Raw genomic sequence first — 116,881 nt, 5'->3', positions numbered from 1 at the left:
GGGGTGGTAAGGCGGATTCCTACACTGACAGTCAGCCTTACGTTTCCCCGAGTCCTCCAGCGAAAATGTTCCATAGACACGACTTTCTGAAGTCGAAATGCCTCCAATTATGGCAGGAGTATTGTTGGAAAGGGAACAAGTGAGGAGATGCAATCTTCAAGAAATTAACAGGGTGGGGGACTTCCTTGGCCGTCCAGTGGCTAGGACTGGACGTTCCCACTCCAGGGCCTTGACAAGGGTTTGATCCCTGGTTGGGAATAAGATCCCGCATGCCGCAGGGCGCAGCCAAAAATTTTTTTAAAAAAGAAAGAAGTTAAGGGGGGATGACTGTTTAGGGAACACTAGATGATTGAAAGTAGTTTAATTTGAATATAATCTGACAATATGAGGCTAAAACTGAGAGGTCAAAGAATAGACGAGGTAGAATGATTCGGGAGGGGCCAGGAGGAGCAAAGAAGGTACCAGACCCTGTGGTACCACTGGTTTGGCAGGAAAAACAACTTGAGAGGGCCAAAGTGGAAGCTTGTCCTCATGGAAAAGTGCTCTTCCCTCATTTAAACTTTTCATTGAAGTTATGATCGCTACTTTGGAGGTGAAAACACCAAATTTCAGAGAAGTTAAGAAACTGTCCGCTATCTCAAAGCAAGCATAATGAAGGCTGAAGAGCTTGGCATTGGAGTCATTCTGAGTCCTAAAGCCAAAATGCCAGAGCACTGAGGAGGATTCTGTTGGTGAAGGAGGATGTTTTATATTGCGATTTTTCCTTTATATAGTCTGGTTAAAATATCTTTATTATAGTTAACAATTTACAAACACATATGTTGGGACTTCCCTGGTGGTGCAGTGGTTAAGAATCCGCCTGCCAACGCAGGGGACACGGGTCCGAGCCCTGGTCCGGGAAGATCCCACATGCTATGGAGCAACTAAGCCCGTGCGCCACAACTACTGAAGCCGGTGCACCTAGAGCCCGTGCTCAGCAACAAGAGAAGCCACCGCAATGAGGAGCCCGTGCACTGAAATGAAGAGTAGCCCCCGCTCGATGCAACTAGAGAAAGCCTGTGCACAGCGACGAAGACCCAACGCAGCCAAAGATAAATAAAATAAATTTAAATAAAAATAAAAACACATACGTTATTGGAAGCTAATTAAAAATAGTATAAAGCAAAATGGGGGAGAAGGGGATGCATTAGACTCCTTCCCCTTGAAGATAACCAGATTTTTTTCTCTCCATAAACATGTCAATACATATGCCTATCAACATACATCTTCGTTTTTTAAAATGAAATCTTGTGTTCTGTTATCTATTTTTCTAAACTCAATATAAGCTAGTCATTTTCTAATGTCAGCCACTGAAAATCTAACTCCTTCCAAAAGATGGCTGTATAATGGAGCGTTGAATGTAATGAGAACTAAAAACAAAATACTCCTGACATCTGGAAGCTGGCACGGCATTCACAGGCCAATAGTATTCTCCTTTGGGACATAAATCACAGACTACCATCCTCAAATGAGGTTTCTCTGAAACCACGGTAAAGTGAGACAAAAGGCCACTTCGTAATTTTTAGACAGACAAAAACAAGGTCACTGTGCCACCCACACAATGCCAAACATCCTCCTCTTGGCTAAAAGAGTGATGCTATTTCTTTACCACTTAGAGCTTTATCTTTGTTCTAGTCTGCTCTCCCAAAATATAACATTTATTGAGATACTAAATCTTAAAATCGCTCCTGCTTTCTGGCAGCATCCAATCCGGAGTGAACCCTGCGTCCTTAGGCCCTCTCCCAAAACACTTAAATGAAGCCCAAATCCTGTAATAGATTTTTTTCTGACACCCTCTTACCCTCGTGGCACCTCATGGTTCCCCATGGTGGGCGTAATCTCTCACTGCAACGAATAAACCCGATTTATCAAACCACTGCTGTGTTCCTGGATGAATTAAGTACGCATTTTGGCACAATCCCTGATGAGTACTAGATTTGCCATTATATTGGAAGCTGCAATGAACACGGTTTTATGTTCTGGGAAAGATACTCAGGTAGAGGAGAGATGCAGGAAGATGCCACAGGAAGGGAGTTATTTATCCGTATCTTTGAGATGGATAGTCTTTACCTCAATGGTTAAAGCAGATGTGCTGTGTGTGTTTGACAGGCCATGAGTCAGGCTGCTTTGGCTCACACAGAGTTCAGGCCAAACCACGTATAAGCTAAAATGACTGCCCCATACCTCGATATGTGAACATTTTCTCCATCAAGACTTTTATTCATACCATCCCGTTTAATTCTCAAATCACTGTATTAGGAAGGTAGTGTTAAAAAGGAAAGAACAGGCCCGGTACTTCCCTGGTGGTCCAGTGGTTAAGACTCCGTGCTTCCACTGCGGGGGGCAAGGGTTTGATGTCTGGTGGGGGGAATTAAGATCCCACATGCCCAGAGGCGGCTAAAAAAAAAAAAAAAGGCCCAAAATGGAGTCATTTGCTACACCCCGCCCCATGACAGCAAACCAAGACTTAACTGCAGTTTCCACCTTACATAGAAATATAATGTTAATCAACCAGGCTGGTATTTTATGGCCAGCACTAACGAGGTAATCTATTACAAAGCCCATTTCCATCCCCCAGAGAAGAGGCAATCTTCACGATAAAGCCCTTGCCATTCCCTTCCCCACAAAAAGAAATCCTGACCTAAAAATAATCCTTTCTTTTCTTTTACTAATAATTCCTTTGCCCTACTCTTCTGCCTGAAAAAAAAAAAACTTTCCATTTTGTACAACCCTTCTATTTACTAAATGGGATGTTGCCCAATTCACCAACTGTTACATAAAGCCAATTAGATCTTCAAATTTACACAGCTGAATTTTGTTTGATTTTGCCTTTTTTGTTTTGTTTTTGGCCCCGCCATGCGGCTTGTGGGATCTTACCTCGCCCACCAGGGAATGAACCCCGGCCCTCGACAGTGAAAGCGCGGAGTCCTAACCACTGGACCTTCGGAGTATTCCCTGAATTTTGTTTTTTAAGAGTAGTAATGTCATCCTAATTTTACAAGAAACCATCAGACACAGAAATTTAAGTAATTCACCCAATGTTCTACTGCGGGAAATGACAGAGCAGGGTATTAGGCGCACGGCCTAGGGGATGGGTCCTCAAGGGAAGAGTCCTGGAGACCCTCCAACCAGGCCAGGAACGATCCCATCCACCGCACCAAACGCAGAGGACTCCACCCAAAGGAGCCACCGCCCACGCCCCAGCCCTCAAACCATTGCTCTCTGAAGCAGCTCTTTCCCCCAAATCGATGGTTGGGTTAGACAGGTTCCCAGGGAAATTCCCACGGGTCGCAAAACGCGGAAGCAACTCACCAGCGAGAGGGAAGAGAGGGAGACTACCTGGCCGCCCAGAGCGGCAGGGCCTGAAACCCCGCCCCCAGGCTGCGCTGGGGATACACTTCCCACAATTCCCCTGTCCCAGCGACGCCTGTGAGGAAGCGTCCGAGTCCGAGTCTCTACGGAACTTGTAGACTACACTTCCCAGAAAGCCAGAGGAGAACACAGCCCGAGTTCCCACCCTCTTCCGCCGGAAGTACTTGAGCCACTTCAGAGCTGTTGGACTACAGTTCCCACAAGTCCCTTGGGGACAAAGTTCATGCTGCCGAGTTCCTGGGCAGTAAGGTGGTTTTCTACTGGGGGCTAGTGTTACCCTCACCTGAATCCGTGAGCGAAAACTATTGTATGCTGTTTAAACTGCTGTTCGTTTTGTCTCTGTTAGAACAGCAAACCTAGATAATATATCATTGGAAAGTTTAGTTCAAACTCCAGTGGTGAACTTCAGATCCTCTGAAGAATGCACAAGATGAAGGCTCAAGAAGCTGCGCATTTGGAGATCTACGTTGCAGAACTGTTGATAAAATATTTTAATTTAAAACTGTATTACAAGGAGTTCCCTGGTGGGCTAGTGGTTAGAATTCTGGCCTTTCACTGCTGTGGCTGGGGTTCAATCCCTGGTCGAGGAACAGAGATCCCGCAAGCCATGCGGCGCGGCAAAAACAAAACAAAACAGGAAAACTCTATTACAACCTTCATGGGCCCAAGAGAGGTAGAGTAATTTGATTGATTCTTTATTGTGTCTCCTACATGAGCCTGAGTCATCCAAAATCAGTGAGCTCCATTCTGGCAGCGCACTATCAGGCCATGGCCTGCAACATTTGGTTGCAACAATTCATTTACAATAGTCTTTTAAAAATCTATTGACAAAAGTCACCAAAAAAATCATTTCAATTTGAATGGGGGCCACCCCAACAGTAGGCCCACATAAAAAAAACATCCAACAAGCGATGCCACATCTGCCTGGTGACCTCTTTATGGTGGAAGTCCTAGCAACTGTCTTGTGCCCCTTGGAGTCTTTGGACCACACATGATAGCCAACAACTCCCTATGTGTTTCAGATACAAACTACCCTCAGCGGCTGAGGTAGATTTCTCTTAAAAGACAAATCTTAGTGCTGATTGGGCCCTCCTTGAGAAAAAAAGCCATCATAGGCCCTGAGCCCATGACCCTTTAGTGCAACTGCCTATTTTACCATAGGTTATGGAAACAACACCCCACAGGAACAGGCAGTGAAGCCTCCTTATTAAATGGAAATGGTACCTACAGGATACAGCTTGAACCCTCAGACATATCCAAACTACAGGCGAATGTGGCTTTTCCCACCCTCTGTCCTTTGCCCAAGTCCACAAATCCAGGAGAGATTGCCCCCTCCTGGCCCCACTGGCCATCCGTGGGGCCTTTTTGGATAAACCAAGTCCCAGCGGAAAGGGAGTCCATTTATTTCAGACAGCAGCACCCCATCATTCATGATGGAGCCCAATGGAGAGTTACCATATTCCATCCCACGACTGGGACATCCCGAATAAAGGATGACAAAATTCACAGAGCTAATTGTAGTCACTTTGGCACTGGAGGACACCATCAAAAAATTATGTCATTTTTTTCATATTTTTACCGACTCCTAGACTGTTTCATTCAGTTGATGGGCTCAAAATAGATTTCACATTCATGCTTATCCCCTATGACAGGGCCTTCCACATTGGCAATATATTACTTCTCAGACCTCATGTATTACAATGAAAATTTCCCATCTCAGCTCCTACCATGACTCCCAGAGGTGGCTCATTTAAATGTCCTATCTGTCCAATTTGCTCCCATTTCTCAAATAAACTCAAGTATTACCCTCATCTTGGGCCCCAGACGCTTATATTTGGGGCCAAAATTCATGGCATCTCCATGTCACTGGCCCTAACCCAAACCCTACCCTCCCAACGTGATTATTGGTGGCACAGCCCATGAAGGTCTATACCAAAGGGTGAATGACCCTTCTCTCACCATCAAATTGATTTTATTGGGCCATTGTGCCAATGTGCTGACACAAATCATTTTGTCCTCACAATGACTGATACGTATACAGGTCTACTCTTGGCTTATCCTTTCCAGGGTGCTAACCTCACCACTATAGCCCTCATTAGAACTTGGTTTCCTCTGGGCCCCCAGATATCATGGACTCTGATCAGGATACACACTTTAGTGCTCATTCAGTTCAGGCACAGACCTTACAAGAAAGCAACACTTGCAACTTTCATTTGTCCTATCATCTACAGATAAACAATGATCTACTGAAGGATGCCCTACTAAAATTACAAAATGGATAATGGCTTCCAAATGGCTCTTTTGCACACTGCCTTATTTACCCTGAACTTTCAATCTGTAGGCCTCAAGACACCCTGTCAAAATGCAATTAAGGGACCCATCCCCTCCTCTTTCTAGTCTCTCTAAAATACCCAGACAGAACTCCCTTTCCCAATTAATGACACCTCTCCGCTCACCTAATCTAAAATAAAGAGGAGAACTGAAAAGATTCTGGCAAAGTGTGTGCCAGATTGGCACTCAGTTCTAAGGCAGGTAATAGAATGAGACCCATTGAGAATTGAGGACCCATGACCCCCCAAAAGGCTATTCTATGGTCTACAAGAAAGCCCTCTGCCAAACCTTCTGTCCTTCCCCAACAGAGTTTTTTAAAAATATTTATTTGGTTGTGTCGGGTCTTAGTTGCAGCTCACAGGCTCCTTAGTGGCAGCTCGCCGGCTTCATAGTTGTGGCATGTGGGCTCCTTAGTTGCTGCTTGAGGGCTCCTTAGTTGTGGCTCGCCAGCTCCTTAGTTGTGGCATGCAAACTCTTAGAGCCCACAAGCCACAACTAGTGAGCCTGCACGCCACAACTACTGAAGCCCGCGTGACTAGAGCCTATGCTCCACAACGAGACACCACTGCAATGAGAAGCCCGCGCACCGCAACAAAGACCCAATACAGCCAAAAATAAGTAAATAAAGTTATGAAAAAAAGTAGAAAGGCGGGGCTGGTGGAACTGTTAAATGTCTTGATTGTGGTGATGTAATATGATAGTAAGCATTTGCCAAAACACAGAATGATCCACCAGTCTATTTTACTGTATATAAATTATTCCTTAATAATAAAAGAACATGAGCATATAGGATCCTCATAGATGCCTTTTATCTCACTGAAGAATTTTTATCATGGATACTGAGTTCTGTCAATTGCCTTCTGTGAACCTAGGATGATCATATATTTGATGAAAAGAATCCAGACATAGAGTACATACCAAACACATAGGAAGCTCAAGAACAGACAGACCTAATTTAATACACAGTATAGAAATCATAATACTTGTTGCCCCTGGAGGTGGGAATGACAAGAATAGTACACAAGGAAACATTCTGGTTTAATAGAAATATGGTATATATTGATCTTGGTGATGATTACACAAGTAGATACATTTGTCAAAATTCATGAAACTGTAAACTTACTTATGCATGTGGCTGCATGCGAATCACATCTCCATAAAGAACTGTTAGCATAGAAAAGTGCTGGCCACAACCTGGTGAACTGACTTCTGGACCCACTAATGGGTTACAACCTTCAGCTTGATAAGCACTAGTTCACAGGACCTGCAGGGTTGGGGAAATGAGCCCAAATGTCTTATTTAATCCTCCAAGCCTTGAAGAATTCCTCCTTCTACAATTTTATAGAAATTTTTAGAAAGGAACTGAAAGAAAATTTCAAAAGTGACTGTTCTCCTTTTTACTCATTTAACATTACTGGACACCTGCAGTGTGTTAGGCGCTGAAGAGGCAGAGTGGACTTGGCCGTCAACAAAGTCCCAGCCCTCCGAGAGCTTCTATTCTGGTGGAAGAGACTTGGGCATTTACGTCTTAGTACTTTTGGTTACCTTCAGCTCAGACTCATCCTTCTTAAGCCTCTCTTCTCTGTCGTATCTGCTAAATGTCAAGGTTCTGAATGAAGTTCTTATGTCTCCACTCTTATGAGCCTTCTCTGCTGTGTGGTCGCCCAACCACACAGACATGTCGAACTCTGGCAGAAATACTCTTTTATCAAACAGATGTTTTGTCTTCTATGACAGGACTATTTCAGCACCCGTTTGAGGTATTAAACCGTGTAATTTTATAGAGCTTCTTTGCTGTATGTATTCTCTGATGAGGGACAGTCCTTGTCACCCTCATCCCCAGCATGGACTCGCTGATGAATTATAAGACTTGAGCTCCAACTGAAGCCTTTCCCACACTCCTCACATTTGTATGGTTTTTCCCCAGTGTGGACTCTCTGATGGGCTTGAAGGTATGAGCTCCAACTGAAGACCTTACCACATTCCTCACACTTATATGGTTTCTCTCCAGTGTGGACCCTCTGGTGGGCTTGAAGGTATGATCTCTGCCTGAAGCGCTTACCACACACATCGCATCGGTATGGCTTCTCTCCTGTGTGGACTCCACGGTGAGCCAGAAAATTTGAGGCCCGACAGAAGCCCTTCCCACACTCTTCACACTGGTAGGGTTTCTCTCCAGTGTGACACCTCTGATGGGCCTGAAGCTGTGAGCCCACACTGAAGCCTTTCCCACACTCTGCACACTGGTATGGTTTCTCGCCGGTATGGACTCTTTGATGCACTTGAAGGCTTGAGAACTGACTGAAGGCCTTCCCGCACTTCTCACATTTATAGGGTTTCTCTCCCGTGTGGATTCGACAATGAACGTTAAGATCTGAACTCCGGCTGAAGCCCTTCCCACATGTACCACATTTGTATGGTTTTTCTCCAGTGTGGCCTCTTTGATGGGCCAGAAGATTTGAGGCCTGACTGAAACCTTTCCCACACTCCTCGCACTTATAGGGTTTTTCTCCTGTATGGACTCTAAAATGAATGTTAAAATCTGAGCTACGACTAAAGCCCTTTCCACATGCATCACACTGATATGGTTTCTCACCACTATGGCCTCTCTGATGGTCCAGAAGATTTGAGGCCCGACAGAAGCCCTTGCCACACTCCTCACATTTGTATGGTTTCTCTCCCGTGTGGCTTATCTGATGGGCTTGAAGGTGGGAACCCACACTGAAGCCTTTCCCACACTCCTCACACTTAAAGGGTTTCTCACCTGTGTGGATTCTACAATGGATGTTCAGGTGTGAGCTGTAACTAAAGCCCTTGCCACAGGCCTCACATTTGTAGGGTTTCTCCCCAGTGTGGATTCGCTGATGAGCCTGTAGGCGTGAACGCCAACTGAAGCCCTTCCCACACTCTTCACATTTATAAGGTTTCTTTCCCGTGTGGGCTCTCTGATGGATGTGAAGATAGGAGCGCTGACTGAAGCCCAGTCCACACTCCTCACATTTATAGGGTTTCTCCAACGTGTGGGCTATGGGAGGAGCTTGACAATGTGAGCTTTTCCCGACGTTCCTCCCACACTCCTCAAATCTGTGTGGATCCTCTCCAGTGGGGACTCTCTGATGATGATGAAGATATGACTTCTGACTGAAACGCTTACACAACATATCATGTTTGTTCAATCTTGTTCTACTGTGGACTCTCTGATGGGCTTGAAGACTTGAAAGCCGACGGAAGGCGTTTTCACATTTTTCACACTTGTAGGGCTTCTCTCCTACGTGGGCTGTCTGGTTCATTTGAAGGTGAGAGTCCCGTATGAAACCTTTCTCACACTCCACCCCTCTGTAGGGTTTTTCTCCAGTGTGGTCTCTGCGGTGAACTTGAAGATGTGAAGTCTGATTGAAGTCTTTACCAAACTCCTCATCTTTATTGAGTGTGCCACCTTGTTTTTCCATCTGAGAGCCAGTTCCTTGAATATTTCCCACGGAATCTTGACACCCAGTTAATTCCTTTGTAACCTGTTGCCAGATTTGTGAGCAGAAAAGCTCTTCATGTGGCAGATACCTTAATCCAACTTCTTGAAGAGTCTCCATGCCATTTAGATTCTTGTCTCCTAAATGGATAAAGAGAATTTAGAGATGGGGCATGTGAGTGCTTTGCTCAGAGATGTCAAGGTTATAAACTTAGGCCCACACCCTAAGGCTTTACTGAACCTCAAAAAGCTTCTGTTTTTCTTTAACATCATGTATCATGTTCTCTGATTTACATGTCTCCAGACACCAAGAGGTGGTCCACCAGGCTGTCATTCACTACACATTAGTGTAATCCATTTAGAATCATAGTAAGTTTCATAGGTGAGATATAAATTAGAAATCTGATGGCTACAGAGCAAAAAAATACCTCCTAGGGAATGTTTACAAAGACAAAGCTGTACCTTACTCAAAGCCTTATCTTCTTTGCTGTAGCAGGTGGCTAATAAACAGCTTCCACATAATTCTGCCTACTGCATGCACATCTGACCAAAATGCTCAAAATGTCTAGTAAGACCCTTAGACAGATTATCAGAGGATGTCCCCAGGCAACATTGAAAAACCTCTGCTTTATTTTAATGGAAGTTTACTCCAATGGAAGGAGACTTTGAGGCAATGAATAAGTTGGAAAGATACATGTCTGGGAGAAATACCTTATCACCTAAGGCCCTAAAGTTCAGAGTAGAAGCAGAGAGTGGTTCTTTGCCTCCTGCTGGGAAATATCCTTCAGGAAGACAAATGGGCTGTAAACTTTACTTTCCCTGGCCACAGAGCCAGGTCTTTCCCAACACTGAAAGGGTTAGCTGGAAAAAAAATCAAAGCCAAGTTTTGGAATTAGTATGTTACTGTAATAACATACATCATTCTAAAACCTCATAACGTTAAAGTTCCTACAACCACCAGGGGTAAAAAAAAAAGAGTGAAAAATTAGAAGGTTATCTTTTACAACAGAGCAAGAACTCGCGAGGAGGAAATAAATAGGGCATAATACAGAGTCTCGAAATCAACATTGGACCGGAAGAGTTACGTTCTCCTTGGAACGCTATTCCACCAATTAGCCATATAGCTTGCTACTAACTTCTTTTCAGGTGTCTTTTCAAATAACACCTTATCAGTGAGGCCTCTTTTACCATACAATATCATATAGTAAATTCTCCCTATCCATTCTACACGCTTGGCAATCTCCATTTGCCTTACCCTGTTTTGTTTTTACACAGCACATATTCCTATCTGTCATACTACATACGTCCTTAATCTTTTTCATTTTATGTCATCTCCCACTTGAATGCGATACCCATGAGGACAAGCATTTTGTATTATTCACTGGTTTATCACCACTCCCAGAACCCTGTCTGATACAGTCAGTGTTCAATAAGTACACGTTGAATGGATAAATAAATCCCAGTTTGACATCTCTGTGAGAGTTAGAGCCATGTTACAAAAGTAAAAGAGCTTTTTCAAGTAAGTTACCCGTAACAGGAAAGAAAGTGGAAACAGCCATGTTGTTGGGAAGCTGAAAGGCTTCACTAGATGCAGGGTTAACATACGTGGATGTTGCTGATGAGAAAATCATGATGATCACAAAATCAGGGAATTCCCTGGTGGTCCAGTGGTTAGGACACCACACACTCACTGCCAAGGGCCCAGGCTTGATCCCTGATCGGGGAACTAAGATCTCACAAGCCACACGGTGTGGCCAAAAAAAAAAATCATGGCAAAAATCACTCAGAAGGCCAAAAAAAAGAAAGCACAGGGTATAAAAATGGCCATGGGGCCTATGGATTGCCTGCTTCTGAAATTTTTATACTCTCTTTCTGTATGTGTAAAATTTTTCCTTTTTCAAGTAGGAGTCAATATTTAAACCGCTCCCCCCTACCCCATGGCCAAGGGAAAAAGTAGTTTTTGAAACCAGACTATAAAATTGATGGGCATATGGGATATCATAAGCCACTTTCAATAATGGGATTTTATTCTGAATCAGTAAGAAGCTACAAGAGGTTCTGAGCAGAGAAATGACAAGATTTGAATTCAAAAGAGTCACTCTGAGTGGAGAATTAACTGTGAATGAGCAAAGCAGAAGAGAGAGCATTACAAAGACTGAGGCAGTAATCCACAGTCTAGGTGCTGACTTGGACCAGAGTCACAGCTGTGGAGGCAACAAGAAGCAGGACAGACTCAGGGTCACACGGCTCTCACCCGAGGAGCGATGGCTCTGGGTTGCTATCTTTATCATCCAAAGCTTTTCTTCTCTCTTTAACTGGGATATTACATCTGGTGTGAACGATTGATGCCCTGCAAAAAAGGCAAGAACAAACATTTAAAATCAGTATGTTAGAGGCCCAAACTAAGAAAAACTGTGGTTCCCACTGCACTGTCTTCAGGACATCAAAATCAGTGGTTTCCTAACTTTTAATTATGACCCATGGGAGGAAATACATTTTATGCAAAAACCTAGGATAGGCAGACATAAGTATAAATTACAGGAAAACATTATTTTCATCGCACCCTTTTCACCATTTCTCACACTATTCTTGGCAACGGGCCACAGTTTTTACTGCAACGTGCAGTTATTGCCAAGGGCTCTGATATCTTCTACCCTATTTTATTTCGATTCCCTAAAGAGTGTCATGACCTACTAATTGGAGACGACCACAATTTGAAAAGCCAGAAAACATACAGCAGTCATGCGGTCAATTAACAGTTCGTTTACAAACACACTTTGGCCTGGGGAGAAAGACTAGAAAACGCCATCTCTGTGTCTCATGCTGATTAGAAAACCGGAAACCAGTTCAAGAGCTCCAAAGCCCTGCCCATTCAAGGACACGTAAATAAATACCACAGGGGCTGATCCGATGTTCAGTCCCAGAGTGCCCTTCCTCACCCACTGAGACCAGGTTCCGGAAGTTCTCCAGCATCACTTCCTGGTACAGCTGCTTCTGGGCAGAGTCCAGCAGCCCCAGCTCCTCCTCCGTGAAGACCACGGCCACGTCCTTGAAGGTCACCGCCTCCTACGACATCAAACACACTCCACCTGAACCTTGCAACGCAGGTCCCCTGGAGAAAGGGCAGCACTGAGAAAAGTGGGGATGATGTGTACGAAGTGGTTCCAGATTCTGGGACCAGAGTCAATTTTACCATAACATAGTTAAACATTCCCCATAACGCATTTACGTTTTAGATTTTCTTCTTTTCACAATAAATGAGAAGAACAACTTTTTACATAGATTTTTGCTTCCCATCCAATTATTTTCTTAGGATAAGTTCCAAAGAGTAAAAACTGCAATGTCAAAGAATAGGCAGCTTCAAAATAATTATGTACAACAGCAGATTTTCTTTTCAACTTTTCCCCTATTTTATCCTCCTCCAAGAGTATATAAGTATCCCTGATTCTCTAAACCATTCACATTGAATATAACCATATTTTTAAATCCTAGGCAATCTTATCAGTAAAAAACAACTTATTTGGATTACCTGTACTTATTTATAATTAATACGCTCATCATATTTTCACATATTTACTAGCCATCTTCATTTTTTTCTTCAGAACCTTGCCTGTTAATGTTCTTTGCTCATACTCCAATTGGGGTTTTATCTTAGGATTCTGTAAAATTCCTATTCGAGATTTTAAGTTTTTTTTTTTTAGAGTGTGTATTATAAATATTTTCACCCACATTCTGCTATTGTTCTTGAACAGCTTTGGGTACAGCATGCTTTAGCATCCTTGGCACTCCTGACATTTGAGGACAGATGACTCTTTGTCGGGGGTGGGGCAGGGGGCTGCTGAGTTCACTGTAGGATGTTTAGCAGCATCCCTGGCTTCTACACACTAGATATCAGTAGCACTCCCAAGCTGTGACACTAAAAATGTTTCCAGATGTTACCTGAGGGTAAGATCGCCCATAATTAAGAATCACTCGTATAGAGCATTGTTTTAACTTTTCATACAAAGACTGTGTTCAGTGCCAGAGCCCTGCACATCCAGTGCCCTATATGAGCAACAGAGGTCATGGAGAAGAAGGGGCCACTGAGAGTGATCTATGGTAGGGACAGTATCATCTATGGAGTCTTCCACCCACCAGGACAACTAGGCACCCCACAGAATAGGTTAAGTCCCAGGTGGAGAATTCTTTTCCCTTGTCTCTCTTTATCCAAGTAAAAATCCTAGGAGTCTTTTTAGGATCGGTTGGATCTTTGTTTTCCTATGTGAACTTGAGCAGTTTTCATAAATTCTACAATCCTGTTTCTTTGTCATTAAAATGCAGAGGAGACCAAGTTCGGCCTCATAAGGTTGGTCTGAGACTAAATGCAGTTAAGAAATGAAGTCTCTGTACAGGTCCTTTTGTACTTTTAAAATTAAGTATATTAGTACTTTGAAAAAATTCATTAATATGTTAATAAAAAATATAAATCAATAAATAAAACATGCACATGATATGATTCAGACATGGGTAAGAAACAATCTAGCTTTCTTACATGAAAATATCTAATAATATTTTCTCTGTATGAAGCGTTAGTTAGATCCTGGTACACTCTGCCATTTTGGAATATTCTACATACAAAATACCCGAGGTACTGGATAGCAAATGTACTTTGTCAATTTAGAGTACCTAGAACATTAAGACCATAGAATGGCAAATTCTTCCAAATTCCCTTTTGAGGAAATTGGTTGTATTAGGAAAACTGTTATTACAGTGTTTTGTTTTGTTTTTTAAATTTATTTTTATTTATTTATTTTTTGCTGTGTTGGGTCTTCGTTGCTGCGTGTGGGCTTTCTCTAGTTGCGGCGAGCAGGGGCTACTCTTTGTTGCGGTGCACGGGCTTCTCACTGCCATGGCTTCTTATTGCGGAGCACAGGCTCTAGGCGCACGGGCTCCAGTAGTTGTGGCATGCAGGCTCAGCAGTTGTGGCTCACAGACTCTAGAGCACAGGCTCAGTAGTTGCGGCGCATGGGCTTAGTTGCTCCGTGGCATGTGGGATCTTCCCAGACCAGGGATCGAACCCGTGTCCCCTGCACTGGCAGGTGGATTGTTAACCACTGTGCCACCAGGGAAGCCCCTACAGTGTTCTTTAAAATGGTAAAAATTCTAAACTACCTAAATGTCCATGAATGGGGAAAAGTTATGAGACACACACACCCCGCCACACACACACAATGTACACAAATTCAAGGGAATATGATGTTGCCATTAAAGATGTGGGATATATAATATCAATTAGAAAAGGTATAATTTGAGAGGTTTATACTACAGGAATTAAAAATACACAGTTATGAACACATATGAGGAAAAGAACATGGGAAAATGAAGACAGTTTTGTAAGGGAAACAGTAATAACGTGAGAGATTTTTTTCGTTGCTATTGACTTTTTCTGTTCTACTCTTATTTGTGAAATTACAAAAGGTGATAAAACAACAAAAATAAATCAAACAAGAATAAAAAGTAGGGATCATTCGGCCCTCTTCTTGGGAAGAGTTTCCCAAACGCCTACTGTTCTCTTTAATCTTTCCCAAGAAAGAGAAATAGGATGTGTCTTATCACTGAGAAATGAGGTGACAAGTTAACACCTAGAAGGGCAAGCCCAACTCACCTTGAACTTGGTCATTTTGCCCTCCTCCTTCTGGGGAAGCGCTGAGTCTTGGGCAGGCACAACGGGGGAAGGAGGAAAAAAGCCGTCAGAGTCTGGCCAAGGGTGTCACTGACCCACATGGCTGCTTACTGTGAAGCAGCAACAGTGCCGCTTCCTCAGGGTGGCCTGATACGCAAAGCCTGGGCTGGATTCCAGATGCTACTCACCCCTTCAGCCAAGAGCCCCTGGGCAGTGAACGAGCCACCCAACCACACACAGTGGCCCTCAAACAACTTCATGTAGCTCTCAGGGTATGATTCTGATTCTGGGGAGGGCGGAAATTGAGAGTAAAGTACCCAGGTTAAGAGAGTAATTTCTCGGGCCAAATGTCTAGGTTCATGAAACTGTGACGTATTAGCTGTGAAATCTTAGACAAATTATTAGTATCTCTGTGCTTCAATTCTTCCATCTGTAAAAATGGAGGGATTAACAACGGCTATCTCATAGGATTGTTGTAAGAATTAAATAAGTAGGCAGAAAGTTCAAAGAACACTTTCAGGGCACCTTATTTCTCAGTAGCAGCAGAAAGCAGGTAATATTCAGTAACATAAAACTTGTCCTCACAAATAGCTTCAATGGAGCCTTAAAAGGCTGTTGCTTTGTTGTATGAAAATCACCTTTAGCCTCTGCAATATCTGTTATTCTCTCTTGGTTTGTCATATTTAATTTGATGCCTTTGCAGTAATATTTAAGATTACATTGATTTTTTTTTCCTGTGTAAAATATACATCACATAAAATTTTCCATTTTAACCATTTTTTAGGTGTAGAGTTCGTTAAGTGCGTTCATATTGTTGTGAATCATCACCACTAACAATCTCCACAACTTTTTCACCATCCCAAACTGAAACTCTGTACCTATTAAACACTAACTCTCCGTTCCCTTTCCCCTCGGTCCCGGGTAACCACTATTCTACTTTCTCTATGAATCTGATATTGTGGATGACGGCTTTTTCAAAGATGTAAGACCTTGATAATTTGAATTTGTTAACAATAGGGCCTTAAAAACACTCTTATCATGGAGATGAAGAAAAATTAATAGAATCCTGTGATTTAACAGTAAGTTAGTCAACATGCCACTTAAATTAACAAGCTAATCATAGTAATGATAAAAACAACAAAAACGGCAATGTTTAACATTACATAAGCACTAAGTACGTGTTAGGGACCTTGAGAAGCACTTGGCACGCATTGTTCCACTAAGGTACCTCCCACACACCTGTGAAGAAGCTAGGGGTGTACTAGCCGTGTGACTCCAGTCTGATCACCTCCACCTCTGTGCCTCTCCTCAACTATAACAAGGAGAGAAAAAGAATGTCAGCCCTAGGGTTACTGTGGTAGATGAATGAGCTAAATGCCCTTGGCATTGTACCTGGCATTTTACCAAGTTCTTAATAAATGATGACGATGACAACTGTTGTTCCCACGTAACAGATGAGGAAGCCGAGGCTTGGTGAGGTCAAGGGGCAGGGGCGGAACCTGAATCCAGCTCTCACAAAGAAGCCAGTCTTCTAGATCTTGTCTCTCTGCTGCTTCTAAAGAAAAAAATAAACAGATGGGAGTCTGAGGTCTCATGCAGAGAGAAACGAGAGCTTGAGAGCTAGGGATAAAAGACTGACATAGAAACAGGGAGAGGACTCTGAAGCCAGAGGATCTGCTTGAAGGAGATGAGAATAGGGTTGGGAAGGATGTAGGCTCTAGAATCAGACCCCCAGTATTTGAATCCTGGCACCTCCAACTTGCTACTACTTAGTCCCAAGGTCTGATCTATAAATTAGGGATGGTTATAATAATAACAATGATTATTATAATTATATAATTATAATACAATATATTATAATTATATAGTATATAGATATATAGTATAATATATTTATATAATAATATAATGATATATAATATAGTAATATAATTATAATAATACCAACCTCATAGGAAGGTTAGTCAGTCTAAGTGACTCTACATAAAACATGTGGAACAGTATCTGGCAGCTTAAACATTCACTAGGGCTGCTTTACATGAAATAGTCAAGGAAGCTCTTCCTTGGGGTGGCTGCAACCGCATACGGCTTGATGAGCAGACGTGGGCAGGATTCCAGACGCCACTTACGCCTTCAACCGAGAGCCCCGGTGCAGTGAACGACCTGCCCAACCACACACAGTGGCCCTAATACAAGTTCTCGTAGCTGTCAGAGTATGATTCTGATTCTGGGGAGTGTGCAAATTGAGAGTAAAATATCCAGATTAAGAGATTAGTATTAGTTAATTATTGGTTCATTAATTACTTATTAGTTTATTATTATTATTAGCTAGTCCTACTCCAGATAGAAGAACCCTGTATGGAAAAGGGCAGTGTAAAACTTTCCAATCTTAGAAGAGATACCCTTGCAGAATTTGGAATTCACCTTGTTCTGACTCTGTATTTGTCCAGTGACTTCTGCTCAGTAAGAAGTGTTTTACAGGGAGATCTTTCCACTACCTCTGTGGAAAGGGGATCATCAGTAAATCACTATCTGTTTTGGGATTAATACTAACTCAGCTTTACATCCCAAGCACCTAAAGCAGTGCCTGTAACACAGTGATCACTTAGCAGTCAGTGTCAATGTCAGTGTCCTGACACATAAGCCCCCCCCATACAGGTTCATTCCAGCAGAGGCACATAAAAAGACTAGACTAGTTGGTCAAAGGTTTCTTTGAGAGGCAAAATTCTGAGGCTGGTCCCACTTGGGAGGATTTGGAGAGCGGGGGTTTTATTTCCAAGTTTTTCTTCTAGGTCTTCCACTATATTTGCAAGATCAAGGTCATCTTTGGAAGGAAAAGGGCCTCTGGATTTTTAATACTATCTTAGGAAGGTGATTCCCACTCTTCAAAGTCAATGTCTAAAGAGACTCCTGTTACAAAATCCACAGTGTGTGTCCATCAAAACACTGAGAATGACAACTATTTAATTGCCTGCATGATTAGCACTAGACAGGATAACTTGTTAACTCTTCATTAAAAAATGAGTGTATTAATTCAATGAACATTTATGGAAATCAGACTAAAAGATACGACTACTCAAGTTCACAGTCTAGTGATTAGGAAACCAGCAATCGCCCTGCACATTGCTAAGTACCAGGGTAGTGAACTGGGTACTTTAGAAGCGCAAGTCATGGGCCTTGGGGTCCACACTTGTTTGGAGCAGGTTCTACATCAATGTGGCTTGATCTGAGCCCTGGAGGATGACTGAGTTCTATTAGCCAGAGAGAAGCAGAATCTCTGAAAAAGCTCAAGAGAACAAATGTTACAACTGTAAGTGAACACAAACAAGAGGCAGAAAAAGCTGGGCAGGAAGGCAGGATTCAAACCATAATGACGGGTGTCCCAGTTTACCGGCAAGTCAGCAGGAAAGCAGCAAAGGAAGGGAGAGTCAGAAGATTCCTTTGGTGTTGGAAACAGATCACTCTCCCAGCAGATGGGAGATCTGAGGGGAAGGGGCTGGGGCCAGGGAGACTGCTACCAGGGCCACACCAAGAATCACGTCCTTCTTTATTTGAATGCCACCTCCTCAGACAGTTCCTCCCTACAGAGAATTTCAATCTCCTAATGACATCCCAACACTTCTGACCCCCCATCCCTGCTTAATTCTTTTCTCTTTAGCACGTATCACTCTTTAACATCCTACTAGGTATTTTGCTCATTTACATTCATCACATCTGTCCCGCAGGGAGTTTTGTTTCTTGCTGTGTCCCCAATACCTAGGATGCTGCCACAGGCGCTTGCCAGGAACTCAACAAAGATTCACAGAATGACTGCTGGAATGAAGAACTGAAAGACGCACCATGTAGATCAGGGCCTCGTGATTTATCTCCCGAATCATTCATTCAAAATATACTTACTGAGAGCCTGCTCTGTGCCAGCCAAGGAGCCTAGATCTGAAAGATACAGCAGTGAACAAAGCAGGCAAAGACCTTGATCTCATGGAGCTGATAGTATAATGGGGTACAAGGGCAGTAACACACTGATATTATAGTGAGAGATGCTTTTAAGAAGAATAAGGCAGGGTAAAGGTATAGGAAGAGGTGGAAGGAGGGGCTGGTACAGACTAAGTTTTTGTCATGGAAGGCTTCTCTCACCTTTGAGCAGAGACCTGAACTAAGGCAGACAGAGCCATGCAGGTATATGATATCTGAAGGACGAGTAATTAAGCCAGAGGGAAACAGAAAATATTTTTTGTTAAAAAGTCCTGAGTCAGTTCTCACTACCAGTGCGTCTCAAATTTTAATGTTCCATGAATCAACCAGGGACCCTGCCAAGATAGAGGGTCCTCTGTCTCACCCCCAGAAATTCTAAATCAGGAGATCAAGGATGGGGACGAAGAATCTACATTTCTACTAAGATGCCAGGTGATGATACTGTTGGTCCCTGGATCACAATTTGAGTAGCATCAGTCAAAAACAGCTCTCTTGGGACTTCCCTGGTGGCGCAGTGGTTAAGAATCCACCTGCCAATGCAGGGGACACGGGTTCGAGCCCTGGTCCGGGAAGATCCCACATGTCAAGGAGCAACTAAGCCGTGTGCCACAACTACTGAGCCTGCGCTCTAGAGCCCACAAGCCACAACTACTAAGCCTGCGTGCCACAACTACTGAGCCCACGTGCCTAGAGCCCATGCTGCACAACACGAGAAGCCACCGCAATGAGAAGCCCGTGCACCGCAAAGAAGAGTAGCCCCCGCCCGCCGCAACTAGAGAAAGCCTGCGTGCAGCAACGAAGACCCAACACAGCCAAAAATAAATAAATAAATTCATTAAAAAAAAAAAAAAAAAAAGCTCAGACCTTATCCAAAACTAACTAAATCAGAATCTGTGGAGGTGGGTTGCTGATAGCTGCATTTTTGCCCCCCTCCCACCATCCCAGGCTATGATTTCATTGTCCAGTCAGGACACTGCACCAGGCAATGAACCCCAGGCAAAATGACACCGAGGCCTATGCCCTTGACCAATATGCAGTGGTTCTCAAACTCTGGTGTGCATCTCTATTTTAAGGCCTAAATTCCAAGCGCTACCAAGACATCTCTGAGCCTCACAGGGCCCAGAAGGCCCAGCCATGAGTTCCTCTGCTCTCTCCAGATACGGCCCTTTCCCCTGGGAAGAGGTGCCCCATCCAGCTAGTTCCTCTATGGATTAACCATGTTTTTAGATTCTGTATTAGCTGTTTGACATCTGTGATTACTAACCTCTTCCTAAGTCTGTTGAATCACAAGGCCAGACTGTCGACCACAGTTATTTACACATTCCCTGCAAGCCAGTTTTCGAGGGCACAAGAGGGTCATAATATAATCCGCCCAATCACTGCCCTCTGACCTGCCTGTTCTCACTTAGTGCCCAACAGGGGATGTCTCCACCTAGTTCCTTCCCGCCACTATAGTCACAAAGGCACGGTCCTCTCTCCCTGCTCCCCGACCCCTGCATGTGACAGGATTCGTGTGGCCCTCGGTGGCATGCTGTGTCTCTTGTTCCTGGGGGACTTGTAAGTACTAAAACCTTTCTTTCTCAATCACCTCTCCACGTTGTATTCGGTCACCTTTATAAATGAAGACCTGACACAGTTCACTCCATCAGCTGGACCAGCCTCACCCACTGAGTCCTCAGCCTACCAGGTTTCATCTCTGTGCCAGCTGCGAAATTGTTCAAAGAAGCCTATCACGTCCTCCTGCCGGAAGCAAGGTCACCCTACCCTCTGTTCACTACCGAGCCTGCCTCCCGCAGCCCCCGCTGCTTCATTCTAGTCCCGAGTGCAGCCCTGGGCGGCCCGGCACAGCAGGCAGCGTCCTCCTCCCGCAGGCTGTGAGTATGTGACAACTAAACTGCTGCCAATCGCAGCTGGCCGGTGTGGCCACCTCATACTGTTTAGGACAAGGACTTCTCCTTCCTAAACCGGGTGAAAAGGAAGTGACTGGAACAGCATCAGAATCATCCAGAGAGCTAAGAAAGAACACAGAAGCCTAGACTCATTGAAATAGTAAAAGGACTGGGTCTTTAGAGATTTTACCAGGTTCCCCAGGTGATTCTAATATGACCAAAGTCTGGGAACCACTGCGCTATTCTATGCTGCCTCTCAAGGAGTTATCCGAGCTGCCCAAGAATAGCCGGGAAGCCCAGGGTAGGGCTAGGCCTGGTACTCAGGCCTCCTGATGACCAGCTCCCTGCTCCTCTCCATTGTAAGATGCCCTTGGAGGTCTAAGAGGCAAGAGTAACTTGTAAATGCCCCCTGGACGCAAATCCTCAGAGGGAAAAGGGAGGCTTCCATTTAAAGCAGTGCCGTCCAACAGAAATATAATGCAAGCTACGTGGGTAATTTAAATGTTTCTAGCAGCTACATTAAAAAATGTAAAAGGAAGTGAGCTTAATTTTAACAATATATTTTATTTAACCCAACATATCCAAAATATTACTACTTCAACCTGCAATCAATATAAAAATTATTGAGATCTTTTACATTCCTTTTCAGTGCTTGAAATCCCTTGTGTGTCTGACACTTGCAGTACATCTCAGCACCAGCCACATCTCAAGAGCTCAATGGTCTCATGTGGCCAATGGCTACGATACTGGCTGGTGCAGACTTAGACCTTTTTAAAGCAATAGAGACCATATAATCATCCCCCAGGGACTCACTAGGTTCAAAAGACAGCCAATTATGTTAGTTGTAAGTTTCAACAATGGTTATTACTGAAACTATTCATTTTTGTTCAACTGTATGGTAGAACTGAAGCATTAAAAGAATAAGGTAGGGGAGAACAGAATACCCTAAAATATGCTTTGCCCTTTTAATAACTCACTGCATTTTTCATATTGCATACTCCCCTGTAATAAATAAAGGACAACTCTAGTCTGTAATACATAGAGGAGGTACTATGTGCCAGGCACTATTTCAAGCACTTTCCATATCATATCCCCTTTAATCTTCACAAAAACTTTAGGAGGTAGGCATTAATTTTGTGGTAGGTATTAATATTGTGACGTAAGAAAAGTTAGGCACAGACAAGTTAAGTAAGTTGCCCAAGGTCATCCAGTCACAAAGTGCTGGAGCCATGTTTCAAACCCAGCGGCTGAGGTCTGATCCTGGCTCTGCCCCTTGCTGACTGTGCAACCAGGTCATTTATTCAATTGTCTACAACTGTTTCTTCCCTTTATTTATTTATTTGGCCATGCCGCGCAGCTTGCGGGATCTTAGTTCCCTGACCAGGGATCGAACCCACGCCCTCAGCAGTGAAAGTGTGGAGTCCTAACCACTAGACTGCCAGGGAATTCCCTGCTTCTTCCTTTTAAAAATGAGAATAATGATAGCATTGTGATGAAAGAAAAATGAGTCAGTGCACATACAGCATTGGAAATTCACTGAGTCACAAAAGGTGTCCAACAAATGTCAGCTATTCTCATCATCTCCATCATGTTCCCTACGTATTAAACAAAAATTTGAACATTAACATCGACTGGAAAACAAACTTATGGTTACCAAAGGGGAAGGGGGGGAAAAATTAGGAGCTTGGGGTAAATATATTCATGCTACTATGTATAAAATATATCACCAACAAGGACCTACTGTACAGCTCAGGGAACTATACTCAGTTTCTAGTAATAACTTATAATGGAAAAGAATATGAAAAAGAATATATACATATATGTATAACTGAATAACCTTGCTGTACACCAGAAACTAACACAACATTGTATATCAACTATACTTCAATTAAAAAAAGAAAAAAAAAAGGGTGGATTCTTTTTAAATGTATATATACACACATGTATAACTGAATCACTGGCTGTACACCTGAAACTAACATGACACTGTAAATCGACTATACTTCAATTTTTTAAAAGAATTCATTTGTTTCCAAGGAAATTTGTTTTAGAGCATGACGATACTAGGCATGATCATACATTAACTTTTGAACGCTCCGAAAAAGTTGGTGGATTCTACATCTCCCCAAAAGTAAGTGAGGTATCAGACAAGGCATATGGTTATAGACTGTCGTTCTATTTTTGTTCTCTAATCACAGGCTGTAGCCCTTTTGGGCAGCTGCATGAATCACACTTACTGAACAACTCCTCTCTGCCGACCCCGTGCCGGGCACTCCGAGAAGAATATGACCAGATCCATGAATCAGAGGACCCTGTAGCCTAACAGGAGAGAGAGATGAAACTGAGAGTTACATGCCCTATGGCAAGTGCAACTCCAAAGGAGCAAAGGAAATTCATCATTTTCCTTCCATAACTGCAACTCTTTCTAAATTTTTCATATAAATAACATTCTCCAAGTTGCCATGTGTGAAAATCTTAGAGTTGCTGTTTATACCTGTTATGGGCTGAACTGTGACCCCCCCAGCCCCAAACTCATACATTAAACTCCTAATCTCCAGGACCTCAGAATGTGATTGTATTTGGAGATGGGCATTTAAAGAGGTGACTAAGTTAAAATGAGGTCATTAGGGTGGGCCCTAAATCAATCTGACTGGTGTCCTTCTAAGAAGAAATTCAGACACAAACAGGGACAGCAGGGACATGCACACGCACACAAAGGAAAGACCGGGAGGACACAGCAAGAAGGCGGCCATCTACAAGCCAAGGAGAGAGGCCTCAGAAGAAACGAAACCTGCTGATACCTTGAGCTTGGACTCCCAGCTCCAGAACTGTAAGAAAATTAATTTCTGTTGTTTAAGCCACCCAGGCTGTAATAGCTTGTTCCAGCAGCCTTAGCAAACTAATACAATCTCCCCTCCCTTGGTCTTCGTACATAAACAACTTATAATAATTAATTTTTAAGTCCTACTAACTCAACATCTGGGTTTGCTTTAAAATACTCAATGGGAAAAATGTGTGCATGGGGAGAGGGAGATGCAACAAGATTAGTAAGGACTGAAGCAGGGTGACTGTTACACAGGAATTCATTACATTGATATTATACTTTGGGTTGTCTGGAAATTTCCAGAATTAAGAGTTAAGGATATGGGGCTTCCCTGGTGGCACAGTGGTTAAGAATCTGCCTGCCAATGCAGGGGACACGGGTTCAAGCCCTGGTCCCCGAGGATCACACATGCTGCGGAGAAACTAAGCCTGTGAGCCACAACTACTGAGTCTGTGCTCTAGAGCCCACGAGCCACAACTACTGAGCCCGTGCACCACAACTACTGAAGTCCATGTGCCTAGAGCCCGTGCTGTGCAACAAGAGAAGCCACCACAATGTAAAGCCCACGAACCGCAACTAGAGAAAGCCTGTGCGCAGCAACGAAGACCCAACACAGCCAAAAATAAATAAATTAATTAAATTTACAAAAATAAAGAGTTAAGGATATGAATAATCTGATAACAATTTTGTATAACATAAATACACACTGAAAACTGATAAACAGAAATACACTGAAATGTTAATAATCATCTATATCCTATATATCTATGTCCTATATATGCCATACATATACTATACGTTATAACATATACATCTATATTGGTAATTCTTAATGTTTTTCATTACATCATATCTCTACATTTTCTGAATTCTCTACAATGAATGTGCATTTCTTGTATAATCGGAATATAAACTATAAATATTACTTAAAATAAGATTAAATGAGAATGCTTTCCATTTTTTTTTAATGTATTTACTTTTATTATTTATTTTATTTTTGGCTGCGTTGGGTCTTCGTTGCTGTGCGTGGGCTTTCTCTAGTTGAGGCGAGTGGGGGCTACTCTTCATTGCGGTGTGCAGGCTTCTCATTGCGGTGGCTTCTCCTGTTGCACAGCACGGGCTCTAGGCACGCGGGCTCAGTAGTTGTGGCTCGCGGGCTCTAGAGCACAGGCTCAGTAGTCGTGGCGCATGGGCTTAGTTGCTCCACGGCATGTGGGATCCTCCCGGACCAGGGCTCAAACCCGTGTCCTCTGCTTTGGTAGGCGGATTCGTAACCACTGCGCCACCAGGGAAGCCCTCACATTTTTATAAAGACACCCAAACTCACTAACCCTGCTTTCAAATCCTCTACAATAAAATTCCAACCTACCTCCACAACTTGATGCCAAATGCCTCCTCTGCAGCCAGTTTCCTATGGTTGAATATTTCGATAGACTGTTTTTCTATTTTGTTTCCTAATTCCAATTTGGGGATTTTAAACTAGGGGACCAAGGATATCCAAAGATATAAGGAACGCAAGTCCTAGACTCAAATCCCACTGCTCTTAAGTAACTTATGCTCTCTCTATCTCCATTTCGTCATCTGAAATAGAGGTAATAAAAGTATTCACTTCATAGGGCCTGGTGAAGGTTAAATGTACTAATTTTTATAAAGCCCTTAGGATGAGACTTAGGACTCAATGTTTGACTATTTTGATTACCACTCATGCCCTGTACACGATCTACATATTTTCACAATTATTTAACAGTAACTGAACGCTTCTGTAGCAGAAATATTTACTAATGAATAAAATACCTTCTACCACTGGAACAGAAAAGGAAGATGCTAAGTCCTGCCACGGTGGGGCTCTGCTACCAGAAGCCCTGGGCTCACTCCTCTCTTTTCTACAGCCCCCCTTTTCAGATGCCAGGGCAGGAGAAGGAAAGGAGGCTGGGAGATACGACTTTGTGGTCCTGGGAAAACTACAGCGGGTATCTGTGGGTGACCCACATTTTCTTTAAAAACGGGTCAGAAGTCGTCCAGGCACAGCCTCCTTTCCCGCAGGGATCAGAAAGAAGAGCCAGTGGCATTTCGAGGAGCTTCCACCGAAAGCGATGCTTTTCTGATTATCATATCATTAACATTAACAGCTGACACCTTGCCACACACCTGATCTGTCCCAAACATTTCTCTTGTATAAGGCAGGTACTCGTAATATCCCTTTTTACAGAAAAGGAAACCAAGGCACAGAAAGATTAAATTCTCATCCAACCTTATGTCGCTAAGAAGTAACAGAGCGTGTGGAAAGAAGGTGCTGGGGGGAGGCGGGTTGGAAGGCAAAGAGCCCGGGAGACAAACTGCCGATTTCGGTCCGCCTACAATCCGAGGACTTACGAACCGCCGCAAACGCAGAGAATCGGGCCAGGGGAAGGAAAACGGCTGCCCCCGCCCCTCCACCCCGCCTTCTGCCGCAGGTCGAGGCTTTTCTGCCCTGTGACCGAGGACCGAGGCCGGCTGATCCCAGGACCAGATCAGAAAAGTTAAAAGAAACCACAGGCTCCCAAAGATCACTCACCTCCCTGAGAGAACCGAAGGCCGCAATCGCAATCTCCTGAAGCGGAAACACCTCCGACTACGCGGAGCTCCTGGACTACATTTCCCAGCATCCCCGAGAGGAACAAGAGCCGCTGCCCCGCCCCCCGGGGCGAAAGTGCCGACTCCAACATCGACGGCCTGAATCGAATTTCCCAGAATCCACGAAAGGAGCGGCTTCGTATTCTCGCCCTCCGGTATCCGAAATGCCTCCAAACACGCACAGCACTGGATTGTACTCTATTTCCCCAGCGACGCGATGAACACATCCGCGCTTTCCTGGAGCGGAAGTGCCCCAATCACAGGAAGCGTCGAGACTACACGTCCCAGAATCCTCTGTAGGGCTGAGCTTCCCGCCTATCTGCAATTTTATTTTTGAATCAGCAGGTGGAGTCTTGGGGCGCTTGTAGAACTTGGCTTGCGTTTTCTTTTTCTCATTGTTCCCTGACAGAAATTGGAAATATAAATGGAAAAGTAAATGGAAAATAATTATAAAGCCGTGCTATGCGTGAGGTAAAAATAGAGATCGTAAAAGGGACGGGCTGAGCTATAATGAACAATCTTCTTTACTACCTGGACCTGGAGTCACCTTTGACCAAGAACCCATAAAAAGGAGGTGCAACCAATGGGAGATGAAAGAGAAGCAGCAAAATTCTCCGCTTTTCCTTTACTTTGGTTTTCTTGCATTGTTAGGGAATTGGAGAAAATATTACAGTATTTAATACCACCCTACATAATATTTCGGAAAAGTTATTCTTTGAGTTCCAATTAAGAAATCACACCATGTAATTCGTATTCCTTTTTAACGGAAATATAATTGATATATAACATTGTGTAAGTTTAAGGTATACAACATGTTGATTTGATACATTTATTTATTGCAATATGATTACCATCTTAGTGTTAGCTAACACGTCTATCACCTCACCTAATTTTCATGTCTTTTTTGTGGTCAGAATTAGGGTCTAGTCCCTTAGCAACTTTGAAGTTTATAATACAGTAGTATTGACTATAATCACTATGCTGTCCATTAGCTCTCCAGGACTTATTTATCTCCTAGTTCCAAATCTGTACCCTTAAACAACGTATCCCATTTCCCCAACCCCCAACGTGTAATATCCATCATTCTACTCTCTGTATTTATGAGTTCGCCTTAAGATTCAACATATAAGTGATATCATACAGTATCCCTTTATCTGAATTAATCTCACTTAGCATAATCCCCTCAAGGTCCACCTACGTTGTTGCAAATATCAGCGTTTCCTTCTTTCTCATGGCTGAATAAATTCCATTGTATATATGCCACAACTCCCTTATCCAGTCATCTGTTCACAAACACTCAGGTTGTTTCCATACTGTGAATAATGCTGAAATAAACATGGGAGTGCATATCCCTCTTCAAATTCCTATTTTCATTTACTTTGAATATATACCCAGAAGTAGAATTGCTGTATCATATGGTAATTCTATTTTTAATTTTTCAAGGAAACTCTATACTGTTTTCCATAATGGATACACCAATTTACATTCCCACCAACGGTGTACAAGGGTTCCCTTATCTCCACATCTTCACCAACACTTGTTATCTCTTGTCTTCCTGATGATAGTCATTCTAACAGGTGTGAGGTGATATCTTATTGAGTTTTTGATTTGTATTTCCATGCTGATTAGTGATGTTGAGCATCTTTTATGTACCTGTTAGCCATTTGTATTTCTTCTCTGGAAAAATGTCTATTTAATTCTTATGCCCTTTTTAAAAACAATGGACTGTTTGGGTTTTTTGGCTATTGAGTTGTATGAGTTCTTTACATATTTTGGATGTTAACCCCTTATCTGATATATGCTTTGAAAATATTTTCTCCCATTCCATAAGTTGCCTTTTCATTTTTAAAAGTATTTCTTTTCCTGTACAGAAGCTTTTCAGTTTGATGTAGTCCCACTTGTTGATTTTTACTTTTGTTGCTTGTGCTTTTTGTGTCATATCCAAAAAATAATTGCCTGGTCCAATGTCAAAGAATTTTTTCCCTGTGTTTTCTTTTAGAAGTTTTAGGGCATCAGGTCTTACATTTAAGTCTTTAATCCATTTCAAGATAACTTTTGTGAGTGGTTTAAGATAGAGGTCAAATTTCATTTTTCTGCATGTGGTTATCCGTTTTTTGAAGAGGCTATAATTTTCCTATTGAGTGTTCTTGACTCCCTTGTCAAGTATTAGTTGACTGTATATGCAGGGGCTTATTTCTGGGCTCTTGATTCCATTCCATTGGTCTATGTGTCTAACTTTATGTCAGGACTACACTGTTTTAATTACTATATCTTTGTAGTATAGTTTGAAATTAGGAAGTGTGATGCTTCTGGCTTTGCTCTTCTTTCTTCTGATAGCTTTGGCTATTAGGGGTCTTTTGTGGTTCCACACAAAGTTTTAGAATTTTTTTTTCTATTTCTGTGAAATATGCCATTGGAATTTTGATGGGGATTGCATTGAATCTATAGATGGCTTTGGGTAGTAGGAACATTCTAATGATATTAATTCTTCTGGTCCAAGTACACAGGATATTTTTCTGTTTATTTGTGTCTTCAATTTCTTCCATCAAAGTCTTATCATTTTCAGTATACAAGTCTTTCATCTCCTTATTTAAATTTATTCCTAAGTATTTTATTGTTTTGATGATATTGTGAATGGAATTATTTTATTTCTTTTTTAGACACTTTGTTGTTACTGTATAAAAAAGCAACTGATTTTTGCACGTTAATTTTGTATTGTTCAACTTTACAGAATTCGTTGATCAGTTCTAACAGTTTTGGGGTGTAGTCTTTAGGATTTTCTATATGTATAAAAGCATATCATCTGCAAACAAAGGCAATTTTATTTCTTCCTCTCTGATTTGGATGCCTTTTAATTTCTTTATATTTTCTGATTGTTCTGCTGGGACTTCCAGTACTATGTTGAGTAGCAGTGGTGAGAGGGCACCCTTGTTTTGTTCCTGTTCTTAGAGGAAAAGCTTTCAACCTTTAACCATTGAGTATTATGTTAGCTCTGGGTATGATGTATATGGCTTCTATTATGTTGAGATATGTTCCATCTATACCAACTTGTTGAGAGTTTTTATCATGAAAGGATGTTGTATTGTCAAATGCTTTTTCTGCATCTCTTTAGATGGTCCTGTGATTTTTATCTTTCATACTGTTAATGTGATGTAATGTGGTACACACTGCATATTTTTACAAAATATTTATTTATTTTGGCTGTGCCAGGTCTTAGTTGTGGCACACGGGATCTTCGTTGTGGTATGCAGACTTCTTACTTGTGGCATGCATGCGGGATCTAGTTCCCTGACCAGAGATTGAACTCGGGCCCCCTGCATTGGGAGCGCAGAGTACTACCCACTGGACCACCAGGGAAGTCCCCACATTGTGTATGTTCAACCATCCTTGTATCCCAAGGAAAAATCCCACTTGGTCATAGTGTATGATCCTTTTAATATGCTGTTGAATTCAGTTTGCTGATATTTTGTTGAGAATTTTTGCATCTATGTTCATCAAGGATATTGGTCTGTAGTTTTCTTTTCTTGTAGTGTCCTTATCTGGCTTTGGTATCAGGGTATTTCTAGGCTTGTAAAATGAGTTTGGGAGTGATCCTTCCTTTTTAATTTTTGGAAGAGTTTGAGAAATATTGGTGTTCATTCTTCATTAAATGTTTGGTAGAATTCACTAGTGAAACCATCTGGTCCTGAGCTTTTCTGTGTTGGGTGGTTTTTGATTACTGATTCCAACTCCTTACTTGTTAGCAGTCTAATTAGATTTTCTATTCCTTTCTGACTTGGTCTTTGTCGGTTGTGTTTCTGAAATCTATCCTTTTCTTCTGGGTTATCCAATTTGTTTGCATGTAATTATTCATACTAGTCATTTATGATTCTATGTATTTCTGTGGTATCAGTTGTAAGGTCTCTGCTGTCATTTCTGATTTTATTTATTTGAGTACTTTTTTTTCTTCATCTAGCAAAAGTTTATCAATTTTATTTATCTTTTAAAAACAGCTCTTAGCTTCATTGATCTTTTCTATTGTTTTTTCTAGTCTCTATTCCATTTATTTCTGCTCTTTGTTTTTTCCTTCCTTTTGCTAACTTTGGGCTTAGTTTGTTCTTCTTTTTCTAGTTTCTGCTGGTGTAAAGTTCAGTTATTTATTTGAGATCTTTTTATTTTCTTAATATAGGTGTTTATTACTAATAACTTCCCTCATAGAATTGTGTTTGCAGCATCCCTTTAGGTTTTGGCATATTGTGTTTCCATTTTCATTCATTTCAAGATATTTTTTGATTTCCTTTTTAATTTCTTCTTTGATCCAGCAGTTGTTCAAAAGTGTGCTGTTTAATTTCCACATATTTGTAGATTTTCCATCGTTCCTCCTGTTATTGATGTCTAGTTTCATACCATTGTGGTTGGAAGAGATACTTGATATAATTTCACTCATATGATTCAAGTTCAACATTTCCTTGTTGAACTATTCATTCAAACAGAAAATCAACATGGAAATGTTGAACTTGAATCATACATTAGACCAAATGAACCCAACATACATATATAGAACATTCCACCCAACAGTAACAGAATACACATTATTCTCAAGAGCACACAGAACAGTCTCCAAGATAGATCATATAATAGGCCACAAAGTAAATCTTAGAAAATCTAAGAGTGAAATCATTCATTAACAAATTATAGTAGCTATAGTTTTTTTTTTTAATTGGGTCTTTATTTTTCCCCTCAGTCTATATGTCTGAGGAGGAGACCACACACGCAGGGGTCTTTCTTTCAGTATATACATATATATTTTTTAAAACTTTTATTTTTTAAAATTTTTATTTATTTATTTATTTATTGGCTGCACCGGGTCTTTGTTGCTGCGCGCAGGCTTTCTCTAGTTGCAGTGAGCGGGGGCTACATTTCATTGCAGTGTGCGGGCTTCTCTTCTCATTGCGGTGGCTTCTCTTGTTGCGGAGCACAGGCTCTAGGCACACGGGCTTCAGTAGTTGTGAGTCGCAGGCCCTAGAACGCAGGCTCAGTATTTGTGGCACAAGGGCTTAGTTGCTCCATGGCATGTGAGATCTTCCCAGACCAGGGCACGAACCTGTGTGCCCTGCATTGGCAGGCGGATTCTTAACCACTTTGCCACCAGGGAAGTCCCTATAGTTATTTTTAATACTCCTGTCCTTTAACCTTTATACTATAGTTAGGTGGTTAACACACTACCATACTACAGTACTAGAGATTCTGAATTTGTACATTTATCTTTGCCAGTGTGTTGTATACTTTCATATTTTCATGTTACTAATTAGCACTGTTTCATTTCAGCTTGAAGAACTCCTTTCAGCATTTTGTGAAGCAGGTCTAGCGGTGATGAATTACCTCCATTTTTGTTTGGGAAAGTATTTCTCCTTCATTTCTGAAAGATAACATTGTCAGAGTATCCTTGGTTTGCAGCTTTTTTCTCTCAGCCTTTCACAGAGGTAAAGTGCCTCTTTATCACATCATATCAAGGATGTACAATCAACAGGATGTATCACTGTTGATGTTGACCTTGACCATCTAGATGAGGTAGGGTTTGTCAGGTTTCTCTATTATAAAATTTCTCTTTTTCCCCCTTTCCATATTGTGCTTTTTGGAAAAAAGTTACTACGCATAGCCCACACTGAGAAAATGAGGAGTTATGGTCCGCCTCCTTGAGGGCAGAGTAGCTACATAAATTATTTAGGAATATTTCATAATTTTAATGCTAGTATAAACAGTGTTTTTACTTTCAATTTCTGATTCTGTGTTTATTTCTCCTTTCAATTTTTGCTTCATGTGTCTTGGAGCTCTGTTGCTAGGGGCATACATAGGACTGATATGTCTTCTTAGTGAATAGGTCCTCTATAATTGTGTAATATCCCACTTTATCCCTAGTGATTTTCCTTGTTCTAAAGTCTAAGATTGTCTGATATTAATGTAACCACAGCAGTTATATTTTTCCTTTATTTTTTATTTTTATTTTTTAAAATTTATTTATTTATTTATTTATGGCTGTGTTGGGTCTTCGTTTCTGTGCTAGGGCTTTCTCTAGTTGTGGCAAGCGGAGGCCACTCTTCATCGTGGTGCGCGGGCCTCTCACTATCGCAGCCTCTCGTGTTGCGGAGCACAGGCTCCAGACGCGCAGGCTCAGTAATTGTGGCTCACGGGCCCAGTTGCTCTGCGGCATGTGGGATCTTCCCAGACCAGGGCTTGAACCTGTGTCCCCTGCATTGGCAGGCAGATTCTCAACCACTGCGCCACCAGGGAAGCCCTATTTTTCCTTTCTAATTGTGATAAAATTTACATAACATAAAATTTACTGTTTTACCCATTTTTAAGTGTACCACTCAGTAGTGTTAAGTATATTCACACTGTTGTGTAACCACAACGACCACCCATCTCCAACTTTTTCATCATCCCATACTGAAACTGTACCCATTAAACAATAACTTTCCATTTTCCCTCCCCTAACCTCTGGTAACTGCTGTTCTACTTCTGTATCAATGTATTTGACTATTCTGAGTACGTCGTGTACTTCCACATTCATATTATTAACCAGAATTCAATATTTACTTATAATAATTTTCTTTTGAGGTAAAACTTACATACAATGAAATGCACAAATCTAAAGTAAACATTTACTAAGTTCTGACTAATGCATTCATTGGTATAAGCCAAATCTCTATCAGGATATAGAACATTACTACCAGCCCACAAAGTTCTCTCATGCCCTTCTAATCAATCCTCACTCCAACTCCACAGGAAGCAACTACTGCTCTCGTTTTCCACCACAGATTACTTTTGCCTGTTTTAGAACATCATAGAAATTGAATCAAAGTGCATACACTCTTTTGATTAATGTATCTTTCACTCAATATATTTTAGATTCATCCATGTTGTTGTATATATATTCTAAGTTCATTCCTTTTTACTGATGAATAGCAGCCCATTGAATGAATAAACCAGTTTGTTTATCCATTCTCTTAAGGATGGACAGCTGTGCTGTTTCCAGGTTTGGGCTATTAGAAATAAAGCAGTGATTGAGCAATCTTGTACAGATCTTTGGGAGAACATATGTTTACTTTCCACTTAAACAAATATTTGACTTGAATTGCTTGGTAAGGGTATGTCTGCATGGTAAATGTTAACAGGGTTAGTTTCATAAGAACATGCCAGACCCTTTTCCAAAATAATTGCAACATTTGACACTCCACCAAAAACATGTGAGATTTATAAATGCTCCAGACAACATTGGTGTTGTCAGTCTTTATAACTTTAGCCATTCTGGTGGGTGTGTAAGGGTATCTCATTGCAATTTTAATTTGGATTTTTCTGGTGTTTAATGAACACCTTTTATGTGTCTATTAGCAATTTGCATATTATTTGGTGCACTCTCTATTGTAATAACTCCATTTTAAAAATATATTTATTTATTTTATTTATTTATTTTTGGCTGCATCAGGTCTTTGTTGCTGCGTGCAGGCTTTCTCTAGTTGTGGCAAGCAGGGGCTACTCTTCATCACGGTGCGCGGGCTTCTCATTGCAGTGGCTTCTCTTATTGTGGAGCACAGGCTCTAGGTGTGCGGGCTTCAGTAGTTTTGGTGCACCGGCTCAGTAGTTGTGACTCGCGGGCTCCAGAGCACAGGCTCAGTAGTTGTGGCGCACAGGCTTAGTTGCTCCTCGGCATGTGGGATCTTCCCAGACCAGGGCTCGAACCTGTGTCCCCTGCACTGGAAGGCAGAGTCTTAACCACTGCACCACCAGGGAAGTCCCTATCATTCTTGATACTGGTAATTTGTGTCTTCTCCTATTTTTCTTTTTTAGTCTGATTATAAGTTTGTCAATTGTATTGATCTTATCAAAGAACCAGGTTTTGGTTTCATTGATTCTCTCTGTTTTTCTTTTTCTATTTAATAAATTTCATTTTAAAACAGCTTGATTGTAATATTATTAACATACCATACAATTCACCCATTTAAAGTGTACAATAGTTTTTAATATATTTACAGAACTGTGCATCCATCACCACAATCTAACTTTAGAACATTTTCATCCCCTTCAAAGTCCCAAACTCATTAGCTATCTTCCCACCCCACCCCCCAACCACAATTCCTGGCCCAAGCAACCAGTAATCTATGTACTATCTCTATAGATTTACACATTCTAGAGGTTTCATATAAATGGAATCACATAATATGTGATTTTTCTGTGATTGGCTTCTTTCACTTAGCGTAATGTTTTCAAGGTTTGTCCATGTTTATAGCATGTATCAATACTTCATTTCTCTTTTAGTATTGAATAATATTCCATTGTGTGGATACACCACATCAGTTGATGCATATTTGGGTTGTCTCCACTTTGGCTATTATGAATATTGCTGAACATTTGTATCCAGAAGCCTGAATATCATACCTAATGGCAGGCAGTATAGGTACTTTATAATAGAGTATTCCCAATTCCTCCTTCTCATCCCTTATAACAATGCTGTCATTCATTTCACTTACTGGTATGCCATAATTACATTATTGTTATTATTACTTTGAATAAATATAATTTTTATATATAAATTAGATCAATAATAAGAAAAAATAAAAGATTTTATTTTGTCTTCATTTATTCCTTTACTAGTGATCTTCTTTTCTTCATGTAGATCTGAATTTCTGACCTATATCATTCTATTTCTCTATGAACAACTTCTTTTAACATTTCTTGAAGGCAGATTTACTGGCAACAAAGTCCCTCAGTTTTTGCTTGTCTGAGGAAGTCTTTATTTCTCTTTAACTTTTGAAGGATAATTTCACTGGATATAGGATTCTAGGTTGGTAGCTTTTTTCCTTCAACACCTTATTTTATTTATTTATTTATTTTGGCCACACCATGTAACATGTGGGATCTTAGTTCCCTCACCAGAGATTGAACCCAGGCCCCCTGCATTGGGAGCGCAGTCTTAACCACTGGACCACCAGGGAAGTCCCTCCTTCAACACTTTAAATACTTCATTTTCTTCTTGCATGTTTTCTGAAGTCTGATTTAATTTTTATCCTTGTATCTCCATAGGTCAGTTGCTATCTCCACCCTCTAGCTTCTTTTCCAAGAGTTTCTCCTTGTCTTTGGTATTCTGAAGCTTGAACATGGTATGTTTAGGTGTCGTTTTTGGTATTTATCCTAAGCTTTCTGGATCTGTGGTTTTGTGTCTATCATTAATTGTGGAAAATTCCTATCCACTATTAATTCAATATTTTTTCTCCTTTCTCTATCTCTTCTCTCTGTATTCTCATTTACATATGTTACACCTTTTATATTTATCCTCAAGTTTTTTTTTTAATATTCTGTTCCACTTATCTTTTTTTCATTCTTTTTCTTTACATTCCAGTTTAGAAAGTTACTACTGACTTATCTTCAAGCTCATTGATTCTTTCCTTGGCCACGTCCAGTCTACTGGTGATCCCATCAAAAGCATTCTTCATTTCTGTCACAGTGTTTTTCATTTCAGGCATTCCTGGTTTTATTATTATTTTTCTAAGTTGTGGTAAAATACACATTACACTAAATTTACCATTTTTATTTTCTATTTATTTTTTTAAATAAATTTATTTATTTTTGGCTGTGTTGGGTCTTCATTGCTGCACGCGGGCTTTTCTCTAGTTGCAGTGAGCAGGGGCTACTCTTTGTTGCAGTACACGGGCTTCTCACTGCAGTGGCTTCTCTTGTTGCGGAGCATGGGCTCTAGGCACGCGGGCTTCAGTAGTTGTGGCTCGCGGGCTCTAGAGCGCAGGCTCAGTAGTTGTGGCATGTGGGCTTAGTTGCTCCACTGCATGGGGGATCTTCCCGGACCAGGGCTTGAACCCGTGTCCCCTGCATTGGCAGGCGGATTCTCAACCACTGTGCCACCAGGAAAGCCCTCATTTTACCATTTTTAAGTGTACAGTCCAGTAGTGCTATGTACATTCACACTGTTACGCAACCATCACCACCATCCATCTCCAGAACCCTTTTTATGTTGCAAAACTGAGAATACATCCATTAAATAATAACTTCTCATTCCTCCTTCCCACAGACCTGGAAACCACCACTCTACTTTGTGTCTCTATATATGTGACTACTCTAGGTACCTCATATAAGTGGAATCATACAGTATTCATCTTTTTGTGATGGGCTTGTTTCACTTAGTATAATGTCCTCTAGATTCATCCATGTTATAGCATGTGTCAGAATTTCCTGTTTTTAAGGCTAAATAATATAATCCATCATATGTATATGTCCCATTTTGTTTTCCTGTTCATCCATCAATGAACACTTGGGTTGCTTCCAGGTTTTGGCTACTGTGAATAATGCAGCTATGAACATGGGTGTCTAGCATTTCCTCTGGAATCTCTCCTAGAGTCTCCATTTCTCTGCTTATATTACTCAACTGTTCTTGCAAAGTTCTCTTGTGCAAGGATTCTAAAAAATGTATGTAACCTCTGTCCTGGAATTCCACTAGGAATTTATTTAAAAGTACATATACCCTTATTTTTAGGAGATGCATACTGAAATATTTAGTATTTTATTAAAAGTGGAAGGAAATATAATTTTTAAAAATCAGTGAGGGGCTTCCCTGGTGGCACAGTGGTTAAGAATCAGCCTGCCAATGCAAGAGACACGGGTTCGAGCCCTGATCCGGGAAGATTCCACATGCCATGGAGCAACTAAGCCCGTGCACCACAACTACTGAGCCTGCACTCTAGAGCCTGCGAACCACAACTACTGAGCCTGTGTGCCACAACTACTGAAGCCCGCGCACCTAGACCCTGTGCTCCACAACAAGAGAAGCCACCACAATGAAAAGCCTGCACACCGCAATGAAGAGTAGCCTCCACTCGCCACAACCAGAGAAAAGCCTGCGCGCAGCAACGATGTCCCAACACAGCCAAAAATAAAATAAAATAAAATAAATAAATTTATTTTTTAAATAAATAAATAAATAATCAATGTGAAGAATGGGAACACCAAAGATATAACTATTATCACTGACAATGACCACTCTCCCATTCATAGTTGCCATATTTTAACAGCAATAAGGTCTTACATAGGAAATAGTACTATAATTTTGCATTTCATTGGAATATATATATTTATAAAACAATTAATTTATTATAGGTATTAATTACCTATAATTTGAAGTTTGGCAAGTAGCTCTCTGGTGGACAAATTGAATGGTCTTAAGTGTGTCTTCTCTGAGTCAGTTTTCTCTTCAGAGAATGAAGTAACAATGTTGCTTGATGTAGAATTCAGGTCATGACTCCCTGGTCCTTCTTCTCTGACTCTCCAAGTGTAAATAATTAGGTTTTTAGTCCAGGGCTTTCCAAACTCATCCACTAAAAATTCCTTCACAGCACAGAAGAATGAAAGCTTACCTCTGGGAGTCTAACATGGACACAAAAGTGGCAACCCTTTGCATATACAGCATATGACTCTGAATTCTTTCTTATTTGAAAAGATATGTTGATTTGGATTCTTCTTAAAAAAAAAATCTGTCTGACTGAACATAAAATATCCAAATGATTTGCCAAATAAATAGCAAATCCTTTTATCCAAATCTTAAAGCTATTGCTGCAAAAAGGTGCAACATTTCTCTTTCATTGTTGAGAAGAGTAAGGCGGCCTAGTCACTCACAAACATATACAGTCATAATATCACAGGGTTGTACATTCATATAATCAAAATCCCACATACCCATCTCGGAGTCATGTAGTTTCTCACTCAATAAGCCTGTTCACAGTGATCCACATTCACAATATCCACAGAATGCACACATAAGAAAAGCAAAAAGGTTAAATAAATTTTAAGTCATACTCACAGATAAAAACATACAATCTCACAACTAAAGTCATAATCTCACAGGCCTCAAATAGTGCATCATATTATATAATTCCACACACTGTCACAAAAGCACTCGAACTTGTTAATGTTTATTCAAGAAGAGTCTGGGAAATAAAGTTTTATTAGGAGACTAAAATACGTTCAAACTTCCTTTCAAGCTGTCCAGAGAGCTGGGAAAGGAAATGTCCACTCTCCACTGGGGCCATGGAGCGCTCACATGAGGGAAGGTCAGAGTTCACCGCAGTTTCACCTAAGGTCAGCGGGTACAGTGCTGTTTTCACAAGTCCCACTGGGGAGTTGGGAGAGGAATAAGGCTGGATTGAAATCTGATTTGATTCGGCTAAGGGGCAGGGCAGCATTATGACCTTTGTGGGCCCCTTCTTCCAAAAAACAGAAAATAAAAATAATAGTATTTTACGATTGTTTAGGTATAGTAATAATAATAAATTGAGTTTCTTTGAATTAAACACTTTCTTTGAACAAAAATTAATGTTTATTTCTGATTTTAAAAGACATTTTTGTAGGCCCCTAAAAGTATTGTGGGCCCTAGGCATTTTGCCTTCTGTGTCTAACGGATGAGTCGGCCCTGCTAGTATGTGTCTCCAGCAAAAGGCAGCCAGACTCGGCCTTTTACGGAAAGAAAGGCAAGTTACTGGGAAGGAGGAATTTCGGGGTGGGGATGGAGGAGTGGGGAGGAAGTGTGCTTAACAAGTTGTATAATATCTCAAAATCTGAAACACAAACCATTTTCACATCCACACTCTACGAAACAAACCAAACAGAAACAATCCCATACATGGTTACAGACACACAATGGGTCCCACAACATCATACAGCATGAAAACGCTAACAGACCTACACATGCCCAGGCGTTCTTTCTTTAAAACAAATGCATACTTAATGCCGGCTGTGCTCCTGGCACTACTCCAGGTGATGATGCTACCTGGGCGAAGGGTGAAAGACTAAAGTCCTGTCCTCACAGCTCACACCTAGGTAACCACCGTACCCAAGAGCCCACCACCTACTCCTCCTCCTCCTGCTGCACGCAGGTTTGAGGATCTGAAGTCCCCAAGCGCCTGCTCGGCCTGCTACAGTCTGGACTCATATTCCACTCGCCTTTTCCACGTACGCAGGTCTACCCGAAGCCACAGACCTCCCGCGGTCGGGTCAACCTCCGCCGCGCGCCGATAGACGCCTGCGCCTGCGCACTCGGAACACCGCGCACTCCCGGCGCCAGGACAGTTCCGGATGGACTGCATTTCCCAGAAGCCACCGGGCTCGCATCAGCCTCGGTCCCTGGGTCATCTTCCGGTGGCCAAGCAGCTGTGGTCCCTACGTGGTGAGTAGATCGTATCCAAAGATAAAACTCGGCGGAAGCTTCCATAGTCTCTCACTGCAGCTGGACTGGAACCCGCGGTGGGGGTGACAGGCGCTCAAGGCAAGGACGCTCCGGGCGCGGACGCGGCTTGTCGGGCCTCGAGTCTCAGGCTCGTGTCTGCGTGAGCAGCAGAGATTTGTATGCCTATTGAGATATTTGTGTGTGTGTGTGTGTAGGTGTAGACGTGTCTCCGTGACAATGTGTGCGTTTGTGTGTCATTATTTAACTGGGCGATTGTGCTTATTTAACTGCGTGGCTTATGGATGAGCGAGAGTTGTGTGGCCATGTGGGTTGTCACTGGAACTCTTGGCTCTAGACTTCGCTGATTCCTCAGCCCTCTCCCCTCATAGCCACTTGGGGTCTGGCGCAGATAAAGGAGGGAAGCCAGATTCTGAGCTTTAGAATGGAAGATTGAAGGATCCCAGCAAGAAGACACAGACTCGATCATGAGATGAGATTTTCTGAAGGTGGATGCGGCCCCAAGATAGGCTTCTGGGAAGACCTGATAAGGTCCCAGGAGTAGGATTCCCTCCTGGGAGGTTCCCCTTAGAAAGTTCCGAGGGGCCATCTATATGTTTCACAACCACAGCATTTCCAAAACTCTGGCGCCAGGAACCTGCTGTGAATTAGACAGATTCCACCCTAGACATCAGTGACGGGGCCTCTCTCATACTGGGAAAGGTCAACGCTGTCTCAGTCTCCTTCCTACTCCCATGTGGTTGTTTGTGGTGGACTGGGTAAAGGGGCATGGTCATGGAGGGAGGGGATTTTGTAAGTGAATGTGCTCTCCAGGAAAATCCTGATGTCTCACGATTGTCTTCTCTTTTCCCAGTGCTGCCTGTCTCGGAAAAAAAAAAAGGATCCTGAGAGAGGAAAGAATTTTTGTTACACAACTAAAAGTTTAAGTTCAGGTGAGTTGGTGTTTCCTCATTATTCATAAAACACACTTTAATTTTAAAGGCATGTAATCCTTCTCTCCCTTCAGCTGAAATGTCCTGCCTCGTACTGATATATCTGTAAATCATAGGGCCATGCAGAGGAATCACCCCGTCAGGGTCCCCAAGCCCTTCTCTCCATAATTTATTTAACCTGTGGCCTACTGTTAGCTATTATATTTCTATTTTTGACTAAAAATTAAACTAGTCTATAATGAACATCATTATGATAGATCTTTATGTCCTATTATAGTCATAACCTAAGAATAAATTTCTGGTTTTGAAATTTGAGTCAAATACCAGATATTTATGCTTGTACTCATTGGAACACAATGACAAGAAGATATAGTTACTGTCCTCAAATGACTTGTTATCCAGCAAAGAAATGAAATCAGTGGACCTAGAGACTGTCATACAGAGTGAAGTAAGTCAGAAAGAGAAAAATAAGTATCATATATGAATGCATATATGTGGAATCAAGAAAAATGGTACAGATGAACCGGTTTGCAAGGCAGAAATAGAGACACAGATGTAGAGAACAAATGTATGGACACCAAGGGGGGAAAGGGGGGTGGGATGAATTGGGAGATTGGGATTGACATATATACACTAATATGTATAAAACAGATCATTAATAAGAACCTGCTATATAAAAAATAAATAAAATTCAAAAAAAAAAAAGAAATGAAATCAGGATAGGAATAAGTAAGATAGAGGATCTGAAATGCCACTAGAGAAATTCAGGTGACCAGCCTCAGGAGTTGATAGGAAGAGACATCATTCTGTTTATAGCAGCACTGCCAGAATATGATCAAATTATGAGAACTCTGTGAAGAAAAATGGATTTTACACCTTAGAGTTTTTATTCTAGTGATGTTAAATGCATAGTGACAGTAAATGCGACAAGATGTCTCAACAGCTGTTTGCAGGACATCTTAGCTAGGAGGACAGGTCCAGAAGCAAAATAAACCTCTCAATCAGGAATATATAATAGGAAGCAGCATTGAGACTACCATTAATATATACAAGACATCATAGCCTCCAGTTTACACAGACATACATTTCTATAAACAAATTAGGGTTGGTTCAGGTACTGGGAACTGATGGAAATGAAGTGAAACCTTTCAGTAAAAACACAGGAACTGTTTTTAGAACAGCATTGGTTCTCAAATGTAAGCTGCATCAGAATCACCTGCAGGGCTTGTTCAAATACAGTTTGCTGGGCCCCAGCCTCAGAATTTCTAATTCAGTGGGTCTGGGATGGAGCTGAGAATCTGCATTTCTGGTAAGTTCCCAGAGATAAAATTTTGAGAACCTTTGTTATAGAGTGTACTAGGCTTTATCCTCAGGTTCAGGGATATTAAAGGGGGGGGAGGAAAAGGTGAGATTTTTTTCCACTTGTTTGGAGAAGAGGTTGCTCCTTTAAAAAATAAAAAACATATCTCTGTGTGTGTGTGTGTATGTGTGTGAAATTAAGGAATGGCTATTGTTTAAAATTTTCTGAAATATACACTTAGGAAAAGGAAGAAAACCAGGGCTATGACACACAAATAAGCAATGTTAATAAATAGGTACATACATTTATATATTTTTTTCTATTTATTGATGTCTGTCACTTTTTCTATATATATTGATAAGTACATATATTTTTATAAATATAATATTTTGTATTTGTATGATTCTGTGCATTCGTAACCTAATTTTTTAACAGCATTATTGAGATGCAATTCACATACCATACCATTCAGCTACTTGAAGTGTACAATTTTATACATTTAATATATTCACAGTCTTGTGAAACCATCACCACAGTCAACTTTAGAACATTTTCATCACCCTAAAGAGAAACCCTATTCCCAACAGCAGTCACTCCCCATTTCCTGCAACCTCCTCAGCCATAGTCAACCACTTACCTACCTTCTGTCTCTATTAATTTGCCCCTCTGGACATTTTGTAGAACTAGAATCACACAATATGTGGTCTTCTGTGACCAGCTTCTTTGAATTACCATAGTGTTTTCACTGTGATTCACATAGATTCATCCATGTTGTAGCATGTGTCGGAACTTTCTTCTTTTTTAAGGCTGAATAATATTCCATTGTATGGATATACCGTATTTTATTTATCCATTCATCAGTTGATGGACATTTGAGTTGTTTCTACTTCTTAGCTATTATGAATAATGCTGACAGGAGCATTTGTATACAGGTTTTCGTGTAGACATATATTTTTGTTTCTCTTAGGTATACACTTAGGAGTGTAATTGCTGGGTCATATGGTAACTCTTTTGAGGAACTGTCAGATTGTTTTCCAAAATGTCTGTACCATTTTACATTCCCACCAGCCATGTGTGAGAGTTCCAATTTCTCCACATTTTCACCAACGCCTGTTATTATCTGTCCTTTTTATTATAGCCATCCTAGTGGGTATGAAGTGGGTCTTGTGGTTTTGATTTGCATTTCCCTGTTGGCTTATGATATTGAGGGTCTTTTCACATACTTACTGGCCATTTGTATGTCTTCTTTGGAGAAACATCAGTTCAGATTCTTTACCCACTTTTTAATTGCGCTTTTGGTCTTTGTAACCTAATTTTTTTACTGACATGATATTTTGAATATTTTCATTCCCGTAACAGTTTCTCAAACTCAGCATTTAATGACTGTTTAATATTTCACTACATGGACACATCAGCTGTTGCTGAGTTTAGAATGCTGAACACACCTGCTCTCCATGCTGTACCACTTCTATATCTTGATCAACTTCACTTCTTCCAATTTCCCAGGCCATATGGGAACTTAGGTCTTTGTAATTTCAGGGGTAGTGACGTTTGGGAATGTGGTAACAGCCTCTACTGATAACCATACTGTCTCAGAAGAACTTGTATAAGGATGTGATACTGAAAAATCATAGAAGCAGAGTCTTTATGATCAAATCTTTAAACTCAAAATGTGATCTCTGGGGCTTTTTTCTTCCCTTAATGTGACCCTCCAGGGAGGTTGAAGTGTTTGAATTTCCGAGGGATTTGAGATTTAAATGACTGTTCTACTCTATTTTCCTTGAGGCATCGTCATCCTGGTTCCTTGAATGGCTTTCCTTTGGCCTTTCTTATGCTGGACTTCCCTGCCCCTTCACCACAGGACTGTATCTGGATTTGTTGAGAGCTGCAGCATGCCTAAGTTCCATTTCTTTTATGTACAAGTTCTTCTGTTTCCAAGCCAGGTGTAATTCCTGAATTGGAACAAGGAGTCCAGGCCCAGTAGGTGGAGAGTGTAGTGACAAGAGGATTTGTCCAGGTGAGTCAGGGGAATCCAGAAAAGGGAAAACTATGGAATATCAAAGTTCATGACTGATGACACAGAACCTTGATATTCCAGTATGAGACAATCAACTCAAAGACTTTAAGCCCTTGGAGAAAAAACAGGCCTCATCATCATACCCCAAATATCACCATATTCATCTTTTATTTCACCCTCTAATCTCAAAGAGAGTGATTAGCTCTATTATAATTTTTATTATAGAAGTAATACATTCTCATACAATAATTCAGAAAGTATAGAAAAGCTCAAAATGAAGAGACTACTGTAAACATTTTACTCCAAATTTTTTTATCCATTCCTCAATGCACATGCATATATTCATACATGTTATTTTACTTGTCATAACTGGGTAACATTTTGAAATATAATGGTTTTACCCATTATCATCAAATAAAGGTCTCTATCATTTTTTCATGGAAATATATATAATAAAGTACACATATCTTAGCTGTGCATATAGCTTAATGAATCTTTACATTTGAAAACACCACCCGAATCAAGAAATAGAGCATTTCTATCCCCTCTTGGAAGATGTGCTTGTGTCCTGTCCCAGTTAGAACGAACCCTCCCCCACAAGTAAACATTATACTGACTTCTATCACTCAAGATGAGATTTGCTTGTTCTTGAATTTCATATAAATGGAATCTCGTCTCTGCTGCTTTTTGTCCAAAACTGAACTTTTGAGATTCATACGTGTTGTTTTGTGAATCAGTAGGTTACCCCCAACCCAAGTGTTGTGTAGTATTCCATTGTATGACCTTATCACAATTTGTTTATTCATTCTTATGATGATGAGTTGTTTCCAGTATTTGACTATTTTGAATAAACCTTCTATGAAAATTCTTGTACAAGTCTTTTTGTGGACACATGTTCTTGTTTTACCTGGGAATATACCTGGGGGTGGAAGTAGTTAACTTAATTTACACTCCGACTGCAATGTATGCAAGGTCTAGTTACTTCTCAAACTGGCCAACACTTGATATCGTCAATCATTTTAAATTTAACCGTTCTGATGCATGTGTAGGAGTATCTCATTGTGATTTTAATTTGTATTTTTCTGATAAGTAATGTTGTGAGCATCTTTTCATATGATACTGCCCATTTTGACATACTCTGATGAACTGTCTATTCAAATCTTTTGTCCATTTTTTAGCCTGGCTTTTGTTCCTTTTCCTATTGATTTGTAGGAATTTTAGATATATTTTGAATACAAGTCCTTTGTGTGTGTGTATAAACCTGTGTGTGTGTGTGTGTGGGTGTGTGTGTGTATGTGTGTGTAGAAAGAGAGAGACAGAGACAGACAGAGAAAGGGAATATCTCCTATTAGCCTGTAACTTCTTATTCACTTTCTTAATGATGTCTTAAAATGAACAGATATTCTTAATTTTAACTGAGCTCATTTAACAATCTTTTTCTTTTATGGCTATTGCATTTTTGTTCTGTTTAAAACATCTTTTCCTGGGGAAGAAGGGACAGATCTTCCTTATGGTAGAATTCCAGTTGTTAAATGTAGAAGGTAAGAGGGACATGGAAAATGGCCATTAGGCAAACACCACAGTAATAGTTGTTTCAGACGAGATCCACTGGTAGATGCTAAAACTAGAGGGTGAAAGTTTGAAGAGAAAAAGGGTTTGCATAGTGTCAAAGGATTCCCCATCACCCACGATATTTATTAACAACAGAGGGAAAGGTAGTACCTTTCTAGTGGGGAAACCCATCAGAAAGCAGTTTCACCAAGTGATCACGGTTAACATCATCAGTGATAAAGTATTGACATCATGAGCCCTTTCATATCATGCAATGAGAAGGACAGAGCATCACTGTGGTACTGCCAAAAATGCAGAGCCTCATTCCAATTGTGAAACATCAGACAAACCAAGTGGAGGGACGTTTGATAATTTAAATGATTGGTACTCCTCCGAAGTGAAGAGGTCATGAATTAGGTGTGATAGACAGACTTTAGGGTGACCGCCATGATTTCTGCCTGCTGGTGTCTATGCCATTGTATAATCCCCCTCCACTGGAGTGCAAGCAGGACCTGTGACTTGTTTCTAACCAACAGAAAATTGGTGAGGGGATGTCAGTCCTGTGATTAGGTTACTTTATATGGCAAAAGTAATGGGATGTCACTACTATGGTTACATTATGTCACGTAAGACTCCATCATAGGGACTTTCCTGGTGGTCCAGTGGTTAAGACTCTGCACTTACACTGCAGGGGACGTGGGTTTGATCCCTGGTCAGGGAACTAAGATCCCACGTGCTGCGAGGCGCGGCCAAAAAAAAACAAAAACAAAACAAAAAAAGACTCTGTCATAGCAGACTGGAGCTAGAGACTCTACTTGTGGGCTTGATGAAGTAAGGCAGTGTTGGACAAGCCCTTGCAAGAAACTGCAGGCAGCCTCTAGGACCTGAGGTCATTCTCCAGCTGACAGTCAGCAAAAAGTTGAGGCCCTCAGTCATCCAGCCGCAAGGATATGAATTCTGCCAACAATCTGAATGAAATTGAAAGTGGATTCTTCCCCACTTGAGCCTCTGAATGAGAACACAGCCCAGCTGATACCCTGTTTGCAGCTTATAAGACCAGCATGAGGAGACCATCCATCGAAACTGTGTCCAGACTCCAAGTTCACAGAAACTGTGAGATAATAAATGTGTGTTGTTTTAAGCTAAATTTGTGGTAATTTGTTATGGCAGCAATTGAAAACTATTACCATAAGAAAGACTGTGGAGATTGGAAGAGACTGAGGAGAAATAACAGCTCAGTGCAGTGTGGGGATCATGTATAGGATCCTGGAAAAGAAAAATGACATTAGTGGGAAAAAGTGATATTTGAATAAGATATGCCATTTGTAGTACTGTACCAATGTTAATGTCCTGGTTTTGACCATTGTCCTATGTAAGATGTTCACATCAGTTTGAGCAGTATATAGGAAACTGTACTACTCTTGCAACTTTTCTCTAAGTCTAAAATAAGTGGAAATAAAAATTAAACCAAAAAAAGAGAGAAAATTTTGCCTACCCCAAGATTATGAAGATATTTTCCTGTTTCTTCTTACAGAAAATTTATTGCTTTAGCTTTCACATTTAGGCCTATGATCCATCTTGAATTTACATCTGTATATGTGGTGGGATCAGGGTCAAAACCATTTTTTCCACACAGATTACCAATTGCTCAGGCACCATTTGTTGAAAAGACTATCCTTTCTGCTCTAAGTCAGACTTTTATCGTTAAAAAAATGTGACTATATACGTACAGGTCTCTTTCTGGACTGTCTATTCTGTTGGTCTGTTTGTCAATCCTGTGTCAGTCCCGCTGTTTTAATTACAGTAGCTTTATATTATGTCTTGATATCTGGTAATGTACATTTGACAACTTTGTTCTTCAAAATTGCCCTGACTGTTCTGGATTCTTAGCATTTCCATATAATTTTAGAATAATTTTCTTAATGTTCTAAAAAAAAGCTGCTGATATTGTTTAGAGATACATTGAATCAGTAGATCAATTTAGAGAGAGTTGGTCATCTTAAAATAGATTCTTCCAATTCATGAACATGAAATATGTTTCCATTTATTTAATTCTTCTTTAACTTCTTTCCTTAATGTTTTGTTGTTTTCAATCTAAAAGTCTTGCACCTATTCTGTTAGATTCATTCCAAAGTGTTTTATAGCGGTCCCCGCACCGCGATGAAGAGTGGCCCCCACTTGCCGCAGCTGGAGAAAGCCCTCGCACGAACCGAGGACCCAACACAGCCAAAAATAAATAAATAAATAAATAAAGTAGCTACAAAGTGTTTTATATTTTTCATGTTTTTTATGAACTGTTGGGATTTTTAAAATCTCATTTTTCAATAGCTTTGCTTTAATATAATTGTTTGTTTTATACTGTGACCTTTTATTCAACCAACTTTCTAATAAATTCATGTATTCTAATAGTCTGTAGGATTGAAAATTTTTTTTCTATGTACAAAATCATGTTATCTGCAAATAAATATGGATTTACCTCACCTCTTTCCTTCCAATCTTCATACCTTTCATTTCACTTTTTTCTCTTATGGTATTGGATAGGTCTTCAAATACAAAGTTAAATGGAAGTGGTAAAAGTGGACACCCTTGCCTTATTTCTGTACTCAAGACAGTAGTCCATATTTTACCTCTCAGTTTTATTCTGTAGATCCCCTTTATCAAACTAAAGAAGCTCTGTTCCTAGTTTGCTGAGAATTTTTATCATGAACTGATGTTGAATATTATCAAATGGTTTTTCTGCATGTAATGAAATGATTGAATGGTTTTTCTCCTTTATTATTTAAAGTTTGAAGATTACATTGATTGCTTTTTAAAAATAAATAAAGTGACTTTGCATTTCGAGAATAAATCTCTTGGTCATATATATCACTGGCCTCTCCTTGCTAATATTTTATTTAATATACTTGCATCTGTGTTCATGAGAGATATATATTGTAGTTTTCCTTTCTTGTAATGTCATTGTCAGGTTTTGATATCACAATTATGAGGGCCTCATGACATGGTCCATTTTTATTTGTTTTCTAGAAGATATTGAGTTTGATTGGCATTTTTAATTCCTTAAATGTTTGGAGAATTTGCCACTGAAGCCTCTGGGCCTGACATTTTATGGGAAGGTCCTTAATTAATATAGATTTAATTTCTTTAATAAATATAACAATATTCAGATTTTCCATTTCTTATATCAGTTTCATTGAATTGTGTTTTCAAGAAATTTTAAAATTTCATCTACATTTTCAAGTTTATTGTCATAGTTGTTCGTAAAATTCTGTTATCAATTTAATAATGTCTATAATATATGTAGTGGTATCTCCTTTTACAGTCCTGATATTGGCAATTTTTTTCTTGAACAGTATAGCTAGAGGTTTATTAATCTTATCTCTTCAATGAAATAGCTTTTGGCTTTATTGATTTTTCTCTGTTATAGATCTGGGTTTTTTATGCCATTGGTTTTAGTATGTTTTACTTTCTGTAGGCTTAATTTGCTTTTCCTTTTCTAGCTTCCAAAGGTAGATCATTGATTTTTAACCATGCTACTTTTATAAAACATAAATTTATGTTTGGGTGAAGGGGATCAAAGAGTAATAAGAAAGGAAAATAATAAGTGGGCAATCATTATAAATGCTCATGCTATCTACTGGGAGAAAATAAATTATGGGTTTATTTGGCATTGTAGTAATTTGACAAAGGATTTTCATAATAATTTCACTACTAATTGATTTACTATGTCAGTATGTCTTTAGTACACCTAGTAATTACCAGTGGTGATTAGATAATGAATGGTATTTATCTGCAGCATTTGTAAAAACAAAACAAAAACAAAATATATATATTTAAAGCTAAAAATGTCATTGTAAGCATTGGTTTGACTGTATCTCACAAGCTTTGTTATGCCATACTTTTATTATCATTTAGCTCCAAATATTTTCTAGTTTCCATTATGATTTATTCTTTGACCTGTACTTATTTAAAGTGAACTTTTATATTTGGAAACATTTGAGAAATACCTGTTTTTGAGTTCCAAAATATACATTCTTTGATATTAATCCTTTGAAGTTTATAGATACTTGTTTTATGGCCCAGAATATTCTGAAAAATATGCAAAGAATGTGTAGTCTGTAGTTTGGGAGTATAATGTTCAGTTGGGTCATTTTGGTTATTCCTGTTCAACCTTCTATGGCCTTGTTGATTTTTTTTTCTCTTCCTGTTATCAGTTACCAATGGAGGGTATAAAAAATCTCTAAATTTAATTATAAACTTGTCCTTTAATTCTGTTGACTTTTGCTTTTGAAGCTATGTTATTAGGAGTATAAGGAATGTAGGATAACTTATATTCTGTTGAATTGTAGGAAATATCTCTCTTTATTACTTATAATACTTCTTGCATTTAAGTCTATTTATCTGTTGTTAATATACCAGTGTGCTTCTAATGACTGTCTAATATACTTTTCCATTCTTACTTTTAACATATCTGTGTCTTTAAAGTATGTTTCTTATAAGCAGTGTAATTGATCCTGTTTTTAATTTAATCTGAAATCTTAGTTTTTAATTGCAATGTTTAGTCCATTAACATTTTATTACAATTACTGATATAGTTTGGTTTAAATCTGCCCTCTTGCTATATGTTTTCTGTTTATCCCATTTATTCTTCATTTCTTTCTTCCTCCTTTCCTGCCTTCTTTTGAATTAATCAGGTATTTTTCATTATTCCATTTAGTCTCCTCTATTAGTTTTTTTAATTGTGCATCTTTGTATAATTCTTTTAGTAGTTACCTGAGCTATTATAGGATGCATCTTTTTTTTAACATCTTTATTGGAATGTAATTGCTTTACAATGTTGTGTTAGTTTCTGCTCTATAACAAAGTGAATTAGCTATATGTATACATATTTCCCCATATAGGATGCATCTTTAATACAGTCTTCTTTAAAATGGGGTTTTTAGGGGACTTCCCTGGCAGTCCAGTGGTTAAGACTCTGCACTCGAAATGCAGGGGGCACGGGTTTGATCCCTGACTGGGGAACTAAGATCCTGCATGCCGCCTGGCACGGCCAAGAAAAAAAAAAATGTAGGGTTTTTAACCACATACCAAATAACATAAGAACATTTCAATAGTTTAACTCCATTTATGCTGTTATTGTCATTCCTTCTTCCAGTAATATAATCCTCACAAAGCATTCTAGTTTTGGTTCCTTTAAACAGTCCATTTGTTTAGTCATATTAGTCATATATTTACTTGTCCACAGCTGTTCATTGCTTTTTGGCACATTCATGCTTCCACCTAGGATTATTTTCCTTTAGCCTGACTGCTATCCTTTAGTATTTCTTGTATTGTGGGTCTGCTGATCAGAAATTCTCTCAGCTTCTGTTCAAAAAAATCTTTATTTTACCTTCATTTCTGAAAGATATATTCTCCAGGCATAAGATTCAGAGTGGTCAGGGTTTTTTCTTTCAGCACTTTGAAGATACGATTCTATTTTTCAGGCCGCTAAAGTTTCTGTTGAGATAAGAACTATTTTTGTTGTTGTTGTTTATTTATAACTGATGTCTTTTTTAAACTACATACTTTCAAGATACGTTTTTCAACTTTGTTTTTCAACAGTTTGGCCATGATGTGCCTGGGTAAGAATTTCTTTATTTTATCTGGTTAGGTTTGCTGAGCTTTTTGATTTATGTATCAAGGTATTTCATGAGATTTGGAATGTTTTTGTCCATTATTTCTTCAAATCAATTTCCGTTCTATTTTCTTTTAGGTGTTCAATTCCACATTTTGTCTGTTTCTTGTATTTCTCTTACATTCAGCTCTGTTCTTTCTTTTTTCTCTCTGCATAAGATTGTTGTTAATTTGACTTTATGTTAATTAATACCATTTTTGCTGTTAAATCCATCCAATACATTAAAAATTTTTGATATTATACTTTTATAACTATAAAATGTTCATGTGGGTCTCTTTTTTATGATTCTACTAAATCTCTATTGATATACTTCATTTTGCATTCCATTTTGTCCATCTTTTCCTCTATTTTCTTTAGCATGTTAATCATAATGTCTTCAAGTCCTTGTCTACTAGCTCCATTGTCTGGATCATCTTTGGGTTTATTTCTATTGAGATTTTTCTCTTGATTATCAGTAACTTTTTCCTGTTTCTTTGCATTTTCATAAGTTTTATCATATATTGGCATTGTTGATAATATAGAGACTCTGGATTACGTTATCTTCCTTTAATAAGTCTATGTCAGGGTTTCTCAACCTTAGCACTGTTGATATTTTTGACTAGATAATTCTTAGCTGTGGTGGGGGGCTTTCCTATGCCTTGTAGGATGGTCAGCGCCATCCCTGATCTCCACCCACTAGTTACAGTAGCACCCTTCCACACATTTTGACAACCAAATATGTCTCCAGACATTGCCAAATGTGCCCTGGGGGGCAGGATCACCCCCTATTGAGAACCAGTGATCTGCACAATCATTTTCAGTATCTATTTCATTTTCCATTATATGAATGAATACATTTTATTCAATTAACTACCCATCTAAGTACATTTAGACTTTTCTCCAGCTTTTTTTTTTCATTTTAACTAGTGTCTATCATCGTATTCCTTTATACATCTCTAGGCACATTTTACAGTTATTTCCTTTAGGTGAAGTCTCAGAAACGGCCTTTCATCATTAAATTCTTCTTATGCATAATTTTTCGTACATGTCTCAATTGCACTAGGTTTTCACAGGCCTATAGGACAGCATGAGAATGCTCTTTTCCCTACAGCCTTACTAATATGTGGTGTATCATCAACTTTTAAAATCTGACAGTTGAATACCTGTAAAATTGTACTATCTTTGTTGCTTTAAAACATCTCTTTAGTAAATCTTTTGACAGGTGCTGTCTTAATTATTTATGTTCAGGTTTCATATAATGAAACAAAAAATCTGGGTGTCAGAGACAACAGTTCAAAAAAAAAGTTGACTTTATAATTATAGAAATGTGATTCAAAACATCACTTCTACTTATAGTTTGTGATATGGGAAAATACCTTTACTTCTTTGAGCTTTTATTTCCTCATCTGCTGAATTGAGTTAATAAGTACATTTCAGGATTAAATGTTAACGTGTATAGCACAGCTATCACATAGAAGTTTACAAATATCTATGTATTACTGTATGGCTTTAGTGAGCATGAATTCACACCTCCCTTGTGGGTACTGGGTGGCAGTGATTCATGCCAGCAAGCAAAGTGGATCCTGATAGGGAAATCCAGGTTGGTCAGCCCAGAGGACCTTGGAGTCAAGTTCAGGCTTCACATGGGCAGACAGTTTTATGGTGGTCAAGTTTTCCAGGTTGGTCCCTACTCTTTTCTGCTTTTTTTTTTTTTTTTTTTTTTTTGGCTGCGTTGGGTCTTCGTTGCTCCGCGCAGGCTTTCTCTAGTTGCAGCGTGCGGGGGCTACTCTTCGTTGCAATGTGCAGGCTTCTCCTTGTGGTGGCTTCTCTTTGTTGCAGAGCACAGGCTCTAGGCACATGGGCTTCAGTAGTTGTGGCACATGGGCCCAGTAGTTGTGGCTCGAGGGCTCTAGAGCTCAGGCTCAGTAGTTGTGGCTCACGGGTTTAGTTACTCCACGGCATGTGGGATCTTCCCAAACCAGGGCTCGAATCTGTGTCCCCTGCACTGGCAGGTGGATTCTTAACCACTGCACCACCAGGGAAGTCCCTGTTTTATGCCTTTTGTCGGACAGAGTCCAGGTCCCCCTTGAGGCCATGAAGGTTGTTGAAGTTTGTGTTGTATGGCCTGGTCTCAGTCCTGGAAGGTAGGGCTGAATTGGGGAGGATCTACTTAGTGTGACTGGACAACCCAAGCTGGGTACATTTGGCATGATCAGAATGAGAAATAGGCCAGTGGGGTGTGTCTGGATCTGGCTTTGGTTCAAGAGAGCCTCTACTCTGTATCCACACTTGTGAGGCTTGTTTCCCAGACACAGGAAAGGGTTTGAGTTTGTCTGCACTCTGTCTCATATCCCCTGACATGTGTTTATGTGTTTGGGAGGGCAGAGAGTGGGCAAGGATGGCGAGAAACAGGAATAAAGAAGAAAAAAGAAAGGCTCTCTTACCTTAATGTTGGGAGTTCTGAGCTACATTGGGTCTCAAGGCTTCTTTTTCCTCCCTCAGCTCTGGCTTCTCTGGACTCAGCTTCTGAGGATGATTGGCAGTTCTAAAACCATGGGCCGGGTAAGTGGATGTCTCTCCTTCCTGAAATATTACAATTTTTAATTCAGATAATATTTTCATTCTTTATCCCAAAACCTCCTTCCTAGGAAAGCTGTATCTCAACCTGTTTCACAGTTGCTGCCTTTACAGAGAAGGATGGTGTCCTCCCTATTTGCTCCCTTTTTTCAAACTGATTTTTCAGTTTTTTCATCAAATGATTTATTCCTCTTCTATATGTTCAGTCTTCTCTCGAGAGCAGTGTTAGAGCAGTAAAGGGGTGAAGTATCTTGAAGGAAGTATTTTAGCTTCCCTTGTTAGGTTCGTAGTTTCATTGTATAGAAATGGTGGTCCTATTTGACCAGAAGAGGGAGAACTTTCTCCATAGTTTTCCAGGTAGATAAGGGAGAATTTGGTTTTGAATGGTCTCAGTCTCAGTGTGAGATGAGACCTCAGCTTTGAAAAGCTTTTAGGTTTAGGTTGAAATGGGATTGGTGCCTGCCTAGAGAGAGGAGGGGCTCTGGCTAAGGAATCACTGAGAAGTGAATAGGGTTCTGAGGTCCATTTTGTAGGGAAAGAGAGATTGCTTGGCTTGAGTCATTCAGTGTTGTTCTGGATCATCCTACATTAGTGTGTTCTAACTCAAGAACCAGAAGTTCAGTAAGGGATTGTAGAAAGGGAAGATGAGAACCACATCTGGCGGATAATACTGAACTGTGGGGAAGAGGTTAAAGAAAATTTTGAAAATTAAAATTAAAGAAATTTTTTGTGCTCCAACAGGATTCTTCAAGATTGGGTAGGGAATCTACTTCAGATATGCTAATTTATTTATTATTTATTCTCATCTACCCATGTCATGATCTTTAACTTCAGCCTACTTGTTTTTATGTATCACCCCCTACTGCAACTCAATATTCCATCTTGAAATTTTTTTTCTACTTTTACAAATAATACATGAATTTGTCATTTCAGGTGCCACTGACATTCAGTGATGTTGCCGTAGACTTCTCTCAGGAGGAGTGGGAATGCCTAAACTCAGATCAGAGGAATTTGTACAGAGATGTGATGTTGGAGAATTATACTAACTTGGTATCACTGGGTAAGGACATCTGCCTGAAGTAATGTAGGATCTGCTATCTGGAATATCCACTTTTTCTACTGTATATTTTATGCTCTGTGCCAAGAAACTAGCGAAATTTCTGCTCCATATTCTCAAAGGACTATTTTGGGCTTTGTTAGATTGAAATAAGGACCTTCATTCAGCACCTAAATCTTTTTTTTTTAATTAATTTATTTATTTATTTATTTATGGCTGTGTTGGGTCTTCGTTGCTGCACGCGGGCTTTCTCTAGTTGTGGCGAGCGGGGGCTACTCTTCGTTGCAGTGCGCAGACTTCTCATTGTGGTGGCTTCTCTTGTTGTGGAGCACGGGCTCTAGGTGCACGGGCTTCAGTAGTTGTGGCTCGCGGGCTCTAGAGCACAGGCTCAGTAGTTGTGGTGCATGGGCTTAGTTGCTCCGCAGCATGACAGCACCTAAATCTTCTCTGTCCTTCATTTACCTTCCTACCTCCTTCTGATCCATCCTGTAGTTGCTTTTTCTAAATGACCAAAGGATTGAATTCTGGGAATTTTCTGCATAACTACTGGCAAAGAAAACAAATGTCAAATTATGTGTATTTTCATAATGTCAATAAATATTCTATTTTAATTGCCAGTCCACCTACATGGAGAACAGGTAACATAGAGTCCTGGTTTTCTCTTTATTACAGATGAGCCTTTGTAATTTTTACAGTGGTAGAATGAGTCATGATCATTATCTTTTTGAGTATTTTCTGTTATAGCAGTGAAAATGTTGGCTTTCAGTGATTTGATAGATTCTACTCAGAAGTGTCTTTGTTCAGTTTTTGGACAATACTTGACCGTTCTCTCCTCTCTTCTGGGATTCCAGTTATACCTACGTTAGATCTTTTGAGAACTTATCTCTCTAGAAATTCACTTTGATTGTCTTTTATAACTTCCAGTTACCTGTTGCAATTCTTCCTTTATTTACTGTCTTTTTATTACTATTTTTTATCTGTTTTAATTAATTTATTTATTCTTATTTATTTATTTTGTTTTTGCCTGTGTCAGGTCTTAGTTTCGGCATGTGGGATCTTTCATTGCAGCACGCGGGCTCTTCGTTGAGGTGCGCAGGCTTCACTCTAGTTGTGGTGTGTGGGCTCCAGAGTGAGCAGGCTCAGTAGTTGCAGCATGCGGGCTTAGTTGCCCCTCGGCATGTGGGATCTTAGATCCCCAACCAGGGATCAAACCCGCGTCCCCTGCATTGGAAGGCAGATTCTTAACCACTGGACCACCAGAGAAGTCCCTGTTTTTTTAAAATTTAATTTAATTTAATTTTTCTTTTTCTTTTTTTGACTGCGTCGGGTCTTAGTTGCGTGCAGGCTCTTCGTTGTGATGTGCGGGCTTCTCTCTAGTTGTGGTGTGCAGGTTTTCTCTTCTCTAGTTGTGTTGTGTGGGCTCTAGGGTGCATGGGCTCCAGGGCGCATGGGCTCTGTAGTTTGTGGCACGTGGGCTCTCTCGTTGAGGCGCGCAAGCTCAGTAGTTGTGGCGTGCAGGCTTAGTTGCCCCGTGGCATGTGGGATCTTAGTTCCCCAACCAGGTATTGAACCCACATCCTCTGCATTGGAAGGTGGATTCTTTACCATTGGACCACGAGGGAAGTCCCTCATCTGTTTTTTAAACACTTCCATCAATAGTTATTTTGGAATTCTTGTATGCCTTCATTGTTTGGTATCTGTGGGTCTACTTCTATTGTTTCTGTTTTTTCCTCTTGTTATTTGTCATATGGTAATGCCTCTCCAAGTTACTAGTGATAGTGACTGTGTGCTGGACATCATGTACAAAAGAACTGAAGAGGTTCTAGATAATGGTATCTTCCACCAGAGAGTACTTAACATTTTCCTCTCTGGGTCTGATAGAATAGCAGATATTAAGCTGGGTCAGTGCTGATTTTCAGTTTGGTAATACTCAACTACCTCTTTTTTATCACTGTGCTCAGAATCAGTGAGTTTCTCTAGGGGAAAAGTGGCGGTAGATCTTCAGGGCCAATTCACCACTCCTTTAATGGCTCTTATCTGTTTGGATTTTAAATTTACTCTCCCAATGGATCTTTTATTTCCAGAAGAAATGCTGACAATTAATAAGCTAACCATCCATTTGGTAAGTTAGGAAGAGCACAATAGACTTAAAGAAAGTGGAAGAAAGGAAATAATAAAGGAAAGAACAGAAATTAATGAAATAAAAACTGAACATATAAAAGAGCAAGTCAAAACTATAAATTTGGTTATTTCAAAGAATTAATAAAATTGGTGCAACTCTCTCAACATCAATCTATGCAAGGAAAAAAGGGGGCCTCATTACAAATCATGAAACCTTGAATATATGATGCTAATTTTGATAAACATTATGCCAAAAACTGAAAAATCAAATGAAATAAATTATTAGAAAATTTTAATCTACAAAACCAACACTCAAGAAAAAAAGAGAAAATATGAAAACTCTCACAAGCACTAAAGAAACTGCATCAGTCATCAAGAACCTTCCCACAAATTGGAAGGTTCAGGCCTGGATGGTTTGTCATTAAAGTGCAAAAGTTTGAACATATAAGAATTTGGGAGAAATTTTTCCCATGACCTCTTATATGTGGATTCTGACAAAGGATAAACTACAGAAAAGTAAGAGATGACTAGAAAATAACTACTTGAAAATACAGAGTATATTTATAATAGCTCTCTAAATATCCTTGTCTACTAATTATATTATCTGTGTCACTCCTTGCTCTGTTTCTTTTTATTGATTTTTCTCCTAGGAAGGGTTATATTTTTCTACTATTTTGCACACCTGATAATTTTTGTATTAGGTGCCAGACATTGTGACATTTACTGTGTTGGAATGCTGGATTGGGGGACTTTGTTCTGGGATTCAGTAAATGGGACCTGTTGATCCTTTCATGGTTTGCTTTTAAGCTCTGTTAAGCTGGGTCCAGAACAGCTTTAAGTCTAGGGCTAATTTGGCCCCACTACTGAGGCAATAAGGTTTGAGAGATTAGAGTCAGAGAGAGATAGTTGGTAACTGTTGCATAATTTTCAGAAACTAGATCGTTATTTTACTCAGCTGCCTTCTCCACTGACCTTGATTTTTATCCTTACTTACCTTGATTTTCATCCAAGTTACCTTTTTTAATTCACTATTTAATTCTACAGTTAATTATTTAATACTTACCTTGTGGTAGAACTTGTTTTTCAGTGGTAGTTGAAAGAAATTTTGAATCCATACTTGAGTTTTAGCGTAAGAAAATAAATAGTAAAACAAATGAGACAATAAATATGTACGAGAGAAAAGCATCATGAAGACAAAGAATTAGGTGTTGGAATATAGAATAAAGGATATGAATTTACTTACAGTTAGCAGAGCCAGCCTTTCTGAGAAAGTGATTTGTAACCTGCAACACCTGGAGATAGTCATTTAGAGAAGCCACTTAAGAGGATTCCTGCAAGGTAAAGCATCTGTGTGAAGCCACATGCAATGGGGAAAGTTGCAGTATGTTCTAGTAGCTGAAAAGATGCAGTGTGGTCAGATATAGGGAAAAAGATGTCAAGGGCTTGAAATGAATTTGTAGAAGTAAGACAGAGTCTTCTTATTCATGGTTATGTGCTTGGGTTTCATTCTAAGATAAAGACAGACCATTGAAAAAATTACTGAGAGCCATCTGGTAGAGAATATTAAAAATGTAGATGACCAGGACCTACTCACAGATTCTGATTCACTCAGTCTCAGTGGATATCTAAAGGGTAGTATATACATGAGCTGATCACGCCCTCTTTGAACCATTATTAAAAAACTTCTCACTACCCCCCTCCAGGTTGGCACACACAGTTTTGAGGACATTAGCCTGCTGTGGCCCCCTTTGCCTGGCAAAGCAATGAAGCTATTCTTTTCTGCTTCACCTCCCTCAAAAAAAAAAAGGGTTGTATATGTAAGAAATTCCTGTGGTAATACTGATCCACAACTAAATATGAGTACTGATTTTTCTCTTTGCCTATTCACAAACTTTACATTCTCATGTTAGCTTTAATAATTTTCTGAGCCCTTCTTGCCTTTAAAAAATTTCATCACAGTATTTTAGAATTGTATGACCCTTTTACTTCTAATGGATATACTTGTCAATTTATTATTATCCTTACTATATTTCCCCTTGTACAAGAAAAATAGCATTTGTTTGTTTTCTCATTTTCTTTCAGACATTGATTTCACAAGTGAGAGCAACAAATTATCTTCAGAAAAAAGCAGTTATGAAGTAAATTCATACCATCGGGAGACAATGAATAGAAGTAAAACCTTCAACTTTATGGCGTTTATTTTCAGAAATGACTCACAGAACAGAACTAAATTTGAAAGACAACAGGCACCTAAAGTGGGATATTTTAATCAAATGATATTCAGAAAACATATATCCCTTCCTCTACATCAAAGACTTCACACTAAAGAGAAGTCATATGAATGTAAGGAATGTAGAAAGGGCTTTAGGAAATATTCACACCTTACTGAACATCTGAGAGACCATAGTGGTGTAAGACCCTATGAATGTAAGGAATGTGGAAAGGTCTTTATAGTTCTCCAGCATTTTATTAGACATAAAAAAAGTCACACTGACTTGAAACCCTTTGAATGTAATGGATGTGAGAAGGCCTTTAGGTTTTATTCACAGCTTATTCAACATCAGATAATTCATACTGGTGTGAAACCCTATGAATGTAAGCAATGTGGGAAGGCCTTTAGACGTCATTCTCACCTTACTGAACATCAGAAAATTCATATTGGTTTGAAACCCTACAAATGTAAGGAATGTGGGGAAACTTTTAGGTTGTACCGACATATGTGTCTCCATCAGAAAATTCATCATGGTGTGAAACCCTATATTTGTAAGGAATGTGGAAGGGCCTTTGGTCATCGTTCAAGCCTCTATCAGCATAAGAAAATTCATTCTGGTGAGAAACCATATAAATGTAAACAATGTGGAAAGGCCTTTGTTCGCAGCTATCTACTTATTGAACATCAGAGAAGTCATACTGGTGAGAAGCCTCATGAATGTAAGGAATGTGGAAAAGCCTTTAGTAGGGGCTCAAGCCTCCTTAAACATAAGAGAATTCATAGTAGCGAGAAACTCTATGATTGTAAGGAATGTGGGAAGGCCTTCTGTAGAGGCTCTCAACTTACACAACATCAGAGAATTCATACTGGTGAGAAGCCCCATGAATGCAAAGAATGTGGGAAGACTTTTAAGCTCCATTCTTACCTTATTCAACATCAGATCATTCACAGTGATTTGAAACCATATGAATGTACACAATGTGGGAAAGCCTTCAGTCGTGTCGGGGACCTTAAAACACATCAGTCAATTCATGCCGGGGAGAAACCTTATGAATGTAAGGAATGTGGAAAAACCTTTAGACTTAATTCTCAACTAATTTATCATCAGACAATCCATACTGGTTTGAAACCATATATATGTAAAGAATGTAAGAAGGCCTTCCGTTCTATCTCAGGTCTTTCTCAACATAAGAGAATTCATACTGGTGAAAAACCTTATGAATGTAAAGAATGTGGTAAGGCCTTTAATCGTAGTGATCGACTTGCTCAGCATCAGAGAATTCATACTGGTGTGAAGCCACATAAATGTAAGGAATGTGGGAAAGTCTTTACTCGTTGCTATCAACTTACTCAACATCAAAGATTTCACATTGGCGAGAAAGTCTTAATGTAATGAGAGTCAGAAAGCCTTTAGCCGTGACACATCCTTTAACATTATCACTCTTCTACCACCTAACGATATGGTAAAGATTAAATTATTTAACATAAAATATGATTGTTTGGAAGGGCATCTGGCACAGAGTATTTGCTTACTAAATACTGTATCATTTTTTAATGGTAATTACTAGTATTACTATAAATAAATTCATGTGGAAGGAAGATCCTGTGAGCATATTTTAAAACTCTATCATCACTCATCCATATTTCATTTCGGATAATTAATTCTGGACAAAATCCCATAGAATGTTTTAAACAAGAAACTTTTTTATTCAAAGCTCATCCCCCTGAAGATTAATAATGGTAAAAACCCTATGCTTTTGCTGAATGTTGAGAGTATAGCTGTTGAAAAATTGGAAAGTGGTTTGAAGAAATTTTTTTATAATAATTTCTATAATACAGATAATATACAATCCACATTCCCTACAATTCATGGAAGTTAGAGATTAACAATGGGTAGCCAAAGGACAGATATTGACTTGGAGAAGGTTTCCTCAAGTATTTGAAAAATGTCAAATTTACATAAAAGGTACAACAATGGTACAATGAAGGTTTATTTACCCTCCACCTATATTTAGTATCTCTCTCTCTCTCATGAAAATGTATATATACAGATTCACATATATCATACATTTCATATATATATATATATATATATATATGGTATATATAATTTTGCTGTGCTTTCTGAGTGAATGTTTTAGGTATCACTTCACCTCTAAAAAAAATCAACATACAACTCAAAAATACAACTGCTAGATTTAAAGATTATCTTCTACATGACCACTAAGCCATTGTCACCTAAAAAACATTAACAGTAGACCTATAATGTTCTGTAATATTCATCCCATTTACAGACTTCTCCAATTTTTTAAAGAATGTCTTTTGAAAGTGCTGGCTTTTTTAAAAAAAGCCTAAAACCAAACTAAGTTCACATATTTTATATGATTATGGCTATTGAGTCTCTTTTGGTCAAACATTTATCCTCTTCCTGTTTTGTGACAAACTTTTTGAAGACTCAGGAGAAGTAACCCATATAATGTTGTACATTCCGTATTTGTACTAATTTTTCTCTGAGTGGGCTTAAGTTGTTTCTCTATCCCTCACATTTATTCTGAACTGGATGTTATGTCTAGAGGCTTGATTAGGTTTCAGATTAAACATTTTTGACATGATAACTTCATAGATAATATTGTGTACTCAATATTGTAAAATAACAGGTGGCACATAGTGAAGCTATGTTTGATCTCTTGATTCATGTATTGACCACCAGCTCTCTCCATTGTATCAGTACTGGTTTTTGGGTTTTTTTTTTTGTTTGTTTTTTGAAATTAAGAAGTAGTCCACAGAAAGTCACATCACCATTCCACTTGGAAATTTAAACAGTCTTGTGTATTTTTAAAGAAATTAAGACAAAAAAACACCATCATCTTTCACATTTACCCATATATTTACATTTTCACATGATCTTCATTCCTTCCCAATGATCTAAATTTCTATCTGGTATCATTTCCCTTCAGCTTGAAGAACTTAATTTAGCACTTCTTGGAGTATATGTCTGTTGGTGGTGAACTTTCATTGTTTCTTTTACTGAAATGCTTTGTTCCTGAAGGATTTTTTTTTCTTGCTATAGAATCCTGGGTTTTGTTTTATATATTTTTTAAAAAGATATTATATCACTGACTGCTGGCCTCTATAGGTTATGAGAAGTCCTTTGAATTATTTTTCCTCTGTGTAATGTGTCATTTCCCTCTTTGTGCTTTCAAGATTTTCTTATTACCTTTAGTTTTCAGCTGTTTGAGTATGATGTGCCTTGGTATAGTTTTCTTTGTGTTAATCCTTTTGGGGGTTTTCTGAGCCTCTGAAATCTGTACACTCATGCCTTTCACTAAATTTCAGAAAACTTTGGCCATTGTATCTTCAGATATTTTTTCTGCCCTTACTTCTCCTTCTGGGGTTCCAAGTAGTCATATGTTAAATCTTTTGATATTGTCCTACAGGTGACTGGCTCTATTATTTATCTTCAACCTTTTTTTTTCAGTTTTTCAGATTGGATAATTTCTGTTGCTCACTGTTTCTTTTTTCTGTCCTCTCAGTTCTGCTGTTAAGCTTATCTATCAAATGTTTATTTTGAGATATTGCATTTTTCAATTCTAGAATTTTTCTTTAGTACTTTTTTATAGTTTCTGTTTCTTTACTAAGATTTCCTACTTCTTCATTGCAAGCATATTTTTACAGTGCTTTTGATTACAGTGAATTTTTTCTATGTTGATTCATCTAGAAAATATGTAAAATTATTTTTATTAACTTATTAAAAGTTTCAGTTTCAACAAATGTTCCTACCCTTTTAGCTAGGTCACAAGAAAAGCTTTTCCTTTCCTTGGAGTTTCAGGTTTTGTTTGTTCATATGCAGCGTGATATGGTAAGAAAACATAAATCACATTGTCATTTGGGGAGGTTTTGATTATGAAATACTTGGCAAGTATTTTTTTTAAGTCTCAAAGTTCAAAGTATGGTAAATCTTTGTAAAACTGTCATCATTCAACCAATGAGCATTGGCAAAAAACATAAGATAAATAAATTCATTGTTTCCTCTTTCAACAGTTCCATAAAGTAATAATGATTCATAATATTTATGTGTATATTCTAAACCATGATACTTTTCATACTGTGAAGCAAAGCAATTAGGAAGACATTAGTCTCTTGCCTTAAAATTCCAAGGAATCCACATTTTTAGTGTAACATTGTCAGAGCACTATCCATTGTGATAGAAATTATTTTTTTTCATACCTAGTGGAAAATTTTTGACATATATATTCAAAAATATCTGTGCTATGAATCTGATTTTGTAGGCTGCAAACTGACAAAATTTCCTTTTGATTTGGAAGCCTTTTGTGATACAATATACCCAGAGTATTAAATGGGCAGTATCTCATATTGTACAACTCATCTGAAACTAAAGAAGAGTATGTGTAGCTTTACAAATTTTAAGTTAATTGATTTTTGATATTGTTAGAAAGACCTTGTATTCTAAGGGCAGATGTTGGGTGGCTTAACTGAAGATTCTTTTCACTTTTTATAAAATATTTTGCTCATAAAATCGTAATAAAATTTCCACAATTAAACTAATCATTTATCTTGCTATCTCTCCATCTAAAATTTGATTCCTTTTTTGTGCAAGACCCAAAGCCATTTTATAGCTAGACATAGTTATAAGCTCAGATTATGTTTAAACTTTATTTAAAGTTTTCATTGCACATTTAATTCAGATTTTAGGCAACTAATTTCATCTATTCCTATTTGCTTATCAAGAGGAAATTTCTCATCAAATTTACTAGTATTTGCTGAAAATGTCTCACAATATTTTCCACTTCATTAACTTAAATGTTCTTTTTTTCCATAATCAAACAGCTTTTTTGATTTGCTCTGTCACAGCAAATTACAATTATCATTCATCATGAAATTCACAGTATATCTTCTTCCAGTCTCTTATTTTTAACTATTTATAGCCATAGTACTTATCTCCACTTGATTCTGCATCAGTAGTATGCTTTCATTTTAAATTTTTAAAATGTACATACTTATTTTTTAAACCTAGAATGCTAATTTAATGATAAAGTAACTTAGTTACCAATTATTTCCTTCATATCAGTGTAACTCATGTTGTCTTCATAAAATATTCAAATAAACACATCAATTTCTTGACACCAACTAGATCAGTGATGTGTTTATGTGCGATGTTAGACACAACATATACATACAACATGCACAGTATAATACAAATATCTATGCAGTGCGGTGACTAAAGTGAAATGCAGTCTTACCAAAACAAAGTAGTCAGTGATGGGAAAATATTTGACACTGCTTCAGTTTTTAAATTTAGATTTAAATTAATTAAAATTAGATAAAATTTAAAAGTCAGTTCTTCAGTCACACTAACCTTGTGTCTTACAAAGTTCAATCTGATGGTAATACAGAATATATTAGACATAGTGTGGGAATGAGAGAAAAAAACTGAATGCAAGGTATCTGCAGTATTATTAGTTATTGCAATAATCCAGATTGGACATAAGGAAGATCCACTACAGCTGTGATGGTAGAAAAATGTCAAATATTTTTCATATGTTAAGTAGAATCAGCAGGACATAGTGATCAATAGGATGGGAGAGACCAAAAATTCCAGAAAGATCTTAAACACTGTAAGGTATACCTGTAAGCCCACATTTCAATTATCTAATTCCAGCCTGCTAGATCTTTTGTACCAGTACTGGTGTCCAGGAAGCTGGGTTCCATCATTGGTATTTTAATAGGGGCCAAGTCTGCTAATTATTCCCAATATTCATCTCCCTTTCTTCCAATAATAAAAGAACCATCTCTTTTTTATTTGCTCATGTGGAGCCACTTAGGATCATGATTGTCTTTCTCCACTTTATTGGTCCATGGATTTTCAGTTATGGCCAATTGGAGATAACTGGAATTGTGTGGCAGTTTGGGGAACCTTCCTTAAATGTGCCTGGTTCATCCCCTTTGCTCTCTTCCTCCATGCCTCCATTCTGCTGCCTGGATTCGAATAAGATGCACTGGAGGGCTTTGGAGCAGAGCCATAAAGCCAGGGTTAAACTTCCAACCTCCAAAATTTTATGTGACATAGAACATTTTTCCTGGTTGAACCACTGTCCTTCTGGGTCTATCTGTCTTACTCACAGCCAAACATAATCTTTGCTTATGCACCCAGGTTGCTATACACTAAAATAGTCATCAAATCCCCCTATCTCATCTCAATCAAAAGCAGAGCAAAGATTTCCCGTGAGTGTTCCCTAAGTACTCATCCCCACCTCACCAAAAATTCAGAGTACCTGCAAGAGGGAGATACTTATATTTTCCTTCTAGGACATGTTTTTCTGGTAGGATGAGAAAAATGCTAAATGACATTTTGAAAGGTAGCATGAACTTTAGAAAAAAAGGTATTAGGGGATGCTATCTGAGATTATCCCTGGGGGGAGAAGAGCAGCCAAGTTAATTTATAGAACATTGTAAGATAGGAGCCTTAGTAAGATAAATGCTCCTAAGATTGAGAAACATAAACAATGAGCATTAGCAGAAGTCGAATTATCAAACCACACTATCCTTGGCTTTTAAAACTGAAGTAACTGATTGTTTCCCCATGCCTGTCTTTGGGAAACTGAAATAGAGCAGTGCTTTAAGGCAGGTGGAGAAAGGGGAGTTACATCCATGAGTGAACAATCTTGTTTTTTATCTCCTAACTGACCAATTTACAATAATTCCATTCTGAAATTTAAGCTTATTAAGTTTGGACTCCTACCTCCAATCGTGGGAACTCTAGGTTCTTTCAAGAATGAAGATAGAACTCTAGCCTATTAGATGCCATATTCTGATTCATTCAGGTCACAGAGGGGGCTTACAGCTTTTCTTACAAAAGGTAGAATTGAAACTAGACTGACAGAGAAGTCTGAGGATTGAGGTCTAGCCTAAGATGTCCATCCTTGACCTGTTTTGAGCTGAATTCCTGACATAAAAACCAGATATAAGACTTATATCCCTGGCACTGTAAGGATGAAGGCTTCTGCTCTAAGGCCTGGGATAAATACTCCTGTGAACTTCCAGACCCAAATTAACCCCTGTAGACATGTGATTGGCCCTTCTCCCACCCAGCCCAGAAATAAATATTTCAATTCCTTCCTCCACCAGCCTACCATCTACTAAATTTGCATAAGTTCCAATCACACCCTCTGACACTGTAATTTCACTTCCCATCAGCATGTGGGGACCAAGGACCTTCTTTTATCCTACAGATAGCCCTTCTCTGGGGCCACACAGAAAAATGTGAAATGTATCTACCTTCAAAGATCTGCCTGTTGGTTTAGAAATGTAGACCAATAAAAAGATACTCATAACGTATTGCAACTAAGAGCTAATGAAAGGGGGCTGAGGCAGGTAGGCACCAAAACAGAGTCTAGCAGGACTTCATGAAATAATATGGAGACTTCTATTTGGGGCAAACTAGGTAACCTGAAAAATCTTACAAAATACCTAGAAATGCTCAGTCAGTAAAATAGAGAAATTATTATTTCAAATGCTGATAGATAGTCTATCAAATGCTTAGATAACTGAGTATCTAAGAATATTAAAGAAATCTGCACTGGGGAAAACTGAAAAAGGAAACTGAAAAGTCAGCTCCGATGAGATGTTACAAAATGAATGGACCTGGAGAGGAAAGTGATGCCAGAAGCACAAGGAGAGACAAATTCATACATATAGTGGACGATTTAACATACCTCTCAGTAAGTGATAGCCCAGGCAGACAAAAATTGCAAGCTAAACATATTGATCTAATGAGCATATTGTAAAAGCCATGCACTTAACATGCACTGAATACAAGCTGAAACTCACGTGGGTTATTTTTTTTTAATGGACAAAGTTTTGAAACATCCTGATTTCAAAACTTATACTGCAAAGGTATCGTAATCAAAACTGTGTTACTGACATAAAGACAGACATACAGGTCAATGGAATAGAATTGAGAGCCCGCAAATAAACTCACACATTTATCGTCAATTGATTTTGACAAGGGGCTAAGACCATTCAATGGGGAAAGAAGAGTCTCTTCAACAGATAGTGCTGGGAAAACTGGATATCTATATGCAAAAGAATGAAGTTGGACCCTTACCTCAGATCATATTCAAAAATTAACTCAAAATGGATCAAAGACCTAAAAGTAAGAGTTAATACTGTAACACTCTTAGAAGAAAACACAAGGGGAAAGCTTCATGACATTGGATTTGGCAATGATTTCTTGGACATGACACCAAAAGCACAGGAAACAAAAGACAAAAATAGATCAACTGGACTTCAAAATTAAATACCTTTGTGCATCAAAGTTAACTATAAGTATAGTAAAAAGGCAACCCTCAAAAAGAGAGAAAATTTTCAAATTATCTATCGGGCAAGAGATTAACATCCAAAATATAAAAACAATTTCTACACTTCAACAACAACAAAACAACCCAATTTTAAAATGATCAAATGAATAGACATTTCTTCCACGAAGATATACAAGCGGCCAATAAGAACATGAAAAGATGATCAACATCATTAATCACTGGGGAAATGCAAATCAAAACCACAATTAGATACCACCTCACACCCATTATGATGACTATAATTAAAAAATAAGGGCTTCCCTGGTGGCGCAGCAGTTGAGAATCTGCCTGCTAATGCAGGGGACACGGGTTCGAGCCCTGGTCTGGGAAGATCCCACATGCCACGGAGCAACTAGGCCCGTGAGCCACAACTACTGAGCCTGCGCGTCTGGAGCCTGTGCTCCGCAACAAGAGAGGCCACGATAGTGAGAGGCCTGCGCACCGCGATGAAGAGTGGCCCCCACTTGCCGCAACTAGAGAAAGCCCTAGCACAGAAACGAAGACCCAACATAGCAATCAATCAATCAATAAATCTTAAAAAAAAAAAAAAAAAAACCACATGGGCTTCTCCAGCTCTGGAGGAGGATTCAACTTTAAAAATAAATAAATAAATAAATAAATAAATGAGAAAATAACAAGCATTGGTGAGGACGTGGAGAAATTAGAACCCTTGTGCATTGCTGATAGGAATGTAAAATGGTGCAGCTGCTGTGGAAAACAATATGGTGATTCCTCAAAACTTTAAACATAGAATTACCAGGTAGTCCAACAATTACACTTCTATGTATATATCCAAAACAACTGAAAGCAGGGACTTGAACACATATTTGTACTCCAATGTTCATAGCAACATTATATCACAATAGCCAAAGGTGGAAAAAACCCAAATGTATATAACAGATGAGTGCATAAACAAACTGTGGTTTATACATATTATGAAATATTATTTAGCCCTAAAAAAGAAATAACATTTTGATACATGCTACAACATGGAAACCTTGAAAGCATTATGCTAAGTGAAATAAACCAGACACAAGATGTCAAATATTGTATGATTCCACTTACATGAGGTACCTAAACCAGTCAAATTCAGAGACAGAAAGTAGAATAGTGGTTACCAGAGGTTTGGGGGAACAGAGGCTGGAGTGATGGGGAATTATAGTTTAATAGGTACAGAGTTTCCGTTTGGGATGATGCAGAAGTTCTGGGGGTGGATAGTGGTAGTGTGAATGTGCTTAGTGCTACTGAGTTGTACACTTAAAAATGGTTAAAATGGTAAACGTTATGATACATATTTTACCACAACAAGAAAATAATGAAAGAAACATAGACTACCAATATATTTATAAAATATAAATGAAAGCTTTCAGAATCCTGTGTGTGGGTGCATAACATCCAAGTAGAAAACATAAATAATAAACTTATCGACAAAAATAGTAAAGCTCCTGTTTTAATATCCCCTTGAGCAAAGTTAAAGCAAATTAAGTGGAAAATTTTTGTTCCAAATATGAGAAACAAACTATTGGACCGAATAATGTTTTTATATAACAATATACAGATGAATACACCAATGTGAAAAAGAATGAGCCAAGGATAGAAATGGAGATTTAATAAAAGAGGAATTAAAAATGTACATGAAAACATATGTAACTTATGACAAATAAATAGAAACGTTATAAGATATGCTATATTGGCCTTAAAACTAGAAAGTTTTTATAAAAATAATGTTCACTGTACCTTAATTTTGATGTACTATTAGTTCCTAATTAATTTTGGTGGTAAATAATTCATATAGAACTTTTCTAGAGAGTACTTTATATCCTTATTTAAAATAAGCATGTTTTGGGGGTTGTTTTGAATTTTTTTTTTTTTTATACAGCAGATTCTTAATAGTTATCTATTTTATACATATAAGTGTATATATGTCAATCCCAATCTCCCAATTCATCACACCACCACCACCACCCCCCCCCGCCACTTTCCCCCCTTGGTGTCCGTACGTTTGTTCTCTACATCTGTGTCTCTATTTCTGCCCTGCAAACCAGTTCATCTGTACCATTTTTCTAGGCTCCACATATATGCGTTAATATACGATATTTGTTTTTCTCTTTCTGACTTACTGCACTCTGTATGACAGTCTCTAGATCCATCCACATCTCTACAAATGACCCAATTTTGTTCCTTTTTATGGCAGAGTAATATTCCATAGTATATATGTACCACATCTTCTTTATCCATTTGTCTGTCGATGGGCATTTAGGTTGCTTCCATGTCCTGGCTATTGTAAATAGTGCTGCAATGAACATTGGGGTGCATGTGTCTTTTCGAATTATGGTTTTCTCAGGGTATATGCCCAGGAGTGGGATTGCTGGGTCATATGGTAATTCTATTTTTAGTTTTTTAAGGAACCTCCATACTGTTCTCCATAGTGGCTGTATCAATTTACATTCCCACCAACAGTGCAAGAGGGTTCCCTTTTCTCCACACCCTCTCCAGCATTTGTTGTTTGTAGATTTTCCGATGATGCCCATTCTAACTGGTGTGAGGTGATACCTCATTGTAGTTTTAATTTGCATTTCTTTAATAATTAGTGACGTTGAGCAGCTTTTCATGTGCTTCTTGGCCATCTGTGTCTTCTTTGGAGAAATGTCTATTTAGGTCTTCTGCCCATTTTTTCATTGGGTTGTTTTTTAAATATTGAGCTGCATGAGCTGTTTATATATTTTGGAGATTAATCCTTTGTCCATTGATTCGTTTGCAGATATTTTCTCCCATTCTGAGGGTTGTTTTTTCTTCTTTTTTTTTTTTTTAACAGTATTCACTATTTTTGTTTAATTAATTTATTTATTTATTTATTTATTTTTGGCTGTGTTGGGTCTTCGCTTCTGCGAGGGCCCTCTCCAGTTGCGGCAAGCGGGGGCCACTCTTCATCACGTTGCGCGGGCCTCTCACTATCGCGGCCTCTCTCGCTGCGGAGCACAGGCTCCAGACGTGCAGGCTCAGTAGTTGTGGCTCACGGGCCCAGTCGCTCCGCGGCATGTGGAATCCTCCCAGACCAGGGCTCGAACCCGTGTCTCCTGCATTAGCAGGCAGATTCTCAACCACTGCGCCACCAGGGAAGCCCTGTTTTTTCTTCTTGATTGTAGTTTCATTTGCTTTGCAAAAGCTTTTAAGTTTCATTAGATTCCATTTGTTTATTTTTGTTTTTATTTCCATTACTCTAGGAGGTGGATCAAAAAAGATCTTGCTGGGATTGATGTAAAAGAGTGTTCTTCCTATGTTTTCCTCTCAGAGTTTTATAGTGTCCGATCTTACGTTTAGGTCTCTAATCCATTTTGAGTTTATTTTTGTGTATGGTGTTAGGGAGTGTTCTAATTTCATTCTTTTACATGTAGCTGTCCAGTTTTCCCAGCACCACTTATTGAAGAGACTGTCTTTTCTCCATTGTATATCCTTGCCTTTGTCATGGATTAGTCGACCATAGGTGTGTGGGTTTATCTCTGGGGTTTCTATCCTGTTCCATTGATCTATATTTCTGTTTTTGTGCCAGTACCACATTGTCTTGAAACTGTAGCTTTGTAGTATAGTCTGAAGTCAGGGAGTCTGTTTCCTCCAGCTCCATTCTTTTCCCTCAAGACTGCTTTGGCTATTTGGGGGTCTTTTGTGTCTCCATACAAATTTTTTTTTTAATTTTTATTTATTATTTATTTATTATGTTTATTTTTGGCTGTGTTGGGTCTTCGTTTCTGTGTGAGGGCTTTCTCCAGTTGCGGCGAGTGGGGGCCACTCTTCATCGCGGTGCGCGGGCCTGTCACTATCGCGGCCTCTCTTGTTGCGGAGCACAGGCTCCAGACGCTCAGGCTCAGTAGTTGTGGCTCACGGGCCCAGTTGCTCTGCGACATGTGGGATCTTCCCAGACCAGGGCTCGAACCCGTGTCCCCTGCATTGGCAGGCAGATTCTCAACCACTGCGCCACCAGGGAAGCCCTCCATACAAATTTTAAGATTTTTTGTTCTAATTCTGTAAAACATACCACTAGTAATTTGATAGGGATTGCAATGAATCTGTAGATTGCTTTGGGTAGTGTAGTCATTTTCACAATATTGATTCTTCCAATCCAAGAACATGGTATATCTCTCCATCTGTTTGTGTCATCTTTGATTTCTTTCATCAGTGTCTTATAGTTTTCTGAGTACAGGTCTTTTACCTCCTTAGGTAGGTTTATTCCTAGGTATTTTATTCTTTTTGTTAAAAATAAGCATGTTTTTAAATCCAGCAATCCATCTATAGGAATATATCTCATGGTAATCGTTAAACTTAAGAGAGAAAAAAGTACATTTCTATGGTATTATTTATATTAACAAAGTTTGGAAATGATCAACAATAACAATTACGTATAGGTAGATAAAGTATTGTGTTTCAAAAAATGGAAAACTTGGTAGGCATTAATAATTATGTACAGATATAATGACTGATAGTCACAAGATATTTTTCTTTTTTTAATTGATTTTATTGAATGGTTCTTTAAATTCTATAGTGCTTTACAATTTTCAAAAGTTTCACACACATAATTTCATGCAATCCCATAATAACCTTTTTTCCCCCTACCCCTATATTGCCCCTCCCCCCTTCCCTCTCCTCACTGATAACCACTAGTTTGTTCTCCTTATCTGTGAGTCTGCTTCATTTTTGTTTTGCTCACTAGTTTGCTGTATTTTTTAGATTCCCCATATAAGTGACATCATACAGTATTTGCTTTCTCTGTATGACTATTTCACTTAGCATAATGCCCTCCAAGTCCATCCATGTTGCTGCAAATGGCAAAATTTCATTCTTTTCTATGGCTGAGTAGTATTCCATTATATATATATATATATATATATATATATATATATATATATATATATATATATATATATATATATATATATATATATGTATGTGTGTGTATATATATCACATCTTCTTTAACCATTCATCTGTTGATGGACACTTAGGTTGCTTCCATACCTTGGCAGTTGTAAATAACACTGCTATGAACTTTGAGGTGCATGTATCTTTCCGAATTAGTGTTTTTGTTGTTTTTTGTTTTGGATATATACCCAGGAATGAAATTGCTGGGTCATATGGTAATCCTATTTTTAGTTTTTTGAGAAATTTCCATACTGTTTTCCACAGTGACTGCACCAATTTATATTTCCACCAACAGTGTATGAGGGTTCCCTTTTCTCCACATCCTCACCACCATATTCTGGGTTTTTTTGATGAAAGCCATTTTGACCACTGTGAGGTAATGTATCATTGTGGTTTTCATTTGCATTTTCCTAATGATTAGTGATGATGAGCATCTTCTCATGTGCCAGTTTGCCATCTGCATTTTCTGTTTGGAAAAATGTCTATTCAGTTCTTCTGCCTATTTTTTAATCTTTTTTAAAAAAGATGATGAGTTATATGAGCTGTTATGTATATGTTACATATTAACCCTTTATTGGTCATATCATTTGCAAATATGACCCATTCAGTAGGTTGTCTTTTCGTTTTGTCAATGGTTTCCTTTGCTGTGCAAAAGCTTTTAAGTTTAATTAGGTCCCATTTGTTTATTTTTGCTTTCATTTCCTTTGCTTTAGGAGACGGATCCAAAAAAAAAATCATGCAGCAATTTATGTCAAAGAGTGTTCTGCCTCTGTTTTCCTCTAGGAGTTTTATAGTATCCAGTCTTGCATTTCAGTCTTTAATCCATTTTGAGTTAGTTTTTGTAGCTGGTGTTAGATAATGTTCTGATTTCATTCTTTTACATGTAGCTGTCCAATTTTCCCAGCACCAATATTGAAGAGACTGTCTTTTCTCCTGATATTCACAAGATTTTGAGAAAATAAACAGATTACATACAAAAATGCAATGTCTCCACAATTTTGTAAAAATTATAGATATGCCTTAAATACCAATGTCTAATATAAACACAGTATTTGTAAAGGTACATTTGATATTAGACACTAATTCTGACTGGTTTATAAAACTTTTGAAATTCAGGCATCTTTGCTCTTAAGTAGATAATAATTTCTTCTTCAATATTTATATAATACAGAGTAATTAAGCCCTGAAGGCACTGAAACACAACCTTCTCAGATCAAATCCATGTCATCCCACTTAGAAGTTGGGGAATCTTGGACAAGTTGTTTAACTTGCATACGTTTATTTTTCTTTATTGGTATAATGGCAATATTACTTACTACCACACACATAGGGTTTTGTTTCTAGATTTAAATTAGATAATTACACGCATCTTTTAGTTCTGTGCCTGACACATGAAAAGCATAAACATAATTTTTTCAGTCGTCCTCCTTGGGATAGGCATGTTTTCGCTGGAGTAAAACAGGCTGGGATTGTTGGGTGGGACATCAACAGAATGTTCTGCTCTAGCTCCTATTATATGAAAGCTGTGATGGGTAATTTTATGGGTCAACTTGACTGGGCCATGGGTGCCCAGATATTTGGTTAAACTCTATCTCGTGTCTCTGAGGGTGTTTTGGATGACATTAACATTTGAAATCAGTGGACTGAGTAAAGTAGATTGTCCTCCCTGATGTGGGTCTCGCCCAATCCGTTGAAGGCCTGAATAGAATAAAAAAACTGAGCAAAGAGAATTCTTCCTCTCTGTCTCTGAGCTGCAACATCAGTCTTCTGCTGCTTTCAGACTCACACTCCAACTGGAACATACACCATCGGCTCTCCTGGTCTTCAGGCCTTCAAACTTAGACTGGGACTATGCTATCCTGGGTCTCCAGTTTGTCAACTGCAGAACTTGGGACTTCTTGGCCTCCATAACTTATAACATTGGGTTGGCCAAAATGTTCATTCAGGTGTAAGGAAAAAATGAACAAACTTTTTGGACAACCCAATAACTATCTATCTACATATCTATCTATATGGATATATATGGTCTATATATAGGTAGATACATATATGTATGTATATATTATCTATATCTATATCACCTATTGGTTCCATTTCTCTGCAGAACCCAGACTAATAGAAGAGCAAAAGAAAGAAATCTCAGCTATGCTGGGGCTCAGACATCCACTGTATGTGACCTACAGAAGTTATCTGAGGGAACTCTTAAGGGAGGGGACCCAGGCAAATGACATTTAAATCAGAACTAAGCTTTAAGGGAAGGGGAGATGAAGTGCACACCCAGAAATGATGCTTCTGCACCTCTGACCCTCTTCCAGTTCCTCTCAAAATCTCCAAGCACTTTCCCTTCTTGGTGTTGGTTTGAAAACTCAGAGGAGTCCCCAGGTTAAATTCAAAACTGGCCCCCGTACATGGAGGGCAAGGAGAGACCAACAGAAGAAGCAGACCAGTCCGGATTGGTAGGTGGCAGTGTTAATAAGCAAGGGAACTTACATAGGAGGCTTGTCTCGAGCAGCTGCAAGTGAGTAAATCTCTACACCCACCTGCCAGAATCTTAAAAGTTTATACAGAGGCTGTATCTGGGTTCAGTCACATATACTGTCCAGATGGTCTCAACAACACATTAGCACCTCAAGGGTGCACGCTTGGAATGACTCCTAGTGTGAGAACACTGGGCAGAATGTACATTCCAAGGAAGGGAGTAAGGAGGAGTCTCCAATTGCCAGGATCCAGTTTGCAGGTCAACCAGCGGTCACTTCCTCCTGATGACCTCTTCCAACAGCCTCCATCTTTTAAAAGGCTGTTGGTGGGATTCTGTACAGCCTTTTGTTAGAGCACCTCCCAGTCCAGCATTGTGGTCCAGATAATAGTCATTCAAAGGAGTTCCCTGTTTCGAGACAACCCCACGAAGTAAGAATACCCATTTGTCTGCCCATACCTTTTATTTCTTTGTCAAATTGTGCTCACATGGTGGGGGTCACATCTTCAGGAAGTCTGTATGAAGAAGAAATCTCCTTAACTTTGGATATTGAAAAGCATCTTAATGTAGAGTTCTGTCACATTTTCTCCTTTTTTTCCTGTAATTTTCTCCACAATTATTCATAAACTGACATACTGTTGACTTTAATCATTCTGCCACATCATCATAAGACTCACTTTAAACCATATTAATATAGAATAATTTGAATTTTTCACTATTTTTGAAAGTAAGAAATAAATGTAAATTTATAAATTCGTATAGCAACTATAAGCATGGTTATAGGAAAGGTTTATATTTTTCTATTGACTGATGTCATGGAGGTAAATTATCATCTTTGAAATTATTAACTACTGCTCAGTTACCCCGTAATGGGTTGTGCTGATGCACAGGGATGCCAGCTATGTTGTTAAGAGTCCGGTAGCTTATAGCGTTTTTCCACAATTCTTCCTTTACTAGGTGCCCTTGTCATGGCTCACCCCTGCTGTTAATATTGGACTCGTCCATTTGACTTGTCTAATCAACAGAATGTGGGCTGATCAGGATGGGTGTATAGACTTTAAAGATGCTTTGGCTCAGCCTTTTGTGCTTCTGCCGTGCACCATGAAAAGAACATGCCCAAGAACCTGCTGGCCAAAATGAGACATCAGAAACAGGAGGGGAGAATAACCTTTTTAACCGCATGAGTTATTTCAAAAATCACCCCTTCTAAGAAAGCAACTAGAAGTTTTCCACCAGGTGAAAGAGTAGAAAACTAGAAATTCAATATAGGAGAGAAGTGAAAAGAATCTCTATAGTGATGGTGGTGGAGAAGACTACAGTATCTCTTGTGTACCAGGCACAGACGGCAACCAGCCCAGAGTGGATCATATTTTAAAATTGTGGCCAAAGATGATGCAGACTCTTTCCTCCACAGGAAACACTCAGGTATACCGAAAGTAAATTGAATTAAAAATGACTGGTGAAATCCGTAATAATGCTATATGACTGACACTGAATTATGAGGTATTAAAGAAATATTTTCAAATCTTAATGTCTACTCTGAGGCAATACAGTCTGCTATTTATATAGAATATCTCCCCAAGAATACAGAAGCTGAAAAATGAGGTTGTCTCTAAAGAGCATCATTGTGTAGCTTGGAGAAAGGGGAAAGAATAAGACTTTTGTTTCTTTTGAATTTAGCACACTGTGTGTTATAAAAATGAACTGGGTAAATATATCCCCCAAATTCCAGTTACACCTTTGTTTTATTTCCACATTATAAAATTTGGCCTTCTTTAGTCTTGAGGCTAACAGAATTCCAGGAGTTAAATTTAAAAGAGTAGCCTCCTCTGACTCTGGGAGAAAAAATACCTTACAAAGATGGACCAATAATACTTCCCCTGTCCCCAACAGCTACAAAATATCAGATAATAAAAAGCTCCTAGTAAATGTTCTCACTAATAAAATAGACTTTAATACTTCAGATTTTTTGCTGTCTTTTTGAAATAAACATTAACCTCTCAAGAGTCTGTAATTATGTTTGGTCATCTTAATCATACATACCTTTAATTTAAATTGTCATGTTTTATGAAATGTACACATATACGTAAAATTTTTTTTTAAATAAAGGATCTGGCTTATTCTGGTTTTTCTTTCACTATATATACGTGCATGAAAAGTTAATGAAATGTATGGGTCTGCTAGATTTCTTATTTAAATAAAATATTCAAGAGTCTGTGACCAATTTAAAGTAACATTAGTGATTATTTCAAAAACTACCCATGACCCATTTTAGCAATTAAGAGCAGACGTACACTGTTGGCTAATGGGAAATGTTTCCTTGCTAAGAGAGAAAACAGAAAATGATCTCTCCTATTTTTACATCTGGATGTTGTCATGGCTGTGTAGAATGTCCAAAAACCTGTCAGCCATCATGGTAGCAGCCAACACTGGGGAATACACAGTGGAAAACGAAAGAGAATCTGAGTCTCTGAATATTTCATTTTGCTAATGAATCAAAAATCTCTGGAGCTGGGTCTCCCTTTTAAAGCCTGTTATATGAATCAACATACTTCCTCATTGCTTCAGCCAGGTTGGTATTTTAATTTCTGATGAGTATATCCTAACTGTAACAAACAACTAAAGGACATGGTTCATACTGGGAGCTGGAGATGCAGAGACAAAGCTGATTCCATCACAGCCATCAACCAGCTCACTGTCTGGTGGGGGATGAACACACACACAGAATGGCCTAGGTGTTAAATGCTGTCCTACAAATTGTACAGATACTTTGTGAAACTAGACAAACCTACTGCATCCAATGATGTATGAGCAAGGAGCGAAGAGATATTGCAAAAATATTCAAATAGCCAATAAACAATCAGAAGATTGGAAATGTGAACCACAATCATCACAATCAGATGCCACTATATACCTACCAGAGTAGCAGAAAATATATATATATTTTAAACTGATGATGCCAAGTATTGTCAAGGATACAAACACACACTGCTGGTGGGAGTGCCAGTTGGTATATCTGTTTGGAAATCTATTTAGGAGAACTAAACTTACTAAAGCTGAACACAGGCATACTCATAACCAAACCCAAGGAATTTCACTTCCAGCATATAGAGAAAGAAATGTGTACATGTATGCTCTGAAAGATATGGACAAGTATGGTCATAAGGAGCTCTGACCTCCCAACACAGCACACCCAAGAACACATAATGAAGGATTTTCAATGAGAGGCAGTGTTGGAATGCTGTTTTTATGTGGATCTCGGCTATGAAGGTTCCTTAGAGGAACTGTGCTGGGCAGAGAAATTGTTGTGTCCTAAGTAGAAATTTGAAAACAAGCAAATCAACAGATGAAACTAGAAAAGTGATTAAGGGTCTCCAATTCAAAACAAAACAACCCAATACAGTCCTGCAATTTTAAAGAACAGGTAATCACAATACAAAACATACAAAAATACATTTTAAAAGACAATTATCAGTCTCACTCATGAGATGTAAAAATTCTAAATAACATAGTAGCAAATGAAATCAAGCAGTGCATACAAAACAGACACGCGTGCACACACACACACACACCAGTGGCTAACCTGGGTATATACAGGAATGGGAAGAAGTCAAAGGGTCTGTCAGTATAAATTATCACGTTAACAAATTAAATACTATACCACTGCAGAAAGGGATAATGAAATGGCATTTGATAAAACTCAGGAGCCATGCCTACTTAGATACAAAAAGATTTTTACTCACAAATAAGAGAAAACGTTAGAAGGCAACTGTTTGAGAGCATGATGCTAACTGTCATCCTGTCAGCTAACAATCAGACTTGGTGACTGAAATTTCCAACTTTACAGACTCTCTTTTAGTTATGGCATCATTTCCCAATGCAGTTTCACATCCCTAAGATGTTAATAAGTCATGAGAATTGGTATTTCCATAGTACAGTTTGAGATATACCAATTTAAACAAAGTTGAACAATTTTCTTCACTACTCTTTTGTCTTTTGATAAGCTGATAAGGTGCTTTTGGTCGTTCCCTAAGTGGGATTTAGAAGATGCTGCTTCATAAGCTTCTTTAACCAGAGAATTCCCCTTGTTTTTCAAGTATTTTTAAGTACTGGTGATCTTTGAGACAATTTCAGAAATGCTTGGTGGGACGAGGCACCATCTCCACATCTCCTAGTTAACATGCAAATATGGCACCCAGGAGGAGTAAAATACTGACTGGTAATGCTATACTCTATTAAAACACTCAAAAGTATTGTGTTACACTGGATGATTAAAATTGCAATTATGTGGAATAATGCTGTCAACCACTAGCCGGTAAACGACTACACAGTGATATCACGGATGGCCTACCTGCACAAAATGGACATAGAGGTAGGGTGCAGATTAAAACAATGACCAAGATGAACCACAGACATTTGTCAATGCAGTTTTGATGTAACTGATATTTGGAAATCAGTAATTTTTAAAGGGTTGAATTCTGTGAGTATATAAACACTTTTATTTCATCATAACTAATATGCTTTGATGTTAGCACTAAATCATGACAGCCACCTAGATGAAAATGAATGTGAGACACCACCAACTTTGAGATGCATTCTGATTTCCAAATATTAAAATTCATCTTAGAATTAAGTTGCTGTGTGTGATTTCCTGCTCTAAAAGTCATACAAGTCTAAGATAAACTATCAGAATAAACTACACTTGTGCTGATTCAATTTTTGGTCAGTTAGCTTATATTTCCATTTAAACCAGAAAATTTTGGGTCTGGATATCCCATATATTTTCTATTGCACAGTCTTACTTCGTACATTTGGATTCTGCTTGCTGATATTTAATTAGAATTTTTACATTTACCTAAATTCAGTTAATCTAGCTTTTGCTTTTTAGAGGCTATCTCCATTTAGTTTTGTTACTAGATTTATGTTATCCAGGTAAGATGAGTTAGTAAAATTTTTAGCTATTTTCATCTTGAAATTTTTACCTAAGGAGATGACAAATTCCAAGTGTTGTTTCTAAAAGGGAGATCCTGGACCAATTTTTTCAGCCTTTTCCTTTGTTTATTGGTCCAAATAGGTTTAAATACATTGTATTGCCTTAAATTAAAAAAAAAAAAACTCCATATCTATAATTACATCTCCTTTCTTATTCATGATTCTACAATGTTGCCAATATTCTTGATTTTTTCCTTGTTCAGATTTATCAAAGTCTAGTTGAGGTTAGTGGACTTTTCACAGAGGAATAATGATCGAAGACTATTGCTTTAATTCCTAATCATTAATCTCAAATTTTAGCTATACTGATTGCTTCTGTATTTTGGTTTAGGATTTGTTATTTTTCTAGCTTCTTAGTTCAGTGTGACAGGAACCATGTAGATACTGGGGGAAACAATGTATAGTTCTGGCCCTCCATTTGGGCCAGATGCATCTTGGTTCCTCCAAGACATATTAACAATGGTATTACTTTCCCACTGAGTAGAGCTTCAGGGACATCCTACAAGCTCCAATATATAATCATTTCATTATCATTGTTTTCTGCAAAATCTCTAATTGTTTCAATTTTCTCTTTGATTCAGAACTTATACATACATATGATTATACATTCCCAAAAGTAGCTGACCAAGGTTCACTAATCCTACTAGTTGTATAATGGATCTTTATAATGGAGAACTCTAGCAGTCACCATCTTTTTTTTTTAAATTATTATTTATTTTTATTTTTATTTTATTTTTGGCTGCATTGGGTCTTCGTTGCTGCATGCAGGCTTTCTTTAGTTGCAGTGAACAAGGGCTACTCTTCGTTGTGGTGTGCAGGCTTCTCATTGCGGTGGCTTCTCTTGTTGTGAAGCACGGGCTCTAGGCACATGGACTTCAGCACTTGCGGTGCATGGGCTCAGTAGTTGTGGCTTGCGGTCTCTAGAGCGCAGGCTCAGTAGTTGTGGCGCACTGGCTTAGTTGCTCTGCAGCATGTGGGATCTTCCTGGACCAGGGATCAAACCCATGTCCCCTGCACTGGCAGGCAGATTCTTAACCACTGCACCACCAGGGAAGTCCAGCAGTCACCATCTTAATCAAATGATCAAACGAAGCATTGGTGATAGTGGGGAAAATGGATATTAATTGCTTATGATGTCTTTCAATAAAAAGTACATGTCACCTCCTATGAATTGTTCTGGTGGAAAATGTTTAATCCTCTAGCTCTAACTTGATTTTATGAGAGATATGAAGGATAGAGGTACAAATTAAATTTCACTATGAGAGAACAAACAAAATCTAGAATGTATGGCATTCTATAAAATAGCTTTCCTGAAATCTTCAAAAAGTCTGTTCAAGACTAAAATCTAGAGACATGACAACCAAATGCCATGTGTGAATATATATTCAGAAAGCAAAAATGGCCAAATGTTTAGAATTCTTGATTCTATGTAGAGAGTAGATGGATGTTCATTATACTGTTCTTTAAATTTTTCTGAATGTCTAAAAAATGATCATAATAAAGTTTTGGTAAAGAATTCCAAAATGGACAGTTTTCTTTTTGTTCTCTTTAATTTCTAATTTACCTCAAAAAGTGAGTAGAGAATTTTAATTACTACTTGTCTGTTGGGATTCATTACAGCAAATTGCTTCACATTTCTCTCTGATTCTTCTCCAGGTATAATCCCAATATCTTAACACTTACTAAATCCAAAATGTTTCTTTTTAGTCTTAATTTTTGATGCAGCTTAAGGGATAAATTATGAATAAAAATCCTCTCAAATTCTTCACATTTTACTAGATCTTTTATCCAGAATGAACCACCTGAAATTCAAATGGATGAGTGGTTATGGGAAGCTTTTCTAAATTCATTATACGAAATGGGCATTCTTCTCCTAAGACTTCGCCAGTAGTAATATTTATGATGATGATAATAAGAACCATAGTATGTATTGAGCACAGGCTACATACTAGATACTCTTCCAAGGATTTGAGCCATACTACATCCATCCAATCTCTAAACAGCACTACTACAGAACTACCATCACCAGCATTTTAAACATGATGCCCAGAGGGGATAAGCAGTTTGCCCAACATCCCACAAGTAATAAGGAGGTAGAATGGTGATAAAAATAAGTATGGTTTCTGCCATGGATAAGGTGTTTCCTACATTTGTGATATTAACAGGGTTATTCTCTAGGAAGAGGTTGCTGAAGTTTAACAAAGATTGAATAGTGTTGGAAAGCTTCTATTCATTCACTAAATCAACATATCTGGTATAAATTCTCTATGCTCTTATGGGCAAAAGGAAATTGTGATTCCCACATTAGCCAAATCTTCCTATGGAATGAATAGTCTGCTACTTTAATTAGGGAGGTAACAAGGGAGGGATTTCTTCTTCTAATTAAGTCAAATTGTGACTTGTCTCATGTTTTAAAAAGTGAATGCTGTCTCCCAAATTATCTAAGAAAGGACAAACTTTTTGTTTTTAATTTCCAATCATTCATCGACTGATACTTTTGTAAAATATAATGATGTTATGGCAAAATCAAATTGCTATCAAAGTTTCCAGACACTCTCACTTTCTGCATTTATCTCATGATTGACAGGTAACAATTCTGTGAACTGGCAAAAAGTCTCTGGCCAATAGTTTGAGTAGCACTTGTCTAAAAGCCTTCCTACAATTCTAATTCAAAGGATTTCTCATTTGGATGAATTCCCTGATGTATTCTAAGATGTTTACCATGTCTACAAGTCTTCCCACATTCCTTAAATTCACAGGATTTCACAGCAGTATGAATTCTCTGATATGCAGGGCAAGAACCAAATTAAATTTACATCCTTCCCTTAAAGAGTAATGGGCATTTTTCCAATGTTTATGAGACTTTGTACCATGAATTAAATAAAGATCTTTACACATTCCCTGCATTTACATGGCTTCACATCAGTATAGATGTTCAATAAGATCATACAGAAGTCTAAAGGCCTTTTCATATTCCTCATTTTCAAAATATTTCTCACTAGTATGAATTTTCTGGTATCAAGTGAATTGTCCATACACAGGTAAGGCTTTTGCACATTCCCTACATTCATAAGGTTTCCCAAGAGTAAGACTTCTCCTCATGTTAAGTAAGTTGTCTGTACATACACAAAATTATGTTCTTTCACATCTCTTCAATCATAAAGTTTCACCAGCATCAACTGTCTTATTTGAGTAAGCTGTCCATATAAAGGCTTCCCCACATTCTTTATATTTGTAGGGTTTATCATTATTATTAGTTCTTTCATGTTGAACATGGCTTGAGCCACAAGTAAATGTCTTTCCAAATTCCTTACATTGATAAGGTTTCTTGCCAGTATGAAATCTCTGATGAACACGAAGTTGATAGCCACTACCAAAGGCCTTCCCACAGTCTTTACATTCATAGGATTTCTCACCAGTATGAACTCTCTCATGTTTAACAAGGCTTGAACCCCAACTAAAGGCCTTCCCACATTCCTTACATTTAAAAGGTTTCTCACCAGTATGGATTTTCTGATGTTGAGTAAGGTGATAGCCTCGACTAAAGGCCTTTCCACATTCTTTACATTCATAGGGTTTCTCACCAGTATGGATTCTCTCATGTTGAACCAGACTTGAGCCACAATTAAAAGTCTTCCCACATTCCTTACATTCATAGGGTTTCTTGCCAGTATGAAATAACTGATGTCGAGTAAGTTGATAGCCCCAACAAAAAGCCTTTCCACATATTTTACATACATAAGGTTTCTTACCAGTGTGGATTTTATGATGCTGAGTAAGTTGATAGCCACGACTGAAGGCCTTCCCACATTCTTTACATTTATAAGGTTTCTCACCTGTATGAATTATCTCATGTTTAGCAAGGCTTGAGCCCCAAAAAAAGGCCTTTCCACATTCTTTACATTCATAAGATTTCACACCAATATGAATTTTCTGATGTTGAGTAAGGTGATAGCCACGACTGAAGGTCTTCCCACATTCTTTACATTCATAGGGCTTCTCGCCAGTATGAATTCTCTCATGTTTAACAAGGCTTGATCCCCAACTAAAGGTCTTCCCACATTCCTTACATTCATAAGGTTTCTCACCAGTATGAAATCTCTGATGCACAGTGAGTTGGTAGGCACTTAAAAAGTCTTTCCCACATTCTTTACATTCAAAATGTTTTTCAGCCATATGAATTCTCTCATGTTGAACAAGTTTTGAGCCATGACTACAAGCCTTCCCACATTCCTTACAAACGTAGGGTTTCTCTTGATTATGAATTTTTTGATGTGCAGTAAGAGATTTACGTTTTCTGTAAGTGGGCACTTTTTCATAGCTGATTATCATTTGACTGAAGTATCCCTCTTGATGTCCCTGGAGGCCCTCAAATCTTCTCTTACACTTCCAATTATTTTTGAAAAGGAATGCCTCAAAGCCAAGGGTTTTACTTCTTTCCTTTATCTCCTGTTGGGGAAAATTTATTTCAAAAATGTCCTTTTTTGCAAATGTATTTTTGGTCTCATATGTTGACTCCAAATCTGAAAGAAAACAAGAAAACCACACATTTTATTGCCTTTACCAGAAAAAAAGCTCTTTATAGTAGAAATAAAGACAAATTGAAAAGAATACCCATAAGTGAACTCAATCAGGAGACCTACTGAATTCCTAAGCACAAGCCTCTCCCCTGTCCAACAACAAACTCAGCTTTGATTTTTCAGTTCTTGTGATATTAATGTTCTGATATGACAGTTTTCTGGAGGATTCCACAAAGATCACTTTAACAAGTCCCTCATCTTCCTGTGTAAATGGTCTCTTAAACCAAATGTGCCCTTCCACCAGTCAAGTCACCGGGCAAAGGATATTAGGATCTGAGTTCAGGGCTGCTAAGGTGACTGGAATTTGTGGTTCAAGATTTATCAGAGAAAGAAGTCATGCAAAGAAGTTCCGGGAATCTATACGGGGATTCTCCCTTGGATCTGTAACCGAATGTCGTTATGCATCCACAAGGTGCCTCTCCACAATGTGACTGGGGTACTCTCAGAGATTCTAGAGGTTGTACACTGGAGTGCCAACCCAACCTGAATGGAAAGACCTCAGTGAACACCCCCAAGCATTTATCTGAGGCCTCTCAAAGGACATATATTGAAAGTAAGAACCACACCCTGGAGCAGTAGTTCTCAAAATTTCTGGTCTCAGTATCTCTTATACTCTTAAATATTGGTAAATCCCTTGCTTGCACATGCATAAGTATATTTGAAATACAAAATATACAAATCTAGTATTTTTGCCTATTGGTGATTGTATAATATTTTGGTTGAGTTATTAAATGGTGGATGAGTACTGTGGATGTGATTGTGGGAAGTAATTTTAATCATGAATAAAACTGCACAGGACTAAACTGCACTAACTATTGCTATTTTATTGAACAATGTCTTATTGCTTTGTATACATTTACATTTGGGTGTAAAGACTGTGTGTATATCCAAAAGGAAGCCACAGTATTTATTTATTTATTTATTTATTTATTTATTTTTTAAAGGTCAAGTTTTTTTTTGTTTGTTTTTTTAAATTTATTTATGGCTGTGTTGTGTCTTCATTTCTGTGCGAGGGCTTTCTCTAGTTGTGGCAAGCGGGGGCCACTCTTCATTGCGGTGCGCGGGCCTCTCACTATCGCGGCCTCTCTTGCTGCGGATCACAGGCTCCAGACGCGTAGGCTCAGTAATTGTGGCTCACGGGCCCAGTTGCTCCGTGGCATGTAGGATCTTCCCAGACCAGGGCTCGAACCCGTGTCCCCTGCATTGGCAGGCAGATTCTCAACCACTGCGCCACCAGGGAAGCCCGGAAGCCACAGTATTTAAATTGACTAACCTAATATTACAACTACTTTGAGATGACCAAATGTCAACTAAAAGGAGTACAGTTTTGTACAACTTAGCATCAACAAATAGTTCAATAAATTTGAATTGGGCTTGTATTATAATTACTTGGACTTGAATGTTTCTGTGTAATGCTTAACAGTGTTAGTAAATGAATACAGGTTTAACTTCTTTTTAGATGTTTAAAAAAAAAAAAAGCACTGAGGACCCAAAAGAGGTTTTGTTTATGTGAGTTATATCTTTTGACATTTACCATATTAGAAATTAAAATAGAAATTTAAAGATTTATTAATTCATTTTAAAGTCACAATAAATTATTAAATGTTAACAAATAACATTAAATAATTAAATTTTCCCAAACCAAAAAATTAATGAATTATTGTTTTAATCTTCTGCAAATCTCTTTAATATCTGGTTTAACAGAAGACAACTGGATTCTCACATCTGGTTTTGCATTCAATCTGTAGCAATGCTATTTTGGTTGAAGGATATGAAGAAAATCCAGCCTCCCACAGATGTGTAATTGTAAAATAGCAGAATAGTCTATGAACCTGCTCAGGTAATTGTGGGTGTTATTCTTTGATACTACAGTAAAAATTGAGACCTGGTGGTTTCTTAAAGATTAGTTCCAATGTGGAATATGCAACCATACTGGTGAACTTTTCATACTATGTTACATTAAAATCCATTGCACTTTGGATGATTTTTTATCCAAGCATAATTTTGTACTATGTACTGGTTATCTGAAAAACAGTAGTTCACTGAGTTATGCAGATCTTTGAAATGTTGACATATTTCATTACATGATATCAAAAAATCACATTAATAATATCACCTCACCAGAAATTTTTTTATTTATTGGGAAGCTGTAAAGCTCAAAATAATAGATATAAGCTTCACACAATTCTAATTTTTACTTAAAAGTTTGAATTTTATCATTGGCAACAAATAGTTTTAGTTGTTCTTAAAGTGACAGGCTCATTTACAAGAAAATGTTTTCCAAATACCCAAGCCTAAAGAACCATAGTTTGTCTCATTCTTCCAAGGGAAAAAACAAAAACAAAAACAAAACTGTGTTCCATGAAAAAAGCAGCTAGTTTAACTCACAATTCAAACATCGGCACAGGTGGTTTCCCTCAAGGCAACCACTGCACCTTAGTATACAGCAAAAGAGCTTAATGGAGACTTCCCATTTCATCACACAGAATATTCTAAAAATGCATCCTCAAGGGTCAAGATTTAATAAAATGAAGCCCCAGAGCAGGGTACTAAAGGTCAACCAGCATGAGGAGGGTTTCAGTATAAAAGGGTTGTCCTATATCAGAAGTCAGAATGCAAGCAGGGTAAGGACAAGTGTCTGTGTGTGAGTGACCTGGCGTGGGTTGTCACAGCCCAAGTGGGATGAGACAGGCAATCACGTGATCAAGGTGGTGGTGGTGGTGGTGGTGGTGATCACAGAAGACTGGTTACACATAGAGAGTTTGATCAAATAAGTACAGTTGTCTCTCAGGATCCTTGGGGGATTGGTTCCAGAACCCACCTCGGATACCTGAGGATGCTAAGTCCCATAATCAGCCCTCCTTTTCCACAGATGCAGAACGCATGGAAATGAAGGGTCAACTGTATATTTATTGAAAAATAATCTGCATATAAGTGGACCTGAATAGTTCAAACCCATGTTGTTCAAGGGTTGACAATAAATACATTAAGGATAATGGAACCCAGGTTTTTCACTGTCAGAAAAGGGAGTTAGAAATATGGAAAGAGAATAAGCTGAAATGAAACCTGTAGTGTTGAAATGGAATTGGAGATATCTGTATGAACTCATGGTTTCAATCTACAGATGTAAATGTGTGTGCATGTATATGTATTTATGCATATAAACATATTCCCTACTCTGTCCACTGAGAGGGCCTAGGGACAGCCATACCCCAGCAGCAGTGAGCAAATCTAGTACCCAGATTTTGGCTTCTAAATAGCATTCTCACCTAAAAGGAACCAGGACACCTTGAAGAAATGGCTGACTTTAGGGCTGGAGCAGGGAAAGTGCAACATGAGCCTGGAACATGGTGCTGGGCAGAAAATAAGGAGGTGCTCTAAGTGTGATGGAGACATGCCAAAGGACACAGAAACCACTGTTGAGAGAATTCCCACTGGTCAAATCCAGGACCAGCTTCAAAATAAATAATGGGAAGAACAGATTACAACCCACGGACTAGAAATCCAACATATGAATAAGTTGAAAGTTTGAAGAGGAATACAATACTTAATAGTCTCAAAGTTCCTCCTCACAAAAGGCTCATTAAAGGAAAAAAGATTAACTTTACACGGAGGAGGCCGGTGGACACTACCATAATCACCTGCTCAAAGTAAGCATCATCAGTAATGGCAAATCATTTGCTCCACCTGACAGAATGCAAGGAGAACACACCATCAGTTCTGTGATACTCCTGCCAAAGATGCATAATCCAAATCTAATCATGAGGAAAGAGCAGACAAACCCAAACTGAAGAACACTGTACAAAATAACAGGGCTGGAATCTTCAGAAGTAACAAGAAATGGGTATTTTGACAGGGAATGCATTAAATCTGTAGATTGCTTTGGGTAGTATGGTCATGTTAACGATATTAATTCTTGTAATCCAAGAACATGGGATATCTTTCCATTTCTTTGAATCATTTTTAATTTCCTTTATCAATGTTTTATAGTTTTCAGCATATAGGTCTTTCACCTCCTTGGTTAAGTTTATTCCTAGGTACTTTTTTTTGGACATGATTTTAAATGGAATTTTTTTTTTTTTTTACTTTCTGGTATTTCACTGTTAGTATAAAGAAATGCAACAGATTTCTGTATACTAATCTTGCATCCTGCTACCTTGCTGAATTTATTTTTTAGTTCTGATAGTTTTTGTGTGAAGTCTTTACGGTTCTCTATATGGAGTATCATGTCATTTGCAAATAGTGACAATTTTACCTCCTCCCTTCCAATTTGGATACCTTTTATTTCTTTTTCTTGTCTGAATTCTGTGGCTAGGACTTCCAATACTTTGGAGAATAGAAGTGGTGGGAGTGGGCACCCTTGGCTTGTTCCTAAAGTTAGTGAGAAGGCTTTCAGCTTTTCACCACTGAATACTATTGATATGTTGGCTGTGGGTTTGTTGTAAATGGCTTTTATTATGTTGAGATATGTTCCCTCTATACCCACTTTAGTGAGAGTTTTTATCACGAATGGATGTTGAATTTTATCAAATGCTTTTTCTGTGTCTATTCAGATAATCATGTGGTTTTTCTCTTTTCTTTTGTTAATGTGGTGTATGTATCACAGTGATTGATTTGCATATGTTGAACCAGCCTTGTGACCCTGGAACGAATCCAACTGATCATGGAGTATGATCATTTTTATGTATTGTTAGATTCAGTTTGTTAATATTTCGTTGAGAATTTTTGCATCTATATTCATCAATGATATTGGCCTGTAATCTTCTTTGTTTGTAGTGTCTTTGTCTGGTTTTGGTATCAGGGTGATGATGGCTTTATAGAATGAATTTGGAAGCATTCTCTCTTCAATCTTTTGGAGTAGTTTGAGAAGATAGGTAGAAGTTCTTCTTTGTATGTTTGGTATAATCCCCCAGAGAAGCCATCCAGTCCTGGACTTTTTGTTTGAATGGAGTTTTTTTAAATTACAGATCCTATTTCATTTCTAGTGATCAGTCTCTTCAAATTATCTGTTTCTTCTTGATTCAGTTTTGGCAGGCTGTATGTTTCTAGAAACTTGTCCATTTCTTCTAGGTTGTCCAATTTGTTGGCATATAACTGTTCACAGTATTCTCTTATGATTTTTTGTATTTTCATGGTATTGGTTGTTATTTCTTCTCTTTCATTTCTTATTTCGTTTATTTGGGTTCTATCTCTTTTCTTCTTGGTGAGCCTGGCTAGAGGTTTGTCGATTTTGTTTATCTTTTCAAAAAACCAGCTCCTGGTTTTATTGACCTTTTCTATTGTTGTTTTGATCTCTTTTTTATTTATTTCTTCTCTGATCTTTATTATGTCCTTCCTTCTGCTGACTTTCGGTTTTGTTTGTTCTTCTTTTTCTAATTCTTTTAGGTGGTGGGTTAGGTTGTTTATTTGAAATTTTTCTTATATCTTGAGGAAGGCCTTTATCGCTGTGAACTTCTTAGAACTGCTTTGGCGCATCCCATAGATTTGTAAGGTTGTGTTTTCATTGTTGTTTGTCTCATTTTTCACAGAACTAGAACAAATAATCCTAAAATTTATATAGAACCACAAAAGACACAGAATTGAAAAAGTAATCCTGAGAGGAAAAAAAGCTGGAGGCATAACACTTCCAGACTTCAGACAATATTACAAAGCTACAATAATCAAAACAGCGTATTGATCAATGCAACAGAATAGAGAGCCCTGAAATAAACCCATACATCTACGGTCAATTAATCTATGACAAAGGAGGCAAGACATACAATGAAAAAAAGACAGTCTCTTCAACAAGTGGTGTTGGGAAAGCAGAACAGCTACATGTAAATCAGTGAAATCAGAACACTCCCTCACACCATATACAAAATGGTTTAAAGACGTAAATATTAAGACATGACACCATAAAACTCCTAGAAGAGAAACAGGCAAAACATTCTTGGACATAAATCGTGGAAGTATTTTCTTAGACCAGTCTCCCAAGGCAAGAGAAATAAAAGCAAAAATAAACAAATGGGACCTAATCAAACTTAACAGCTTTTGCATAACAAAAGAAATCATCAACAAAATGAAAAGACAACATACAGAGTGGGAGAAAATATTTGCAAATGATGCGACCAACGGGTTAATTTCCAAAATACACGAACAGCTCATACAAATCAGTATCAAAAAAACAAACAACCCAATCAAAAAATAGGCAGAAGACCTAAATAGACATTTTTCCAAAGAAGACATACAGATGGCCAACAGGCACATGAAAGGATGCTCAACATCGGTAAGTACTAGAGAAATGCAAATCAAAACTGCAATGAGGTATCACCTCACACCGGTCAGAATGGCCACCATCAAAAAGTCTACAAATAATAAATGCTGGAGAGGGTGTGGCGAAAAGGGAACCCTCATACAGTGTTGGTAGGAATATAAATTGGTGCACTCACTATGGAAAACAGTATGGAGGTTTCTTAAAAAACTAAAAATAGAGCTACCATATGATCCAGCAATCCCATTCCTGGGCATATATTCCAAAAAGATGAAAACTCCAATTCGGAAAGATACGTGCACCCCAATGTTTATAGTGGCACTATTTACAATAGCCAAGGCATGGAAACAACCCAAGTGCCCATCAATAGACAATTCGTTTTAAAAGATGTGGTGTATATACACAATGGAATATTACTCAGCCATAAAAAAGAATGAAATATTGCCATTTGCAGCAACATGGATGGACCTAGAGAATATCATACTAAGTGAAGTAAGTCAGAGAAAGACAAATATTATATGATATCACTTATATGTGGAATCTAAGAAATAGTACAAATGCATCTATATACAAAACAGAAGCAGACTCACAGACATAGAAAACAAACTTATGGTTACCAAAGGGGAAAGGGGGGGGGGGATAAATTAGGAGTATCGGATTAACAGATACAAACTACTATACACAGAATAAACAACAAGGATTTACTGTACAGCATAAGGAACTATATTCAGTATCTTGTATTAACCTATAATGGAATATAATCTAAAAATATATATATTCTTAAGACAAAAACCCCAAAACTGTATACTATCTAGCCCTTGCCTATCTCTGTGGCCCAAATTCTTAGCACATGCTCCTTTACTAACTCTACCCTGGCCTTCTTAGAGTTCTTCCAATAAAGTTCTTTACCAACCTTAGGGCCTTTGCCGTTCACTGTGATTGATATATTCCTCCCCCAGGTATTCATATAACTTGATCCCAGGTTTCATGTCTCTATTCAAGAAAGCTTTCCCTGACCATCTTATCTGAATTGGCCCTATCAATTCTCATCATTTTCTATTCTCTTATGCTGTTTGCCTCTCCTGAACAACATGTTTCATTACATGATACTATTTATCTACTTGTGTACTTATTTTATGTTTCTCCTCAACTACATAAAGTGCATGAGAATGAGCAAGTTATCAGTCTTGTTCCTGATTGTATTAATAGTGCCCAGTACAATGCCTGGCTAGGAGTAGGCACTCCAAACGTTTGAAGAATTTATGAATGAATATGTATATTCATTCACATACACACACAAATGCAAAAGAGCTGGAAAGCAGCTGCATCCAACATGTAAGTAAAATGGTTCCATTGGGAACAAAAAAGAACACTTTCCTCACTGAAATGGGAGGGAATTATAAGAAGAAAAACAAGGAGCCTGGGAAATGAGATGAAGATGAAGTTCCTTTTGTAGCTCAAACTGAGATCTCTATCTCCTCCCAGGTGTTGGGCCTTCACTCCACAGGCCTTGGTCCTTCATAAGGAGTTTCCAAACACCATCCCAGCTGTTCCCCCTTCTCCTCCTCTGTGACCTGTGAGGTTGTTCCTGCACTGATGGTTCCCTCCTGCCTTTGCCTTCCTGGGATCCAACTTCTTGTACCCTACCCACCCCTCAACTACCCAGGGCTCTTTTCCTTGCTCCAATAATGTCATCATATCTGGCTTAGAAATGGAGTGTCTGTTTGCAAGAAAAGAAATGCCAAATGGTGTAAGGGTTTTGTTGTTTTTTTTTTTTAATTATAAGGGCAAAACATTTGGTTAAATTTGCAGTAAAGTAAAGGTGAAAATAATATTGATGAAGACTTCAGAGAAGAGAAGGATGGTGGGAATGAAGAACATGAGATCATATAAGTAGGAAAATAATCTTGTTTTAGACTCATTCAGGTTCTATCTCTTTAGAGCAAACAGAACACAGTGGTTAAGAACACAGATTCTGGAGCCAGACTTCCTAGGTTCAGTTGTTGCCACTGCATCCCCACCAGCTGTGTGACCTTGGGAGGGCACTTAAACTGTATGTGCCTCAGTAATCTCATCTATAAAAAGGGTTAAAAATAGTACCTACCTCATGGGGATGTTGTAAAAGTTAAATAAGTTCATGTATTTGCTCTGCTTAGAACAGGGCCTGGTTTATAGTAAGCACAATGTTAACTATTACCATTATTATTGTTACTGTTGTTATTTTGCTTAAGTGGAAACAAGTTTTGTGAGACATTTCTAGGATTTAACTTAGTGTAGGATTTAACTTTGTAAAGTGCAAAGTTCACAGATTGTAACTTTCAACTTCAAATATGTTGGAAGTAAAGGAACGTATTCACTTAGTATGAATTTCTGTTCATTCAATCCACTGCTACATAAAGTGGAGAGGCTCTTTTGAAAGCCAGAGTATGTCAGGATCCTGTTTCTAGCTGTACTCCCCATACATGGGTCAGAATATACAAAGGGCAGCGATTCTTTAGTATGCATAAAAATCACCTGGGGATCTTGTGTAAATGTAGATTCTGTTCTGCAGCTCTGGGGTAGGACTCGACGAGCTGCATTTCTAACAAGCCCCAGGGACTTCCCTGGTGGTGCAGTGGTTAAGAATCCACCTGCCGAATAAAGACGCAGACTTAGAGAACAGACTTGAGGACACGGGGCCAGGGAGGGGGTAGGGGGGTAGGGGGGTGGGGGCTGGGATGAAGTGAGAGAGTAGCACTGACATATACACACTACCAAATATAAAATGAATGGCTAGTGGGAAGCTGCTGCACAGCACAGGGAGATCAGCTCCGTGCTTTGTGACGACCTAGAGGGGTGGGACAGGGAGGATGGGAGGGAGGCTCAAGATGGAGGGGATATGTATACTTATAGCTGATTCACTTTGTTGTATAACAGAAACTAATGCAACATTGTAAAGCAATCATACTCCAATAAAGATATGAAAAAAAAAAAAAAAAGAATCCGCCTGCCAGTGCAGGGGACATGGGTTCGATCTCTGGTCCAGGAAGATCCCACATGCTGCGGAGCAACTAAGCCCGTGCGCCACAATTACTGAGCCTGCGCTCTAGAGCCCACAAGCCTCAACTACTGAGCCCGCATGCCACAACTACTGAAGCCCGCGCACCTAGAGCCCAAGCTCCGCAACAAGAGAAGCCTCCTCTTGATGCAAGTAGAGAAAGCCCACACATAGCAACGAAGACCCAATGCAGCCAAAAATAAATAAATAAATTAATTAATTTTTTTTAAAAAAGTTCCTCTAACAAGCCCTGGAAGAAACTGATGATAGGTATTTGTGTAATACTTAACAATAAAAAAATTAAAACCCCACATAAAGCAAATCATGGCTTCTAACCACTAAGAGAACATTCCACATTCTTCTCCAAAACCAACAATGCTGCCTGTCACCTGGGCCCTGCCTGTCTCCCTGACTCACTTCTTGGTATTCTCTCCTTCACTAACTCTGCTCTGGCCTTTCTATGGTTCCTAATACAAAAGAACCACACTTTGAGTAGCAAGGGCACAGATCATCTATAGAAATGTTGAAGCTAAACACAGTATGAAATCTGGTTTCTTTGACAGTGGTTATGAAATAAACACTCCATAATGCAAATCCAGCTCCTTGGTCATTAAAGAAGAGAGGCCATTACAGGAAGGGCCAGAGGAAGGTTGAAGCTCACTGAGGGATGGGACGATCGAGGTGCTCAATGAACCCATTTCTAAGCCAACAAATACCAAAACATTCCTTTGAGAACACAGAGGAGAAATTCACCTGGTTTCTTCAAAGACAGCCCTGTAATTCCTAGTGCAGAAAGCTGATGTTCCAGAGAGGAGATTCTAAACTATTTCAGGCAGATGAACTTACCCAGTGAGACCAAGTTGCTATAGTTCTCCAACATCACATCCACATATAAGTCCCTCTGAGCAGGGTCCAGGAATTCCCACTCCTCCTGAGAGAAGTCGACGGCCACATCCCTGAATGTCACCAAGCCCTAAAACCAAAAACCCACACATTACTTGTGAAATTAAAGAAATTTAGAAACTATTTCCAAGAGGAAAAAAGAGGAGTATGAAGCATAAACTATAAGAAGAGGAAAATATAACAATCAAGTCGGCTGGACGCCTATGAGACGTATGGGTAGGGAAAAGTAAAGAAATTAGTATGACTAAAGCAGAGTGTCTACATGTTCTAGAAGAAACCTATTACAGCAGAAAGAACTTCCTGGATACTGTGAGGTAACTCAGCTATCCAGACCTGTCTGATAATGCATAAAATAATGTTTCTCTTCTATTAAATAAAAATAGTGTTGGGGGAAGGGGATGGGGGCGTTTACGGGTGTGTATACATACATACAACCTGCTAAGTGCCTGCTTCATAAATTCTTATTTATTTATTTATTTATTTATTTATTTATTTATTTATGGCTGCGTTGGGTCTTCGTTGCTGTGCGGGCTTTCTCTAGTTGTGGCAAGCGGGGGCTACTGTTCGTTGTGGTGCATGGGCTTCTCATTGCAGTGACTTCTCCTGTTGCGGAGCAAGGGCCCTAGGCGCGCGCGCTTCAGCAGTTGTGGCTCGTGGGCTCTAGAGTGCAGGCTCAGTAGTTGTGGCACAGGGGCTTAGTTGTTCCGCGGCATGTGGGATCTTCCTGGACCAGGGCCCGAACCCATGTCCCCTGCATTGGCAGGAGGATTCTTAACCAGTGCGTCACCAGGGAAGTCTCATAAATTCTTTATAAATGTGAACTGCTACACCATCTTTTCCCTTTAAGAAATACCAAAAAAACATGAAAACTTTTTTTCCAAATGTACTATAAAATCTCTTATTTTAGAAAAATGATTTCAATTAAATTAAGGACTATCATTAAGCCTCAAGTGAAGCATGCTGTGAGATTATATCATCAGCATTTTTTCTTATTATGATGAATCGAATACATAAAATGTTTTTATTAGCTGCAATTCAGTTCATCATATGGATATATGAGATTAATAACTATACATTTAGGTTGAACAAAACTTCCAAGATTTTCTTAATTCTAGGAGTCTATTATCAGCCAGTACTTAAGAATCTGGATCATCTTTTTACATGGTAACATCAACCACCTGATGCTTAACACATTCCTTGTTCCTGAGTTGGAGAATATCGATAGAGGATATCAGACACAACACAGATGTCACATCCTGGTCAATAACTAAACAGACTTTGACACTGGTGTTTACTGATAAGGGAGTCCCTGGAAAGAACCACTCACTCCCCGCTCTAATCGTAAAAGCTTGCAAAGCATGTGATCTCATACAAACTGAGGCTAAGACAAAGAAATCCCAAATTCCATCTTGTCTTTTTGGAAAACTCAGGTCTGTGAAGAAGTTCCACGTTTTCCTGTGTGGTCCAAAGGGACCCTCATCACTAACTCATCACACCGCAGACCTGTCTTGGGAATGAGAAATTCTGATAAGGGAAATGGGGCAGCCCTGGCCGAACAAAGATGGAAGCGATAACAAAAGGCAAGACCCAAGACAGCCTGCCATGGATACGTCCCAGTTAAACACCAAAGCTCTTCCAGAGAATACACAGACTACTGAAACTGTTCTCGTGGGTGGCCATCCAGCTGGCTAAGGGCAGAGTATCCTGACTGACTTCTTTGCTAGCTGTATCTTAGCCTGAAAAAGAAAAACTATTGGGGGAACTTCAGCCATCTTTTTCTAGATAGCACATGAGCTAATCAGCATCTTAGCTTGAAAGAGGGAAACTGTTGCTTTCCAAACGTCTGCAGTCTTTCATTCTCTCCTCTTTCCTTCTTCTATGAATCCTCTTTGTGCCTTTGAAAGATGAACTCAATCTACTGTTGGTTTTCCTTGTATACAAATAAAAGCGAGCTGATTGTTCTCTGTATTTCTTTACATTACTCTTTGACAGACACTCAAATATTTCCCTTAAAGGACTCCTTTCTTTCACTGCTCTTGATGGAAGACTGAACCGCAGGAGATGTTGAGTAATGTGCTCAATTAATATGATGGCACTGATTGGAAAAGGCACAGAGGGAGGACGCTGGGCTATTTGGCATCATCCTTTACTGGAACAGAAGGAACTGAGAAGCAGGTTCAGGGATGGGGTTCTGTTAAGTAGAAAGCTTTAGGGTTAATTCAGGAAAAGATTCACGTGACCTAAAAATCACAACACTTCAAGGAGCGAGAAATACCAACTTACATCAGTCATGGTTCTAGAATTGCAGGAACTAATTAATGCTCCCTAGGGTTCCTCTACTGGTGAAGCACAGAGTCCAGAAAAGCCAGAGCTGCAGAAGGAAAAAGCAGCTTTAGATCAGGTGTGCTTAAGTGATCCTGTCCTGTCTTAAGCAACTGAATAAAAATACATGAAAATATTAGGGATGATTAACTCCACAGGATATAATTTCAACTTCCTTCTCTACACATTCCCTGGATTGCTGAATTTTTTGCAACAAACCTGCATTAACTCCATAATCAGAAAAATAAAGGTATTTCCAAATGTAAAAAACTGAGTGACAGGGAATTCAGTCATTAGGAAAACTGAACAAACAGGCCCAACACTGAAAATCGGTGGGTCTGAAACAAATGACACCTACCAGCTCTTCAACATCTTGTAGCTGTAGCTCCTCACTACAGCGAGACACTTTCACTGTCAAGATCCTCCTGTGAATGAACATGAATTATGTTAAGTCCCCTTCAAAGTCACAGCAAGGAAATATATGCGTATAAACAGAACAATATTTGGTACAGAGTAGATACTTAACAAGTGTGGCTACACCTCTCTAATTCTTCACTGAATGGTCAGTTTAAAACATTTGGATACAATCCTTGAAAAATGTCTTTCAAAACTCTCTTATTGGATGGGATCCATATATAACTCATAATATTCTTAAATACTTTTGTTCATAACTATAACTATTGCTTGATATTTTATCATTTACATTTTCCCTTCTTTTGATTCTTTATAAACATAATGTTTATTAGGTGCATATTATTCCATCAAATGGTATACTGCATTTACTTAACTGTTTCCATTTCATTGGATGCTAAATTTGTAAAAGCTCCTTCCAAGCTATTATAATTTTATTCCAGACAAATGGAGCTAGATCTTTTTGGGGTCACGCATACTCAGTAATCTCATGAAATTAGAGACACTCTGCCCACTTAGAAAATTAATTTACAAATATTTACAAAAATTCTGTCTCTATTTCAAGGGATCTGTGATCACCTGGTTGCTTATAAATGGAATAAGAAGACCTCAGGTTAAGATTTCCTGTTCTAGACCATTTGAGCCCCTGGTAACTTTCTCAAACTCGCAAGCACCCAGCACAATCATTTTATTTCTCTTCATATTTTGATCTATAAAAAGTTGATGTGGAATGATCCAGAATCACCACATAACAGCAAATCTTAATATTTACTAAGCCTGTATCATGGGGCAGGCACTGTTCTATGGAGCTTTACACATATGAACTCAACTTACATCATTATAACTCCATTAGGTAGGTATTACTTTGTTCCAATTTTGTAGACATGGCACAGAGAGCCTGAGTCGTTTATCTACACTCACATAGCAAGTAACAGGTAGAGCTGGATCCAGATGCTCTAGATCCAGAGCCTTACTCTTAACCACAGCACAGTACTACCTCTCACAACCCGCACAGAATTGGACCTGAAATAACTCATGTTTAGCAATGCTGCAGATTTCTACCTAAATATTATCTGAAAGTCTCTGCCCTTGTGGGTACAAACTGCAAACCACTACTGTAATAGGGAAGAACCTTTATGTTCTATTACAAGTTAATCACTAAAGGGATGTTGCCTATAAGCTTAAATTATACATAATGGCCCATCTCTGGGAACCCTGCCTAAACCCCCCAGGTAATGAGCATTAAGCTAAAATACCTTTGTTTAGCTCACAGGAAACATCCTGACCAGATCCACCTATGAATGCCTACAGGGAGGAAAAAATTAACACATCCCCTCCAGAGGCTGACAGAAACCAGGAAATGTCTGGCTTCACTCCCTCCCCTTTCAGTATAAAAGACGCCTGAATTCTAATTCAGGCCAGATGCTTCTTTGGGACATGAGCCCACCGTCTTCTCCATCTGCTGGCTTTCTGAATAAAGTCGCTATTCCTTGCCCCAACAACTCGTCTCTCGATTTATCGGCCTGTCCTGGGGCAAGCAGTTTGAGCTTGGACTCGGCAACACCATGCTCAAAGCTCAATCACATTGCCACCCCTGAAAGCCTCATAACATTGTAATTTACTACCTGAAATAACCAATCCCCTCCTACCTTGCCTTGTTTTGAAAACCATGACTGTGGAGCAGATAAAAACTAATTTGTATTCGATACCACCTAAATGCTAATCTCCTCAAGTAATCATAGTCTAAAATAAAGCCCTAACATCCCACCTCCAGCCCACCTCCTGGAGGAGGTGTGCTTCTATACCACCAGAATGCTTAGGGACTTCCCTGGCGGTCCAGTGTTAAGACTCCGCCCCGCCCTTCCACTGCACGGGGGAGGGGCGGGTTCCACCCCTGGTCGGGGAACTAGGATCCTGCGTGCCACGCGGTAGGGTCAAAAAAAAAAAAAATTGCTCAGAAAGGGAAAATGTACTGGAGGATTTGAACAATTTGCCATATAAACAGATGGCTACTGACTGAGGAAAAGGACAATAGCCTCTGGGAAGAGGGAGGCACCAGCATGATGGGTCATTCACCAGAAGGAAGACCCAAGATAGACATTACTAGTCAAGTGTCTTGACACATAGTCAAGATATTTCTGGTCAAGGAAGGCAAATAGCGTCATGATCTAAAAACAAAAGTAACCATGAATAAAAAAGAAACACAAATTCACCTGAACCTTGATTTCTAAATATGCAACAATTCTGTCCTTCTCAGGGTCCTTCTTAGAAACCCAGCAGCAACTAGGGTTGGGGGCGGGGGTGGGCGTTAGGGGCAGCAGGAGGGGGTGGGGAGAAGTCACGAGACACCAGTATTTCTTGGAACACAGACAAACCTAACTAAAAACAAAACAAAACAAAACACCCTCCAGGGGCCACATCTGCCTTCATCCACACATACACAAACGGAATTCAAAAGGAAACTGGAGTTGAGTTGACAGCAATTCTTGGGGACAGAGGTCTGTTTGTAGTGGAGCTGAAACAGGTAGCTGGTCCCCCAAGGAGGTGACTTTTCTAGGAATCCCACCTGTGGGACCTCCCAATCATGTCTTTCCAGGAGCCTGTCACGAGGACACGTCCAGATGTCAAATTTTCATCCCAAGACTAGATCTGTACCTTCTTACTGGAAACGTACATTCTAGGGCTTAGTCCTGGAATTCTTTTCTAGCGGTCACTTAACTCTGGCAGCCCCTAAGAGAGTCTAGAAGGAACCTAGAGCATCCCGCCCAAGCAAACCACACCTACAAACAAGGCCACGCACTTCATGACCCCGTCACACATTCCCAATCGCACACACCGTTAGGGAGACACACCCCGGCCCTGTCACGCCGTCTGTCACACACCATCCTTCTCAGCCTCTCGTTCACACACAGGCTTGAGGCTCCGTACACGACTCGCCCTATCCGCTGCCCGGGCCTTCTCACCTCGAGCGCCTCCCAGCGTCACCCCCACACGCACTGCTGGCTCCGACAAGGCTCTGGCGAAGTCCGCTGAGCCCTCCCACCCTCACCCGGCGCTGATCACTTCCACGGACGCGACCAACTCACCGCGCAGAGTCCAAAAATCTCGAAAACACCGGAAAGGGACCCAGAAACGGAGGTTAGTTTGGGCCCAGAGGCTCACGGGAAATAAGAGCCGGAACATCCTCTGAAGCTCGGAGCCCGGCGTTTCCAGGCGCTCTCCGCAGGCGATCTCGCCCTGCCCCGAGAGGTCCTGTGTCCTGAGACTTCTGGGAAATGTAGTTCGCGGCAGGCGAATCCCCAGAAGCTGGGAACCTGGACCTTCAGAATGCTCCCAGCATGCAACTCGGCTCCGCCTATCAGAGGCGCCTTTTCCAAAGCCCACCCGAATCTCTGGTCTTAACTGGAAGGAGTAGTTCGAGTCTTGGTCGAGCCTAGTGACTCAGTAGTCTTTAGCATGGCTGTGGGCGAATTAAGAAGTTCTCAGCGAAGGCTGAGAAACGCATTCTGGAGTCCAGAGCCGGGGGGAGAGAAGGAGGGGGCGCATGACCAGGGACTTAGGCCTCAGTGAGCGGGGGCATCCTGGGTAAAGTCCGTGAGAATGACCCTGAGCGGGGTCACGAGCTTACCTGGGCACGAGAGACTGGAGCAGGGTCGGGCAGTTGAAAAGATGAATGTGTCTTGCTTTGGGTGCGCTTGTGGGTCCGATTCGATGTCTGGAACCCTGTGTAGACTTGTTTATTTTCATGGGATAGTTTCTGCAAATGTGAATCTTTGTCTCCTTAGGTGTAAGGCGGTTTGTATCAGAGGTTATATGCTACTGTTGGAAAGCAACAATAAGTGGTCGTGAATGGATATTGTGACCATGGAGACCTGTGAGAAGGTCTCTGTAGGACTGAGACTTGAGGAGGTCTGTGTCTTTGTGTATTTCTGTTAATGTCAGTAACCGAAGATGACAATATTTGTAAGATGTTTTTTCTGATAGGCTTTTCTTTTGTGTGCATACCATGGTAATTGTGAAAGTGGAACACTGTCCAGCTGGGATTGAAAAACAGTACAGTGTTATCTAGCTTGGCATGTTAGTTTGATTATCTGACTACCAACCACTATATGTGCCTGGAAATTGTGACTGTGTGTTTTGATAGTGAGTGACAATAATCCAGTTTCGTTACCTATAAAATAGAATAGTGTTATTACATCTTCTTGGAGAATCAAATTTGATATGCAGAAAAAGACTTGCAATTTATCTGCCAAAAGATTTGGACGTTTTATGATGAATCAAAGATGTTTTCTGGGAAAGACTGCAAATCAGCATAACTTTGAAAAAGAAAGAAGAAATCAAAGTAACAGCCAGTCTGGGAGTGGCTGAGGTAGGCTTCCAGTCTTCATGATGTTAAGAGAACTTGAGTAAATAACTTTGAAAACCCTGGATTAAAGAAATAACTTCCTATGGGTAGAGGCAGATAGATTAGAGCAGAGCCCAGAATTAGGTAATCAGATGTCCTAGCTTATAGGTCAGACAAGGCAAGGAACCTGTTTGAGACTACATAATTATAATCAATCAGAAAACTACTTGTTTTATTTTTAAGAGTGATCATTGCGTTTTAAAATATTCTAAATATACAAAACCAGGTTTCCATTTCCTAGGCAGGGCCTGTTGCAGTTGGCAGTTTTGAACCAAAATATCTGTAGTTTCTTCTGACAGACTTTTTTTCTGATCTGAAATGGTAGGTAAAAATAGATGAACAGTTAATGGATATAGTATTAGGGAAGAAGATAAAATTCCTTTCCTATTACAAGTTCAGAATAAAGTCCCAAGTGTTCCTGAAAAAAAAGGATTTTCTTTTTTTTAACATCTTTATTGGAGTATAATTGCTTTACAATGTTGTGTTAGTTTCTGTTGTACAACAAAGTGAATCAGCTATAAGGATACATATATCCCCATATCCCCTCCCTCTAGAGCCTCCCTCCCATCCTCCCTGTCCCACCCCTCTAGGTGGTCACAAAGCAATGAGCTGATCTCCCTGTGCTATGCAGCAGCTTCCCACTAGCCATCCATTTTACATATGTCCATGCTACTCTCTCACTTCGTCCCAGCTTCCCCTTCCCCCACTGTGTCCTCAAGTCCATTCTCTACATCTGTGTCTTTATCCCTGCCCTGCCACTAGGTTCATCAGTACTGCCTTTTTAGATTCCATATATGTGCGTTAGCATACGGTATTTGTTTTTCTCTTTCTGACTTACTTCACTCTGCATGACAGACTCTAGGTCCATCCACCTCACTACAAATAACTCAATCTCATTTCTTTTTATGGCTGAGTAATATTCCATTGTATATATGTGCCAAAAAAGGATTTTCTTTTCTAACCTTTTTTCCAAAAGTCTCTCTTTTGCTTCACCCTAGTTGGCTTCATCACAGCTAAAAATCCTTAAAACAATTTCTCTGTCGTCAAAATCAATAGCATTGGGTAACAGGCTGAGAGGCTGTTTGCAGCGCTAGTTGAAGATGAATGCCAGAGGACTTGGATCTCAGCTAAAGGACAGTATTCCAGTTACTGAACTTTCAGCAAGTGGACCTTTTGAAAGTCATGATCTTCTTCAAAAAGGTTTTTCTTGTGTGAAAAATGAACTTTTGCCCAGTCATCCTCTTGAATTATCAGGAAAAAAATTCCAGCTCGACCAAGATAAAATGAACTTTTCCACACTGAGAAACATCCAGGGTCTATTTGCTCCACTAAAACTACAAATGGAATTCAAGGCAGTGCAGCAGGTTCAGCGTCTTCCATTTCTTCCAAGCTCAAACCTTTCATTGGATATTTTGAGGAGTAATGATGAAACTACTGAATTTGAAGGTATTCTTAATGACCCATCACAAAGTGAACTAATGGGAGAACCACATTTGATGGTTGAATATAAACTCGGTTTACTGTAATACAGTGTGCTGTTCATGGAAATAGATGGGCTGCATCTTGTTTAGAGTTGTCTTTTTACTATAATTTGACGTGCACAACATTAGAAGTACTGACACATGAGAAAAAAATCAATAGCATTGCTTTCTCTAATATCATTGCAGTAACAAATCTGGAAATGAAACATGCCCATCAGAAGTAGGATGTTTAATTAGGTGTGGAGTACCTATACAGTGGGACAGTGCACAGCAGTGAAAATGACTGAATTTAACAAATATGATAAACAAAGAGTTATAGATATATACATACAGTATAATTCCATTCATAAAACTTTAAAAAGAGGCAAAACAAATGATATTTTGTGTGTAAGTGGTACATAATAAAAAACAAGGGGACTTCCCTGGTGGCTCAGTGGTTAAGAATCTGCCCGCCAATGCAGGGGACACAGGTTCGAGCCCTGGTCCAGGAAGATCCCACATGCTGCGGAGCAACTAAGCCTGTGCACCACAACTACTGAGCCTGCATTCTAGAGCCCACGAGCCACAACTACTGAAGCCTGTGTGCCTAGAGCCCGTGCTCTGCAACAAGAGAAGCCACCACAATGAGAAGCCTGCGCACTGCAATGAAGAGTAGCCCCCGCTCGCAGCAACTAGAGAAAGCCCGTGTGCAGCAACGAAGACCCAATGCAGCCAAAAATAAATTAATTAATTTTTTTAAAAAAAGGATATGATAAAATTCAGGAATGTGGTAGCTACAAGAAGGCAGGAAGATGAAGAGATAAATTGGCAAAAGGATTCAAAGTTATTTTGTGTATTCTATTTCTTATGCTGGATTGTATTTACACAATTGTATACTTTTAAAATATATTTATTATAAAGAATTTGTGATGAAATTTTAAAGTTTTTAATATAGAAATTGAAGGCAACTGTGTGTATTTGTGTATGTATTACTGTATGAACATGGAGAAAGTTATGGGATATGTATGCCAGATTTTAAACAATGCTCTACACAAGGGGAGTGTGGGAGCTTGTGAAGGTATGTGCAGAGGAGAAACTTATAGGTAAGTGATGTGAAAAAAAATGCCTGTTAAAAGTGTAAAATACATACATACATCTCTGTTATTTACATGTATATGTGTTAGAAGATACTAAGAAATACTAAGAAGCATTATAACAAGGTAGTAAACTTTCAGGTGTTTTCACTTGGTATTTTTATGCCTTGCTCAAACTTTTGACAAAGTCTATTTTGTATAATATAAGTATGGCCACCCTTGCTTTCACTTACAATTTGCATGGTATGCCTTTTTCCACACTTTCACTTTCAGCCTCTGTGTGTCTTTAAATCTGAAGTGAGTCTCTTGTAGACAGAATATAGTTGGATCTTGTTTTTTTTTCATTCATTCAGCCATTCTGTCTTTTGATGGAGAAGTTTAATCCATTTACATCTAAAGTAATAATTAACAGGGAAGGACTTACTATTGTCATTTGTTAATTGTTTTCTGTTTGTCTTACAGCTTTTTTGTCACTCTTTTCCCTTCTTGCTATCTTCCTTTCTGTTTCATTGATTTTTTTTTCTCTTGGTGTGTGTGGTGATGTGCTTTGATTCCTTTCTCATTTTCTTTTGTGTACCTTCTATAGGCATTTTCTTTTTGGTTAACATGGGACTTAAACAAAACATCTTAAAACAAGCTATATTAAGCTGATAACAACTTAACTTCCATCATATACAAATGCTCAACACTTATTTCTCCCCTCACACATATTTTATGTTATTGATGTCACAAATTATGTCTTCATATTGTGTATCTACTAACATATTTTTGTAGTTATAATTATTTTTACTTCTGTATTTTAATCTCTATTCCAGAATTAAACGTGATTTATGCACCACCATTACAATATCACAGAATTCTGTATTTGTCTATACATTTACCTTTTCCAGTGAGCTTTTTACTTTCGTATTCTTTCATGTTGCTGTTTAGCATCATTTCCACTTGAAGAACTTCCTTTAGCATTTCTTGTAAGGCAGGTCTAGTGGTGATGAACTCCCTCAGCATATTATCCCACTCCCTCTGGCCTGCAAGACATCTGCTGAGAAATCTGCTGAGAGTCTTATAGGGGTCCCCTTGTACATGACGAATTGCTTTTCTCTTGTTGCTTTCAAAATTCTCTCTTTGTCTTTGACTTTTGACAATTTGATTACAATTTGTCTCACTGTGGATTACTTTGGATTCATCCTATTTTGAGTCTATATGGCTTCATTTTTTAATAAATTTATTTATTTATTTTTGGCTGTGTTGGGTCTTCATTGCGGTGTGCAAACTTCTCATTGCAGTGGTTTCTCCTGTTGTGGAGCACGGGCTCTAGGCATGCGGGCTTCAGTAGTTGTGGTGCAGGGGCTTAGTTGCTCCGCAGCATGTGGGATCCTCCCAGACCAGGGCTCAAACCCGTGTCCCCTGCATTGGCAGGCAGATTCTTAACCACTGCCCCACCAGGGAAGCCCCTATATGGCTTCTTGAATCTGGATGTCATACATTTTCCCAGATTTGGGAAGTTTGGAGCCATTATTTCTTTTCTTTCTTTTTTAAATCAAGGTGACATTGGTTTATAACATTATATGTTTCATGTGTACAACATTATATGTCTACTTCTGTATACACTAAGGCGTGCTTACCACCGAAAATTTAGCTTCCATCCATGACTCTACAGTTGACCCCCTGTTGGGAAGCCAAGATATCGAGTAATATCCTCTGAACTGAGAAGGAACTTTGAGACTGAAATATGAAGCAGGCCACTCCATAAAGTGCAATTATGAAGTTTATTATGGGTAACTTACATACAGGCAGGAAAGATCTGGTGGATGGATGATCCAGAAGCATTCGCAGCTGCACTCCATGTCATCGAAAAGGGTACAGGGGAGTTTAAAGGGGCCGAAGCTAAAAATAGAATCTGACTACCAAGTAAGAAGCATACCCACACTGACAAGAACTGGGGATTTTTCCTCTCTCTGGGGGTCTCATGACCACTGACCATCTATCTGCACCAGCAAAGACATTCTTCCAGTTTTCGTATCAGATGTAGGCAAGGGTAAAAATTGATAGGGAACTTATCTGGCTTGGGCACATTCCTTGTGAGTAGGCTAAAGTTCAGTCACTCAGAAAAGGGAGAGGGTAGGACTGTGGGCCTGAGATGGAGTTGACAAAATGGAGTCAGTGTGGTGAAGCCACACACTCCCTTTAACCATTTCACCTTCCCGCACCCACCCCCTACTCCTTCCCCTCTGTCAACCACCACTCTATTCTCTATATCTACACATTTGGTTTGATTTGGTTTGTTCATTTATTTATTTATTTTTTCTATATCCCACATATGAGCAAAACCATATATTATTTGTTTTTCTCTGTCTGATTTATTTCATTTAGCATAATACCCTCAAGGTCCATCCATGCTGTTGCAAATGGCAGGGTTTCACCTTTTATGGATGAATAATATTCCTGTGTGTGTGTGTGTGTGTATCTCCCACATGTTCTTTATCCATTCATCTGTTGATGGGCACTTAGGTGTTGCCATATCTTGGCTATTAATAATAATACTAAGATGAACATAGGGGTGCATATATCATCTTGAATTAGTGTTTTTATGTTCTTTGGATAAATACCCAGAAGTGGAATAGCTGGATCACATGGTAGCTCTATTCTTAATTTTTTGAGGAATCTCCATCCTTTTTTCCAAAGTGGCTGCACCAATTTACATTCCCACCAACAGTGTAGGAGGGTTCCCTTTTCTCCAACACTTATTTCATGTCTTTTTGATAATAGCCTTTCTAACAGGTGAGAGATGATGTCTCATTGTGGTTTTCATTTGCATTTCCCTAATAATTAGTGATGTTGAACATCTTTTCATGTGCCTGTTGGCCATCTGTATGTCTTCTTTGGAAAAATGTCTATTCAGCTCCTCTTTTTAAATTGATTGTTTAAATTGGATTGTTTAGGTTTTTAAATTGGATTGTTTAGGTTTTTTGTTGTTGTTGAGTTGTATTAGCTTTAATTATTGGCCATGTGATTGAATTTGATCTGTAGCCTCCCCACCCCCACCAAGGTAGAACCGATATCGCATGGTTCAAATCCCCAACCCTGTAATCACACAGTTGGTCTTTCCAGCATGACCAGCCCCTATTCTGAAGCTATTGAGGGGTTCCATGTGAATCACCTTATTAGCATAAACTCCAGTGTGATCTAAGGGGCTTATGAATAACAAAGACATTCTTATTACTCAGGAAATTCCAAGGATTTGGAGTCTCCCTCCCAGGAACCAGGCACAAAGGCCAGTCTACTTCTTTATCATTCAACACTGCTGCAAAGAAGACACAAATAGGTTGAAATTAAGAGGACAGAAAAAGATATACCATACAAAAGGTAACCAGAATAGAGCTGAAGAGGTTAACAAATTAATAGATCTATCAAAGGATCAAAATAAATCGTTCAGTGAAAGGCCCAAATATAATGGAAAACTAATATCTGGGAAGTACATTATTTAATATAGTAGGAGAAAGATGGTTTATTCAATAAACAGAGATAGGTAAATGGACTAACAGAATGTGTGTGGGAGTAATTATATACCAATTTTATTTTATATACATATACACACACGTGCGCACACACACATTAACGATGCATGGAATAATTAAATGACTCAGTGAAAATCAGGTAAATATAACTTAAATTCTGATATAGGCATGGATTTTCTAAGCATAACACCAAAGATAAAAACACTAAAATACTGAGAGGTTTGACTTGATAATTATTTGTAAATATCAAAAAAAAAAAAAAAAAAGCCTGAATGGCAATAGTTATATATTTTTTTAATTATTTATTTATTTATTTATTTATGGCTGTGTTGGGTCTTCGTTTCTGTGCGAGGGCATTCTCTAGTTGTGGCAAGCGGGGGCCTCTCTTCATCGCGGTGCACGGGCCTCTCACTATCACGGCCTCTTTTGTTGCGGAGCACAGGCTCCAGATGCGCAGGCTCAGTAATTGTGGCTCACGGGCCCAGCCGCTCTGCGGCATGTGGGATCTTCCCAGGCCAGGGCTCAAACCCGTGTCCCCTGCATTGGCAGGCAGATTCTCAACCACTGCGCCACCAGGGAAGCCCAATAGTTATATTTCTAAAAATTGAATTGGGACAGAAAGTTTAATGTATATGATTGATAAACAGATGATAATTTTAACACAATGTGCCTGCTTCACTCAGTATTGTTAATAGTCCATACCCAAAGAGGAAAAGAAGTCAGTTACTTTGTGTTTTAGGATTTCATCCTGCCTTCTGTAATGTGCAACCTATGAACGTTTAGATCACTCGTTACTTCCTTAAAATATTTTTTGGATTCATTGCTCCTCAATAATCCTAGCACTCCCCCTACTTTCACAATACTCTTGCCTCTTCCTCCTCAATGAAGACATTCCCCCCCCCCGCCATATTTCTTTACATTTTGCATAGGTATCTCCACTTTCTTCATAACAATGATTGATTACTCCCATGTATCTTAGGCTTATGTTGTTTTGTTTTGTTTTTTTTAATATTTATTTATTTGGCTGTGCCGGTCTTAGTTGCAGCATGTGGGATCTTTTTTAGTTGCAGCATGCGAATTCTTAGTTGCGGCATGTGAGATCTAGTTCCCTGACCAGGGATCAAACCGGGGCCCCCTGCATTGGGAGTGCAGAGTCTTAGCCACTGGACCACCGGCGAAGTCCCTTAGGCTTATGTTTTGATATATTAATCAATGTAGGTTTTCCCTCCTGCTTTTTCTGTTATTCAGTGATCCTCCCCCATTCCAACATTAGGCCAAGAGGCATTTATCACCCTGTGATCTAGAAAGGAGAAAGAAGGAAACAAAACCAAAACTCTCTATTTTGGAGATTCAAAATCAGATTTTAGATGCAAGTTAGCAAACATTTTTGAAGGATTTTGTGCTCCTCCAGACTAGTTCAGATTGCCTAGTTTTGCAGAGGGAAGAGGGGATTTTATAATGTGAAACTTCCTCTCTACAAAGCAGTGGGAATATACACAACAGATTGGACTTAAACTCCACCCTGCAAACAGAGGCACCAACGTGCCTGATGAAACACTGAGTGAGATGAGCTTACCCTCAAAGTGTCAGGGAATAAATTTATGCTATGTGAAAGAATGATGACTTAGATAGAAATTATAATGTCATAATAAACATGTTTGCATTTCCCTCATTATGTTGTGGCCTGATATTCCTTTACAACATGTAATGTGGAACTGCTACATAAATATTAGGATTCACACACAGGTTTTCCTTCATGTACCCATGCTCTTTCTGAGGAGGGTCATTTTTTTATTCTGGAAAACATTATATCAGAAGTTTGGTGGTATCACTCCATTTGCCTTATAGTGTTCCACAGTACTTTTTAGAAATTTGAAAACATTTTGATTTTTCTCCCTTTGGATATTACCCCTTGTTTGCTTTCTGGAATCATCAGGAATCTGTTCTTTCTCCCCAGTATTCCAAAATTTAGACATGGGCTTATTTTAATGCATTTCCCATTAGACAAATGGGCCCTTTCAGTCTGTAAATAGATGTGTTTCAGCTCTGACCAATTATCTTGTATAAATTCTTTGCTATTTTGTCCTCTCCATGTTTATATTTCTTTCTTCTTGGGGTATCTATTATTAAGATATTCACCTCCAGGAAAGTTTTGCTACTTTTCTAATGTTTCTAATGTTCTTATCCCTTCTTCCAAATTCCTAGAGGTTCCTCCATATTATTTTCCAACTGCTCTACTGAATACTTTATCTCTTCTGTCATGTTTCTAATTCCTAATAGGTCTTTTTAGTCTTCTGTCATTCATTTTGATAGCATCCTACCCTTGCCTTATGCATGCAGTAGAGTTTCATATCTCAACAACAATATTACTTACAAATTGTAAAATTTTATTCTACTTCTTTAATACGCTTTTCCCTCCAAGTTACTTTTTTTTCCTATCTGTTTGTCTTTTTGTTTCAGGGTAGAATGTTTCTTCAAGTGCCTGTTGGACCTTAGCTGATCCATTTTTAGGATGAGGCCTTAAAAAGCTAAATCAAATCATGCGTGGTAGGGCAGGAATAGTATCAAGTGGGTCTTCCACTAGGGTTATTAATAGCCCCCTGCCATTTCATTAGGGTAATGGCAAGTGTTGATATAAGTAGGCCCTTTTTCTGCAGAGAGGAAAAATCATATTTGCTGCACTGAAAGACAATATTCAAAAAGAAAATAACAAATGCATATAGAAAATTAAATCACAAATCTCACATTGAAAAATAATACATTTTAGATGAGTCTACAGTTAAACTCAGTTGTCAAATATTGAGTGCTGAAAAATTGTTGAATGAACGGTAGATATTTGTAAAAGGACTATGTGGAGATTTTTGTTTTACCACAAGTAACAAAAGTAGGTTCTGAGGATTTGAGTATCATGGCTGATGAGCACAAAGGGATTGAAAGCTGGAAAACAAGCAACCAGGAATGCACTGATGTTCACTAGCTGCAAGCTTGGGTTGACAAAGCACATCATATAAAGCGATAAGATGGAGGAGAGAGAATAAAAGGAAACAAATGAGCCCACCAGAAGTAGGACAGTATGAGTGGCAGAAGTCTCTGGGGAGGCTCTGGGAGAGAGGCTGGTGTGGTAAGTATACCGGACTCTCTGCTTATGTCTTTGCAGGAAGAGCACTATGGAACCACTGGCCCAACCCATGGGTACCAAACACAAAATATCAAGAAAGGATAACAGGAATGCGTAGAGTGAGGTCAAAAACGAATCAGGTCTTTTTGAAGAACACAATCCAAAATACTTTTCTGTCATGTTTATAGCATTCCCTGGGTGAGTCAATTTCATCCGCACAACAATATTTATCAGGAGATGAAGAATCCAACAGAGGGAATAGGCAGGTTGAACGAATGTAGGAGCTTTAAGTTTGAGTTTTGCACACCTGGAATTACTAGGGCTGATTGTGATAGCCTGGAAGCCGCTCAAGAGGCAGGTGGTGCAGAGGGAAACCCCCGGGCCACTCTGTGAGTATAAAAGCTAACCTTGGGCTTCCCTGGTGGCGCAGTGGTTGAGAATCTGCCTGCTAATGCAGGGGACATGGGTTCGAGCCCTGGTCTGGGAAGATCCCACATGCCGCGGAGCAACTAGGCCCGTGAGCCACAATTTACTGAGCCTGCGCGTCTGGAGCCTGTGCTCCGCAACAAGAGAGGCCGCGATAGTGAAGAGGCCCGCGCACCGCGATGAAGAGTGGCCCCCGCTTGCCGCAACTAGAGAAAGCCCTCGCACAGAAACGAAGACCCAACACAGCCAAAAATAAATATAAAAATAAATAAATAAAAGATTACTATTAAAAAAAAAAAAAAAGCTAACCTTACTCTCAACTTCTCCCAGGAAATATTTCAAACCAAAAGCATCCAGTGTCTGAGGAATTCCCCTAGAGAAAAGGACCAGGAAGTTGGCTAAGGTCAATTGGTTCAAAATTAGATCTGTGGGCCTCTGAGTGTGTTTAGTGAACAAAGTCAACATATAAACATAAAGGAGTGAGGAATTCCTTAGGAGCCCAACTCCAGTCTGGAAGAGGAGGAGAATCCTCATTACCAACTCACCAGAAGCCATAATGTCAACGCCCAGCAGTTTATTTTATTCAAAGCCAGATGATCTAGAGGGAAAAAGAAGATATGTATTATTTTCCTCAGTGTGGCAAATACGGTATTAACAAATTTCACCTTGATTCATATTTGTAAAATCCTACTTCAGGTTATTGGGTACACACATATTGATTCAAACTATCCTGAAAGAATAAACTAGTTCTTTTCCAAGTTGTATATGATTTGCTAGCATTTTATGTAGGGTATGTGGATGTGATGTTTGTCTAAACATAAGCTACACAATGGCAGAAAATGGGCAGTTATGGCCCCAATATTTCTCTTCTTTTTCCCACTCTGTTGTTTAAAAATTTTAGATTAAATGCCAGCTTTTAAACAATCTAGATTGTTTTTGTTTCTCTTTAAAAATTAGAAAATGCAGACTTCCCTGGCTGCCCAGTGGTTAAGACTCTGCACTTCCAATGCAAGGGGTGTGGGTTTGATCCCCGGTTGGGGAACTAAGATCCACCACATGCCGTGCAGCACGGTCAAGAAATTTAAAAATAAATAAATAAATAAATTTTCAAAAATAAAAATAATTAAAATTAGAAAACGCTATGGTCACGGCCAGTGTTTTCCCATGAAAAATGGTTAATGGAGCTAGGTAATGTCAACTCTATTGACTGGGCAGGCATCCTCTAATTCATCGTAGTCTCCATGAAACCAGCTTTATTTATTCACGTTAATGGCTTAAACCTGTAGGATTTTGAATCGACAATTTCCTCTCTATAATAAAAAGCTTTAGAAAATAGAAGGGCACAAGATGGAATTTAACAGATACCTACCTGAAAATGTCACTCAGTTCCAAAAATAAATAAAATATAGAGAATTTGAATAACATAATCAGCCTGCCTGATTTGATAGGTTTGAGGGAATAATTTTAAACTGTGAAAAAAAACATTTTAAAATTAACCTATGCATTTTGCTAGATTTTGCTTAGGACAATAGAAGGAACATAGCATTGAACTTCCCTGGTGGTGCAGTGGTTAAGAATCCGCCTGCCAGTGCAGGAGACATGGGTTCGAGCCCTGGTCCGGGAAGATCCCACATGCCACCAAGCAACTAAGCGTGGGTGCCACAACTACTAAGCCTGCGCTCTAGAGCCCATGAGCCACAACTACTGAGCCCACGTGCCACAACTACTGCAGCCCGCGCGCCTAGAGCCCGCACTCTGCAACAAGAGAAGCCTCTGCAATGAGACGCCCGCCACTGCAAAGAAGAGTAACCCCCGCTCGCCGCAACTAGAGAAAGCCCGCGCGCAGCAACGAAGACCCAACGCAGCCAAAAATTAATTACTTAATTAATTAATTAAAAAAAGAAAGAAGGAACATAGGATTGAAGATAAAAGAATAAATTAATGAAATAGTAATAAAAGTAACTATACTTAATAAAAATAGAAAAGATGTAAATGAGACATATTGGTAAATATGGTCACGACAAAAGGGAAAAAATGAACAACTTTATAATGGCAAAAGAATACTACTATAGACATAAATTGACTTTAAACATTATAAGAGGACATTATGTTCACAAGCTTAAGAAACATGTGTTGTGACTTCCCTGGTGGCACCGTGGTTAAGAATCCGCCCTGCCAGGGGACACGGGTTCAAGCCCTGGTCCAGGAAGATCCCACATGCCGCGGAGCAACTGAGCCCGTGCGCCACAACTACTGAGCCTGTGCTCTAGAGCCCGCAAGCCGCAACTACTGAAGCCCGCACGCCTAGAGCCCGTGCTCCGCAACAAGAGAAGCCGCGGTGATGAGAAGCCCGTGCACCGCAATGAAGAGTAGCCCCCACAGGCAGAACACTCTATGACATAAATCACAGCAAGATCCTTTTTGACCCAGCTCCTAGAGAAATGGAAATAAAAACACAAATAAATAAATGGGACCTAATGAAACTTAAAAGCTTTTGCACAGCAAAGGAAACCATAAACAAGACAAAAAGACAACCCTCAGAATGGGAGAAAATATTTGCAAATGAAGCAACTGACAAAGGATTAATCTCCAAGATTTACAAGCAGCTCACGCAGCTCAATAACAAAAAAACAAACAACCCAATCCAAAAATGGGCAGAAGACCTAAACAGACATTTCTCCAAAGACGATATACAGATTGCCAACAGACACATGAAAGAATGCTCAACATCATTAATCATTAGAGAAATGCAAATCAAAACTACAATGAGATATCATCTCACACCAGTCAGAATGGCCATCATCAAAAAATCTAGAAACAATAAATGCTGGAGAGGGTGTGGAGAAAAGGGAACACTCTTGCACTGTTGGTGGGAATGTAAATTGATACAGCCACTATGGAGAACAGTATGGAGGTTCCTTAAAAAACTAGAAATAGAACTACCATACGACCCAGCAATCCCACTACTGGGCATATACCCTGAGAAAAACATAATTCAAAAAGAGTCACGTACCAAAATGTTCATTGCAGCTCTATTTACAATAGCCAGGACATGGAAGCAACCTAAGTGTCCATCATCGGATGAATGAATAAAGAAGATGTGGTACATATATACAATGGAATATTACTCAGCCATAAAAAGAAATGAAATGGAGGTATTTGTAGTGAGGTGGATGGAGTTAGAGTCTGTCATACAGAGTGAAGTAAGTCAGAAAGAGAAAAACAAATACATTATGCTAACACATATATATGGAATCTAAGGGAAAAAAAAAAAGGTCATGAAGAACCTAGTGGCAAGACGGGAATAAAGACACAGACCTACTAGAGAATGGACTTGAGGATATGGGGAGGGGGAGGGGTAAGACGTGACAGGGTGAGAGAGTGGCATGGACATATATACACTACCAAATGTAGAATAGATAGCTAGTGGGAAGCAGCCGCATAGCACAGGGAGATCAGCTTGGTGCTTTGTGACCACCTAGAGGGGTGGGATAGGGAGGGTGGGAGGGAGGAAGACACAAGAGGGAAGAGATATGGGAACATATGTATATGTATAACTGATTCACTTTGTTATAAAGCAGAAACTAACACACCATTGTAAAGCAATTATACTCCAATAAAGATGTTTAAAAAAAAAAAAGAGTAGCCCCCACTCGCCACAACTAGAGAAAACCCGCACACAGCAACGAAGACCCAACGCAGCCAAAAATAAATATAAATAAATAAATAAATCCTTTTTAAAAAAAAAGAAATGTGTTGATGGGTGCAGAAGAAAGATGATAATTTTGGAGTGAGACCTTTGATATTCTACACTTGTTGCTCTCCTGTGCTGTATTTAGAGGATATTTATTGGCCCAATATCCACAGCATTAGATAATAATATCCCAGGTGACATGATTTTGGAGGGAGTGATCCAGGAAAATTAAAAGCCTTGCTGAGTTGAGAAAATGATGAAAACAGATGTAGGATTACCAACTCTCCCCAGATACTCACTCCTCTTTTTCTCCACCAAACCCCAGGGTGGCAGATGATAAAAGAAATCTCCCCACCAAGTTCTGCTTCTTTAGTATTTAAAGTGGAGTCAATAAATAAAATAAAATAAAATAAAAATAAAGTGGAGTCCCTGGCCAGGGAATTGGCAATAAATAGGTGATCCATAATGGTTCCGTGGAGCTTGGGGCTTTCCAGTTTACAGCCCTTCCCCTCTCCTCTGCTTACACTCAACAAGGGCACAAGCTAGAGCCTTGTTATGACCTTTCCACAAGAGAGCTTCCCAATCAGGAATGGAAAACAGATGCTCACAGGCTAAAAGAGTTAAAGGAGGGAGTGACACTTCTGTAATAATAAAATTTTATATACTTTTGATTTTTTGAACCATGTTAATTTTCCAAGAATAAAATAAAATCAACAAGGATGGGAAGGGTTAAAAAACTAAAACTGAAACAGATGAACCCAGTTGTACTTCAATGACTGCCATAACCGCAATGAAGAAAGAACAAAAAGAAAAGAAAACTAAGAAGACAATATTTGAATATATACCCTCAGTCTTGGGTGAGGTAGACGGTGGAAGAGAACAGCGAACTAACTGTAAACAAATCCAGAACTCTTTCTAGTAGGTTTGTTTTCTGTGGTAGTGTGGGTGAAGCACTTCTGAAACTATGTTTTGCTGCACTGAGAAAAATGAATAAATGTGTGGATGTTGGCAGCCAGTGTTCTCACTGAGGAGGATAAGGCATATTCAGTAGAAACTCAATAGAAATATTGAATGAAGAAAGGCAAAAATGTACCCCGTGGAGTTTGATTTAGAATGCCTTTTCACTCTAAATGGTCCTGGTTTGGAAAATAAATTATTTGTTCATGCTAAGCATAAACTCTGGCAGTCAGGGGGTGGGGGAGGTATCACTGGCTCAACCATGTGTGTCAAATACATAAAATCAGGGAGGAAAGCAATGTTCTAAGTATAGTACTTTACGTATTTTAACTTACTAATTTGTCTTTCAAAATAAGAGATGTTGGGACTTCCCTGGTGGTCCAGTGGTTAAGACTCCGCGCTTGCTTCCACTGCAGAGGGCCTGGTTTTTTTGTGTGTTTGTTTTGGTTTTTTTAATTAATTAAATTAATTATTATTATTATTTTTGGCTGCATTGGGTCTTCATTGCTGCACGCGGGCTTTCTCTAGTTGCAGCGAGCAGGGGCTACTCTTCATTGCGGTACACGGGCTTCTCACTGTGGTGGCTTCTCTTGTTGCAGAGCATGGGCTCTAGGTGCGTGGGCTTCAGTAGTTGTGGCACACGGGCTCAGTAGTTCTGGCTCATGGGCTCTAGAGCGCAAGCTCAGTAGTTGTGGCTGATGGACTTAGTTGCTCCATGGCATGTGGGATCTTTCCGGACCAGGGCTCGAACCCGTGTCCCCTGAATTGGCAGGTGGATTCTTAACCACTGCACCACCAGGGAAGCCCAGGGGGCCTGGGTTTGATCCCTGGCCAGGTAAATAAGATCCCACAAGCCGTGCATTGGGGCCAAAATAAATAAAAATAAAAATACGTTATTATCATCACCCATTACAGATGAGAAAAATTTAATAAATTACCTAAAATTATGCGACAGTAATGTAGGAACCTTTGAATCCAAGCATGGTGTCTCCATATCTCCTACTCTCAACCTCTACATTACAGCTAAGCACAAAGCTTTCTCAGAAAAGGAAGAATTAAACAGCATCTTATCTACAAATTCTCACTCCAGAATCTCAGAAGTCAGCAGACACCTCACTTTTCTTTGTGGGTGTGTATATACA

The 116,881-nt window shown here is 39.1% G+C and overlaps 3 protein-coding genes and 2 pseudogenes across 35 annotated transcripts; 2 read left to right on the top strand and 3 right to left on the bottom strand.

Annotated features, from left to right (window-relative positions):
- Positions 1 to 6,779: 6,779 nt before the first annotated feature.
- Positions 6,780 to 39,231, bottom strand: ZNF45 (zinc finger protein 45). 21 transcript variants are annotated; one of them, XM_082368374.1, is made up of 9 exons: positions 37,887 to 37,903; positions 37,322 to 37,476; positions 26,110 to 26,570; positions 22,969 to 23,050; positions 16,263 to 16,425; positions 14,853 to 14,899; positions 12,103 to 12,274; positions 11,463 to 11,558; positions 6,780 to 9,349 (listed from the first exon to the last, which is right to left on the bottom strand). In XM_082368374.1, exons 5-9 carry the CDS (start codon positions 16,267 to 16,269, stop codon positions 7,521 to 7,523), a joined length of 2,151 nt encoding a protein of 716 aa, XP_082224500.1. In that variant the 5' UTR covers positions 16,270 to 16,425; positions 22,969 to 23,050; positions 26,110 to 26,570; positions 37,322 to 37,476; positions 37,887 to 37,903; the 3' UTR covers positions 6,780 to 7,520. The 21 variants fall into 21 exon arrangements, with proteins under 21 accessions (XP_082224500.1, XP_082224515.1, XP_082224520.1 ...); XM_082368389.1 differs by lacking the exon at positions 37,887 to 37,903 and adding an exon at positions 18,768 to 18,803 and having other exon boundaries at positions 37,322 to 37,457; XM_082368394.1 differs by lacking the exon at positions 37,887 to 37,903 and adding an exon at positions 15,059 to 15,156 and having other exon boundaries at positions 16,110 to 16,425; positions 37,322 to 37,457.
- Positions 39,232 to 39,250: 19 nt separating this feature from the next.
- On the top strand, positions 39,251 to 76,695 carry ZNF404 (zinc finger protein 404). Of its 7 annotated transcripts, none has more exons than XM_082368399.1 (5): positions 39,285 to 39,549; positions 40,244 to 40,322; positions 53,343 to 53,402; positions 54,351 to 54,477; positions 58,678 to 67,740. In XM_082368399.1, the coding sequence occupies exons 3-5, from the start codon at positions 53,373 to 53,375 to the stop codon at positions 60,198 to 60,200; spliced, it is 1,680 nt and encodes a 559-aa protein (XP_082224525.1). In that variant the 5' UTR covers positions 39,285 to 39,549; positions 40,244 to 40,322; positions 53,343 to 53,372; the 3' UTR covers positions 60,201 to 67,740. The 7 variants fall into 7 exon arrangements, 4 of the variants coding, with proteins under 4 accessions (XP_082224525.1, XP_082224524.1, XP_082224526.1 ...); XM_082368398.1 differs by having other exon boundaries at positions 39,301 to 39,372; XR_014237704.1 differs by adding an exon at positions 57,841 to 57,933 and having other exon boundaries at positions 39,351 to 40,322.
- On the bottom strand, positions 70,864 to 101,996 carry ZNF283 (zinc finger protein 283). Of its 5 annotated transcripts, XR_014237706.1 has the most exons (6): positions 100,157 to 100,616; positions 97,018 to 97,084; positions 96,621 to 96,708; positions 94,281 to 94,407; positions 75,035 to 84,090; positions 70,864 to 73,032 (listed from the first exon to the last, which is right to left on the bottom strand). XR_014237706.1 is itself a non-coding variant. In XM_082368406.1 (5 exons), the coding sequence occupies exons 3-5, from the start codon at positions 96,627 to 96,629 to the stop codon at positions 82,724 to 82,726; spliced, it is 1,503 nt and encodes a 500-aa protein (XP_082224532.1). In that variant the 5' UTR covers positions 96,630 to 96,708; positions 97,018 to 97,084; positions 100,157 to 100,616; the 3' UTR covers positions 70,864 to 82,723. The 5 variants fall into 5 exon arrangements, 4 of the variants coding, with proteins under 4 accessions (XP_082224532.1, XP_082224530.1, XP_082224529.1 ...); XM_082368406.1 differs by having other exon boundaries at positions 70,864 to 84,090; XM_082368404.1 differs by lacking the exons at positions 70,864 to 73,032; positions 100,157 to 100,616 and adding an exon at positions 100,699 to 101,996 and having other exon boundaries at positions 78,293 to 84,090.
- Positions 101,997 to 102,514: 518 nt separating this feature from the next.
- Positions 102,515 to 103,016, top strand: LOC309616993 (proteasome maturation protein pseudogene; annotated as a pseudogene). Its single transcript has one exon. The product of its transcript is annotated as a proteasome maturation protein pseudogene (transcript).
- Positions 103,017 to 108,148: 5,132 nt separating this feature from the next.
- On the bottom strand, positions 108,149 to 111,126 carry LOC309616523 (vomeronasal type-1 receptor 4-like; annotated as a pseudogene). The gene has a single exon. The product of its transcript is annotated as a vomeronasal type-1 receptor 4-like (transcript).
- Positions 111,127 to 116,881: the final 5,755 nt, after the last annotated feature.

Source organism: Balaenoptera borealis, assembly GCF_965194805.1.
Source record: "Balaenoptera borealis genome assembly, chromosome: 19".
NCBI lineage: Eukaryota > Metazoa > Chordata > Mammalia > Artiodactyla > Balaenopteridae > Balaenoptera > Balaenoptera borealis.
The sequence above is the reverse complement of the archived record's forward strand: the minus strand, read 5'-3'. Positions and strand labels throughout refer to the sequence as shown.

Coding starts and splice junctions, on each gene's coding strand:
- ZNF45 (XM_082368385.1), bottom strand. Junction 11,559..12,102: donor ACATCGGATCAGCCCCTGTG/GTATTTATTTAC, acceptor CCTTTTTTGCAG/GGCATCAATCGTTCACACCA. Junction 9,350..11,462: donor CCAGAGCCATCGCTCCTCGG/GTGAGAGCCGTG, acceptor TTATCCATTTAG/GAGACAAGAATCTAAATGGC.
- ZNF283 (XM_082368404.1), bottom strand. Junction 84,091..94,280: donor TAGCAACTTGGTCTCACTGG/GTAAGTTCATCT, acceptor GTTTTCTTTCAG/ATTTGGAGTCAACATATGAG.
- ZNF404 (XM_082368397.1), top strand. CDS start 53,289: ATGTTGGGAGTTCTGAGCTACATTGGGTCTCAAGGCTTCTTTTTCCTC. Junction 53,403..54,350: donor GTTCTAAAACCATGGGCCGG/GTAAGTGGATGT, acceptor TTGTCATTTCAG/GTGCCACTGACATTCAGTGA. Junction 54,478..58,677: donor TACTAACTTGGTATCACTGG/GTAAGGACATCT, acceptor ATTTTCTTTCAG/ACATTGATTTCACAAGTGAG.